Consider the following 144,179-nt stretch of genomic DNA (forward strand, 5'->3'; position numbering starts at 1 on the left):
ATTGTGCCTTTAAGCAGACAGTCTTCTAATAATCTAATGACTGCTAGTTAACATGTACAGTAGTTGCAAAGTTACTTATAGTCTAAAGCGGACTAAAGTGTTACCTAAGATTTGTATGTTTTATTGTCTTTAGCAGGGGTTTGCACTGCTTGCTGCGCCTCGATTATCCATATGCATGTACTGTATAAATAATGTATGTATGACGTCCGGTTGAAAAATAAGGATATATCCAGCTCTTCATGTTTAGGTAAGTGAGAGTTATGCGTTCTGCGTGAGGTATGTTACGGCTGACTGCCTCTGCTCATAAACTACTGTGTTCTCATGCTAAGAGGCCTCAGATGGTGTGTTTAAAAACATCAGACGTACTCAGGTGTTCATATAACCCTTTTATTATCCACTTTACATAATGCCTCCCTCTGCAGGTCCTTGGTGTCATCCTTCTGGATCCTCTCTCATTCTGTCTCTTTCTCTTCCTTTTATGCTGGAGATCTGTAGGCTAAAAAAATATATAAAAAATCAAAATGACCTCTTTTTTTGTCTTGGCCTTAAGTCTGTCTTCTTCAGATATGTTTTGAATTTGAATTTCTCTCTTTGATTGATTTCCACTGATAGCATCTGGTTTTTAAGGTAGCAACATCAAAGTTTGTATAATACACATACATATTTTTTTTAATAAATACATTTAATTCATTAATTCACTAAAATAACAATATTGAGCTGGTACAGAAACAGGGTGGAAACTGTAATAATGCAGATAAATTAATTTCATATGCAAACAATTTACACTAATTATTAAGCTGATAAAACTAAACAAGACCAAACAAGAACCTGACCCATAGCATTCCTCACTGAAAGACTGCGGTTTTTAAATGAATGTTTTATGTTATTCTTCTTCAAAAAAAAACAACAACAAAATAAATAAATCAATACAAATAAAATAAAATGAATGCATAAAATGTCGTGCAGGTAGTTCCAAGAACCAAATGATAAAAATAAATCTGTTTTTGAACCAGTTTGTTGAAATTAACTGTGCGAAGGAAATGAATAAAAATGTCTCCGACTTTTTGCTATCTACGCACCCACATGCTCTTACATGCATACTAACAAATACAGAGACACATGAAACATATATAAACCCCCATAAGACTGAATAATTCCCTGATCTTTTATTCATAACGATACTCCAGCAGAAAAAAAAACCCATCTACAATTTCCATTTTCCACCATTTGATTTCCAGCTCTCTGATTGCTGTAGTGAAGTGAGGTGCACACAGCCAACACAAGCATGATGTGATCCAGCTCACATGCGTTGGGAGATTATGTCTTGTGCTCATATGTGATGCCCTGTGCCCTTTCCTTACAGGATCCACCGGCATTCCCTGGAAGCCTGGAAAATTAACTCAATTTGTCACCCAGCCAGAATGACTGTGTACGGACCATCCGAGAGAGGAAAAGAGAAAGACAGAGAGAGCCTGTGGCATTAAAATATCCTTTTAAGCGAAAAGCACATTTGTTCCAGTTGTCTGTCGCATCTGTTACGGTTCATATTGTTTTCAGGTGTCTTGAATGTTTTAGAGCCAGATGTAAAACACTGTACCGCCACGTTTAATATCTGATGATTAGCCTAACAAAAAATTAATGAGCTGTACAGTTCAAATAATCCCAACATTTAATTTGTCATTTTAGTTTAACTTACAATGGACTGTAAATATTGGAACACTGCTTAATATGGACCTTGCGGATCTGAAAACACAATTAATTCTGCCAAATTAATAGGAACCCCCCTCCTCTGTGGTAATATAGTCTGCCTCTGTTTTATTAACCTTTTGGTGCAGTTCAGTCACTAACGTGTATTTAGCATGTACTTCATTTTTTTTTTTTTTTTTTTTTTTGTCTTTTTTTTTTAACCCCATGGTGCTCTTCAACCAAAAAAATTTATGTTTTGGTGGTTCATCGTTCAATGAAATGGTACAAAAATTGGGAAAGGTTTTGGCACTTGCTATGTAAACACACAAAATCATGGACATGATTCGAAAAGGTTAAATGATCCTGAAAAAAAATAGTCACACTTGTACTGTTTGCGGTCAAAAATGGCCGCATTGGAAACAAATAGGAAGCAAATTTCATATAGTGAAAATGTTTGGTAATGCATCCAAACTAAATTTTACTGAAAGCTCATTTTTTGAGATATCAACCTCAAATTTGGAACACAACTTGTTTAGAATTATGGCTTTGTTTTTCTTTCAGTTTTAGAGTAAAAACATGTTTTGGAAAATATATATTTCATTTCAACTTTAAAAATAGTATTTTTATGCATTTTTTCATAATAGTAAACCTAAAAAAATTTTTTTTTTTTTTTTTTTTCACTTTTTTTTCACTTTTTTCACTTTAGCAATAATCCACCAAGTGTCTTCTTTAAAAACAGACCAAACCTGAGTATGTTCTCTAAAGCATTCAAGATTTACAACAGTTTAATTTGGAAATTTCATTTTCAGGTCTATGCTCAAAAATTGATTAACAGGTAATAAATGGATCATAACTATTCCATAAATATAATTTAGTACCATAAAATCCCCTAAAATACAAAATATTAAATAATAAAAAACATTATCAAACTAAAATATAGTACATTTATTGGTAACACTTCATTTTACAGTGTCCTTGTTATACATCTTACATGTAGCTACTGTAGTAATAATGATCAATTATGCATAATTACATGCAACTAACCCTAAACCAAACCCCAATCTTAACTCTAATTCTATAGTAAGTACATTAAGTTAATTATTATCACTCAGTATTTAAATGCATAATTACACTGTAACAGTGACACCTTAAAATAAAGTGTAATCCATTTATTTCACTGAGGAAAAAAAAAATGGTATTAGCTAATGCAAAGTTATTCTTTCCAAACAATTTCTACTCTTTCTCTATCCGCCTGTTTCTTTGTCTCTGTCTCTTTTTCTCCAGAGGTGGGAAACACATGACAGGTGTGCAGTGAGAGATGGTTCCGTGCCGTCACCGCTTCCCCTGGGCGTGACCGCGGTCAGACTGCTGTTCCAGCCCGATGGGCTCAGGTACCCAGGTGGCCAAGAGATGAAAATACTGAGAGAAAGAGAGGATTAACATGAGAGTTCTCTGACACTGCTAATGTAGGGAAGCAGTGTGATTATATTGCGGAGAAAGGAAATAATGTAAGGGGGGAAAAAAGGGATTTTTTAAATAGTCCATTTTAGGCATTCTACTAACTATGAGTAACTTTGCAACTACATGTCAATATTAACTGCTTAATATCTGCTAACACTTTATTTTGATGCTCCCAACAGACATTCTGCTGACTATAAGTGACTTTGCAAGTACATGTCAACTTACCTCAACCCTAAACTAACAGTCTACTAATACACTAACAAGAGTTAGTTGACATGTAGCTGCAAATTAATGAGTTAGTTGACATGTAGTTGCAAAGTTTTTTATGGTTAGTAGAATGGCTGAAGTGGACCATCAAAATAAAGTGTAATTAAATATTATAAAGAAGCTGAATCAAAGAGGGACAAGACACTGATTAATGCTATTTTCTATGGTTAATATCAGTCCATTCACTCTCATCCGTTTATTCCCTTTGTATTCACTCTGAAATCACTGAAAGGGATCAAGATAAAGCTTAAAGAGCAGCACTCCCAAGAATGACACGCATTGAACTCCTCTTTGTTTAAACAAGTTCTTATGAGAGACTAGAATTGTGCGTGTGGATTAAACAGTTTTATTATGGAAATCTCAAGTTAAACCTTTTGTGTTAAGCTCTTTTCTCCTTTCATCGAAATCGGGAACCGCATAAATTTTGATCTGGAGATCAGGGGTGCGTTTCCCAAAGCGAACTATGGTCGCAAGTTCTGTCGTTACCAATAGAGTTCAATGGGACTTACGACCATAGTTGACTAACGATGCTTTCGGGAAACGCACCCCAGGGCTGTAGTAGACTATTTGATCAGTTCCAAGCCAAAACTGAATGTTAACAATGACATTACCAAATGAAATGTTCATAAATTATTCTTAACAACAATTTCAACAGCTCATCGAGTTGCCGTTTTGGATGAAAACAGTGATTTTGACATTTCATCGTTGACCATTTCAAGGGCTAAAGTGAACATTTTATGTTACACTTTATTTTCACAGTCCACTTTAGACATTCTACTAAGTAACTTTTCAACTACGTGTCAACTAAATGTCATTAATTTGCAACTACAAGTCAACTAACTGCAATTAGAGTAGACTGATAGGTTAGGGTTCGGGTAAGTAGAATAAGTTGACATGTAGTTGCAAAGTTACTTATTGTCAGTAGAATGTCTGTTGGGGGCATCAAAATGAAGTGTATAGCAGATATTAAGCAAATAGTCTACTAATACACTAATGACTGCTAGTTGACAGTTAATTATAGTAAGTAGAATGAAAAGTGAAATAAAGTGTTACCAATTTGGTCACACTTTAGAGTCCAATTCTCACTATTAATTAACTAACTATTAACTATGACTATTGCCTCAATAAACTCCTAATTACTGCTTATTAATAGTTATTAAGGTAGTTGTTAAGTTTAGGTATTGGGTAGGGTTAAGGGATGTAGAATATGGTCATGCAGAATAAGGCATTAATATGTGCTTTATAAGTACTAATAAACAGCCAACATCCTAGTAATATGCAACTAACTAATAGTGAGAATTGAACCCTAAACTAAAGTTTTATCCCTATTTTATATTGTGACATTTTATTTGATAAAATAAAAAAAACTGTCTGGGATTTTTAACACCAGTGTTCCTTCATGAAATGGAATGTTTGTCATTGGAAACAAAAAAGCGGATATGATATTTCTGAAAAATTGGTGAAAGACAGATGGCATGGATTCACGCAACATCACACTTGTTCTTCTCAAGTTCAACATGATACAAAGCAAACATGAACGCCACTTGACAAGACGGAGTGTATAACAGCACATCCAGAACAACTGACGAGAAATATTACAGCAAACACATCCATCTATCACTCCCTACAGCCGTGTCAGATGGGGGAACATCTATCAAGTTCATTTAAAAAGTCACCCAAGCTTTTGTGCCAACAGTTGAGCAGTCAGCAGTTTTATTCTTTGAAGTGATGCTGATTTTTTGCAGCATATTGTTTACTGTCATTTGCATCCAAATAATTACCCCATCAGGACAATGGGAACAGTATCACAGGCTGGTTTAATTACTCTCGGTCGAACCCAGCTCTGAATTTAAATTGCAGATTTAGGATTCCCTTGTTTGCGTCTGTGGAAAGCTTTGACATGCATTAAGTTTACATTACACACTCGTACAGCCTTCTGTCTATTCACAGATGTCAACTTCTGTTTGTAAGATGACAGCCACAGCCCTGCTTAATATTCAAATGTAAACATGATCATTTTGTTTTCAGGAAATCTAAGTGCTTTACATTTCTGGTTTTATGCACATAATCATCTGTAATTTTCATATTCATCGTGATAGAATAATTAGCATCTTGCTTGCCGTTTGTGTGCTTTACGCACACATTGCTTAAATTGCATGCAGTACTTATGCTAGTTTCTTTTTCAACACATTTTTTGTCTCAGTTCATTTTCTTACCAACATGACTAGCATATGAGATAGTTTTTGGTAAAGTAGGCTATTTTCTCTCTCCAGCTGTTTGTGGTCTTTATTCAGTGCTGGGAGTTTGTACTCGCTGTAGTAAGTGATTAATTTTGCAGATGTACTTCACAGTGTCCTAATGTTCCACAAAGCCAAACCAATCACAGAATGTAAGGCTGAAACACAGTATTTATCCAAATGCTCAAAAATGCCACTAAGGCACTAACAGGCCAAATCACAATATGGAAAAATTGAGGCTTTGATGTAACATTATAATGTAAAAGAGGTCAAGTTAATCAAAGGTTTCTAGCAAACAACAATTATGGTTTAAAATTATAAACAAATTTAATGCACAAGATGAAGGCAAAGAACCACAGAGTGCATTCGAATTGTTTAATGCACAGCTAGCCTGAATTATTCCACTTATACCATAGTAATTGGCCAGCAATGACAATTTGCTATTGATGTTTGCAGTGCAATAATTGACCAGAAGGGTAAAAATTATGCTATTTTATTAATAAAAGCTATGGGGCAGTGTTGATAAATTTCTGTGCTCTTGAATGTTTTGGTGTGTGCACGGCGCAATCTCCAATCTCTCTCTCTCTGTGTGTGTGTGTGTGTGTGTGTGTGTCTGTGTTTCAATGAAAGCAGCACATTAATATTAACCTTATTTTTAATGTAAGAACGGGTGCGGCCATTGTAACTTGATTGTGTCAAGGTATTCTGGTCTCATCTGCTTCCATTTATTTTAGCTAGTCACTTTAACTATTTTAACGATGTTTCTACTACTTTTCTGGACCTTGAATGTGGTAATTACACTGCTTTCTATGGGGGATAAAAAAAGATAACCTCTCAGATTTCAAGAAAAATATCTTCATTTGTGTTCCGAAGAAGTTTTACAGATGTGGAACGGCATGAGGGTGAGTAATAAATGACAGAAATTTCATTTTTTGGGTGAACTAACCCTTTAAATAGGCTATCATCTAAAACCCACCAAGGTGATATCAGGCTTTGGCTTTATCTGTACACCTATCAATATTAAGGAAATAATTTAAACTCCCAAAATGGAGTTTATCATGTCTAACAATATTTTTAGCTAGAATCAAACATGACAGAATCTATGAACATATAAATTGTGCATGGAGGGAAATCCACATCTAGTGCCCAAAACAGCTTGTTTTGATGTGCACCAAGAATGTCTCAGGCCAGTCCATACTGTAGCTGTTTGTGGTTCTGATTATGGATGCACATCCCACAGTCCCTACACATATGCTCCATTTCAAAACATACAGAGCTGACAGAGGCAGCATTTTAAGGGATCATAGGCTAGAGCAGCAAAAGCTGTTCAAACAGGTAAGCCTCTTAATTAAAGGGTTAGTTCACCCAAAAATGAAAATAATGTCATTTATTACTCACCCTCATGTCATTCTACACCCGTAAGACCTTCGTTCATCTTCGGAACACAAATTAAGATATTGTTGATGAAATCCGATGGCTCAGTGAGGCAAAGCCATTCAAACTCTCAAGGTCCATAAAGGTACTAAAAACATATTTGAAACAGTTCATGGGAGTACAGTGGTTCTATCTTAATATTATAAAGCGACAAGAATACTTTTTGTGCAAAATAACGACTTTTCAACAATACCTATATGGGCGATTTCAAAACACTGCTTCATGAAGCTTCTGAGCTTTATGAATCTTTTGTTTCGAATTAGTGATTCGGATCTCCTATCAAACGGCTAAACTGCTGAAATCATGTGACTCTGGCGCTCCGATTCACTGATTCAATTTGTAAAGCTCTAAAGCAGTGTTTTGAAATCGGCCCATATACAGATATTGTTGAAAAGTATTTATTTTGGGGGTTTTTTGGTACACAAAAAGTATCCTTGTCGCTTTATAATATTAAGATAGAACCACTGAACTCACATGAACTGTTTCAAATATGTTTTTAGTACCTTTATGGACCTTGAGAGTTTGAATGTCTTTGCTCTCAATAGAGGCCTCTCTGAGCCATCGGATTTCATCAACAATATCTTAATTTGTGTTCCGAAGATGAAGATTCTTCACAAAGATTCTTACGGCTACAGAACGACATGAGGGTGAATAATAAATGACATTATTTTCATTTTTGGGTGATCTAACCCTTTAACTCTTTTCCCGGCACTGATGAGATTTTCCGGTAATCTGCGTTTTTACTATTATACGGTAGGGGGCGCTGTTATGGATCTTCTGAAAGAGTACAGCATTTCCGGATACAAAAACAAGTGAAGAAGAAGATCTGCATAATCCAGAACTAGCCGATAGAAGTTGCAACACTCAACAGCATATAAATCTAAACTGCCTTGCGTTCAGTATTGCCAAGTTCGCGGTTTTCTTGCGGAATTGGGATACTTTAACACTGTTTCCGTGGGTTGTTTATCATGTCCGCGGGTTGAAGCTACTTTTTTAGTAAACGCTGGCAGGGAAAGGGTTAAGTTCCCTATTAAGTTAAGTACTATATTTTAGACAAATTCTAAGGCATATCCTTTGTGAATAAATCAATCAAATAATGCATTCTAAATCTTATATGCAAGTCAAAATTATAGTATAATAAAAAAGTATCATTTTACCCAATATTTTTGTGCTTATTAAGAGTATTTCGCTGTTAGCTTAGCAACTTGCCAATGGCAAACACTACTGAAATAAATATTGAGTCTCCTGTGAGGAATACTATTTATGTGTCCCAAATCCATCATTTATGAGGTTCCATGACAGTTAGGATGTTCCCTTGGAAGACAGCTGCCTAGGCAATAGACAGCTTACTAGGTTTTGTAATGTTTTAGTGTCTCAGTAGACCATGATGGTGAGCAGCTTTGTCACACATCCTTACATATTTGCCATGTCAAAGATACGCCTACTAAGCTTCAAGAGACTTGATGAAGGATGTTCACATCTAAGGATGGATTCTGGACACCAGCTAACAGAGAATGACAGCAAGATCTCAACATCACACAAACCTTTAGAAATCAGCTACAAAATCACTGCATGGGTACAGCTGCTAGGATGGATGAATGAGTGACAGGGACATAAAGGGAACAAACCAGATGCTGATTTTATCCTGTGGAGCAAATAATGCTAGCAATTACACTTCACAACTCTTAATCCTCAATCTATAAAACGGTCTTCTTTTGGTAACACTTTATTTTGATGGTCCACTTAACTAACTATAAGCAACTTTGCAAGTACATGTTTACCAACTCTTATTAGAGTATTAGTAAACTGTCTGCTTAATATCTGCTAACACTTTATGTTGATTCTCCCCCAAAACCATTTGAGAAGATATTTTGAGAAATTTACTGGGGTTGTTTTGAAGCCCACTGACTTTCGTTGAATAGATAAAAACAGATGAAACATTCTTCAAAAAGAAACAGTCATACGGTTTGGAGGGTGAGTAAATTACGACAGAATTTTCATTTTTGTGTGAACTACCCCTATTATTAAGCTTTCAGTAAGGAAAGATACAATCATAAAATCAGACTGACGTGTTAACAGCACACAAAGAATATCCCTGACAGGTACATTACACATCTGTGATCATGAATACAATACATTGTTATTGTGTCAGTCAGTAGTCAAACTGTGCATACAAAGGTGTGGAGAAGATGCGCAGAGTAAGAACACAAGTCAATGCATGCAGACACGCGAGCTAAATGAAACCAGTCTTTGACCTGTACATCGACAAACCTACTTGCTTTTATGTGACACTCTCACACGCATGTACACTTTCATTCAATGTACTTAAGCATCCACAAACAATCATTTTTGGTCCCAGGGCCTCTGGAACCCACCCAGCAACCTTAGATTGATCATAATTGCTGTGTGCAGAAATAAAAGGTTCCAATTAGCCATTCAGCAACTCTTGCCCCCTTTGTGCATATTACACTTGCAAATAATCCTATTATCACAACGACACAGAGTAATAAAGAAAGGCCTCCTGAATATCAATAACATGGCAAATAAACAATGCATTATTATTATTTTAATGATGATCTGTCGATTGTGATAAAGAGAGAGTGCAGTTTATAAATTGTATAAATGGGGGTAATTTTGCAAAAACTAGTGATAGAATGACAGAACAAGATAACTGTGAAACAAAAGAAATTAAAACTTACGTAATTTGCGTCCTGCATAAAGCAATATGACCTTTTGTAATGTGTATTCAATGTTATTGTCTCCTAAAATAATTGAATATTAAAATACAATATGACATTAATTCCATTAATTTCATGTAATTACTTTGATTACAAATTTTAATTGATTGCCTGCACTTTAAAAAGCTGACTTAATTTGTTGACCCATTTGATTGCGAGTAAATCAAAGGTTACAGTCATGCTGGAAATATTGGTTTTGTACATTCAAAATCTATTCATATTGGTGACTTGATATGCAGTGTGCAGTGAGGTGAAAAACCAAGATTGTCAGCGTATTTGTGAGTCTTTTGTTTAACGATATGGAGAAACAATTAATCTCAGCAGTACACAAAACACGCATGCGCACACATATCTGTCAGTAAACGTCATATGAAGTACAAGGATGACAGACCGGGATCGGACAGCTGGGTATTCTTTGTGGCGCATGTCACACCTGCTCCCCAAACAGAGTGTCCAGCATCTGGACAGGTCAGTGCACACGGCCCGCTGACAGGACTGCTAACAAGCTTAGGGCCACAACAGTCTCAGAGCCTGAAATGATGATGAGACTCACTACAGCCACAGACATACTACTCTATACTTACAGTTTATTTCATGTGATTGTTTGTCTGAACCAAAGAGGTCTACAATACCTGTAGAAAGCTATCTGCTAGCATTCCCATTCACCTCAGTGACACAGCCCGGCTGATGCAGGAGCCTCTGAAGAATGTTATTTGAAATCTGTCACTGTGGCTCATGGGCGTTTACATATGGAAGCTCAAGCTTGTTCCTGCCACAGAATAAAACAATTTAAAAGATAACTGACTTTTCATCTCACAATTTTGACTTTTTTATTCTTATTTTTTTCTTTTCTTCTTACTTTCTTACATTTTGCAATTCTGAGAAATAAAGTCAGTCTTACTTTTCCTCTAAATTGGACTTTATAACTTGCAATTGCAAGTTTATATCTCACATTTCTGAGAAAAGAAGTCAGAATTGCGAGATATAAGCTCACAATTGTGAGAAACAAGTCAGAATTGCGAGTTTATATCCATTTGCAATTGGTTCATATCCAATTATATAAACTCGCAATTGCAAGAATTAAAATCAGAATTGTGAGATATAAAGTCAGAATTGCGAGATATAAACTTGCAATTCTGACTTTTTTTCTCGCACTTGTGAGTTTATATCTTGCAATTCAGAGAAAAAAGTAAGAATTGCAAGATATAAACTCGCAATTGCGAGTTTTACAGTCAGAATTGCGTAACAAACTTGCAATTGCTAGAAATAAAGTCAGAATTGTGAGATATAAAGTCAGAATTATGAGATATAAACTTGCAATTCTGACTTCACCTTTATTTTTTATCCAGTGCGGAAACAAGCTTCCATATTTACGTCATGTTGAACTTTCTGACCTGTATTAAAACAAAATGATAAACTTAATCAGAAACCTGTACACATATATTTTTTTGCTCCTTCAGATTACAATGAGTGATCTATTTCTTTAACCGTATCCATTTTACTAAAACATAGAAAAGTGAATTAAAAGATTAACGAAGAGATTAAATATTCGGATGTCACTGACAACAAAGCTGCACTTGGAGCCATTTTGGTGTTATGAGCTATTCACGTCCTCAGACTCAGAAAGTGTTCAAAGTCAAATCTCAGATTTGTCATCTCATAATTGCAGTAATTATGATACAAATTGAACGCAGCATAATTACTCTTTTAAAATTACATCATGACAACACTGATTGGCTGATGCACCACAAGAACAAACAGTCCCAAACCCTTCACTAGAGACTGTCCTGAGCTGTGACATCAAAGGCAACAGAGACAAGTCTATTTTGGACTTTTAAAATCCTTAAAAAAATAAAAAAATAAATTATATATATATATAGATGGATGGATGGATGAATGGAGTAGTTACGGCATCTACCAACATGGGTTAACTAGGCCAAACCTTAAACCCTTAGTCTAAATGTGTATAGTGTAGGATTTTGACCTCAGTTGCCACTGGAAATAATAGTAAAAGTAGGCTAAGCAGATAAAGGAAAACATGTCAGAAGGCTGCATTCAACCAACTTTTCATCTTTTCACAAGAAACGAAAAACAAGACCCACACACTTTCAGTGAGTGACACTTGTGCTGGAGTGCCATCCTGAATTATAATAAGGCAACACGGGGCACTGACACCTCTCCGTGGAGCTGCAGGAGGCTTTAGGTACCTCATGTCCTTTAGAGGTGTAAAGTGAAAGTGACATGATGTGTATGGTGTCTCATACTCGGAATCTGTGCTCTGCATTTCACCCATCCAAATGTAATATAAATGTAAAGATGCAAAAGCACCATAAATGTATAATAAAAGTACTCCATACGACTTGTGCTTTCTCGTCATTTTAGAGGTTGACAACCATTTCATTATACTGAAAAGTGTGGGCATTCTATTCCCATGATGTTGAATTTGAAGGCCATTCACATGTTCCTCCAAATGAAGTGTGGCACTGTACTATAACACACCAGCAATGCCGTGGAGACACTTCCAGGATCATGTGGCGGCTCACTTCATGATCCGGACCAAAATGAGCCAACAGTCAACCGTGGATAAGCATAGAGTGCAGAAAAGGCCTGTAGTGCAGCATATCTATCCAATTTCAAGGTCATGTGCTTGTAACCAGCAAATACCATTTTGAAATTGGATTTGTGAGTTTGGTAAACTACACAGGATACACAGCCTAAAGGGACTCACAGACTGTATTTTATTTTCCTATTTTTAATTTTTTTTCACTCTCTCCCCTCACAATTTCATGCACACCAATTTCACGCAGGCAGCGTGGAGACTGGGACCTCACCCAATATGGACTGGGAACAGAAGATTAAATATAATCATACAGTGCAAATGCAAAGGCCGAGACTGCCAGGGTGACACCTTGGACATATTTGCATTTGCAAAAAGAAACTGAACACATAAAATCACTTCATGTCTCTGCAATAGATAACAAAATACTGCCACTGACTTCCATTATATGGACAAAAAAAAAAAAAAAAAACTCACTGAGATACCTGTCATACAGGTTTGGAACATCATAAGGGGGAGTGCATTATGACAGAATTATCATTTCTAGGTGAACTATCCGTTTGAGTCAGTGCTAGATGATCTAAATCATTGGTTTTAGTTTACCCCGTTTACACTAGTGCATTTTTGTTTTAAAATGGCGTTTTAAAATGAAAACGATCCTCGTCGTCTACACTGGCGTTTCCACAGCGTTTCAAAAACGATCTCCGTCTACACTACACGACCGAAAACGCATGTCACATGACCGTTCATGCACACTGGGCATGCGCGTAGAAGTGTGAACAGTTGCCTCTTGCGCATGTAAATAGCTGCACTATTAAAAAAAAATGCAGAAATGACAACAGCTGCTAAAAATGACAACAAAGCCAGCAAAGATTGCAGTTCAGTCTCCATGTTATTGTTTACACGGTTGTTAAGGATATGCAGAGTGAACATGGGCAGCCACGCCATCATTTTCAAAAGTCTCCGTTTTGGTCCGTTTATACTGAAACGCAACCCCGGCATTTTCAAACTAAAATGGGGTCTGCAGCGTTTTCGAAAGTCTCTGTTTTCAAGGTTCAAATACACAGGCGTAGTGTAGATGACAGGCGTAACCGTAGCAAAACTTATGCGTTTTAAAACGCACTAGTGTGTACAGGGCCTTAAAGGGTTAGTTCACCCAAAAATGAAAATTCTGTCATTAATTACTCACCCTCATGTCGTTCCACACCTGTAAGACCTTCGTTCATCTTCAGAACACAAATTAAGATATTTTTGATAAAATCCGATGGCTCAGTGAAGCCTCCATTGACAGCAAATTAATTTAAACTTTCAAATGCCCAGAAAGCTACTAAAGACATATTTAAAACAGTTCATGTGACTACAGTGGTTCAACCTTAATGTTATAAAGCAACGAGAATACTTTTTGTGTGCCAAAAACACAAAATAACGACTTTATTCAACAATATCCAGTGATGGGCGATTTCAAAATACTGCTTCGTGATGCTTCAAAGCTTTACAAATCTTTTCACGCCAAAGCCACGTGATTTCAGTAAACAAGGCTTCTTTATGTCATAAGTGTTTCGAAATTTCAGTGGTTCACCACTGGGGGCTGTGACTTTGGCAGTTTGATACACGCACCGAACAACTGATTCGAAATAAAAGATTCGTAAAGCTTTGAAGTTTTACGAAGCAGTGTTTTGAAATCACCCATCACTACATATTGTTGAATAAAGTCGTTATTTAGTTTTTTTGGCGCACAAAAAGTATTCTTGTCACTTCATAAAATTAAGGTTGAACCACTGTAGTCACATGAACTGTTTTAAATATAACTTTAGTACCTTTCTGGTCATCTGAAAGTGTTAATTATCTTGCTGGCAATGGAGGCCTCACTGAGCCATGGGATTTTATCAAAAATATCTTAATTTGTGTTCAGAAGATGAACGGAGGTCTTACAGGTGTGGAACGACATGAGGGTGAGTAATTAACAGAATTTTCATTTTTGGGTGAACTAACCCTTTAAAAATAGCAAGAGTACAGAATCTCTGGATCAAAACACAGGCAAAAAAGGAGCAGAAACAAGTGATAAAAGCATTGCTTTTTTACTGTGTTTTGATCAAAGTATATATATTATATATATGTTGCATGTTCAGATATTCATGCAAAAAAAAAAAAAAAAAAAAAAAAAATTCTGGGGGGCCATTAAATTGTGAAATTTACAAAAAAATTTAGCGGTGGCTGACAACTTTAAAAAAATAAAAAAAAAACAAAAAATAAAATAAAATAAAATAAAATAAAACAAAACAAAACAAAACAAAACAAAACAAACAAAACGTCTCGGTTACAAAGGTAACCCTCGTTCCCTGAAGGAGGGAACGGAGACGTACGTCGGACAGACCGACGAATAGGAATCTCGCTAGAGAGGCCAATCTACTTCGAGTGTAACTACAACGAGCCAATGCACATTGGCATGCAATCATATGCATCAGCTGCTCGCCTCGCAGCGCGGGTATATAACGAGCAGCAGGTGCGTTGCATCTTCAGGTTTTCGCTGAGGAGCCGAACCGGATAGGCGGCAGCATCAGCGGGGTACAGCGACTGTGGCGACGGGACGTACGTCTCCGTTCCCTCCTTCAGGGAACGAGGGTTACCTTTGTAACCGAGACGTTCCCATTCAGTCGGTCACGTTCGACGTACGTCGGACAGACCGACGAATAGGAATCCCTACCAAAGCGCCACAGGGGCTGCCCTCTTCCAGCGCTCTGTTGTAAGCCACCTGAACCCCCTTGCCTACGGACGGTGGGACAGGGCTAACACAGAGAGTGTCAATCACTGCTGTTCCCCAAAACCCATTCAGTGAGACTATTGGATAACGCTGGGAAAGCGTACCCTTCCGCTGGGAAAGGAACGCTGCGGAAGCCACATCCTTCCCGAAGGAGTTAAGTGGAGAAGTACATATGGACTAACCCGTAGGCTGTACTACATATGGAAGAACTGGGGTGACTCCAACTCGATGAGAGGTGGGTTCTCCCAGAGGGAAAGACACGGGCTTCGTTTAGGAGCAACCGTGGAACTAGACATATGGGATCCCAGTAGGGTCACACATATGGTACCCAGCCTAAACCCGGTTCTCAAGGATACAACGGAGTATAGGCCTAGCGCCAGACGTTCCGCCACGTCGGCTGCCGAAGGGAGATCGGAGGACTCAACAGGGTCTGCCTTGTAGGGACTCTCTGGAGAAAAAAGCGCATGTAAGCGCAGCAAGCCGACACTAAGCCGGGGCCTCTCCGTGCCTCTGACCTGAGGTGAGAACACGGGAGGAGACCGGCTCGACACGAAGGCTATAGAATCTAGCGAACGTGTTAGGTGTCGCCCAGCCCGCAGCTCTACACATGTCTGTAGCGAGGCGCCACGAGCCAGCGCCCAGGAAGATGCGACGCCTCTCGTGGAGTGCGCATGCAACCTGAGCGGGCAGGGCACGCCCTGAGCTTGGTAAGCCAGGGCGATGGCATCCACTATCCAGTGGGCCATCCTCTGCTTGGAGACAGCCTTTCCCTTCTGCTGGCCTCCGTAACAGACAAGAGCTGGTCTGAGGTCCTGAAGCTTTGAGTTCTGTCTATGTACAGTCGCAAAGCGCGAACTGGACAGAGCAAAGCCAGGGCTGGGTCTGCCTCCTCCGAGGGCAGCGCTTGCAGGCTCACTACCTGGTCCCTGAAGGGAGTGGTAGGAACCTTGGGCACAAGCCAGGCCGGGGTCTCAGTACCACATGGCCGTCACCCGGCCCGAACTCCAGGCACGATACGTCGACCGAAAAAGACTGCAGGTCCCCTACCCTCTTGATGGAGGCCAATGCAACCAGCAGCAAAGTCTTCATAGACAGAATCTTTAAGTCTGCTGATTGCAAGGGCTCAAAGGGAGCAATCTGAAGTGCTCTCAGCACCAGAGCAAGGTCCCAAGAGGGTATGGAGGGAGGACGAGGAGGATTTAACCGCCTCGCCCCCCTAAGGAACCTGACGACCAGGTCGTGCTGACCAACAGATTTGCCATCTATGTGGTCATGATATGCGGAGATAGCAGCAGTATGGACTTTGAGGGTGGAGGGGGACAGCCTACGCTCCAACCCCTGCTGCAAGAAGGAAAGCACGACACCGATCGAGCATCTTCGGGGGTCCTCTCGACGAGAAGAACACCACTCGACGAACAGGTTCCACTTCAAGGCGTAAGCCCGTCTCGTAGACGGAGCACGTGCCGAAGCGATGGTGTTAAGTACCTCGGGGGGTAAGTCACCTAGAACCTCCGCGTCCCGTCCAGGGACCAGACATGGAGTTTCCAGAGGTCTGGACGCGGGTGCCAGAGAGTGCCCCGTCTCTGAGAAAGAAGGTCCTTCCTCAGAGGAATGGGCCAGGGAGGGGCTGTCGCGAGGAGTGAGAGTTCTGGGAACCAGGTCCGGTTGGGCCAATAGGGCGCAACTAGCAGAACCTGCTCCTCGTCCTCCCTGACTTTGCACAGGGTCTGTGCAAGTAGGCTCACTGGGGGAAACGCATATTTGCGAAGGCCCCGGGGCCAGCTGAGCGCCAGTGCGTCTGTTCCGAGTGTTCCCCGGACAGGGAGTAAAACAACCGGCAATGGGAGGTTTCTGGTGAGGCAAACAGGTCTACCTGAGCCTCTCCGAACTCTCTCCAAATCAGCTGGACCACCTGGGGGTGGAGTCGCCACTCTCCTGGCCGCGCAGCTCGTGATAGCTCGTGGGCCACACGGTTGAGCACACCGGGAATATGAATGGCACGAAGCGACCTCAGATGCTTCTGACTCCAGAGGAGGAGATGGCGGGCGAGTTGCGACATGCGACGGGAGCGTAGACCACCTTGACGGTTGATGTACGCAACGGTCGCAGTGTTGTCCGTCCGGACCAGTACATGCTTGCCCCGTAGCGGCCCTTTGAGGCGGCTCAGGGCAAGGCACCCCAGCCTGTGGCAAAGGCATCCGTGAATACCACAGCATGCCGGGACACCTGCTCTAGGGGTACTCCAGCCCGAAGAAACAAGGGGTCCGACCACGGGCTGAAGGTTTGGCGGCACTCCTGAGTGATTGCCACCCGGAACGTGCCGCGTTGCCACGCCCATCTCGGGATCCGGCCGTGGAGCCAGTGTTGAAGCGGTCTCATATGAAGCAGACCGAGCGGGGTTACTGCCGCTGCGGCTGCCATATGCCCCAGGAGCCTCTGAAAAAATTTCAGTGGAACCGCTGTCCTGCCGTTGAACGTATTCAGGCAGTTCAACACCGACTGAGCACGTTCCTCTGTGAGGCGTGCTATCTGTTCGACCGAATCCAACTCCATACCGAGAAAAGAGATCCTCTGCACCGGGGCGAGTTTGCTCTTTTCCCAGTTGACCTGAAGACCCAACTGGCTGAGGTGTCTGAGCACCAAATCCCTGTGTTTGCACCACTGATCCCGGGACTGTGCCAGAATGAGCCAGTCGTCGAGATAGTTAAGGATGCGAACACCCTGTTCTCTCATGGGAACAAGGGCTCCCTCCACGACCTTCGTGAAGACGCGGGGAGACAGGGCCAGCCCGAAGGGTAAGACTCTGTACTGATATGCTTGACCTTCGAACGCAAAAACGCAGGAATGGCCTGTGTCGCGGAAGAATCGAACATGAAAGTACACGTCCTTCAGGTCGATCGCTGCAAACCAATCCTGGGGACGGATGCACTCGAAAATGCATTTCTGCGTGAGCATTTTGAACGGTAGCTTGTGAAGGCTCCGATTCAAAACTCGCAGATCCAGGATCGGTCGTAACCCACCGCTTTTCTTGGGTACAATGAAGTAGGGACTGTAGAACCCTGACCTCATATCGGCTGGAGGGACCGGCTCTATCGCGTCCTTCGCCAGTAGGACCGCGATCTCCGCACGCAAGACACAGGCATCGACAGCCTTCACTGCAGTGAGGTGGACACCCCTGAACTTGGGGGGACGCCGGGCGAACTGAATCGCATAGCCGAGCCCGATGGTCCGAATGAGCCAGCGAGACGGACTGGGGAGCGCTAACCAGGCTCACAGAGACCGTACAGGCGGGATCAAAGGGACCGCAGGCGTACCCGCAGTGAGGCAGCGAGGTGGAACACAGGGACGCAGCTCGGGAGGCTCTCTCTGCGAGGCGGCCCGAAGCGGGGTCAGAGTGTGCTGTGCAACACCTACCTGGTTCCACGGTTGGGCAGGGGGCGCAGGAGAGGCTTTGCTGCCTTCTCGACTGCACGCTGCTGCCCTCTGGCGAAGGAAGAGGGGGATGAGAGTGGTGAGGCTTTTCTCCTCCCACTGCTCTCCGAGCCCTCTTCAGACCCAGAGATGGAGGAACTGCTCTCTTTTTGAAAATTTGGGTACCGCTGGCTGTTGGACCAGCGGGAGAACAGAAACAAACCCAACCAACAGGATTTACCACCCGGCCCTCCTCCGGGGGGGGGAGAGCAGCCCCACCCGTCTCTGGGTCACCCGTCTCAGGGGTGATTTTTCACTAACCACTTAAACAGTAGCAGAGACGGGAGGTGTCATCTTCCTGCAGCGGACACAGTAGAGCAGACTGGGCCGGAGTTTTTTTTTTTTTATTCTGCAGGGGACGACACCCTTGGCGACGAGCAGACTGAGGGCCCACGAGGAACTCAATGGTTTGTCGGGGGAGGCTCCCCGGTCTGCCACTAACTGAGGAGAACTGCTGGGCTCAGTCCCCGACAGTGTCACCGAAAAGGCCACCTTGTGAGATGGGAGTGTCGAGAAAGCGTTTAGCTTGACGACCTCTTGCACCTCAGCAAGGTAAGCCAGGGGGGCGCTTCTGGACCACTGAGGTGGACATCGTCTGGCCGAAGGCCTGCGCCGTGACTTTGATCACGGTTAGTCAACAAGCGCAGCTCAACCCCGGCTCAGAACTACCCTCATGCATAAAGAGTGCCTTGGCCTCACATGCAGGGTGGGTGTGGTCTGTGAACAGCCACCCCACCCATAAGGGTAGTGAGAGAGTAAAAACTTATGCAGATTTTGGCACTTTTGGCATTCCATATTTATGGCACCAATATAGCTCCATACTGCCAAGTTTTTCATGCACATCCGGAACACCCGGGAAAGCATGGCTGTAAACTCTGAATCTGAGTCAGCATAAGCACACACCATTACAGTGGGCAGCGTCACCCTCATTTCCAGAGCATAACAGCCCTCTCTCCGATGCTGCAATCGACATCTGACCCTCAGCTGGAGCCCTAAATGGAATGCTAGGTTCCCCTATGAAGAGGACCAGCAATCCAATCCAGAAGCTGCACAGCATGTAATGCGCTAGAGGGAGGGGCCCTAGGGGGTTGGTTCCCTGAAGGAACCCCTCAACCTCAAGACACCCAAGCCATTTCACCAAAGTAGACCTCTTCTGGTGCACCAGAGAGGGCGCTACAATGGAGATTAGGCAAGGAGACCGCGCATCTAGAGCGCCGAGCGAGCGCTGGGTTGCCGTGACAACCCGCGCTGCAGCCCGACAGCTCGACGGCACACGACACGCAGAGGAGCGAGAGGTTTGCTCTCGCTGATCTCCGCGGTCTCCCAGAGTGTCGGGCAGACCCGCGGCTGTGCTTTTACACACAAGCGGCAGCTGGCCAACAACAGAGGGGACTCAAGCTTCCCGGAGAAAGAAGAGTCACGACCGGCGTGTCGACGTGATCATGTTCTCATACGAAAACATGAACCACCCACGAACATCGTTTCAGCACGCGCCCAGACATGTGAAACAGTGATCGTGGCCGTCAGTGAGGACAGGAAACGACCGCATCCAGAAACACACAAATAGAATGTCATCTTTAAAAAGACGCAAGCTCTATTTGTGTAAGCTCTTTTAGGGACTTTACTCTTTTAGAGTGCTGAAGCACGCAGGGGAACGGCCGCCGCAACACAGACAGGGATTGTGTGCAGCCTGTCGTGTGCTCTTTCTCTCTTTGAAGGCGCTCACTCTTACCAGCCGTAAAAACGGCTTTCAGCGCTCGAAGCGCACCGTACCGGCCGTGAGAACAGCCTTCTGACGCTGTCAAAACAGCTATTTGCTCTATAACGGCAAACGAAACAAAAAACAAAAAATAAAGAGAGGACTTTGACCCCGCTGCTGTGCTGTTCGCCCGCACTCGAAAAAAAAGAGAAGTTCAACCAAAAAGCTTGACTCGTCTTCTAGCAGACACTTGCTTGCAGAGAACAGGAACAACACCGTTCGGCTCCGAAGCGAAAAGCTGAAGATGCAACGCACCTGCTGCTCGTTATATACCCGCGCTGCGAGGCGAGCAGCTGATGCATATGATTGCATGCCAATGTGCATTGGCTCGTTGTAGTTACACTCGAAGTAGATTGGCCTCTCTAGCGAGATTCCTATTCGTCGGTCTGTCCGACGTACGTCGAACGTGACCGACTGAATGGGAACAAAACAAAACCCTGGCGGGTTAAAAAAAAACAACTAAAAATCAAGGTATTTCTTATTTTAATTCACCCTCTCAACAACATTTTTTTTTTTTTTTCTTCTTGGAAGAACCAGGTTTCCCATAGTCGTGAAAAAAAAATGGATATACTTTTAAAAGTGTGATTTCTAGACCTGGAGAAGTCATGTAAAATAACTTTAAATTATGAATTTAAAATGAATTTACATTTTTCTAGTATAATGCCAAGCTCTAAAAAAAAATGTTATAAATGAATTTTAAAAATTGAACTTTTTCTTTAAAATCCTTTTCCAGTAATCACAAGCAACTGGAAAAATTATGAGGCCTTTAAATATCGTTGTAGACAATGGGAGCCCTTAAAGTCAAAAAGGTTAAGAACCACTGATATAAATCTTAAAATAGGTGGATTAAATATCCAATATCGGCTCATACGGACAAAATGAAAAAGCCAATATATTGTGCATTGCTGCATAAAAATCATTCCAAAAATGGTTAGTTCTGAGAAAATATTTTTGTAGATGGCACTTGGTTTGATATTTTGCTTTCTAATGTGATGACATTCACACATTTTAAGTGTGGCATAGTTGTTCAAATACTTTGGGGCTAGAGTTAAACCTAATGTAGCTTAAACATGTGATGGACAATCAAATCCACAGTTATTGCTGTGTGAACACTGTTATCTTCCCTTAGGCTCTACTGAATGCCTGCCTCTAAAACTATGGAGAACAGATGTTTATGTGAACTCAGTATATGTCAGTACTAGTGTCCTTTTTATTGCTGAAAAAGCTGAGCTTGTGATTGTGGGGGTTGGTTCTCTCACTCTCTCTCTCTCTCATTCACAGCAGAGGGGAATGATTTTCTGAGCAGGGTGTTATAGAAAGCAGTGTACACACACACATAGAGACACACACCCGGCCAAGGGTGCTCTATTCTGCTGTGATGTTCTCAAAATGATTTCCTAGCAGATATCATTTCAGTAGCTGACTGAATCGAGGCAGAGCGGGCAGGGGGATGGTGTTAAGGTGCAGGAGGTGTCTCAGGTGCGCTACAGGAAATGAAAAATGAAAAATGAAAAGAAAAAAAATGAAAGGAATGTTTGTCAAGGGGTGCCGTCTGGCATGCCTCATGGAAAATTAATAATGTATTTTTGCAAATTTGCAATGTTATTTTGCCAGATCAGGGGAGCAGGGCAGGAAGCCAGTGTGTGGAAGAGGACGGGGCCCTGGGAAGAATGCTGATTAAACCTCAGCAGAACGAAGCCAACTGAGATCAATGCTGGACCTGCATGTGATATGTCTTAATAATGAGGCTCGTACCTACATGTATGTGAACGCGTGCCAGGGCATTTGCTCTGAGGAGGCAAGAAAAAAAAAAAACTCAGTTCAAAAATAAAACAAAAACGATTAATGAAATATGAACTGAATTATACATATAATGCACTCATTTGAATGTGAGGGGAGTAACAGCCAAGGTAAAGGCAAATTCAGGTGGAAATTCATGTGAGAGGAGGCAGTGCCATGTCAGTGAGATTGGCTGAGATAATGCCCGCTTCTCATGCTTGCAAATTGAACGGAATAAGTCAAACTGGTTAAAATGAGCCAGCATTTTACAAAGTAACTTATCAAATCAGGCATCACCACTTTCAGTTATGAGCGGCTGCAAATGATGATGAAACAGTAAGCCAGTTATATATATTTCAACCATGATTCTGCAGAGCAAGTATGGACTTGCTACTGCTAATAGATACACAGACACACTGCTGTGAGCATGTAAGATATGCTACTGCTGCATAAATAGACAAATGTATATCCCATAGCAGATCTAGGCAGGTGGAGCTGGGGGAGGTGGAGGGTTGACTCAAAAAAAAAAAAAAAAAAATCCTGTAGCTCTTTGGCTGAACATGATTCAATCATGGACAGTGGTTCCACGTGACTGAATCAAGTAAAACTAAACAGAATCAACCATGTACAACTAACTAGAATCAATGGTGTTCATTTAACTCGAATTAATGGTTTTAGTTTAACTTAATATATAATAATAAATGGTTTTCATTTAAATTGACATTCAAATAATGCTTCCTGTTTAGTCCTGTGAATTACATAACAAACTAAATATAACTTTTCTTTACACCTGCGATGTTCAGTGTTGGCAGTCTAGAAGTGATACTGGTTTCATCCAGAGTAGTGATGTTCGATTGTTGAACGAATCATTCTTTTGAGACGTTTCACAGGAAGTTACCGGTCAACTAATCGAACTGAATTGAACGGGTTGATGATGCAAGACGCACAGCCGGAGTAGCACATCCAACTCAAAAAGCTGGTTCAACCAACTGTCGAAGTTTTCCGAGGATTACCGCAGAGTCTAATGATTGAGTTGACGATATAATGCTGAGGCATGTACTGGAAATATGCTTATTATGACTACTGTTATTAAATAACATTTTATTAGCTGCAAAAACCTTTCTGTCGAGAGATGTAAATAAATTTTACAATGGTTTATTGTACATGCAGATTATAATTTAAGTTGTTAAGCGAAATCAGTGAGTTTATAAAATTTCCGCGTTGTTGCCGTTGTTTCCGTGTAGTTGCGAATCTTATCCAAGATATAGTCTACTCAATATTGGTCAGTTGTATACGACATAAAGGATCCGCAAATGAAACTGTGACCACAAACTCCATTAACTTAAGTGAATGAAAGGCAATAATCAGCAATATGCGTTCACATAAATAACTTTTTATTTGAATGTTTCAATATGCGTTGACACAAATGACTTTATTTGAATGTTTCATTGCTATAACATGACACATGAGTTGTTAGAAAAGAAATGCATAGTGACATCATAGCATGATGATGTCAGGAACCTATGAATCAGCTTTTTGAACCAGTTCATTGAGCCGAAATGTCCGAAAAGAACCGGTTTGCGGAAATAAATCGGACTTTGCATCACTAATCCAGAGCACTACCGTAGTCACAACAGTCAAAGTATTTGTTCCAGTTCCATCCAGTTGATGAATACGATCCTCAAATGGATGGAACTGGAACAAATACTTGGGATCGCAAATGTCTGTTGCGATCCCAATCGGACTTATGATAGCTGCCTGAATCATAATAAAGCACTGTTCGCTGTTGGCCAGAGGAGAACTGGCCCCCTGACTGAGCCTGGTTTCTCCCAAGTTTTTTTTCTCCATTTTAACACCTGTTTGCCACCTGATGTCACCTGTTGGAGTTTGGGTTCCTTGCCGCTGTCGCCTTTGGCTTGCTTAGTTGGGGACACTTGACATTTGATATTCAACAGTGCTTTGATCTGCCTGCATTGACACCATTGTATGCGAACTGAACTGAGCTGGATGATGACATCACTGTTCACTCCAGTGCTGATATAAATTAACTAAATTAATAACTATTGATTCTTACAACCAAATGAATCAATACTGAATTTACTTAAGATGGACAATGACACCATTTCTTTAAGAGCTGCTGTGCAGCCAAAATTATATAAAAGTTATCACTGTAAAGCTGCTTTGACACAATCTGCATTGTAAAAAGCGCTATATAAATAAAGGTGACTTGACTTGACTTGACATAGTATTTGCTTTATTATTAAATCAATTTGAATTCTTGTTAACAGGTTCTCAACCCAAGCACAAGCTCAACACTTCACCACAATGCTAACCTCCAAAACCATTACCATAACAGAAACTCTCTCCATTTTCTCATTGTGCTACTAAAAATCTGCATAACATAACACTTTATTTCAACATTTACTCTCCCAATTCAGATCCTTTGTAAAGCATGATGGGAAGTGAAAGTCCTCTTTGATTGGGTTACTTGATTGCAACATGTTATTTCAAAATGAAAACTTCAAGTTAAGACAAGTAAATTTAACATGAAGCAATCACATTTGATACAATGGTGTTAAATCAAAATAAATTGTTTAAATAAAGTGAACAGCATAAAAAAAAAAAATCACTTTTTTTTTTTTTTTTTTTTGAGCGATGGCGTGCTGGCAGGTTTGCGTAACCAGTCAAATTGCTATTCAAAACCAGTCCAATTACGGGAAATATATATATTTCTAGACCTGGGGGGTTGCTTCAACCTACAGATTAAAAAAATAAATCCACAGCAACAGTGTAAATGTAGCCCAATTGCGGGGGAAACCGCGGACTTGCCAACACTAGCTGCAGGACTAGCTTACAGCAAACAATAAACCAGACCACTCAAAAACACACTGCATATTATCTAAAGAAATATGATTTCTGCATTTTAGGGGAAATCAATTCATGCCTTGTTTTTCAGAACAGATTTCATTTTGAATAAAATCCAAAGCACTCTGCCATAAAATCCGAGCCATCACGCATGAAATGAATGTATACAATAAAATATAGTGTATGAAATCACTTAAAATACACAATTCAAGCTGTTTATACTGTGAGAAAACAGCACCTACGTGTTTGCTAAACAGAGACAGACATTAAGAGCAGCTTGTTGCTGCCCATTACTTAAGCCTGTGATTTAAATCTTGCTCAATGTCATGAAGCAGTGGCTTGGCTGACAGGAAGGCTACTTCTCATTGCTTCAGTAATATCCTGTAGTCTTTTCCCTTAAAGACAAGTGCAACACTCTAAAGCCCAGATCAATTTCATGGCTGGATTCATCTCAGACATTTACCACACGCATCAGCCTGGCACACTAATCATACCCGCAGACCAGGCATCTGTACACTGCGCCAAAAAAAAAAAAAAAAAAATCTTAATCAATATTTTTGTCTTGTTTCCCAGTAAAAACATCTAATCTTCTTTGAAACAAGATATATTTACTGAGAAAATATGAATCATTGTCAGTTTGTTTATTTTTCTTACCCCCTGAGGTGATTCTTGGATTTCAGTCTTCAGGGGTCTCAGTCTCCCCAACTGAACGTGAGATGATGGGGCTCGGAGGAATATTTCATGCCTAGAGTAGAGAAACCACAAGTTCAAATCTGACAAATAAATAAAATAGCATATATTAGTTTGTAGATAGACTTTCATTTAAAAGTTTGAGGTCAGTACATTTTTTTAAAAAGGAAATTGACACTTATATTCAGCAAAAACATATTAAATTGATCAAAAGTGACAGTAAAGACATTTATAACATTTCAAAAGTTTTCTATTTAAAATAAATGTAGTTCTTTTAAACTTTCCATTCATAAAAGAACCCAGAAAAAAAATGTATCACAGTTTCCACAAAAATATTAAAGTGGTGGTTGATTATGATTTCACTTTTGTAACTTTAGTTAGTGTGTAATGTTGCTGTTTGAGCATGAACAACATCTGCAAAGTTACGATGCTCAAAGTTCAATGCAAAAGGAGATATTTAAAGAATTCTCTGTTTAAGGACTACAACAAATGGCTGGTAGGGACTACAACAAGCTTCTTCCCAGGTTGGTGGCATCACAAACCCTAAAATTTACTTAAACCCTGCCCCTGAGAACACGCAACAAAGGGGTGAGGTCATGTTATTGCATTACAGAAATGCAATGTCATTAAAGCAAGATGACAACATGACAAGTTATAAATGTAATTAAACTAAACTATACCTGTTCTATCTTCATGCAGCATATATTCTCTGGCTCTGTAGGATCTTACAACAGTTCCCACACCAGCGATTTATAGATTATCATAACAGAATATGCTAATTAATGACTTTAAGATAGTTAACTCCACATCAGCTACATAAATTCATAAACTAACCATTCAGAAACGTCCTGTTGCATTCTACATGTTGTCACTTCTTCTTGAATTTCTCCATCATTGTCCAACTCCGGTTTGAACATAAAAGTCTGAACAGTTTCTGACATTTTCAGTGAGTCTGCGTGAGGTAACTTTACTCTGAGCTGCTAACATGAACTCCTGAAACTCCGCCCTCTTCTTGAGAACAGCAGCTCATTTGCATTTAAAGGGACACACACAAAAACGGAGCGTTTTTGTTCACCCTCAAAAAGTGACAAATTTAACATGCTATAAAAAATTATCTGTACGGTATTTTGAGCTAAAACTTCACATACTCACTCTGGGAACATCAGACTTATTTCAAATCTTGTAAAAGTCGCATTATATGACCCCTTTAAGCAGCACAACCATTTTCAGCATTAATAATAAGAAATGTTTCTTGCCACCATTTATTATTGGAATGGAGAGCATTCAGATGAAGAAAAAGAAAGCTGTGTTAAATTTAGTTAATTTAATGTCCAAAAATATGGGGAGGCTGAGAAACAAAGGCCTCCAAAATAAGGTCCAGCAATGTTTCTATTATATGCATATTATATATATATATATATATATATATATATATATATACATACATACATACATACATACATACACATACATTTTTTTTTTTTTTTTCAAGCATAAAGTTGCAACCGAGGTAAGAATTGTGCTTCTTGGGCAAATTGGTCTTGTTTTAAGGATGTTTAGTTTTTCCTTGAGGAAAAAAAAAAAAAAAGCAACACAAAAACGGGGAGAAAATAATTAAGAAAATGATATTTCATGTGTGTACATGTGTCCGATTATGATTGCAATAAAGTCAAATCCAGCGCCGTATTCAGAGCTTTTTCCAGGAATAGCAACATCATGATACCATTTGCATCTTTAATCTCAGCTAAATCAAACAGCTCTGCCGTTTGTGAGGTTTCTTTGATCGTCCTCTGAAATAAAGAGCCTTTGAAGACCCTCGATTCATTCTTCATGTAGTCAGAGAATAAAGATTAGGCATTTTGCCCATGCTAAGAAAATGAGACTCACTGAGACTCTCTCGCTCATCGCTCACTGTGAAGGTCTGACACGCGCTCTCTGAGGCCTCATAAAGTGTACGTCTCCCTTGTGACATCTGTTACCTGTGGGCTCATATAGAGCTTCCAGTATATAGATATATGATCAAAAGCAGGAACAGAGCCCACATAAATTAGCTTGTCAGGTTTCGCATTGACTTCAGCACAATATTCGATTCACTGTTTCTCTGTCAAACGAAGCGCAAGCGCACTGATCAATGTGACACGTCATTGTGAAAAGAAATTCATTAAAATAGAGGTGAGAAGCTGAAAATCCACACAAATATCACCTAGTCATTGAGAATAAGAGGTGTCAGAGCAAAAGGCCATGAATACTTGCAGCTTCACTTTCCAACTCTCTTAAATAGCCCTCATTAGTGGCTGATTCATTGATTCAGACTGACCTCTCAGAGCTACGAAGGCGTCAAGCTGCTGGATGCAGGAAATTCTGTAACATTTGCAACTTCTATATTAGACATGTCAGATATACAGCCCCCGCGGTCTCATGAGACTCTTTACACTGTGGGGAGTTTATCCTGCAAATATGATCATAATGGAACTGTCACTTGAGCAAATGTCATTTACTGGAAGTCTTTGGGTCAAGTTTGACATTACTGCTTTTGGGTGAGATTGATTTGAGACCTTTTCAGGGAGAAGGCCTACTTGATGTCGTCATAGCAACACTTAATGAGTGTCTTGTGTTGATCGGTGTATATTGGACATACAACTAGCAATCAAATACAGTAGTTCAAAACTTTGAAATGTTACCTATTAATATTAAACAATAATATTATGCCCTTATCTAAAGTCTTGACTTTTATTTTACTAGAATAAGTTTTCATGCTTGAATGTTTAAAAAACACATTATTTTTCACATATTTGCATTGTTGCAGCACCTCTCTTCCCAGTCTGTCAGTAACATTCTGTTTAGTTAATGTCTCTGTGAACCTGGGACCAGTGTGTTGTAATTGGTCAACTGCTTCAAGCGTGTTTCAGAAATGCCACGCCCCTTACCCTAACCACGGGTTTCAACTTTTGACTGTAAAAAAAGATGGACAATGCACCTTCACTCTCTTCAGTTGTAGAACAGTGAAGCCACCACTGTCCAAATATGCACTGACATCTTGAAGCCCGAGTCCTTGGAGCCTGTGATAAAAGATACCTAAAATGACAAAAAATGTATTTGGAAAAAATTTATTTGATGTGTAATTTGATTGTAGTTTGTCTCACATCTCATTCGATTACATGGAGAGGGCCGGGTTTATGAACTATACTGCATCCAGCCACCTGGGGGCGATCGAAACGTTTTGGCTTCACTTTTCAGGACTTGTGTGGCACACTTGGTTTCAACACACTACTATCGCAACTCAACCAGCCCTCGCCCTGCCTCAACTACTACCAGGAACTGTACAGGCCCCAAAAAATGCAAAATTATAAAATGTCAATTTTGAAAATGCATAAGTGCAGAAATTTGAATTATAACATTTTTTTTTTTTTTTTAATGTATTCTAAGTTGTATTTTCCTTGACCTAATTTGACTAACTTCTACATGGCATATATGACAGATGTATTTGAGAAAAAAGACCAAAAGTTGATTAATGCAAAGCCTTTGACACCAACAACAAATTATATCCCTGCTAGGAAAAAAAAGAAAAAGTTTAAACCAGTCCATGCTGGTTTGCTGGTCTTAGCTGGTCTCCCAAACTATCTGGTCTGTTAGCTGGTTTTAATAGGGGTTTTGAGCACTTTTTGTGATATTTGTTATGTAGATGAATAGGTGCAGAGATAGTCTTAGGATACATTTACATTTTGCATTTTTCACCTACAGACGACAAACGATCCCCATTCAAATGGATCCGCGAAAACTATTAAAAAAAGCTGTATTATTCATGTCAGGCAAGTAGTTGGCGATGTCACTTTGTAAAGAAACATTACGCTCCTATAGACTGAACATGTAATATGCATGTGCATGACGTCACTATTTTCACAATTTGACGTTTTTGTAGTTTACAAGACGACGATAATGGTATAATTTCAAAATCTTGCACTTTGAAACCCATTTTCAAAAGTTTACGTTTTTTTAGGGCCCTAAAACGCTGCTGTCATGTAAATGAACAGTCAAAACACATTTAAAGTTTTGGTTAAACTTTATTTTAAGGTGTCTGTGTTACAGTGTAATTATGCATTTAAGTACTGAGTAATAACAATTAACTACATGTACCTACTATAGGGTTAGGATTAGGGTTTGGTTTAGGGTTAGTCACATGTAATTATGTATAATTTATAGTTATTACTACAGTAACTACATGTAATATGTGTAACAAGGACACTGTAAAATAAAGTGTTACCAAAGTTTTGGAAAACGGTGTTGTGTAAACGACCCCTGAAAAAAATCAGTGACCTTGACAGCTTTGTTTTATGTAGGTACAGTACAATAAGGCAGAAAGGCTTTGCTGTTTTTCTTTCATTTCTTACTCTGTCACTAAATACATTGTGTGTTATTTCATGCAGTTTGTCACGCAAATATGGCTCCCTTTGATTAAAATTACAGTGCTTGTGACCTTGGTGGAGTTTTTCCTTCACTTTATGTTCGTCTTCAAGGTTTATGGAGAAAATTAATTGAACTGCAGAGTTCTTTTGTTGGATCCCAAAGCATTACATCACCAAGGCTAATGACTAAACACAATGAATCTCATTTTGTGTTCACCAGCTGGGTGGTTAAAGCTACTCAATTTAGTCGATTGTGACACTAATACTAACCTAGCTTACTCACTCTATTAGCTGCAGATTAAAGGGTGTGGCAAATGATAAAACTAAGGTCAAAACACGAGATCACTGATGCTAAAATATTAAGACGTTTCTTCAGTTACGTCGTTGTTACAGGTTCAACCAAAGGCTGCCAATTAACGTGATTATACTATTTACTCACCTTTTACATCTCAGCATAACCCACCACACAAAATAAAGCAGCTCAGTATCTAAATGAGATGTTAAGGCCAGAATATTTTCTCACCTCAGACAATAGCAGATATGCTTCGGCAGATGAAGTCATCTGCTAAGTTACAGAGGAGAATGTCAGACCTGATATAAATCATCTTTTTTGTAGAGCAAGTGAAAATCTGAGGAAATGAGAGAGAGAGAGAGAGAGAGAGAGAGAGAGAGAGAGAGAGAGAGAGGGAAGTAACAGGAAGGTTACAGAGGACCGAGAAAAGTCCTCCATATAGTCCCTAAGGAGATGTGTCACTGCATGCAGAGAGAGGAAGAGAGGTGAAAATGACACAAATTAGGCTGGAGACAGCATGTATGTCCCCAGTCACGGAAACTATTTCATCCTTCATGTGTGTGCCACTAGAAACAGAAACAAGGAAAAGAAGACTCCATGAACCAACTCCAGACATGCGATGAAGCCAGGAGAAGAGTCCTGCTAATCATCACATGACAACAGGGAAAACTTTTCCTCCATAACATATGATAGCAATATGACTTATTTTGCTGTTACTGTTACCACGTTCTACCTGTCTATCTATAGTATCCACCTATAGTATCTGTCTGTCTATCTATCTGTCTACCTGTCTATCTATCTATCTATCTATCTATCTAATGGTATTTCTCCAAAAAATAATCACTACAAGTTCAAAAGGGAGTTTTAGAGAGGTTTTACAGCTACCACAGAGCAAAATAAAGGTTACTTTTTTAGGAACAGAATGAAATTGAAGTAATTTCCCCTCAAACTCTTCCCTTCCCTATAATATACAAAGTCATACTCGTTCAAAATGTGCAGCAGTTTTGACTGAATCATCCAAACTGCGGTGGTGCAGGATAAAAGTCAACATTTTTCCTTTTGAGACTCCCCTGCTCAGAAACACAAACATTAGTATATTATAATACTGTTTTGTTCCAGTGTAACTGGATTATGTGCAAGGTACAAAAACCCAGCTGTGTTTTCTGTGCTAAATTGCGATATTATTTGACACAAATTGCCCTAAATACAAGGAACAGTAAAAGTTAAACAGCTTAGAGTGTGATACAAATCAAAGAGGTAATGCTTCTAAACAAAATAAGAGAGTACTCGTAGCCAAAGCAAATTTACATTTGATGAATGAAATTTTCAGTGTGTGTGTACCACATTAAGCTGCTTAATTAGTTTCACTTAACTTGAAACCATGGCAAAGCATTTCAGTACACATCCGCCACCTAATTATAACTGCTTTTTGTGAAATAAATGTATTTGTTGTCTCAAGTATTGTTGATTTCTTGCAGTTTGACTCCATATTCCTTAATTTTGAAACCAGGTAAGTCATGGCTCCAGTGCAGAGTTAAATATAAACAAATCTTTCAGCCATTCTCCCAGGATCAGCACTCTGTTCTCAGGTTAGAGCTCTTGGCCTCTTCCATAATTTTGTCAATATCCCAGCTCCACAGGAGCCGTCTTTTGGCCGGCAGTGTGGGAGGCTGTAAACACGGCTAACGGATGTGGATGATGGGGGTGGGGGTGTGTACAGAGCTCAGAGGCTTGACTACATCTTCTGAGACTTCACCAACAAGAAGAGCCAGATCAGAGAGCCAAATATGGCTGTGTATGCTGCTGCTAGCCTATGGACAAAAGGCAGCACAACCTAGTCTTTATGATGAAGCTGGTTAACAGAGAAAACCTTCCTGGTTAAGCTTTAGTCCAAAACTGCTAGTTTTCAGGAAATGGAAACAACAACAACAACAACAAAAAAAAAAAAAACTTCATTCAAGATTGAGGCAGAGAGTTAAGGCCGTTCACACCAAGAACGATAACGATAAAGATATCGTTCTAAAAATTGTTCTAAATATAAAATAATAGTACTGTCCACACCACAGCTATAACGATTACAGTATAGAAACATATAGTTGGGTTCACTTTCAGAATGTTTTTTTTTTTTTTTTTTTTCAGCTGTTGAATGATAAAACACTGACAGCCAATCAGAATCCATTCTAATTTAATGGCTCACGCATTTAAAATGGCCGACAACATTGCGGAGAAGTTAATCGCCGAGGTCCAGAAAAAGACACCACTGTTTGACAAGTCAAACCTCCTTTTCATGGATACTTTAAAGAAAATGGATATATGGAAAACAATCGGTCATACCCTTGGAATAAATGGTGAGAAGTATTAACGATGAGATCATTATGCCAGGCTAGCAAACAGTGTAACACAAAATTACCTCAGGTATCCAGCGCTAGTTTCAACAACATTGCAGTGAAAAAGACTAGGCATTGTTTTTATTCCACTATATTGACTTCGTCAGCTAAATTCACTGTTAGATTAGATCGTTACACTAGCTATTCACTCGAAACATAGCATGCTGAGGACATCTGCTGGTTAAAAATGTGTAAATGCAACAAGAACAGCAAAAACATAACTAAACCTACAGATATTTTAATCCAAACACAAAAACTATAACTAAAACAAAAACGGTGTAATTTTTATTTATTTATTTATTTATTTATTTGCACTGCATCTGTGCCTGGAGACTGTGGCCCCTTTAACATTAGAATACAAGAGTGGAGAGAATAGCAGATTCAGTGGCATTCTGAGTGAGTTTGAACGGTGTTAGCTGCCAATGATGGAGGAGAGCTGAAGTTGGTGTTGCAGATGGGCTCTTGTCTGCTAAAACATTATAACAAGGAGTACTTTGTCAAGAAAAGTGGAGTGGTGGATAATGACGGAATGCCACCAAGCCGATCAAAGATTTCACTCTCCTGGACAAGCTCAGGGGCTGTCACAGCAGAATGATACGAGTAAATGGAAAGAGATGGGAAAACACATTAAAGAGAGGAATGACAAGCCAGTGTGAATGGGAAGAGCCCAGCGAGTGGTGCAGTGCACAGAAAACCAAGTGATACATAGAGAGATTGCTGCCCAGCAAATGTCACAGCACGTTATACTGCGGCACACTGAGATCACAGAGTGTATGTACCCCAGAAAGGGTCACAACGAGAGTACAGAATGGAATAAAGTATGAAAAACTAGAGAAGAAAATGCAATGGAGAGGATGACAGGTGAGTCAAAGATGACGCACTCTAGGAAACTCGTAGAGAAACGGGGTGAGGTGAGACTTGAATGTGGGAGAGATGAAAAGCTGCAGGAATCAGGCACTTCTCCTGCTGCTTCTCGTCTTTTATGATGCCTGTCAACACAATGATGAGACAGGACAGTAAAGCAAGATAATGAATCTTGTCAAAGTAAAGCACTTAAATGTTTGTGCTTGTCACAGAAAAATTAGATTTTTTTTTTTTTCCCTCACCTTCAACAACAGGATGATTAATGGAAGCTATAGAGGGGATGAGACAGCTAAAAACAAGTCATAAAATCAACCAATACCTGTGTGAATTACTGACTTACCATCTACAGTCAACACCACATGTTCCAGATGCTTCTTAGGGAAACATTCTATATTCTTACTTACTCATTTTTGGCAATGGATTGGGGAGGTTTTTGCAGCAACCCTCAGTGGCATCACCACATTGATGTTGATTTGTATCAATAGTATCTAAATATATTAGATAGATGATAGATGGAAACTATTAACATGCATTCCATTTATATATATATATATATATATATATATTATAATGGTTAGTTCCTGTCCTTGATTCTGATTGGTCAATAGTTGTGTTTTATTCACGATAAAACACGACTATGACCGCTTCAAACAATGGTTCTGTGTATCACTACACAACAGCCTTAGCAACCACTCTTAGCAACGTAAACTGTATGTTCTCAGTTGATATTGTTCATTGAAGCTTACTGTATTATGTAGAAGAGTGTTGTGAGAAGAGAGCGAGTTTATTACCTGCATTCAGATTTAACATTTTCCTTCAGGTCAGTCCTATGTTCATAATAAAAAAAAATCTGTTTAAATGTCCGCTGCAATATCTTGTCCTTTTAATAGTTAAGGGGTTTTCCGTGACTGACAGTGCTAGTCAAATCATTTGTCAGTTGCGTCTTGTTCCGTGTTCACAACAGTTCAGTCTTTTCAATGTAAAAGTCTTCGCTACTGACTAACACACTCATAAAGACAGTCTTTGCCGCCATCTAATGGCGTAATAATGTAACTTCTGTTGCTGTTCACGGTCAGGGACTATTTTTTCCGGCAGAAGGAAGGCTTTTAGTGAAAGTTTACTTCATGAAAATTGCATTGTTACATATTTTTGGCTTTAATATTTGTATTGTGTGGTAACGGTTTTATAAAAGCAATAAGGTACTCGAGGCTAGTGCTGTATCGTGAATAAGTCACGGCTGAAGGGGTTGCAGGCACTCTGCTCCATGCCTAACAACACCCTTCAGCCATGACTTATTAATGATATTCAGATTCAGATTTTCTGCAAAAAAAAAAAAATACATCAATTTGCGACCTGTAAGTTGGCATGAAATGAAAATTCACCTATATTCATTGGTCTTATTGTGAACGATTCATCCATTCATGTTTTAATTTGACTCGTAAAATGTCATAACTTGGCAGACTTCTCTCTGGTGACGTATGCCAGACTTCTTCAATCATTTAGTCCACTTAAACTCCAGCCCCTTCTTACATTCTAAAAACAACCCAAGTTGGGTTGAAAATGGACAAACCCAGCAATTTGGCTGTTTTAACCCAGCGGTGGGGTTAAATGTTTGCTCAACCTGTGTCACAGTTACCAGCTCCAGCACTACGTTTCCCAGCACCCCTTCTGTTCTGCACCTGCACGTCATCTTCATCACCCACACCTGAAGACACTCACCGTCATTATCTGATTTTGAATAATAATTAAACAATAAACATTTATTAAATTGTTTATTAATAAATGTTCACCTTTTGATTATTGTTGCCTCTATTAATTATGTGTCTGATATAGTAGTTGGGTTAAATAAAACTGCTCAGCACGTTGGGCAAACATTTAACCCAACTGCTAGGTAAAACAATCCAGTTGCTGGGTTTGTCCATTTTCAACCCAACTTGGGTTGTTTTTAACCCAGCAATGTTTAGAGCGTACAATCAACTGCAAACTCGCATTCATTCAATTCAATCTGCCTCCATCCAATCAACAATGGATGAATAGAACCAATTCCCGGCCCATTTTTTCCTTTTTCAGTCATCAGTTTCACAAGGATGTACGTTGCAATATGGAAGAAAAGAACTGTCTCTACTTCTATTCCATCCCGACTTTAACAAACAAGTAGTCCCGCCCCAAACTCATGCTATTGGTTGAGCTAATCATTTGGTGTCAAGTTGCTCAAACAAACAGTAATGTTTTTGAAGCATCACAGACACTCTCTTTACATTTTTGGGGGGTATAAATTTACAAAAGGCTTACTTATAGTTGTCTTTTCACATTAGACTGGGAGAGCAAAAAAGCATTTCGAATAAAAAAAGACTTTTTTTTACCCTCCAGACAAGGAAAAAAAACTGGCAAAAAAAGAAAGAATCAAAGGAAATGTAATTTGGTCCCAGGTACCTTAAACCTTATGTTTAAAATGAAGCAATCTCTGTTCATATTTGATTTTTCTTCTAACATTTTCAGATTCATGCCACATTGAATAACTGTCAAAAAATAATCAAGTAACACCCAGCTGTCAGCGGCATGGACCTTGAGTTTAAGGTTATCTGCAAATTTGTGGATAAGACAGAATGAGTAAAAGAAAAAGAACGGGAATCCAAAAGTGTGTCTGAATATTGATGCAAGGTCTTGACAGTTGACTCTGCCTGAGAGACAAAGAGAAAGAGACAACGACCAACAGACAATAAAGAAACAGGTTGTCATTAAAGCATTCGCTTTGATTTATTTTGATTATTATTCCATTCTAGCATCCTGTACTCATTAAGTACTTCCTCAACCATCTTGTTCTTTCTTTTATCACTCTGATTGGTGTTATACGTTTGATCACATACCGATTGTTAATTATCTTCGAGCGTTAAGATGATGCTCTATTATTAAAGAAGGTAAACCATGATCCCCAAAGGCAGCTGTTAAGAGTGTGAAAAGTGTCTAACTGCACTTGCAGACCAGCCCACGTAAGCAGATAATTGACACAGTCCTCTCTGGTCGTCCGTGTGATGAAAAGCCTCCCTTGTTCCATGTCCTGCTACAGCTGTCATTTATAGAGTGTCACTGATTCACTCAGGGAGAGACAAAGCAATTAAAGGCCTGCCTTTGTTTTAAAAGCCTTTACAGTTGACAGCTGCAATCTATCATTATGTATTACAATGCAGCTCACCTGCCACTAACTTTATGTTTTATTATAATTACAGTTCTTAAAATATGTGCAGAATAGCACTGATTGACTGGGATCAATAATAATTACCAAACATGTGGTATATATGCTTGATCACTTGTACGGCTGATCTGTAATCTCAATAAACATCAGATGGTTGGAGTTTGACTCCATTATCACCCACTGATGACTCTGATTTCTGTCATGAGGATCATTCTTACTATGCAGTACAATTCTATGTCTCCATCATGTGTATTTTTTTTAAAAGAAATTAATCATTTTATCCACCAACAGTGCATTAAATTTAATTAAAAGTGACATTAAAGACATCTACAATGTCATAAAAAGATTTATATTTCAAATAAATGCTGTTCTTTTGAACTTTCTATTCATTAAAATAATCCACAAAAATATTAAGAAGCACAACTGTTTTCATTATTAATAATAAGACATGTTTCTCAAGCAGCAAATCAAATAAGAATATTAGAATGATTTCTGAAGGATCATGTGACACTGAAGACTGGAGTAATGGTTTATCACAGGAATAAATTACATTTTAAATTATAACAATATTACTGTTTCTATTGTATTTTAGATATATGAGCATAAGAGACTTCAGCAGCTATTTACACAGTGAAAATAGCATATTTTCTTACCAATAGATGCTGTTATTTACACTAAATGCAAATAGCTATAGATGCTATTTACACTAAGTGACAATTGCAGAATTTTCTTAGTGATATAGTATTTACACTAAGTGAAAATAGCGATATATTCTATTTACACTATATAAAAGTAGCAGTTCTTTTCAATAAGTGCAAGTAGTTGTTAGATGCTATTTATAATTATAAATAGTGGCAGATACTATTTGCACAGTTTCAGTATTGTTGTACATTTACGATGCAATAATACCATAGAGTGTAAATATATACTCTATATTATTATAATAATATAATACTATATCAAAATTACACCTACCCCTAACCCTAACCCTACCCGATAAATACTTTATTATTAAACACTCGTTAGGCACTTTACTTTCACTTTTCAAATATTTTCTTAATGCCTTTTCGATCTGATATGTGATGGGAAAAGGGAGAAGAGCGAGTTCGGCAAGATTCGAACTCAGGCTGAACGCGTCAAAAGTATCCCTGTGCCATTCTTTTTTTTAATCTTGTGTGGTCCAACCAGACACTGGTGGGCAGAGTTAGTGTAGCCTTTGCCAACAAGACAGGCTATTAACACTTAGTGCAAATAGATACTCCGAAATCATCTCCGAAAGGCATCTCACAATTTTTCAATTTGACACCCTCATGCAAACTAACTTGAGCAATAAATAACTTTAGCTGTTTATTGCATACTGTTGTCAAAAAAAAAAAAAAAAGCTTTACACGTTCGATACATGTTTTTTTTTTTTTTATAATTATTATTTATTTTTTATTTTTTATTTTTTCAAAAGGGTTGAAAAAGGTACTGCATAACACGAATGTTCAGTTGAAAACCATTTAATCTCCAGTGTTATCCAGTGACTGTCTCACTGGAGCTCCGGATTAGTGAGCATTGATGAAGCAATAAAAGTGACAAAAAAAAAAGAGAGAGAGAGAGAGAGAGGTGACAGAGAGAAAGGAGAAAGAAAGAGAAAAAGAAAGGGAGCGAGAGAGAAGTGCTTTAGCTATCTCTACTCTTCACTGAGAGGCTGAAGAAAAAGCTTATTTACTTTTCCTCCAAAACTTCAAATATGTTTACACTGCTTGCGACCTCAGAGGTGCTTGAAACAGGTTCACACCAAATCATCTCCCCTCGATGACAACAAAAAGGTTAGGCACGTCTTTGAACTCCAAAGATGAATTTTCATGAAAATAACTATAAAATGAGCAGTGAAGCAGTTTAATTTGGGCACGTTTACATGACAACAATGTACTAAAAACTGAAAAGTTTTTCCTTTGCATTTTTTTGCGTACAGATGACAAAATTGTCAAAACAATCACCATTTACAAGGATCCACGAAAACGATAAAAAAAAAAGCTGTATTATCATTCCAGGCCAGTAGTTGGCGAACTTTGTAAAGAAGCACTGTACCTATAGACTGAACGTGTAATATGCATGATGTCAAGGTTTTCACAAATTCACTTTTTTGTAGTTTTCATGGAGACAATAACAGTATCGTTTTCAAAGTTTGTGTTTTTTGGACCCCAAATTGCCATTGTCATGTAAATGAACGGCCAAAATGCATAAAAAGTATTACATTTTTAGTTGAAAACGAAGTCATGTAAACAACGCCTAATACAAGCACAAGTATCTGTGAGGTTCAGCTGTCTGATCACATCTCCTGCAGCTCTCACACATGGATCAATATCTACCAATGTAACATCTGAGAACATTGATTTGCTGCTTGCTATACTCCGCTGCTTTCACTGTTCTGATCATCTCTACCACCTCATCATCCAAAGTTTGAAACACACTCTCAGTCAGTATTACGTTTGCAACAGACTCAAAAGTCTAGGATCGGTAAGATTTTTACATTTTTTTGAAACATTATGCTCACCAAGGCTGCATTTATTTAAAAAAAATACAGTAAAAATTATGTAATAATGTGAAATATTAATACATTTTTACTTTAAAAAATACATTTTTAAAAAATGTATTGCTGTGATGCAAAGCTGAAAATTTAGCATACTCTTCAGTCTTCAGTGTCACAGGATCTTGTGCTCAAGAAACATTATTATTATCAATGCTCTAAACAGTTGCTCTGCTTAATATTTTTGTGCCCTTCAATTTAATGCACCCTTGCTGAATAACAAATAGTAACACTTTATTTTACAGTGCAGTAGTTACACATTACTACATGTACTTACTATAGTAATAACAGTAAATTATGCATAATTACAAGTAACTAACCCCAAACCAAACCCTAACCCTAACTGTAACTCTATAGTAAGTACATGTAGTTAATTAATACTCAGTACTTATTTGAGTAATTACAATGTAACTACAGCACTGTAAAATAAAGTGTAACCTCACCAATGTTTACATTTAAAAAAAATACATATACAGTATATATATATATATATATATAGATAGAGAGAGAGAGAGAGAGAGAGAGAGAGTCAATTCATTTCAATTCAGTTGAGCTTTATTAGCATGACTGTGAATCACAGTGTTGCCAAAGCATTAACATATTATATATAAATAATAAAAACAAACAAAACATATCAACATGTCATATGTAGCATAGTAAATAAATCCAGCTAAGTAAATGAATAAATAAAGCGGGTCTCTCTAGAGAGTTATCCGTCTCTAATATTGTGAATGGCTAATACATATTTTGCAGTCTTTTTGCTATGAGTGTTATTTACACAAATATATAAAAATATGAATAATAATTTCTTAGGGATGCATCAATGTATCAGAATAATTGGCATCAGTATAAACAATCGGCCGATGTCTGATAGTGCAGTTAATTGCTTTTAATGGCTGATTGTTTAAAAACATCTGATGATCAGGGCCGATTGTATCCTGCCATCAAAAGGGGGGGCGAAAAACGAGTCAGACTGCAACTCATAGCGTGTGTGAAGAAAATGTCTCTGTGTAGAATTTAGCTGTTGAAGTTAACGCGACATCCAATGGAGGGACAGAAATCCCTCATATTTAATGAAAAACATCTTCATTTGTATTTTGACAATGAAAGAATTCGTTTGGAACGATAAGGGTAAGTAATCATTTTTGGGTGAACTGTCCCTTTAAGAAAAATTGACAAGTAGGTCTCAGCATTGGCATCAACATTTCAACATTTCTTATTAAAGCTGCAGTCCGTAAGTTTTGCCTCTTTGTCGCCATCTCTGTTTGAAACCTGCAATTGCAGTTATTTGCGAAATTATCATTTTTACGTGGGCTGTGGATCGGCACGGCTCCTCAGAGCGGATGAATCTAATGTTTGCTGTCAGTCAACACATCGGTGTGGATACTGTACTTCTGAATCACAGATTCTACGTCTTGGATGTATGACCAAAATAAGAATTTTCACCGGAAAATGTCATCTGAACAAGTAAGTAACAAATCTGCCACTTTTGTTCTGACCAACAGAAAAAAAGCATAACAATAAATTGCACCGCCAGTGGTGATTAAATGATCGCTTAGGATCACAGCAAACCTTGAAAATGATTATTATTGTTATAGTTTGTTCTCAAATTGTTAATGTTAACAACATCAGCATTGCGTGACTGCGTGTATTTAGTGTGTATTAGCGTTACCTGTAGATTTCAATTTCTGTAGCCACTCCGCAGTCAGAAGTCTTTTGCTTTTGACTACAGATGAATCTCCAGTTGTCACTGATGATTGTCATTTGGACCTTTCTGGATTACAATCCGCCATCAAAATATGTTTATTATTATTTCAGCTGCTGTGAGAAAAGGCTATAAATGATCTGATACCAGTAGCATCCTCACATATAACCTACTAGCTGGGACTCTTTCTTTCTGTTTACAGATGTAATGATGCAAAGACGAATGGCTACAAGCTTGAATTTCCCGCGGAAACCCACCAGTACGGATTTTATTCTAAAACACTATTACAAGCTTACTGTTGTGAATCGGGCTAAGGTAAGGAGATAGTTTGAACACTGGCTGGTTATGTAATTGCTCAAAAATCTTTAACTAAGACTACCAATTTTCCCTTTAGGGTAAAATAAAATGTAGGAAAAGACTTAAGGGATCTCAAAGGAGTAGTTTGTAGTACTATCATTGTTCTTTTTTCCTGAACTGTAAGAGGCTTAACAGCAACAATGGTGCAAGAGATCAATTTTCTGTGCAAACTCAATGTTTACATGCCACTAATGAACAGAAGCCATGGTGTGACGGTACCTCAATGGTTAATCATCTGGAAGACATGGATAACTAAAACACAGGCAGTTCAACTCCAGCCACTGTATGAAAGAGCTTCAAAGGTTCCCTGGTAGGTGTGGAAATTTCTTTAGACATACCATTCATGGCTTCTGTGAAACTGCTGCTCCTCGAAATGCTCTGTTTAGGGGGAAACCAAAGAAGATGAACAGACAGAACAGGCAGCAGAGAATTTCATCAACTTCAAGTGAGTTTGATGAATGCAATTAGTGTGGGAAATCAAGATCTTTTAACACTGGATGTTTCAATACTGGTACTAAGTAATCATTCTAGAATTAACAAGTTGTGAGAACCTTTAACTCTGATAATCTCCAAACAACCTAACATACTGCATTTAAAATGCCATAATAAATAACCATTTTTTGTGCAAACTCTTCTTTTAAGTGCACAAAATAACTGTTAGGAATCAAAAAATGGTGTCCTGTGTGGATTTCACAATACTTTCAAGGAAAGTTTCTCTTCACGACATTGTTATTAGGTTATTAGAAGCTCATCCCATTCTCAAGAGGCCATAATGACATATGGATTTTAAAAGATAGAGATTTCGTCACAGACCTTTTAGTATCCAAAGACTTCAGTGCTTTCTTAATAATCACTAACCTGCTGTCTGGTTATACAGCCATGGAGATTGAAAAAAGTCATTTTCAGCGCAGCAGATCAGTCATCAAAGGTACACACTTTGCATCACATATCTAGAAAGCTCTTTGCAGACTATTGCAAATCAATGTTACTTTCACTTCTATCTAGCTCTGCGATTCATTGGACAAAGAACTAATCAAGATATTGCATGATACTGGAGATCAAACAGACCAGGTATTTTTGGATTCGCAATGCAAAGACAGAAGGGTGTATTACCTTCAGTGGATGAGAGGAACATTTTTGGGTCCTGATGGAGGACGTTTTGGATCCTGCTTTAATTGCTGACTTCAACTGAGAACACCCTGATTGTTCAGACAAGAAGTCAACCTTCAGAGTCTTACCTTCAAAGGTCATTATCACCAGACAACTGACATTTGTCCTTATAACTACCCAAACTGTACTTGTTCATTTTGTATATATAAAGAATCTCAAACCTTGTTGGTCCAATTATTCTGTAACATTGAATTTCATTTTGGATTTGTCTGCACTGTTTTATTGATCTATCACCAACAAACTCTGCAAATGGTTTCTAAACTACAATCTGAATAAGCTTTGCATTTATGTAGCAAAAAGTTTGGGGGTCAAAAGTTTGGGGTCGGTAAGATTTTTTTTTAACAGAAAATACTTTTTTTTTTCTACAAGGACACATTGATTTCATAAAAAGACTTTTACATTGTTACAAAAATATATTTCAAATAATTGCTTTCTATTCATCAAAAAATTCTGTAAAGATGTATCGTTTCCACAAAAAATATTAAGCAGCACAACTGTTTCTCTGATTTCTGAAGGATCATGTGACACTAAAGACTGGAGGGAGAAATTACATTTTAAAGTGTATTAAAATAGAAAGCATTTTAAATGTTGCTGTTTTACTGTATTTTGATCAAATAAATGCAGCCTTGATGAGCATAAGAGAAAAATCTTACCAACCCCTAACCTTTGAACAGTGGTGTACAGATCTTGACATTAACTATTTTGTCACTAGCCATTCAGCATCTTCACTGGCCACAATTTTGACATCGATACCGTGGGGAAAAACTGTCATATAGGTTTTTAATATTACATCATAATTTGGCAGCAGGCATATTAGGCTGCTGTCACTTTAAGACCTGACGCACAGATCCATTATACTGTTACACATGCGTTTTCTTTCTCAACTGTTTATATTCACTTAAAACATAACTGACTGTGTTTACGTGAATACTCACCAAGACCATTTTGACATTATATTCTGTGTATTTGACTGTTTAAATGCAATAAGCAACAAAAAAGAACTCAATTTAGTACTGGGAGGTGGCTTTATGTTCGCGCACTTTGGGTGTGAACACAAAATATGCGGGAATGAGTAAAATTATGTGCAAAACGTGCAATCCCACGCCGAAATTCAAGCCCTGTAACACCAACAATATTCATCTGGAGCAAATTAAATGAGTGAGTGAGGGGAGACGGGTTTGTGTGTCAACTCGCTGTCAGAGATGAGAGAGCGAGAAAGTGCAGCTGGTATCGTGTATCTATTCTGTGGAAAATGAGTATTGGAAGCGTTTTAGATATATTTTAGTATCGATATGTATCGAAAATTTGATATTTTGGACAACACTACATTGCACTAAGTTTATTATTTCAGATGCCTTTTTTAAAGATTACAATTGAAAAACGTTTATATTATATATAAAATTCAACCTGTCAAAGTGGCTAGTAGCAGTTACACACCACTGCTGAAATCCACCCGCATTTGGCAGGTTGGCGGGTGTTAATGTCAAGCCCTGGTAGTGTATAATATTATTTTACTATATTTGCTCATAAACCCTACTGTGAATTACCATAAATTGATATGAGGCATATCAAACGTGTGTTAACCCTTAGAAAAGACTACATTAGTCAGTCAGGAGAAAAGCCTACTTACCCAATTCACTCTCGCTCTTATGTATAGGCCTACACTTTTTACTGTAGACGTTTCAAAACTTCCTTTCACTTACACAGCATATATTTTTCTCTTCAAGCCCGAGCTTTAAACTACTGTTGAGATCACACATATAGTAAGGCTTTTTATTATTTCTGGCCCCCCTCCTGCCAACCTTTTCTTGGCTGATTTGTCAGCTTTTCTTACACTTGCCCCTTACAGGTGTTCTCCTGACCTTTTACATGCTGAGCAATTGGTTGCAATGCCTCCCAGGGAGGTCTGTGGTTTCTTTACGTGCCTTGCCTTCACTGACTGCACAAGGCATTTCTTCTGCGGAACAAAAAATAAGAAGTTCTGAAGAATGTTCAGGAAGCTCAGTTTCATACAATGAAAGTGGATGGGGACCACTGCTTATCAAGTTCCATTAAAAAAAAAAAAAAAAAACGATGAAAAAGTATCATAAAATTATAGAAGCTTGTTTCCACCACAGAATAAAACTATTTAAAAGATAATTATGACTTTTTATCTCACAATTCTGACTTTTTTTTCCTCACAATTGTGAGTTTACATCTCGCAATTCTGACTTGCGTGATATATCAGAATTGTGTGATATAAAGCAATTGCGAGTTATAAAGTCAGAATTACGAGTTATATAGTCAGAATTGAGATATAAACTCACAATTCTGACTTTTTTCTCACAATTGCAAGTAATAAAGTCCAATTCAGAGGGAAAAAAGACTGACTTTATTTATCAGAATTGCGAGTTTATTTCGCAATTGCGTGTTTTAAAGTCAGGAGTGCGAGATGTATTATAAACTCGCAATTCTGAGAAAAAAATCAAAATTTCGAGTTTATGTCTCGCAATTCTGATTTTATAACACGCAATTGCGACTTTATATCACGCAATTCTGGCTTTATAACTTGCAATTGCGACTTTATATTAGGTGTTGCTCAGACTAATCGACTAGTTGACTTTAGTGCTTTAAGCTTGGCGTCGACTAGTCGCTGGTCATGGCCTATAGAAGGCGCAGCAGGATAAGAAATCTTTCTATGATTTATCAATAAAATAGCTTAGAAACTGAAAAGTTCTAGCATATATTTCTTAGTATAACTAAAACCTACAGCTTCACTATTTTGTACAGAGAAGCTGCCAGGTAGAATTAACTCACACGCAGTCGCAACAGCTATCTCACTAATGCATTCATATAAATGTAATCTTTACTGTGCTACTTTATCTGTATCTGATCTAGAACGAGCAGAAATCTGTGAGAAATATAACGAACAAAAGACAAAAGAACTGATAAAAAATAAGCTGTTACGTATTTGTGGGCAGCGTCATATCCCATAGCTGTGCACAAGGCAACCCACATTCGAGTTTCAGCTCGAGGTTCAGACTTAGGGCTTGTTCACACAGAATGCATTTTTTCTTTCAAAAATGCAAGACGCGGGCAGTGGAATGGGGGAAAACGCAAGGTCTCGAGACGCAATTTTTAAAAAAGTTGAACTGATTTGTCATGCGCAAGATGCTGCAAAGATGCAAGAAACAAGCGCAACGGTCATACATGTCTGTCTAGTGATTGTTTACATAGAAAAACAATGAAAAAGTAGCGCATTGGAATGGAAAAGTGCGTTCTGTGTGAACAACCCCTTATTTGTTCATTAATGACGTCATCATCGACATCAACTCGACTTTAATCACATAAATGTCAACTTTAAAAAATCTAAAGTCGTTCAACCCCTACTTTACATCACGCAATTCTGACTTTTATAACACAATTGCGAGGTTATATCTCGCAAAAAGTCAGAATTGTGCGATAAGTCGCAATTACCTTTTTTATTTTGTATTCAGTGGCGGAAACAAGCTTCCATATAAAATACCTAAAAACGCCATATTTCCCAAGTCTTCTGATGCCATAGGATAGTTTTAAGTGAGGAAAGCTGAAATTTAGTCATTATTCACTGAAGATTTAGCTTGGCAGCTATGGTCACCATCTACTTCCATTGTATGAAAAAGAGCAGCTAAGAATTCTGTTAAAAATATCTCTTTTGTGTGAAAATGATGACAAAATGTTCATTTTTGGGTGAACTGTTCCTTTAACCTCACTGAGTGATGATAAATCATATCCACTAATACCTTGTCCAAAGCATTTATTCTAAAGTAACATAATTATCAGTAATATACACCATTATATGACAAATTGCAACATGAGAGGTGACAGGACACAGTAAGAAAGATGAAAATGAAATGGCAATCTGTTTGAACTTTCCTTACTGCAGTAATATAAAAATAGAATTCCTTGTGGGAAGGTGTCTTCAAGGTGATCAAAGGAAGGCATTATTATAGAGGATGAAAATAATAGCAAAAAAAGAAAAGGGAAAATCTGTTTAGGAGGGCAGCAGTGAAATCCATTTTCCTCAGCGAGTAATCCTTTTTCCCCCTCTGTCTCATAATCAGAGACAAATTCTCAAAGAATGAAAAGAATATGGAGTCAGCAAAATGTATTGCTCACCTCATATGGTCAAAGCTCAATATATATTCATATCTATTCACTCTTTCTGTGGCCCGCTGGCATGAAAACTCCTCTGCAAGTGTGTGCGTGTTCTATTTTCCTATAAGTGAAGTCACTGAGAGTTTAGGCATCAATATCATTCAGTTATATAGAGGGAATGTGTCATAAATATAGATGTGGCTGCAGTTTGTGTCTTTTGAATGCGGACAACACACTGAGGTGAGAAAAACGTGACGCATCTTCTCAGTGTGGACGTAATGATGCTGCAGGTGGCCTCCTCCGTCCCCGTGTCCTCACTTACCCCCTCTGCTCCATGGTGTTTGTGGAGAGAGGTGAATGAAAACACATTGTGAATCAATTTTTAAACAAGAGAGAGAAAGATTGAGAAGTGATCTTATTTCTTCAGACTGCATGCTAGGACACAGGAAAGTCCTGTGGGGAATGCGCGCCACCAATTGCCTGAGAGCGACAAAAGGAGGTCTGGCACAGAGGTTCGGTCTGAACGGTATCAGAAAATGTAATGTAATGGTGCACTGGATGACGGGCAATATTGGATGTAATCGTAAAGAAAAAAAAATCACAATATTCCTAAACGGTGGTGATGAACGAATGAGAGGGGAAAGAGCGAGCAGTTTAAGGTATTACAAAACATAGCAATCTCCTTAAAGACTACAATTTACCTTCGCTAGCGGTTATGCAATTACAGGGGAGGGTAATGTAATTGCTAGGCCTGACTAGGATGGGAGATGGGAAGACAGAATGACAACAGTAATGATTTCTCAGCACACGAAAATCACAAGCTATCTATCAGACCATCCTGGCATAGTAAACATGTCTCAAAGCTCTATAGACTAACTCGAGGCTGGCCACATACTGAGCTCATGGACTCACGAGGCCCCTTACCCTGTCACAGAGCCCTTTTCCTACAAAAATTGGCTCAAGGGAGGAAAAACATAATTTGGTATTAGTCAGCTCATGCCCTATATGTGCCGATTACCCAAGGGGTCCAAGTGGTCAGATTTCTTTGGAAGTGTTAGGCCGCATAGACTGACACTTTGGAGGCCCCAGCAAGTTCCAGGATCGGTTCCTGATACTGAGATACCGTTAATTCACCTATTAAATTAATTACAAAAATGTTTGTTGACGTAGATCAGGGGTGTCCAAACTACAGCCCGTGGGCCAAATGCGGTCCGGGAATGAATTTCAAATGGCCCGCAGCTTGTCTATTAAAATATATTATATGTGGCCCGCCACGCATAATTTATAAATCGTGCAGTTCACAATGTCAACACAAGGGGGCAGTACTACATTTTAGGCCAGGGAAACGCGCCAAAAGCGGAATGAAACAGCGCTGCTTTTGCGGACTGCACGACTCACGAGCTCACAAATGTGTTTACTTGCTGAGTGTCTCGATCACACGACCACTAAACAGCCAGTGAGAAGTGTTTAAAACTTACTGACTTCGCTCACACAGTGTATAACTACTCTAAAATGTTTTGGATAAATTTTGTACATTTTGTGGATTTTTTTCCCCACAAATTCTCAATTGTGTGGTGTCATTATGATTATTTTACTACTCATAAGTATCAAACATGTTTGATATTGTTGTTTGATGTTGCATGGCACGAAAGTAGAGTATTGAGAAAGAAGATCACCTACAGTATATTCTCTCCTTTGTATTTCTTCCCTTAAAGCAAAACTCACGCCAGGAGAACCAGCGGACAACGTCGATCGTCCTCCATTTGTTTTTCTTCTCAAGTCACATTTGATCTCACGAGTTTTTTTTTACACTTGTGTTTTTCCCGGTCAAAAATGACTGGCCTACAAAAAATAGCTTATAAATCTTGTTATGCTATATTATCATGAAATATTGGATTCAATCTTTTTGTCAACTTGTTTTTTTCAATTAGGACAGGTTTTGTATTTCTTTTTGAAACGGACTGATTCAAATGTTCATCATGTTCACGTTCACATATGTACATGTGTGCTTGCAAAGATAAAGGCCTTGGACCTGTGCATGCATGGATACATGCACACTCACACTACTGTGCACATGTACACAAACAAACTATTTTGAGTATAACAGGCTTTCTTTTTCACAGAGATGAACTTTATCCTCAGATCAATGAGACTCCGATCAATGAGGCCCTCAATCAGTTTCAAAATAAATACGAAGCCTGTCCTAATTGAAAGAAAACAAGCTGACAAAAAGATTGAATCCAATATTTGGTGATAATATAGCATAATGAGTGATTTACAAGCAATTTTTAAAAAGGGCAGCAAAGGTGTGTTTAACACAACACAAGGGTTAATAGCAGTAAGAAATATTTACTATTATTTATACTACAGGGCTGATGAATGCTCGAATCTGATTGGTTGACGAACATTCTAAGGTGCGCAATTATTTTCAGGGAAACACACAGCTAAAGTAGTTCTAGGCAAGTCTTGACCGCATTACAGTTCCATATCCCTTCCCAAATGATTTCAGTTATTTCAAAAGGTTCTTATAGCCTACAACAGCAAAATAAACAAAACCCACAATTGACACTGACCAATAATAAATATAGTAAACAATAGGATAAAAACGACAAATTATTGTTAAGGTTTTTGCCACAAAGTACGTTTTTATAATGTCCTGAAAGGTCATACTCTCTCTCTCTCTCTCTCTCTCTCTCTCTCTCTCAAATGCACACTCAGTACGGAAACACACTCGCACAGAAACTTGTTGTCAGCACTGCTCTGATGATTTTATCAGTAAAATAGTTTAGCAACTTAAAAGCTACATGACATTTCTCACCAGTGAGGTAATGATGTTTCGCTATTAGTAGAGACACTGTTGCTGAACTCTGTTGAGAGATGCACAGACTCAGGTAAGTCACACACGCTTAATCTCTCTCTCTCTCATAACTGTGTTAATAACTGTATTAATCTACTATCAATGGCTCAAGGCATGGGATGAGATACGCAAGAAATTAGTCCCACACACAAGAGTGTTTTAAGGACACATGTCTTGAAATACAACATCTGAACAGGTGTGGTAACCGTAGTATAAGCGGAATAATTGACTCCGGGCCATTGAATTATTAGAAAATAATGCACACCCGAGGTCAGGTGTGCATTATTTTCTAATAATTCAATGGCCTGCCGTCAATTATTCCTTACTTATTTTAAATGATAATTAATAAATGTGTATACATTTTCAAAATGCTGGACAATTTGGTCTGCAACAGTCTGAGACAAATTTGTCATTCTGGATATTATCTATTTTATAAAAAGAACTAAATTATAAACTTAAAATATAGAAAAATATTTAAAAATATGGACTAAAATGAATGATGAATATGACATGACTAAAGTTCTGAAAAATACTGACTAAATTGAAAGAATATAGTTCATTTAAATTTATTAAAGTACATTTTCATCAAAAGAATACTCATTTCAAAAAATGTTTAGCTTTCAAAAGTACAACTGGTTGGGCTAACATGTATTTCTGCAACATGAATTCATCACATTTTATTGGAAGGTTTATCCATTGCTGGGTAGAACTGATAACCACTATCCAATCTTCAAATGGTACTTCAGTTTGAGAGAAACCATGAATATGAATGAACAAGTGTCTCCTGTGGTACTGAATACTGTAGAGCTGTGACATCAAATCATCTAATATATTGAACTATACAAGGATGATGGCACAATCTAAAGATTGTGTACATTTAGCTGATGTGCAATCAAAGATGGTACATGAAACATCAAACCTTCGAGCGTGCATAGATGAAAGGATGCGTGTACTCAGAGAACTGCGATGCATATTTTGGATGGATTGGTGACATTAATAATGTACATCCTCAATACAGAAGAGGCAAGCACTCTGCCTTTTCAATCAGGGAACAAATCAAGACTGCTGGCGCTACATTAACACGAGGCCCACAGAATTCAATCCAGAAATCCCTCATTGCCTATACAGTATTCCAAAAAATTGAGAGCAGTTTCTACTGTTGTACAAACCATTCCCATACCAGTCTATTAGACACAGCTGAGAACTGTATCCCCCTGAGAAAAGTGTAATAAAAAGGTCAGATTCAGTCCCAAAATAAGAAATGCGAAAAATAATGTGAGGGAAATGAAAGGGAATGGAATAATAATGAATTGCTGGGCGTTGTAAATTTCATCAGGGCAGAGTAGAAACCTGTCTCCTAGCAACATGCAGCTCCCCGCGTGTAGATCTCCTCAGCATCCGTGAGGCCGAACTCACAAGGGCTTAATTAAAACTGAACAAATCAGTCTCAGGTTTACTGTAATTGTAAAGCTAAGAGATCTACCCTTTGACCTTTCATTCCGATCCAGGCAATTGTTATTGGTGCAACACAGAATGAAACAAGGCATCGCCTAATTTTTTCCAGCACTCTACTGACCTCAGGAACCATCAAGTCCTGAAGAGAGAAAATGATCTGGGACAATTGCTGGTGGTGTGATTATTTCAAACGACTGTACACATGAAACATTCATATTTTGTCTCGTACATTCCATATCATTTCACTTAAAATAGACTTTCTTCTATATAACTAGTTTCTTCTAGTAATATCCTAACTGCAAGCAGGCCCTATTACAGGACCTATTATGCCCTTTTACAAAGTCTTGATCTTGTTTTTGGGCTCTACTAGAATATGTTTTCATGCTTGAACGTTCAAAAAACATCTTATTTTTCACATATTTGGCATTGTTGCAGCACCTCTTTTCCCAGTCTGTCAGTAACACTCTGTTTAGTTCTGTCTCTATGAAGCCCCTCCTTCCAGAAAACGCAATGTGTTCTGATTGGTCAGCTGCTTTGAGCGTGTATCGGAAATGGCAAATTCCTTAACATAACTGCACGTTTCATCACACTACTAACCCAACTCAATCAGGCCTATATATATATATCGGGCAACCGTTATGATTACATTAGAATGAATATGCTACCTACAGATGATTAATGAATAATTTTTAAACCATCCACCAAATTATTATCTCTTTCTTACAGTTTTGTGAATTAACAACAATGCCATGAATTATTAAAACATCTGGCTGTTAGCAAAACACATTAAAGTGAGTTAATGCCTAAATAACATTTTAATAATAAAATAATATAAAATACCATTTTACCTTATTAATATAATTTCATTTAATTTGAAAATTCATCTATATAATTGTCTCTCTATATTTCAATGTTTTATTCAAGTAATGATAAAACAGCTATAACTAGCGTGAAATAAATGTTAGAGCAGAAATAAGACAGCTGTAAAGTAATCTCTCGTTTGAACTCGCTCGCTCCCGCTCTTTTGCGTGCTCTCTCAGTCCTCTCCGCATTGGATTTTGGGAAATAGTGCTTCAGTGAGTGTACATTGAATATACACTCGAAATCAGAGAGGATTGTGGGTATAAAGTAGTGAACGAAAGTAGGGAGTGAAGTCGTTCACTCAGAAATCGGACTCCACTACAAAATGGCAGACACCCGATATAGTGCACTATATAGTGGATAGGGAGCGGTTTCGGATACAGCTATAGATATATCAGGAATAAATTAAATTTTAGATTGTAATAATATTTCACAATATTACACTTGTATTGTATTGTAATTAAATAAATGCAGCCTTTTAGAGCATAAGAGACTTCTTTTAGAAACATTAAAAAAATGTAATGACCCCAAACTTTTAAATGGTATATTATATGAAACCATAATTGTAATTGAGGTCTGTTAGATTTAAAGTAGGTTATGTTACAGCACATGCCAGTATGAAAATTTTCACAAAAATCCTTGCAGGTTGGTAACAAGGACAACAGACTGGCAAAAAAAAAAATAAATAAAAAAATAATACACAAATTGAATTTTTTTTCCCTTGAGTTTCCCTTCCTCACCTCTACCAGCACTGAGCAACTGCCACTGTGATTACAAACGCAGTGTAATTTCTCAGAGCACAGACTTCATAACCGCATTACTTTCCAGGCAGACACCCTTGCACAATTATGAACCATCCATTCCTCTGGCTTCAGTTTGTCAGCTTTTTTAATGAAACATTGCTTTCGCCGCCTCCTGGTTGATTAACTGAGATCCCCAATCCCTTTTCCCCACCCCGTTCTGCCACGGCGCAAAAAACAGCAGCATCTTGTATGGTCTCATCAATGCCATCTTCCCTCTCCACTGGAAAGCAGGTCAAAAGGCATAAGACCAAAAGCAGGGCATTAAGTAATGTTCCGTGACATTTGAGTTGTGTAAATTGAATATGCCTGTCTTTGCCCTTTTCTCATCCAGACTTCTAAATATAGGATGGAAATGGGATGCCATCAAATGCATAACAGCAAACGCACAGCATGACCTATTCACTATTACTCATCACAATTAGAGAGTCTGCAAGTGAGTGGAAAAAAAATGACATGTATTTAAAGACAAGCACTGTTTGAGCACATACCAGTGTTTTGGCCCACACTGACCTTTATAGTGTTGAATAAGTTATAAAAGGACATCTGCCGGCCAAAACCTAGCAGACTGGACTCTAATTAAATTATAAAATCTAATATAACAGGTGTAACTAGTTAGAATCACCAAATCCATTACCAAGCCAGTGACATTTACTGTAAGAGTAACCTCTATAAAGGAAAAAAATCTAGTTTAAAACATGTGCCAAGTTCTTAGAAATTTATACTTTTCATATTGATGTTCGTTATTTTATAGTTTTGAAAACTATACCTTTATTTATCATTTTTTCCCGGTGCATCTACCAACCCAGAAAATGTGAAAATAGACAAGTCAGTAACTTTATTTTGGTAAGCCTTTCTCTGCAAACATGTGAAAAAATAGCCACACAGATTTCGCTCTCCTAGTGATGTAGGAAGGGGATCTTATTATAATATTACCGCCCCTTAATCTATATGTTTCTACCCACTGCGCCGCCATTTTGTCAAGCGACAATGGTGTACCAGTTCTAACGCCATGTCAAAACACGCAACAACAAAGGGGGTGAGGCCATGTTGGGCTGCTTTAGAGAAGAGGAAGAGTTGTTGTAGTGGAGTGTTGTTGCTATGCCGTCATTTTACGCTGGACTGCTTCAAAAACTTCATTTTCAGTTAAACGCTGTATTTGCACAAAAGATTAACATGACGGCACATGCTAGTCGATGAGTTGAATTTGAACAAAGTAAGGCTGAACACCATTACTGACAATCGTCATTTTGGCTGTGCGAGATCAGGGTTGCCAGGTTTTCACAACAAAACCCACCCAATTGCGTTTCGGAGGGGGGGTCCCCCAGTAAAATTTGCATTCCGGGGGCTAAATATCATGTTATTTCAGGTTGCTTAAACCCGCGGACATGAAAAACAACCCACGGCAACAATATTAACGTAGCCCAATTCTGCGGTAAAACCGCGGACTTGGCAACACTGCATGAGATTCTCCAGTTTAGTTGTTGTTGAGCAACCAAAGTGCGAGCTGTTAAAGCAGCAGCTCATTTGCATTTACAGGGACGCACACAAAAATGGCGTGTTTTTGCTCACTCCAAAATAGGGGCAAATTTGACAAGCTATAATAAATGATCTGTGGGGTATTTTGGGCTGAAACTTCACAGACACATTCTGGGGACACCAGAGACTTATATTACATCTTGTGAAAAGGGGCATAATAGGTCTCCTTTAAAATAAATAAATAAATACATAAAGATTTTCTTTTAAGGTATTTGTTTATTGGTTCATTGATATCAGAACAGTATATCAGACATATATGACATTTAAAAAATACTTTCGAAAAACAATTAAATAAATGTTATAAAATAAAAGTTATTTAATTAAATGTAAAATATGTTCATTATAGAAGAGGTGTATTCAAGTTATGAATGTATGCATTTTCAATGAATCACTGAATAAATGAATAAATATGATAACATGCCATCACATCATATTTCTGCAGTGCAGCAGAAGCGCTCACCAAATCCAAGTTATCAGTATTGTTTTAATGTAACATGCCAGATAAAATTCTGTCTCAATAAAGAAGAAAAGGGCAGGAACATGTTATTAGTACATGTCAATCATGTCAGTACACTACATGTTCTACAGCTCTGTTGCGTTCCTTAACTGCCATCTCCCTAATAACACCCTACATGAGCCCAGCGCCCTCTCCTTCATATATTCAATTCAATAGCCTTTGTCATTTTTAATAACACACTGAAAGCATCGGTGGCTAATGTGGCCTTCATTGTGAACACTTTCATTAGCTGTTCTCCTCTGGCATCTCCATCCCTCTTAAGCTCCGTAAGATCCGCTGAGGGACTTATCTCAAATCCGGCTCGCCGCGGGATCGTGCCAGGCATTAACGACTTCTCTCCCCTGTCGTAAATCTGCCAGGTCATTTCAATTAACATTTGCTGAGGTGTCCCAGCGCCTCGTTCCCCGCCTAGAGTGGGCAACTCTTATCCCACTCTCTAAAGGTTGCATTTTCCATGCTTGGCTGTAAGTGCCAGTTTCAGCCTCCATAAAGAGCTGTCTTTTTCTCAAATGCGGTATTCATCAGTCTGCATAAAATGAGTTATGGATGAAACGATTAGCACCATGCCCTTGACCAAATTCCTCAGATTTGTTTTCTAAAGTTTGTGCTATTCATTTTCGTTTTTCACAAATCATCTCATGCGTAAAATGAATGCAAATGTGCATTTGTTGTGGTAATCAATCGTGCTTTAGGCATTTATGGCACCAAATATTCAGACACAGTCCATTTTAATGGTTTTATACTCCTAATAAAAGAGGTTCATATGGTTGGAATGGGATATATATACTCACTTTATTAGGTACACTTTGCTAGTACCGGGTTGGACCGACTTTTGCCTTCAGAACTGCCTTAATTCCTTGTGGCATAGATTCAACAAAGAGCTGGAAACATTCCTGAAATTTCGGTCCATATTGACATGATAGAATCACGCAGTTGCTGCAGATTTGTCGGCTGCACATCCATTATGTGAATCTCCTGTTCCACCACATCCCAAAGGTGCTCTATTGGATTGAGATCTGGTGACTGTGGAGGTCATTTGAGTGTAGTGTGCTCATTGCCATGTTCAAGAAACCAGTTTGAGATGATTTGAGCCTTGTGACATGGCACTATCCTGCTGGAAGTAGCCATCAAGATGGGTACACTCTGCTCATAAATAGATGGATATGGTCAGCAACAATCCTCAGGTAGTCTGTGGCATTTAAATGATGCTCACTTGGTACTTAGGGGCCCAAAGTGTGCCATGAAAACATCCTCCACACCATTAGACCACCATCAGCAGCCTGAACTATTGATAAAAGCAGGATGCTTTCATGTAGTTTACGCCAAATTCTGATCCTACCATCTGAAATTCACAGCAGAAATCAAGTCTTATCAGACCAGGCAACGTTTTTCCAATCTTCTGTTGCCCAATTTTGTTGAGCCCATGCGAATTGTAGCCTGTTTGCTGTTCTCATCAGACAGGAGTAGCACCCGGTGTGTCTTCTGCTGCTGTAGCCCATCTGCTTCAAGGTTGGATGTGTTGTGTGTTCAGAGATGCTCTTCTGCAGACCTTAGTTGTAGCGAGTGGTTAAGTTACTGTTGCATTTCTATCAGCTTGAACCAGTCTGGCCATTCTCTTCTGACCTCTGGTATCAACAAGGCATTTTCATCCACAGAACTGCCACTCACTGGATATTTTCTCTTTTTTTGAACATTCTCTGTAAACCCTAGGGATGGTTGTACATGAAAATCCCAGCAGATCATCAGTTTCTGAATTACTCAGACCAGCCTGTCTGGCACCAACAACCATGGCATGTTCAAAGTCACATAAATCACCTTTCTTCCTCATTCTGAAGCTCAATTTGAACTTTGAATATATATACACACACTCACCCACCACTTTTTTAGGTATACCTGTACAATAAGGTACAACTGCTCCTTAACTCAAATATCTAATCAGCCAATTACATGGTTAAGAAAATCTGCTGAAGGTCAAATTATATAGTGAAAACTTCAAACTACAATAAATATTAATATTAGCAATATTAAAAAGAAGTTATGTGTGTTGGTGTAGCCTGAGGGCAATACAAGCAAGAGTGACCACATGCTGAGCAGATTCACTTCTCTTATAAGCAGCTATATGGAGTTTATTGCATTTTCTTTGCCAATTGTGTACATATGGATGAATTTATTTCCTGAATGACAATATTTATACTCTGATATACAGCCCTGCATTATACTGGACTTTCCATATACAATAAATAAATATATTTATATATTAATTTACTCCATATAGAGCAATATTTTTGCAGTTGTTTTTTCCTCACAGTATTTGCTGAAAAATGCAAGCGAACATAATGCAACATAATTATAATATACTATGTACAAATGTACGTTTTCCTGTTTTGCATGTCCTAAACCAGATTTCTCTCTCATACATCTGACCAAGTTAAAGATAAGCAAGAGTTTGCCATGCCCGAATTTGACTCTTTTCATACAGTGATACCTTTGCATAATCTGCTAAAATGTCCATGGATCTCTGCCTTTGTCACCACCTTATCTTCACAAGCTAGCTAATGCTGCATCCACCAATGCAAAATGCACCCTAGCACTCTTTAGTGGACAAAAAGGCTGTCATAAAATCAATCCTTTATCAGAACTCTTTCACATTACCATTTTTTTAATTACAGTAACATAACTTTAATCCCATTTAATCCCACTCTGCTTACTGTATACTCAGAGATGCTTCCCCTAAAATGTGAAGCATGGACTTCATCATAGATAAACATCCTCTGCTTTCTGTCTGCATCTAAGACAGAAAAAAAGGAAATGAAATGTAAGTCAAACAGTCAAGAGGTTCATTGATGCCGAAATTAACTTACAACTAATGCCCTGCAACCGTTGCCATGATAACATTTGCTTTGCAAGTAAACCATTACCTAAAATCCACTGTGGAAGAAGTGAAAGCACAAGTAACGTTGTTTTACTCAGTAATCCTTGTTTTTTTTTTATGTATTTCAGGTTTTAAGAGGCTTACATTTAATTAACAGCAAACTAAATGTTGCAGAGCTCAGTTTAGGAGGATAACCCTGCAACACAACTAGGCTGTATTGATTGTTTAAGATTTATGACTGATTCAGTCAGATCAATAGACAGTCTTGCCATCGAGGTCAAATGAAAAGTGCAGTGCAGGTATCTAATGCAATTGAAGGAACCTACATAAAACATCCCTTTCAATGGAAGAAAGAAACTGACGGTGGATATACAAGTCTTAAAGAACAGGACCGCCTACACAGTCACTGCAAAACATAAAGCTTACCACCTCTATTTTCGTGTTATTTACAAAAATGAAGTGTCCTGTCAAAACACTGTGACAACCACACTGACGAGTTCCTACAAAATAGTCTGTCAATCAGTCCGTTAGGCCATGCTGTTATAATTGCACGGCCTGGTGAACTAGCTTTCTCTCTGGTTCTTGATATCTCAGGGAGACAATACAATTAAACAGCAAAATCTAATAATGCCCAAGTTTTCATACCGCATGTCATGTAGACAGGAAGCAATCAATGCTCACTGCCAACACAGACTGCGGTTTGCAATGCCACAGCTTGTATTTATAATGACACAGCATTTTCCTACTGGCAATTATGAGTCGTGTAGTACAGAAGGGGAAGAATAAAAAACGATTTACACGGTATGCGACAATCGCGATTTCCCAGTACATTTTCAGTAGGAGAGAGGCCGCATAATGGAGGCTGCATGAAGCTATCGAAAAGCAATTCATAGAGGAGAACATACTTGCTCACTGTTGCTGATTTTCCTGACTTCTGTAACATTTTATATAGAAATCAATGGCATTTGAATTTGTTCACACTGAATACAATATTTAAATTAATTGCCACATTCAAAGATGCATTTTTTGTTGTAGTTGTAGCTGATGAAAATAACTATCATTTTAACCCTTCCCACTCAAATTTAGCACTCATCAATGACAGCTTTAACTTGTCAGTGTTGGCAGTTTACCATGGTATAGACCCTTTTAGTGCCAACGTCACAATTACGTCATGGCATTAGCTGGAAGTAAAACAAAGGGAAAACTGGAGGCGGCCAATACAAACCAGCACAGAGTCGCGGCTACATAAGGAGCTTAAAATGTCATCTTGTGTTGTTAGGTGCCAGAATTGACGGAGTACAGGCTCCAATTTATAATTTTATGGCATACCTGCTGCCACTGCCAGGCAAAAACCGACAACAGCTGTGGTTGAACACAATAAAACGAGCAGAAATGACCATCAAAAATGCTCTTGTTTGCAGAACACACTTCATATGTAAGGTTAAATAAACTACTATCTTTTGTTGGTATACATTATGGTTTGGTTATGTGTCTAAAGATTTATCATGCATGCCCACATAATCAGAAATCAGAAAAAGTAATTTCTCACATAACGCTAACTTTTTTAGCGCATAAGATAGCTAACTTTGTTAGACGTAAAACTAAACATTTATACGTCCTCAGTTTCTCTTTACTATACATGCTCGGTTTCTCTATCAGGTAGATGTAGATGTCAGGGCACTTAGTTGGATGTAATCCTGTTAGATTGTCCATCCATTACAGTCCCGGACAGTGATTGATCTATATCTATAGATATAGAAAGACGGTTCACTCCTATTAGTTATGAATGGGAGAAACTGCATAGCACAATATGGCAGAATACGTCCCGCCTTCTAAGTAAAAGAGCCAATCGCTGATTGATAAAGTCATTGCGTCTGTTAGAAGCTCCGGTTCCCATAGAAAACCTCAGGACTGCACATGCACATTGGCTCTTCTAGCCTGAAAAATAAGCTTTATTAATGCTTTGATTTGAAATATGCTATATAATTGTGAGTTTTTGAGATTTCAGGATTCAAATAGATTGGACTTGGTCTTGGATGCCCCGAAATAGCTGCCCGGAGGCGTTGCAAATATGGCTGCCGAGTGAACAGACTTTCCTTGAAAGGGACTTTGGTGGTTCTTTGCCTCCACGTTGTGAAATTAAAATTGTTTAATGCACAGCTAGCCATGGATTATTCCTTACATACTGACTGTTTACATATTCATACAAATATAATATTCTGGGGGCCATGAAAGTTTTGTGAATATGATCAAAAAAGCTGGTGCAGTCTGGCAACTTAAAAATGAAATGCTGGTGGGGTAACGGTTAGATTATCCTCTTTGAAAAACCTGCATGACACATACCAAAAAATGTCCACATAAATGTTCAGGATCGGCCACACATTCCTAACAGTAAAATCCTTCAGAGCAGCCAGAAAAAGCACAAGGTTTAATGATATAATCACCTTTGTAAAGTTAAGAATTTTCAGAAGTTCCAAATTAATATTTTTTTTTTCTGTTTCAATAAATTGTCAGATATGACTGCTTTAACATAATTAACAAGCGTTTTATATCTAAAAGCAAAATAGACCTATTAAATTGGCTCTGCCATTTGTCTCAGGCAAACCCATCCACAGACATTCCTCTAGGCCAAATATATTCATACTTATTATGTTCATTGTAATATCAGAGTGTGTCCACAATCATTTTAAGCTTTAGACACCATGTCTCGTTTAAAATTCTTTCCTTTATTCCTTGTCCCGCCTAAAGCAAACAGAAGATAAATGACAGGTGACTAACCCATCCAACATCAAGCCAATCCTATCCAAAGTTACAGCTGTGTGTCACTGTCAGGTCAGCCTCAGGGCTGTGTAATCCAGGGCAATGCTTTAATTAAACACAGGTATAGGCTGTTTACACTGGCAGCGAAGAGGGTTGGATAAGCATATGCTTCTCTGACAGGCAGCCGGTGGGGAACTAGATTAGATAAGATGTTACATGAACAAGATTAAATTAGAGTGGAGGACAAAATCCCACGGACCGCAGGTACCTTCACGGCTCATAGCACATGCCATGAGCCATGGAGGTGTCATAGAAAAATGCAAGTTCTAGTTATCCTGTTTTGCCCTTGTCTTGTGCAAAAGCATCTTGTTAAACAAGGAGACACTAAGAGGTGGAGGGGTGGGCCTTGTTTCCTGCCACAAACTCTTTAAAATGTGCAGGCCCTGGTCTGAAGTAAAAGGAATAACACCCAAAAATGAAAATTCTGTCATAATGGGATGTTGTTCCATATCTACGTTCACACTAGGGTTGCGTGGTATACTGGTACTGGGAAAATATCGCTATATATTTAATTTAAAATGGTACAATGTCATGATTTTGCTCATTTCAGTACTTGTTACGCTGCTGTTCTGAAGTTCACCGCTAGGTGGCAGTGTGCTACATAAACTGACGCGAAACCGTCAGAGGTCATGACATAGAGAAACAAAATGGATAAATCAGGTTAATCTCATTCAAAACAGCCAAAACTAATTAATAGAAAGGGCAGCAGAAGTGAAATTTTGAATTACTTTGCTTATAAAACTGATGAAAAAGGTGAAACGGACCTTACCACACCAGTCTGCAAACCTTTTTTTTTTTTTTGCTATAAATCTCAGGAGGCAACACATCAAACCTTGTCAAGCATCTGTCACTTGCCTATCCTGACTTTTACAAGAAGTTAAGAGATCGACAGGTGAGTGGATCATTCAAACGATCTAATTTAGACTTATTTAGTTTTAACACTGATAAAAAGTGTATTGTTTAAATAACACGAAAGCTCCAGCTCATGCGTTTTCTCTCTCAACTGTTTATGTTCACTTAAGACATAACTGACTGTGTTTACATGAATACTCACCAAGACAGGGATTTTTTTACATAATTTACAAAATTGCATTTAAGTGCAATAAGCTGTGAAAAAGAACTCAATTTGGAACGCGCAAGCTCTTTGAGAGGCAGCTTTATGTGTGCGTGCTGTGGGTATGAGCCATAGACTGTAAAAAAAAATAAAAAATATGGACGTATAGTGTACATGACGTCACCAGTAGATTTCTGAAGAGCATTTTTGAAGCCAAAAAGCGGCTGTTGTCATCTTGGCAGCGCGTCATGGCGCATCACTCCCGGATAACTGAAAATGGGCAAAGAGGCGGAACATAGTTGGAACTGAGGTGCCTGGTTGCTGAAACCACGCCCGCCTAGCGCGACGTGATCGTGTTAGCAGGCTAAGGAGCTATCTATCTATCTTAGACACTATCTAAAATATTAATAAAGATAATAAGCTATATCATTTGAAAGTTCTAAATGTTTACTGTTTGCTCCAGCAACAGTAATATTGTAATTTGTTTCGGGTGTGCAAATGACAACACGCAAAATCAAAACGGGACTTCATACCTTTGTAATGAAATAGCGATCGCGAGATGAAACCAATCCGTCGCACTTGGATAAAACAGGTGTGGAAATCTTGGATAAAACGCACTTGGATCCTTGAGCGTCCATTGAAAAACAAACAACAGCACTTTTTGTCCACAAAAGCATTGTCCAATGTCCATTGTTTGCAGCACATTTCTTCTGAATGATCTGCTCTCCATCATCGTTCTTCAAGAAATGATGCAATCTGAGCACTGTTTATGTTGTAAAACTGTATACGATTGTATACATTGGACTCTCACAAACAAATGAGCCTGCGTCCAAAGTATAATTTTTCAAAATAGTGTAGCAGTTTTAGTTATAATATCCAAGCAGTGCTGTCGGATTTTGTGGTATCTTGAGAGGCATATTCTCCAGCCATTGTCAATGTAGTAAATCTGACAAACAAAACTTTTAGCCAATGCCAAGACGATCCAACAACGTGTTCTGTTTATCTTCCGCATGTGTGCACATGTACACAGATGCACATCTGTCTCGACCATAAACCGCCCAGCAAGCCATATTATTTGATAATTGTATGAAATAATCCCGAAAAAAAATGCACAAACATGGCAGAGATGCCAAATTCAGCGGCTGGAATTAGCTGAGGTAACATGACGGCTCACAGACAGCAGCAATCCACCTGTCACTCAAGTGGCCATGCCCTTAATTATGCAGAACTTTAAGGCTTAATATAATTTAAACAGAAAAGTTATGAAAAATTTCATCCACTTCACAGTTGTCATGAAGGGCAAAATTAGCTGTATAGACCAAAACCACAATTTCTACCAGGCTGTAAATGTTTTTTTTTTTTTTTTTTTTCTCTGCTGTAAAGTTTTTTTTTTTTTTTTTACATGGGGCTCAATGAGATTCTGCTCTCTTTTGGAGCCTGTCCCTAGCGGCCAGTCGATTAATTTCAGTTTAAGTCACTTCCGTATTGGCTTCGAGAGAAACTGGAGGAGGTTGCCGCTTGGTATGAGCGCAAAGAAAACCATTTCTCAAAGAGTGCGTGAGTACTACTGGATGATATAACATAGCTTGCATGTTTAACTCTTTCCCCACCAGCATTTTTCAAAAAAGTTGCCAGCATTTTTTTATAATTTTCACAAAATTTCCCTTTCCATTGCATGAGGTGAGTAAATGATGACCAAACTTTCCTTTGGCTGCAATATTCCTTTAAATGTGGGCAGAGACAAAATGCAGAGTTCATAGTATAGTGTTTGGCAGTAAAGTGGGATCCAGATCAAAGAGCAGAGGTTCTGGGAGAAAGTCTCAGATGAGTGTCTAATTCTTGACACCCAGGAACCCAACCACAGAGGGCTGGCTGTAGTTCACTTCCAGTTGTTGTTGGCTACACTGGAGGGGTGAGGGTGCACTGACTTCCTGCAGGGAAGGGAGGGAGGAAGCTCTTATAGAATTGCATGTGCTGAAAGCGTTTAGAGTTGTGGCAGTGAACCGGGCAGGTCATTCATCATGGACTGTAAACCTCCCTCTGCAGTGCAGTCCACTGTTTTCATTGAGCTTTGACAGAGCTACAGCTGCATTTGCTTGCACACATACATGTTCTGCAAGTTGTAGAGTTGTTCAAGGGTTTCTTGAGAGCATTAGCATCATGGAAATTATTATAAGCAGGGGCTAACAACATACATGGTGTTTGAGTTGAAGTGTGATTGCTGGTTTTCTAGAGTATGTTCGCCCATGCACGACTTCACTGAGACAAACACAAGGGCTTTTGTAACAGTGTTTGCATCTTAAGTTAATTTGCATATGCATGTTCATACACCATGATAGTGCTGTAATCTATTTAACTTGGTAAGAGAATTTGGTTTTGTGCTTTTATATGCCTTAAATTCAGCAATTCAAATGCTCAGAATGGCTTTTTAATGGCTTTCTAATTTAGCAAAGCAAACAACAATCAAGACGACACCCATCTGGCCTCTAGAGCATCTCCAAAATAATTGAGAGAATATTTCAAACGGCACAGAGTTTTGTTTTAAAAGTATTCTGATAATGTTTATCATACGGGATAGGAATTGTAGAGGGTCACGTTCTGATTTCTCTTAACAATCACTGCCAAATGATGAGATAATGGTTATAATAAGCCGTGTTTCCACCAATATTTGGAGGAAACACGGCTTATTATAACCATTATCTCATCATTTGGCAGTGATTGTTAAGAGAAATCAGAACGTGACCCTCTACAATTCCTATCCCGTATGATAAACATTATCATACGGGAAAAACAACTTTTTTCCCCCAGACCTGTTGCTGTCTGCATTTCCATCGCAGTCTAAAGGCAGGAACACACCGGTCGACTGTTTTCTCAGTGTGCTCCACACCGTCGGCTGAAGTTGGTCCTCGCCGGCTTTTTTTTCGGCCGATTCGACATGTTGAATCGGCATCGGAGCTCGTCGGTCTGTCAGGCCATCTGATCATTCTGATTGGCTGTTCAGCTACTGCCACCTGCTGGTACAGAAAGGCATTTCATCTTATGCAGGCGCAGAACGGACGTGCTACTTGGCCGTCGGCTGTTGAATGTCGGTTTGGTCTGTCAGGGCAACTTTGGACCCAAACGCTTCCGAAGTGAGCCAACCCCGCAGTCTGCTTTTGGCGCCACTAGTTCGTCGGTGTCGGCTTGGTATGTTCCTGCCTTAAAGTACTGTGAAGATTAGGCAAATTTGTCCAGTGACGTAGGACTGCATGTTTAACCTTAATAAAGCCTGGACCTCGCCGTCGGTCCATTGGTCGTATTTTTTAAACTCCATTGTTGATTCGAATAACAAACAACTCTTACTACACACACCACAACAGATTTTTACAAATGGTGGTTGAAACAAAATGGGGTGGGGTGGTACTCGGTGTTTTGACCACAGGGAACAGGGTCTAAATAAAGTTCCGGCTAAAAATTTCTCCCTCAGAAAGTCCCTGCTCGTGATGTAGTACTTTTTCAAAGTTCAGGAACTTTCAGGGGTGGGACTTGGGCACTGAACATGCTGATTGGTTGAGTTCATGCAGCATTTTGATTGGTTGGCTCCACGCAGCATTTTTATTTCAACCACCATTTTTAAAAGTCTGTTGCGATGGAAACGCAGACAGCAACAGGTCTGGGGGAAAAAAGTTCCTGGGACAAATTGTTCTGGGTAATTTCAGTGGAAACAGGGCTAAACATTAATTTTTTAAAGGACTCTCAAATCCTTATCATACTGCAGAATTATAACTTGCATTCAATTGTAATGTTCTACAGAGTGTTTTTTTTTTTTTTTTTCTCTCTAACACATTCAGAACAAGCCAGTGGGAAAAAAAAGAGAACAGGCCCTGTGGGTAAAAAAGGAATAACAGTCGACATACATGTCATACTTCATTACGAAACTGTCTCGTGCACACTGGATTTAATTTACTGGCCAATTTGGTTTCGATGAGCGCCCAACTGTAGAAACAGACTGCCATGACGAGTGCATTCAATTTCCCACTAGGCTTAACCATCACCTAGGGGAGTTTCATAGTGAAAACTTTAGAAATAGCACTTCTACAAAAGAATGGTTGTGATGTCTCTGCAGGGGCACCCAAAATAACCCTGGAGGGTGTAAGCAATTTTTCTGAACCTTGGACTAAACAAGCACAAGGCCGTCTTACTGATATTAATGAAAAACTTCAGCCCTTGGCTGAGTCGCCTCTTTTCCACTGGTCAGAGTCCCTGCATTAAACTTCCTTTTTTCCCTTCGCCTGGAGAGTTATTCCATCCCTGACTGAGTCAGCAGGTCTACCATCTCCATTCACTGCCAGCTATATCTTCTCTTCACTCTTGCAATGATTCACATGTTCTCACAAACACACAGATGGGCAGATACGGATGCGCTCACTCATGACAGTCTAATATATTAGCTCACTGTCACATGTCCATTTGAACATACATATCCAATCACACACTTGTCTTGACTTCTCTTTTCTTAGTCTCTTTCTTAGTGTGGGGAGATCCAGGACATTGCACAGCTTGATTAAAGCTTTGGGGAAGAAGACGACAATGTAATTACATGGATTGATTACACAGGGGGAATTGGAACACAATGGGCGTACATCACAGACAGTGTGTATGTGTGTGAGTTCGTATATGTGTGAGAGAGAGAAACTTGCAATTACACTGCTAAATGTTGCAAGCACCCCATGCGAGAAAGGGAACGCAACTGAGCAAGGAGCGGCAAGCCAACTAACACAATAGTTCAAAGAAGAGCTCACTTCATACACACTGCTCATACTGAGTACAACAGGAAGCAGAGATACAAAATAAAAAAAGTTGAACATTCTTCAGTTCGAGATGACCAGTAAAAAATGCAGAGCGCTCAGCACTTGAGCATAAAAAAGACTCTCAGCGCCTCGTTACGCTCCTACCGTTTAAAAAACATGGCGCTCCCATTGAAAACAATTGGAAAAGTAAGCTAGCCACTAGGAAAAAAGAAGAAAAAAAAACGCTTTGGTGGACACAAGTGAACTCCAAACTAAGAGCAAAAAATGTGTCAGGACTTTTCTTTAAGCTGCTTTTAGTACTGAAAGAAAAAAGAAATGTGGAACAATGTCGATACTATAGTCAATACTACTCTAACCCTCAGGGATTCAATGGCATTAGCAAAGCAAATAACACTTGACAACACAACATTATCATAAATTACCACAACATCAACCATTAAGTGTGGACACAACAGTATAAATAGAAACAAAACATGAAAACCACTCCTAACTGAAGTGCACTGGACCACGAGGGGTTTTTAATTGAACTGGGTTTCCAAGGGGAAAACAAACAGAAACTGAGATAAACAAATGCCTGTTTAACTTCTTTGCATAAGGGATGATTTCTTATAATGGAATAATGTATTGCCAAAGTATTCGTAATTCACACAAACTTACAAATGTTTACACACGTTGATGTGTTTTGTTTTCTGTCCAATCAAGTATTAAGACAAGTATGTGTATGAACACAGGGACTTAAACAGAACATTAAACATTAAAACAGAATCCAAATAAGGAGCAAATTTGATTTTCTCTTGGGAAACCAACCGATTCTGCATGGAAACACAGAGTTTGGTTGCACTGCCCCTAGTGGTTTCAGAAATTATTTATGACTAAAAACAACCAAAGACAAGCATGGGAATTAAATGTTAGATAAACATATCTTAACAAAAAACACTCTGAGTTTTACTGTCAGGGGAAAAAATATACTCTATAGAACAGAAATTCAAGCAAATTGGGAGAGGGGTGAAAACTATTAATGTCATGTAATGACACAAATTCACCCTTTGTGAACTCAACATACTGTATTTACATCAATTTGCTTCAAGACTCTACAAATACAAAGAGGTAGACAGTGGTGGAGACTGACAGGAGGACTTAAATTGAGTACAACATTTACATCTTGGACACATGATTTATTACCAAAGTGGCTCAGAAAAATCTACATTTTTATTTTCCTAAACATGCTCAAAACATTTCAGATATTATTCGTAACAAGCATATGTCCTAATGTAATGATTTAGGTTGAGCCGATTCTCCTTTGATTACTGACCAAGATCATTAATATTCTTTGATAGCAAAGTGCTTGCCAGATACGTTGTTGTGTTGAAACAATAAGCACTTTCTAATTACTTGTTCGATTGACTAAGAGAACTGTGCAAATCGTGTTCTATTCATAAATCATTTATGATGACATTATTGTGTAGGTAGTGAAAAATTGTGGCAGTACAAGTCATTTAAAAAGAAAAAAAATCAGGCATAGGCACACATACACATACACACACTTGTCCTGTCTTGGCTCACTGGCTAGCGGAGGTGGTGGGGGTTAATCAGACACCATGTACTGTATATGGACAGTCCTAAATAGACTCTTCGACCCTTGTGGGTGTCCAGGTGACTTCATTACTCCAAGCCTCTTTGTCGTTGTCTCTTTTCAACACTGTAACTGTGAGGCCAGGGACCCAAATTATCCAGAACATTCAGAGCCAGTGGTCCAGAACCCAGCTGAGATCAGTCTCAATGAGAAGCGTTCATGAGAAATGTGTGTAGTCACTTTCTCCTAGTTCTCAAAGTGGACTTCCATGTCACTGAGGTACACGGTAGCATATTGTCGAGGAGGTTTGAGGAAGGTTAGATCTCACATTTTTGCTTCTTGCTGTTGGGTTTCAAACATATGCTTGTGTACTAGGGGCATGACTCATTCAATCCATCCATGGCCTTTTTTGTGACATGGAGTCCCAGAGGCTGCCACCAAAACATCAACTCAAAAAGGGGTGGAGCCACACGAAGTCTGAGGCGCCTCTGACATTGAACAGAATGTACTGGATTGTGAGGTCCCAATCACATCCATCATCTAACACCACCAGATTCAACATCCTCTTGAAGTATTGGCTATACCATAGTGTCTAAAAGTATCTCTTTGGGGATGTCAACCAGACTGCACACCATGAATAGCTCTTTGGCCCTACGCAGAGCAGTATGGCTTCTGGATATCAAATGGCATAATCCTTCAGAACCTAAGATATATTTATAGCCCCAAAGTACTATATCCATCCCAATGTGCTCAAAGGGCACTTCAATTACTGGCAGTGCCACTATGGACTGGGGGGGGAAGGGTTTACACAGTTTGTAGGACTGTGTACTGGCATATCTCACACCTCACACCACTGACAGAACTGTTTAGCCTCTCCAGATCTAGCCTATATTCACACTCTGATTTTTTTGTATGCTCTGATTCTCATCTTCCACAAGTTGGGTCAATGCTGCATCCTTCCAAAAAGAAGGACAAAAAGGCAAGCTGGCTAGTGACAATCACAGTACTCTGGAGTACTTATAGCTCCTGCTTTAGTGCACTCTGGTAAGTTCTCTAGTGAAGTGTTCTCCAATCAGTGGTCTTGGAGTAACCCCAACACTACAGATTTTGGATATCTCCCTTACCTGACTCACTTAGGCCTGAGACACACTAGACGATTTTAAATCTGATTTTAAAACTGTGGGAGACCACAGACATAAGGGCAGTTCCAACCAATTTTTAGCTTTAAAATCTTCCGAATGCACACATTAGAAGATTCGTCCGGACCGTGAGACCACACACCTCTTGAGTGTAGTAACATTTTCACAATGAGACGAGATCTCACGGAGACTCGTGAGATCAAATGTGACTTGAGAAGAAAAACAAATGGAGGACGATCGACGTTGTCAGCTGGTTCTCCTGGCGTGAGTTTTGCTTTATGGGAAGAAATACAAAGGAGAGAATATACTGTAGGTGATCTTCTTTCTCAATACTCTACTTTCGTGCCATGCAACATCAAACAATAATATCAAACATGTTTGATACTTATGATTCGGGATCATGAAGGCTCCGACATGTTCAGGAGCAGTAAAATAATCATAATGACACCACACAATTGAGAATTTTTGGACAAAAAATCAGTTGCGAGAAGCCTCGAATCAGGCCACACCCCCCAGATTGTTGGGGGTTGCAAATCGGGTTGCAAATCGGGCCCAAAATCTGGCTTAAAGAATGTGGCCAGCCTTATCTGAGCAGGTCTTGGAGTATCTATTAGATATTTGATGAGTTGAAACGTGTATTTGATTAAGAAGGCATACAAAATGGGCAATGTTTGGGATATTTCAGGACTAAGGTTGGGAACCAGTGCTTAGTTTAATGGCTCTCATCTCTGGCCTTTGAGGTCCACTGTCCTGCAGAGTTTAGCTCCAATCTTAATCAAACACACCCGATCAAGCTAATCAATGCCTTAAGGATACTAGAAAGTTACAGGCAGGTGAGTATGATTAGGCTTGGATGTCAATTTTGTAGGACAGTGGACTTTGAGGGCCAGAGTTGAGAACCCCTGCTCTAGTGTGAACTTGCAGAGGGGAATGTGCTTAAACTTCTGCACAGTACTGTACTTCATCAACGACTCGGAAGTACTGTAAGTTCTTCATTGATTATAGTACAGTATGATTTTGGACACAGTATGTATGTGTCTGTGGAGACCAAGTGAACAAAGTTATGAAGTAATCTAGCACCCTTCCACACGGTTAGCTGTATCCTTTCTAGAATTAGTTTGTATAAAAATGTATATCTGTTAGAAAGGTCAGAAACTACTTCCCAGTAGGAAATTGCTGGCTATTTCATCAGTGTCTTTATGAAAATGAGACCACTCGGGTTTAGTGAAGCGGGGTCTTCATATATATACTGAATGGGCCAATAGGTAAATTGAAAAATAAACTAAAGAAAACACTGGGCAATGATGTGTGTATGTGCACACTTTGATGTATTAGTCCAGGGGTGTATATTTCTGCTTCTGAAGGGCCAACATTCCTGCAGAGTTTATCTTCAATTTGCCACCTGCCCCAGTCTTTTAGTAATCCTTGTAAGTTCTTGATTAGCCGGTTCAAATGTGTTTAATTGGGGTTGCTTTGCAGGTAGGTGGCCCTCAAGTAGCAGGACTGGACACCCCTGTATTAGTCGAATGCAGATAAATGTTCTGTTTTCCTCTTTAAAGAAGTAATTTCACAGTGAACATGGTTCTCTCTGTTGTAGTGGCTTTGTGTCACATTAACAGTGATAAAAAAATCTTCTAGAACTCAAAAATGTATATAACTATACAAGAGTATTTGGAAGCGAATATCCAACTGCTAATTATTCAGTGGCTGTAAAGCTGAGATGAGTATATGCTTCAAAGCAGGCCAGAAATGACTGAACAGACAGAAACAGCCTGGTAATGTTGAAAGACATTCAGATTTACAACATATTGGATCTTGGTGAGGCAGCAAAAAACAGCTGCTCTAAACTCTGCGTTTGAGCAAGTTGCTCGACTGGATCCATAAATCCACAATGAACATGAAAATGGGTCAGTGCAACGACTTTGAGTTATCACCTCGGTTTCTCTATCAATCTCTACGGTAAAATCTGAGACAGACACGCTCTACCACACCGTCTCTTCGTTTGTGCAGCCCATCTGTGCAAATAGTCTTTATCATTGTTAATAATCCCATATCCGGCTACCACCTAGAGACTGTCCGGCTTATCGGCAGTCACACAGACCTGCCAGCCCCTCAAGTACAGCTGTGTGCTCCTGTTGTCCCTGCTTGCTGACATTATCAGCCACAGCGAGTGATGAGAGCAGTTCTCCTTCCACTATCACATGCACATCTTTCACCTCATGGCTTCTAAATGACTGCAACAGCATCACACACTCAAATAAGCTCACACCATGGGATGTGCACAAAGCTGAATACCCAACTAAGAAAGTTAAAGGTGTGAGTAATGGCACACACACACATATACACCAAGTTCTGTCCGAATTCAGATACTTTTGCCATTGCTACAGGTACAGCTAAACAGTTACATGCTTTGTCACATGCCCCCAAAACACACAACTTTCCAGACACATAAATGCACTTCCAGACTTCCCTTTCTTGATTGTCCTCTCTGCGTTATCCAGCCTGTTAACCTTCCACCCTCATAAACCCTGGAAGTCTTGAAACTCACCTTTTCAAAGCTTGTCACCAGGCACACCTGCTCTAGGCTATATGAGAGACTCCCTCTCTCTATTAAACAGACTTTTGCACACATTCCGGATGTCTGAAGAATTCCTGTGAGACAATGGAAAGGTCAGGGTTGTAAGTTAATAAAATATACATTTCCCCTCACAGTGTTGTGCATCCTGGCTTCCTACTCCCCACAGTAATTGCATTTCTGGTAGCAGTCAGCAATACTCTCCCCATCTCACAGCTCCTGGAGGAATGTTGAGAGGAAACGATGGCTAACAAAATGGCCCTCCGAATCCCGCCTGTTATCTAGCTGGCAAAAAGCCTGTTTTTTGCTGTTGTGAGGGCTTTGAAGCAGGTGGCGTATTGTGGTGTGTTGTACTGTGCGGGACATGGTGTGGACAGATCTGCCACACACATTCTGTGATAGTCTACAGCTCCTGCTGAGAATGTGTTATCATGCCAGCCCATCACTGCTGTTTCCTCTCACCTAAAGAGCCATGTGAGTTGGGTCTGAGCATGGAATAGAGGCGGAATAGAGGCAAAAAAGAGGGAAAGGAAATCTCTGACACGTCTTTGGCATTTCATTTACTTTCAGAATGTCTTCAAGATCTTGAAAGCAACAGTATCTCATAGAGGATGTGTTTGTCTTTCTTAAATGATTAGTTCAATTTAAAATGAAAATGACCCCAAGATGTACTCACCCTCAAGCCATCCTAGGTGTATATGACTTTCTTCTTTCTGATAAACACAATCGGTATGTAATAGGCATGTAAAAGAATGGCAGGGGTACAGTAATGCTAAATGTCTAACAACCTTTAATAGCTTCCCAATTGCCTCTAATGTTTGATGAATACAGACAATTAATTTTTCTACTAGTGCAGGCTTAATAAAAGTCAAGAGCTTTTTGTGTTTCCTTGCCTTTGTAAGGTGTATAACTACAACTGAATCACTTGTTCTCACCTTTATGAACGCAAGTATCCATTATAATCAATTATCATTCATTAAACACTTTGTTGTTCTAAATCCTGTGCATTTTGACACTCACATGATCTAAGAAAACAGTGTCAAAGTGTCACAATTTTTCTCTCAAACAGACACCAAGAATGATACGTGGCTTAAATGGACAGTTCATATTTCTCCATATAGCTTTTATCTTCAGTGAATCACACAAGGAGAAGTTTAGCTCAGTACTCAGTTCCAAAAAAGAAGTCACATGTTTTTCCCCCTCACTATTTTTATTGAAGAACAAGCAGAATCATAACCGTCAATCTAATGCTACATGTATGTAGCATGATACAATGAATGCAAACATGAATAAGTTACGGCTACAAGGGCAAGATTTTCAATGAAAAATGACTTATATATCAGTCTGTTCCTTACACAAAGCTGTGGTATGGCTTTAGAAGTGCTAGCCCTAACACACTGCAGTACTGCAATACTCTCCTGTCTGTTCTCTTATGAAAAGCCTGACTAGACTGCAAATTATCCATAAGTGCTGACTTAGAACAGCAGCACAGCATACATTACATCGGTTTTATACATTAAATCGCTTATTTGGCTTCCCATAAATTTTAGACTTGATCTGAAATGTTTATGGTGTGCCCTCAATGTGCTTACACATAAATGCATATCCAATATGCTTATGAGACACATTCCCTGTACTTATAGTCTTCACTGGCTTGTTACTTTTCAAGGATATGAATGTAGATTTAATAGGGATGAACAGACCTCCGGCTATCTCAGCCTGTCGATATCTGTAAAAGACTCCTCGGCATTGCATTTAATGTCTTCCATTACTTATCCATCTTAGAAACTTTTCAATTTAATACTCGTTTACTAATGTATTTTGCATGTGCACTACTTATTTGATCTCTATTACAATACTTTTCCATTTATTCGTATTTGATTCTCCATTTTTATCCATCCATCCATGCATCCAACCAATTTTACAATACTTGTTTTTTTGTTTTGTTTTTTCTATTTGCAATGATTGATGTGTAAAGCACTTTGTATTGCAACATTTGCACTGAAGGAGCTGTTTAAAACAAAATTTGAATTGAGGTATAATCCGTTGGGAAATGAGGACAGTAACTTGATTGTTCGGACCGACACTGATTGTTAACAAGGTAAAAGAACATGTGTAAGAGACCATGTGCCTGAAAACAGCCAACAATTAAAGGGTTTGTTTTGAGCACTTGGCTTGTCATCTTACATTAGAGTTGCTTGCCAAGTTCTTTGGTTGGTTTAATTTTTATTTGGCTGAGAGAGGCAGAAACCAAGATCATTTGTGTCAGTTCGACAGAAGTTCATTTGAACTTCCAAAGGCACAATAGATTTTCAGACTTTTAACTGGGCAGATAAAGTCAGAATCTGAATGGTGTTCATTGGCAATATTCACATGCTCCAATTTGACTGGCTTCCAAGATCTAGATTTGCATTTTCTGAAGGAAATGCACTTATTTGCTCGGGCATGCTTAGGGTTTTAGGCTTTGATTTAGCAAAAATGAAATAAGAGTTTGATAACAGATTGAATGGATAACACTTGTTATGCAAACACAAGACATAACTTCAGAGTAGAAATGCTTTAGATAGTTAAATTAATGCAAGAACCAAGAATTCAGTATGCAAATAAGTGCAAGAAAGAGGACACTTGGCAACAGAGACCCAACTTTTCAGCAGCTTCGGTTCGGAAAGTATTTTTCACATTCATTTTCTCAATATGAATTTCAGAAAATTCTTCAATAAAGAATTCAAAGCCATGAACCAAACCGACCAGCTTTGAGATTAATCGTAACATCACAGATGCTGAAAAAAAGTCTGAAAAATCAATAAAAAAGATAAAGGTGCAAGACTATGTACTTGAACATCTTTTATGAAGGGAACTATAATCCTATTATTCATGGAAAAAAGACAGTGCACGGTCTACTGATTTATAAGTGTACATGAAGAATATATTTTAAATTTATTGGAATGTAATACACATTTATACAAATATTTCAGAAGCTATATGGGAATGCTGGAAGACGGATTCAATTAGGCGCTACATGGAAGTGGACAATGGCTGCTGACCTATTTCATCATGATTCATTTGCCATAATTCTTAGATTGGTGGAACTTTCTCTTCCAGATTAATGGTAGTTCTTCATCTGGAATCTGGCTATTAAAAGGTGCAGTAACTGATTTCTGAGAAACGCTGTTGAAAGTGGATCAGACCGTGAATCACAGCGCACTTGTAGCCAATGAGCATTAGGGGGCGTGTCCACTCATGATGGGGGAGGAGAGAGAGTGAGAAAGAGGGGGATTTGAAGAAAGACTGTAGAACGAGAGATGGCTGAGAGACATTACAAAAGAGAAAAAGGTCAGAGGAATATCACTGGGAAAAGAAGGGTTATGATCAGGCAAGAGCTTTAGGAACCTCATTAATATTAGAAATGCTTTCTAGCACTGGAGAGACCTAAGCGGGAAGGCATGAAAACAGTCGCAGAGGTTGCATTGTTTCTGCTCCATATGTGAGTAACATTGGTTTTGAGTGTTCGCTGATGGCGACTAACAACAAACTCTTTCTTGTATATACTTGTGTACTGTATGTTCATTTTTTGTTCTTCCTTTTCGTTCATTTGTTTTTTTATTTTTTGCTAAGCTTTATTTTGCTTCGCTTCTGCTATGATAAAGAGACATCCACTCTTGCATTGTGTGTTCATGCATTTTGGGGGCGGAGCAATGAAGGGGGGGGGGTGTTTGGGTTGATTTCAAATATCAACATTGTTCAACAATGATTCTCAGAAATTGCTTACTGCACCTTTAAGTAGTACTATTAATATACAAAGTAGTGTTAAAGTGGTTTGATGCGCCTGCTTGTCAGAGAAGAGGAGATTAGTTGTTCTATGATTGCTAACTGTCTAAATTTCAGCATTGCTTTTTGACAACATAAGACTTTATCTGCTTTATCTGTTCTGAGTAGGAAAAAAATCAAATGCTTCAAAAAAAATCAAATAAAAATATATCGGAAGGAGGATTTCCATTTGGCTTACGTATCATTTGGCAATGTGTCACTTTGTACGTGACGGGACAATTCGAGGACACATTGCAAGTTGCAGTACAAGCAGAAAACCCCACATCCTCCTGCCAGCCATTTACACAATACCATCTGGGCTGAAAGAGAAAGGGACTGCAGGACAGACCACCATGCTTGCTTGTTAGCTGAAGGTAAGAGGAAGGGTCAATAAGTGGTGTGCTATAAAACTCTTTCTTTGAGAGGAAAGAACCAAAACGGTTTCTTTTAACTACTTTTTTTATTTCTTTGGTTTCTTTCCTAGTTTCTTTTCTTTTGCAGTGTGTTTCCAGTGCAGGGGTTTCATAGTGCACAGTGGTAGTTGGCCTTTTCACTAGGTTCTGAATAACTTCCTCTAACCAAATTCTTTTTTCTTTTTTTCTTTCTTTTTAAATTGTTGGTCTTTTCTTCTTTCCTTTCAATGTCCCACTTCCTTTACCTGTTCATACATACAGTAAGTAAAAAAAGTCTTGTTCATTAAAACCCAGGCATCAGAGGCAGGTCTAAGCGGCAAACTCTGACTATAAGCGATTAAATGCCACCCTCTGAGGAGCCAGTACAGAACAAGTGCCTCTCTGAAAGAATAGCATAAAAAGTGAATACATATAAAAGGGGCAAGAAATGAAAAGAGAGAGAAAGAACTGAGTGAGTGAAGAGAAGTGGGCTTATGGGCTTATAATGACTCTGGCCTGGTTGTACACAGATGCATGTGTCTGTGCAGCAAAAACTCATCATCATAATCAGTATTTTTGTGTTATTTTCCAGTAAAAATCTTTACTAGGGATGTGCACCATGACTAATTTTATTAAAGGGGCGGTTCATTGCGATTTCACTTTTTTAACTTTAGTTAGTGTGTAATGTTGCTGCTTGAGCATAAACAGTATCTGCAAAGTTACTGCGCTGAAAGTTCAATGCAAACTTTTAAAGAAATCTGTGTTTAAGGACTACAACAAACGGCTGGTAGGGACTACAACAAGCTTCTTCCCGGGTTGGTGACATCACTAAGCCTAAAATTTACATAAATTGCATTACAGTATGTAACACAAATGCAATAGCATGTCATAAAAGCAAGATGACAAAATGACAAGTTATAACCGTAATTAAACTAACCTGTTCTATCTTCATACAGCATATATTCTCTGGCTCTGTAAGCATCTTACAACAGTTCCCACACGAGCGATTTATCATGACAGAATATGCTAATCAATGACTTTAAGATAGTTAACTCTACATCAGCTACATAAATTCATCAACTAACCGTTCCTGTTGCATTCAAAATGTTGTCACTTCTTCTTGAGTCTCTCCATCATTGTCCTACTCTGTTTTGAACATAAAAGGCTTAACAGTTTCTGACATTTTCAGTGAGTCTGCCTGAGGTAATGTGAGGGCTAAGTGCTAACATGAGCTCCTGAAACTCCGCCCCCTCTTGAAAGCAGCAGCTCATTTGCATTTAAAGGGACACACAAAAATGGAGCGTTTTTAACATGCAATAAAAAATGATCTGTAGGGTATTTTGAGCTGAAACTTCACATGCACTCTCTGGGGACATCAGAGACTTATTTTACATCTTATAAAAGTGGCATACCACCCCTTTAACATTTAAATGGACATTTTGAAAACCCCATAAAAATCAAAAACCAGTCTATCTATGCAATCCATAGCCTATGAAATAGTCTACTTAATCTATAAATCTCTCACATTCCATATGAATGCTGCTGAAAAAATATTTGACGTGCTTGCATTGCACGTCATTATACATTAAACATAAGCATTCACTTAAAAATTTGCTCCCATGAATTAAGAATTCGTTCTCTCGTTTTAGTAAATCGTGGCCATGATTTACTAATTTGTTCATGATTTAGTAAATTAAGGGAACAAATGATTATAATATTTACTAGAGAATGAATTAGTACATGCTGACATATTAGTAATTGTTAATTCGTTATATTACACACACGCACACACACACACACACACACACATATATATATATATATATATATATATATATATATAATTTTTATTTTTTTTTATTTTTTTTCATGTTATGTGCGGGGCTCCATAAAAATGAAGACATATTCTCAAAAATAAATGCATCTTCCTTTATCTTTTAATTTATTTAGTTAAACCTAGAATAACACAACAACAAAAGAGTAATTAAGGGTTAAAGCTTAAAATAAAAATAAAAAATAAAGGAACATGTGAAATATAAAGTCACACTTGTGAAAAGCTGTAATTATACCAAAATTTTCCACAGAATGAGAGAAAAAGTTGCAATTGTGGGACATATTTGCACATTATGAGATACAAGGTTACATTTGCGAGAAATGGTCACAATGGGAAAAAAAAGTAAAAATTTTTACAAATTAGGTTGCACATTAAAGCCCGGAACACAGCAAGTTTTCTCAGTGTGTTCCACACCATCGGCTGAAGTGGGTCCTTGTCGGTTCCCTTTCGAGGGAACTCGCGCTGCGTCGCCGTGGCAACGCTTTGGGGATACCCTTCAGCGTAAGCGCTCCTGAAGACGTGTACAACTAGTCCAATCGTGATTGGTGCAACGTCATCCCATGACGTATGCTGGCGGAACGCGGAAGCTATAAAAGAGCTGTCAAACACAGCTGTTTCAGCTTTCTGATCTTCAGCAAGCGTTCTGTGTCTCTGTCCGTCTTATTTGGTGTTGTTTGTCCCGTAGAGAAATGGCGAGTGAAAGCAGTGAGCAGAACTTTAGACCGTGCATTCCTCCCTGCCAGCGCTTTATAACGCAGGGAGATGCACATGAGTTTTGTGTTTACTGCATGGGAGTGGAGCATGCACGATCAGCCTTTGAGAAGGCTGACTGCCCAGCGTGTGAAGCTTTCCCTGTTAAAACGCTCCGCTCCCGACTGGCTTTATTTTCTGAAAGTGGCCAGTTTGGCGTTCCTCACGGCTCAGGTCCCGCGGCTGCTGAGGCAGCTCGCCGCCTGCAGTTGTGGGGTTCGTAGATGGACCTGGCGGCGGGGGTTGAGACGGCTGCGGCCCTTTCTCAACCCTCAACCGCTGGGCCCAGTGCTCAATACCGGGATCCGGAAGCCCGCTCCGCGGCTTCTTCCGCCCCGTGCGAGCCTTTAATGCTGAGTCCATCTGCTTCTGAGGAGGTGGATGTTCTCAGTATTGATTGTGATATGAGTGATTTGGGTGACTCGCCAGCCCAATCACCACAGTATGAGGAGCTTGTGGAGGTTGTTTCTCGGGCCGTGGCGAAATTAAACATCGATTGGCCGGCCGAGAGACAGGAGGAGCGTAGTAAAAGCAAGCTTGATGAACGTTTCCTCCAGTCAGCACAACGACCTCCACGTCGGGGTTTGCCGTTCTTCCAGGATCTCCACACCGAGGTGGCGAGGTCCTGGAATAAACCATATTCATCGAGGCTTTCGAGCCCCACCGTCCATCTTTATTCATCCCTGGTGGGGCTCAAACAGAACGGTTATGGGACGATGCCCAGGGTGGAGGATACCCTGGCGGCGTATTTGTCTCCTGACGCTGCGTCGTCCCTCAAAGCCCCGACACTGCCCACCAAACCATGACGAACTACATCATCTTTGGTGGGCAAGGCGTATATGGCAGCAGGTCAGGCCGGTGCCTGTTTACATACGATGGCACTTTTACAAACTTATCAGGCCGACCTGCTGAGGGAAATGGATGAGGTGGACGAGGTGCGGCCCGACGATATTAAAGAGCTCCGTCGGGCCACTGATTTATCTCTCCGTGCCACAAAGGAGACGGCTCGTGCTATCGGCCGCTCCATGGCAGCTTCAGTGGCAACGGAGAGGCACCTCTGGCTGAACCTCTCTGGCATTAAGGAGAGGGATAGAACTTTCCTCCTTGATGCCCCGCTGTCGCCATCTGGTCTCTTCGGCGACGCCGTTTCAACGGTCGTCGAGAGATTTCAGGAGTCAAAAAAACAGGCGGCAGCATTTCAGAGGTTCATCCCGCTAAAATCTAAATCCCAAGGGGCTGCACCCAAAGAGCAGCCCCGCCCATATACGCCGAGCTCCTCATACCGGCAGGCACAGAAGGAGAGTGTTGCCTCTCGAGCGCCCCCTGCAAAACCTAAGGCGCAGAAGCAACACTCTCAACCGAAGCCCCAAAGAGAGAAGACGGATCTGAGGAACGTCATTCTCTCTAGACGGGCTTCGGGAAAGAGGTCCTGACGATTTTGTCAGGCCTCTGAGGGCGCCCCCTCCAGGGCGGGAGCTTATTACAGCTGCTCCCCCGTGGAGCCCTCAGGAAATCGATTTGTTAACCCCGCCGCCTTCGGCGCTTCGGGGCACAACGATTTCCAACGAACCCATAACTCAGTGTTCGCACAATCTTGTGACGCTGAGGGGTTCGCTCTCAATAGAGAGGCCTGTAGAAAATATAAAACGGTTGAACCCTGCCGCAGACGCGCTTCAGGGCACCCAACCTGCTCCATCGAGTATGGCTGGGGTCAGCCCCGAGAGGCTGGTACCCTTAGTAAATTTCCTTCCAGCATGGGAAAAATTAGCCAATGTGTCAAGCTGGGTCACTCGCACCATTCGCAAGGGCTACAGACTTCAGTTTGGGTCTCGCCCACCCAGGTTCAACGGAGTTTTGAACACGGTAGTAAGCCCCATGCTGACACAAGTGATGGAGGAGGAGGTTCAGTCTCTACTGGCAAAGGGGGCCATAGATATCGTTCCCCCCCCAGAGAGAAACACCGGGTTCTACAGCCGGTATTTTATAGTTCCCAAGAAAGATGGAGGATTACGTCCTATTATAGATCTGCGTCAGCTCAACCGCTCTCTGAGGAGATTTCGGTTCAAGATGCTGACGTTGCCTCTCATCGTGAGCCAAATCAGGTCCGAGGACTGGTTTGTCACGATAGACTTAAAGGATGCATATTTCCACATTTCCATCCTTCCGGAACACAGGAAGTTCCTGAGGTTCGCTTTTGGGGGCGTAGCGTACCAATATCGGGTCCTTCCGTTTGGCCTAGCTCTTTCTCCTCGCACGTTCACGAAGTGCATGGATGCTGCTCTAGCACCCCTCAGACTTCAGGGAATTCGAATACTCAACTATATAGACGACTGGCTTGTGTTAGCTCAGTCTCAAGAATTGGCGGCACAACATCGAGATGTTGTGCTCGACCACATGAAACACCTGGGGCTGAGACTGAATGCGAAGAAGAGCATGCTAACTCCCGTCCAGAGGACGGGGTATCTAGGAGTAATATGGGACTCGGTTACGATGCGGGCACAGTTGTCTCCCGCACGTATCGAGTCGGTTCTGGCCATGGTATCCAGGATCAAGCTAGGCCAACTCATCTCTGTAAAACAGTTTCAGAGACTGTTAGGGCTCATGGCAGCAGCGTCCAACGTGATACCTTTTGGCCTGCTGTACATGAGACCCCTACAGTGGTGGCTCAGGACCAGGGGGTTTTCCCCGAGGGGCAACCCATTCCGTGGGATCAAGGTAACGCGCAGATGCCTTCGTTCCTTGGTCGTATGGAAAAAACTCTGGTTCCTGTCCCAGGGCCCTGTTTTGGGGGCGTCCTGTCATCGCAAGATAATTTCGACAGACGCATCCAACACGGGGTGGGGGGCGGTCATGGAAGGCCGCTCTACCCAAGGTCTGTGGAGTGGAAAGCATCTTTCATGGCACATAAATTGCCGGGAGATGTTAGCCGTTTGGCTAGCCTTGCAGCATTTTCTCCCAGTCCTCAGAGGCAACCATGTCCTAGTCAGAACAGACATTACGGCAGTGGTTGCCTATATAAATCACCAGGGGGGTCTGAGGTCGCGCCCCTTGTGCAAGCTGGCCCATCAGATCCTCCTTTGGTCTCAGGGAAAATTGCTCTCTCTGAGGGCAATGTATATCCCGGGACATCTGAATGTGGGGGCAGACGTCCTGTCGAGGCAGGGGCTGAGGCCCGGGGAGTGGAGACTGCACCCCGAGACAGTGCAGCTCATTTGGAGAAAGTTTGGACGGGCGCAAGTGGATCTCTTTGCAAACCAAGAGAACTCACACTGTCCTCTGTGGTTCTCCCTTGCTCATCCAGCCCCTCTGGGGCTGGACGCTATGGTACAGCCGTGGCCGAGGCTGCGGCTGTACGCTTTTCCCCCGATCGCTCTGCTCCCGGGAGTTCTAGAGAGAGTTCGGCAGGATGGGGTCAATTTATTGTTGGTAGCCCCATGTTGGCCGGCCCGAGTGTGGTTCTCGGACATAGTAGCTCTCCTCGACGGTCTCCCGTGGGAGATTCCGCTCAGGAGAGATCTCCTGACTCAGGCCGAGGGCTCAATATTTCACCCCCGGCCGGAGATGTGGAAACTTTGGGTCTGGCCCCTGAGGGGGACCAGCTCATAAAGGAGGGTCTCTCTGCTGAGGTGGTAGATACCATACTTAACTCTAGAGCTCCCTCCACGAGGAAACTGTATACTCTCAAGTGGAGAGTATTTTCTATATGGTGTAGGAGGAGTCAACTCGACCCAGTTAACTGCCCGGTGGCTTCAGTGCTGGAATTCCTCCAGGACCGCTTTTCGGCTGGTCTTACACCATCTACCTTGAAGGTGTATGTGGCGGCTATATCTGCCTTCCACACACCTTTAGATGGTGCATCCCTAGGGAGACACCATCTAATAACTCGTTTCCTCCGTGGAGCTTTGAGGATGAGGCCTACGGCTCAAGTCAGGATTCCCTCCTGGGACCTGACTGTTGTTTTAGAAGGGTTGTCTTTGGCACCCTTTGAGCCTTTGGATACAGCATCTGACAAATTTGTCACACTTAAGTTGGTGTTTTTGTTGGCTATTACATCCCTTAAAAGAGTTGGGGACTTACAAGCTCTCTCTGTGGCTCCATCTTGTTACGTACCAAAGGTACCCACCAACGTGGCGAGGTCCACAATCCTCCAGGCCTTTCATCCTCCAACGTCGGCTGAACGCGAGAGGCTGCAATTGCTCTGTCCAGTCAGAGCCCTCCAGTGCTACGTCAGGAAGACTTCTAACTGGAGAAAATCAGATCAGTTATTAGTATGCTTCGGGCCCCCAAAGAAGGGTTGCCCGGCTACTAAACCTACCATCAGCAGGTGGATTGTAGAGGCCATATCCAAGGCATATGAGGTGCGCGGGTTGCCTTCACCTCTGCCTCTTAAGGCCCACTCTACTCGAAGTATGGCATCGTCCTATGCATTATGGTCGGGGGCCTCCCTCCAAGACATTTGTGATGCGGCGGGTTGGTCTTCCCCTCACACCTTTATTAGATTCTATAGTTTGGATCTACAGGTCACGCCCGGTTCCCAACTGCTTATGTCCTAGTTTGTGCCATTTTTTTTTTTTTTTGCTCACATCAGGACAGGCATTTCGTCAGTATGGCGACGCGGGTATTCGTTCCCCAAAGCGTTGCCACGGCGACGCAGCGCGAGTTCCCTCGAAAGGGAACGTCTCAGGTTACACATGTAACCATGGTTCCCTGAGAGGGGAACGAGACGCTGCGTCCCCTTGCCATACTTCCTGCATGCCTGTCAACCGCTTGCTTCAGATCAGTAGCTGAAACAGCTGTGTTTGACAGCTCTTTTATAGCTTCCGCGTTCCGCCGGCATACGTCATGGGATGACGTTGCACCAATCACGATTGGACTAGTTGTACACGTCTTCAGGAGCGCTTACGCTGAAGGGTATCCCCAAAGCGTTGCCACGGCGACGCAGCGTCTCGTTCCCCTCTCAGGGAACCATGGTTACATGTGTAACCTGAGACGTTTTTTTTCAGCCAATTCGACATGTTGAATCGGCGTCGGAGCTCGTCGGTCAGTCGGGCCATCTGATCATTCTGATGTTCAGCTACTGCCACCTGCTGGTACGGAAAGGCATTTCTTCTTACACAGGCGCAGAACGGACGTGCTACTTGGCCGTCGGGTGTCGAGCGTTGGTTTGGTCAGGGCAACTTTGGACCCAGACACTGCCAACATGAGCCAACCCCGCAATCTGCTTCGTGTGTTCCGGGCTTAAGAGATACTGTAGTGTTGCAATTACAAGAAACAGTCGTAAATGTGAGATATAAAGTTGCACGACATGAGACATGTCACAATTGTTAGATTTAAAGTTGCATATTATGAAATAAAACTTGCAGTTATAGTAAAATTACAATTACCTTTTTCCCACTCTGAGGCACAAACTGCTTCTGTAATTTTTACCAGAAAACAGAACTGATTAAGAAAAATAATTTTATAGAGTTCACACAACACTGCCTCGCATAGAAAGTTCCTCGCATTGCATCACAAGGAAAGTCTCCACCATGAGAGTGTGTGCGTGTGTTCTCGTGAAACCTGAGTCCGGTTATGAAGCTGTGCAAAGTGAAGGATGACTGCACTGCAAGGTTGTAATTTAACTGTCACAATAAATATGGCTATACGTGGCACTACCTATCAGAGCGCGTGGCCTCAGCACTTAATACAGACACAAGAGAAGACAGGATGTCGTGTGTTAGTCGATCTGGAAAGTGTGAATGGAAGAAGATGATAGCTTAGTTTGGAATTAATGTCATGGCACTTAAATTGACACAGCTGTTCGGCACCATGCGAGTTGGGCAATGATTTGGAAATTTGGTTAAAGAAATGCAAAACGGTTGGAGACTGTGATGTCTGGAGTGGATAAAAAAGACTGGAATTTAGAAAACTGAGATTTTAACTGTATGTTCTCAAGCACCCAGAGGTCCTAAAAATAAAACACAATTAGTTTTTTGGTATACATGAATATGCATGTAACTTTCACCACCTAGAATCAATAATACGGTTTCATTAAGGTACAAAAATAAGAGTGCTTATAGAAACCATAGAAAATGGTTTCAAATACGTATTATGAAGAACAGCATGAACAATAACATTGAGGAATAATTGTACAGAAACCATTTGACAGATGCATTAAGTGCCACACTCACAAACTGTTAATGGTGGCACGCTTAACAAGTAGGACACATTTCTAGATCAATGTCTTTTGTTGTTCCTGGAACAATGTTCCTATCAAATTATCATTGCCCCTGATATGGATATAGTCTTTAGCTTGATGTTCCAAATGAAAAATTATGTCTCTAGTTGAAGAATGGTTTTAACCTTGTTAAGATATGAATAGAACAGAATATTACCAATAAATATAACCTAAAAGTATAAAGTCTTAACATAGTGAACTGTTCTTTCTCTGCAATGTACATCCTTTTATTTGATAAGAATATGAAAGTGAAGAATATATGGGGTGTTATAAGACTAGGGCTGCATCCGAAATCATATATTTCCCTGCTATTTAGTAGGTGATAAAAGTATGTGACAAAAGAAGTATGTCCAAATTCACAGTAGTCATAAAAAAGTAAGCAAAAAGTACCAGGAATCAACTACTGCTTCTGTCGAGATTCTAAAGTGTGCCTGCCTACAATGGACACTTTACTATCCCATGAGGCCATGGGAGAGGATTTGTGAGTGACAGTGAAACGACTCAACTGACACTGGTGGTTCACATGAAAATGACAACATAGTGAATGTACAGTAGTACATCCAGATTACAATCATACTACACACATTCAAACTATATAGAACATACTTTTTTAGTGGTCACAAAGTAATTTCTTATTCAAAATAGGTACCTACCCAAGAGAGTATGTGATTTCGGACGCAAGCTTGATTTTGAACAAAGCTAGGCACATCTGTTGGGTAAACACTATTGAATTATCTTCTGTAAAACAAAGCTTGAGGTTCAGGTAAAGTTTCAAGTATCTTATGCTCACAAAGGTTGCACTTGTTTGATCATAAAATAAAAAGTTTTCCAAATTAATATATTTTAAAGTGTAATTTATTCCTGCACTCTCTGGGAAAAAAAAAAGAAAAGAAAAAAAAAGTGCAAAAAGTTGGGGTCACTGGGGTGCTACACATTTGTACCTTGGTTACCCTTGGTTAAAGGGATAGTTCACCCATAAATGAAAATTCTGTCATCATTTACTCACCCTCAAGTTGTTCCAAACCTGTATAAATTTCTTTGTTCTGCTGTACACAAAGGAAGAGGAATGTTTTTAACCAAGCAGATCTCGTCCCCCCATTGACTACTACAGTACAGCAGAACAAAGAAATTTATACAGGTTTGGAACAACTTGAGGGTGAGTAAATGATGACAGAATTTTCATTTTTGTGTGAACTATCCCTTTAAGAATTTAAACAATAAAGGTGTAATATAAAAATGTTAGAATAAAAAAGATAAAGACAATGTATGTTTTGCAGAAGGATGTAAAGAGATTAAAATAATCCACTAATTTTCCCACTTGATCTTTTTTTCCCCCTAAAATCAGGTAGAGCTGTTGAGGGAGTCACTGAACAAATTCCCCAGGCAATGTAGGGAAGAGCTTGTTCAGAAATGTCCCTGTATCAAACTTTTTTGTTTACTCATATTTTTTTTAATGGTACTGATACCAGCTCCATGGCTTTGTGGACCTCTGGAGACCCAATCATAAATCAACCACAACCACCACACCACCATAAAGTGCATCCTCACAGCCACATGAAACAAGAAGCTAAATAGCTCTGGGCATTTTGTGCAGAGAAAACAAAAATTAGGCTACATGCTGCAAGAACAAAAGCCTGGCCCTCCACACGTCCTTGAAATCCAAAAATGCACAGAGTGCAAACAATATGTACGAGTGGAATTCTGGGATTTAGAATCTGTCACATGGTAAATTGAATTTATACGGTAATATATCTCACTTAGTGTCTCATTTGGCTAAAAATGCATTCAGTAATCACTGTGATTTTCCTTTCTTGCTTCATAAAATCCATCAAACATCAAAGCAAACCATTAGCATCTCTCAGCTGCATTTGTCCTTGACGGGCTGTGTGAAGGCTGCATGTTTTCGGCACCGGTGCTGTGAAATCAGCCATTCCATTACCAGCAAGTCATTTCATTTGTGAAGGCATGCAGTGGAGCGGAGTGCGGCCCCTACAGAGATGCTGAATTGTGCGGCTAATGACTGGCGTTCTTAGGGACAGCGTGAGCAGAGCGAAACCGCTCTGACTCACTGCTCAACTGCAGCCACAGACAGGTGTCATGTGCTTTGCTGTCCTACTGCTCCTTAAACACAGAGTTTTCTTACGAATTAAAAGAAATAATGGTAATTGGAATTGTAACGGTTCTCTTGCACCGCGGTTAATATCAAATCTGATGACGCATATGGTTTGTTGAAAAAATCAATGTGTGGTTCTGTATGATTCTGTCGATGAATGCGCTCCACATGCATTTCACGTGAGAGTAGCTGATTAATGAACTGTTAGTATGTAAATCTGTTGCTGATATCACAGTTCTTCACGTGTTGGTGTTGGTGCTGGAACATTCTGGCTTCCCAACACGCTACAACAGCGACGGTCAAAGAACGTGGATAAAGCAGTCACTCTTTGTAAACTTTGTTCAATGCGATGTAATCCGATTGGGCCAGTGCTGCATCATCACAAAAGTTTATCATTTGCGTGTGTTTTTAAGAAGACGGTAAGAAGGTAAATTCACACAAAAATGATGTCAACATTCCCGTCTTAGCAAGTATCCTATCAAATATAGTCAGTTATGTCTTAAGTGAACATAAACAGTCAAAAAAGACAATGCATCAGTAACAGTATCAGTATATTGGATCTGTGCATTATGTCTTACAGTGACAGCAGCCTAATATTCCTGCGGCTGTCTGGTTTTTTTTTATTGTTAATCAAACAACAACGGACAAAGAAATCACTCACTGCTCTTGACTGAATGACTTTTGATACTTTAGTAAGGATTCATCTTTATTTCATTTATACAGTGAAGATTACATGCAGTGTTATTTTACTACTTTATTCGATTTCTGTACCTGAAAACTACTGTTAGACCGACCTGGCAGACCCGGCAGCGCACTGGGGTTACCAAACCCAAGACTACCTGTATGAGGTGTTCTGAGTTCGGTTACACTGGAACTGTGGCGCGATTTGGCATTAGGGTGTGCTCTTGTTCAGGAAGTAAAGTAACCTGTCCATGCATTTTAATGAATTGGATGCTGAATTGGACAGACAGGAAGAAGAATTTACTGAATTATAACTCAAAGAAACTCAACACATGTTAGATTTGTTGTGTTGGATTTTTAAAACAGTGCATTCTGGGAGATGTTAATTTAGGGAAGTGTTCATACCATCAACAGATGATTTATTCAATATATATAATGAAATAAACAAAATAATTTAGGTGGCATTTCATTCAAATCTGTTGTTAAAAACTATCATTTGATAAACTCTTAAACAAGCCAACATTCAAATTCTGTGCTGACAAGCTTTGCTTGTCTAGTTAAAAATTATTCAGTTCATACTAATTCTACTTCATTATATTCAAATTTGAACTGCCGTCTGTTTGCTGTTATATCAATTTAAATAGAGGAACTGGAATTTAAAAGGCATTTTCAGTTGAATTCTGAATGGCACACATCACTGTTGCCCACAAGCACAAGTTTTTATTGTGAACAGCTCGCAGGCCCCTCAATACGTCACTCAGAAAGCACATTCAACTACTGCACTAATGAAGCTTAGTCGGAAAACAGATTTCAGCCAGTAAGCGCCTTGGCAAGCTCAGAGCTCGGATACACAAGACAAACACTGTACTCACAGCAAGATCCAAAAGCAATCCCTGATAAAAGAAAATAGAGATAGGAATTTTAATCATTTTGAACAGATGAATGAAGACTAATCTGTCTACGCATTGTTAATAAGGACACAGATGTGTTGAAATTATGACAATCCTGTATTCAGTATTGTGTGAACAAATAAACTACTCTGCCCTGAGATGCTTATCTCAAATTCTCCAATGTACCAATCTCATTTTTTACAAAAAACAAGTTTATTGGATCTTTTGCTATGCTACTTCTGTATTTTACTGGTGAGATTTGCCCTCAATGTCGAAGTTTGCCGAGGATTACCGAGGAGTTGACGATACAATGCAAGCATGAGGCAAGTACTGGAAATATGCTTATTATGACTACTGTTATTAAATAACATTTTATTAAAACCTGCAAAACATTATGCCAAAAGATGTAAATAAATTTTACTATGGTTTATTGTGCATGCAGATTATATTTAAAGTTGTTTAGCAAAATCAATGAGTTATTAAGACTGGTTTATTCTTTCTATATACTTTAGACATGTAGAACATATCCACATTTGTGCATCAAACGTGTGCTGTAGTTGCGAATCTTAATCCAAGATGTACTCATTGGTCATTCATATCCGACATAAAGGATCCGCAAATGAAACTGTGACCACAACTTAAGTGAATAAAAGGCAATAATCAGTCATATGCGTTCACACAAATAACTTTTTATTTGATTTTTTTCAATATGCGTTGACACAAATGACTTTATTTGAATGTTTCATTGATATAACATGACAGTGAGTAGAAAAGAAATGCATAGTGACATCATTGCATGATGACGTCAGGAACCTTTTTGAACCGGTTCATTGAGCAGAACTGTCCGAAAAGAACCAGTTCGCGAAAATGAATCGGACTTTGCATCACTAGTAATATAGCTGTTTGTGAATGTAAAAGGTCTGCAAAGTTTCAAAGATCAAAGCGCAGATAAATGGAGTTTCTGATTCTGAACTGCCTGAAACGAGTCGTCAGTAATTCCAGTCTCACTTCCTTCATGAATCTACAAAGGTTTGTTACAAATTTGCATAATCCCAGTCGATGGTCTTCATTGGCTGCCTACGAACAACGTCTACTTTGACCCACCTTCACACACTGTAGTTGTAGCTGAGGCCTAGAAGAGTTTGGTTCGTGTTGTCAACATGTTGAGAAGACACTGTTTCTGCGCTGCACTTCCAAAGGATGAGGACTCGGGCTCGAATTGTAAAATCAGCGCTATCGTTACTGTTCGTATCACTGTGTATCAAGAGCTGAGGATGCCTCCGAAGCTGAAATCCAGATAATGGGCATGCAGTTTCCGACATGCGCTTTAAGCGATAGACCAATCACAACAGACTGGGCCATCTGACCAATCAGAGTGGGCTGTCAGAAAGGAGGAGTTTAAAGAGACTGAATCATTCATTCATTCAATTCATTCAATCATTTTGAACCATTTTTTGAACCAGACACTGTGAGAAAAGAGTTGATGCTGCAATGTAGAAAATTCAAGTGTTTTTTGACTTTGGATGCATGTAAACCTATTGTAGAAGCATTTAAAATAGCAAAATTAGGAGAATTTAAAATAGCATAATAGGGACATTTAAAGCAATAAGGTAGGATGAGCATGTTTGTGATTTATATTCATGGTTAAAGGCTGTTGTGGTACTCGGAGGACTACATGCATTTGCTTTAACCAACTGCCTCCAGCCAAATTGTAGAAGTATGCCATGCTAAACATCTCACATGTACCTACAATTATCACAGTCATTTCACTGCTTGTTAATAAAGATCAATTCAAAAATATGTTCCCTCAGGTGATTGAAACCATAAGATGATTTGTTGATTTAAAGAAATTAACCCGAAGCCCTTCTGCGTCCATCCCAAGGCAGGTATGTGTTGTTGCTATGGTTTCAGTTTGTGGCAGCCTGTCTTCCATCTCTGCAGCTATATTTACACAACAATTAAGCTAGCAGCCTCAGATCGAGGCTGGAAGAAAAGGCTAATACTATGCAGATTCAAGCCACACAGCAACAATTTAAATAAGACAAAACAGTAAGAAGCACCAGACAGATAGTTGGGCAATTAGCTCAAGATGTATTTTTGTTTATAGTTACTTCAGTTTCATGTTTGATGTTTTTGACGATTTAAGGTCCGTCCACACCAAGGACAATAACTAAAACAAAGTTTTAATAATCATTCTAATTCTATGAGAATATGGAAGTCCACATCACAAGTGTAACAATAACGACACAGAGGAACAATATCTTTGCAATCACTTTCAGAACAATTTTTCCAGCTGATGAACAAAAACATTGACAGCTCAGAATTTACCCAACTTTAACTGCCCTTTTACAAAGTCTTGATTTTGTTTTTGGGGTCTACTAGAATAGGTTTTCATGATTGAATGTTCAAGAAACATCTTATTTACAGATTGTACATTGTTGCAGCTCCTCTCTTCCCAGTCTGTCAGTAACACTCTGGTTAGTTCCTGTCTCTATGAAGCCCCTCCTTCTGAAAAGTGCAATATGCTCTGATTGGTCGGCTGGATCAATGTGTTGTGATTGGTCAACTGGAAATGTCATGTCCCTTACCATAATCATGTTAGGTCCAAGGTGGATAAAACAGCATGTCTTGGACATGGCGATAACATATACTAACATAACTCATTTAGGCCTTGACCTTTTTATTTTGCGTTTGCCTTGGGCGGGAATTATTTAAATAAGAAATAATATGACTTGTTTATTTCCGGAAGAAAACGTATGACTACAATGGACAGGGAGTTCAGAAACAGTGCGCACTGATATAGAGAATATCTCCCTTTGGAGTGACTTTGTGCTTTGTAATTTTGCAGACCTTCTTCGTGATCAATCAGCAACATTACACACTAAAAAACACACTTTTTTTTTTTTTTTTTTGTAAAAAAAGCATAATAGGTCCTTTTTAAAGAACTTGTGCATAATTTAGCAGCAGACGACATAACTGCAGCATATAGGCCTAATGAACAGAACATTATCATGTGTTGGTGTGGATATGTGTATAGTTATCGTTCTTGGTGTTAACGGACCTCATGTTGTTTCAAACCCATATGTATATCTTTTTTCTGTTGAACACAAAAGTAGATATTTTGAAAAAATTAATTACAATGGGGACTGATGCCTTCAAGCTTCAAAAAGGAAACAAAGCACCATAAAAGCATCATAAAAATGCGTCATATGACTCATGCACTATATTCCAAGTCTTCTGAAGCCATGTGATAGTTTTGTGTCAGAAATAGACCAAAAGTTCTTACTCACTCTAAATCAATGACCAAGCTCTCTGTGGCATTTTCAGAGTTTGAGAGGAGAAGTAGTGATGTCTGATTCATGAAAGATTTTTTGTTTCATCTGATTCTCTGCAATGAATCCATTTACCCAGTTAACAAAACCAGTCTGAATGATTCATTCATGAATCAGACTGATCTGGTTCTTGAGAGAAAGATAATCAATAAATAATGACTTGCATTTTTATCTGATTCTTGCTATGAGGTGCAAGTCATTTATTATATACGAAAAAGTGGCTTCTATTTTTTTTAGTGATATTTAGCACCAGTTTATCAGGTGATGATTTTGTTCTCTTCGACTCACTGGATGGAAACAGTACTTTATTTGCAAATGTTTTATGTGATATTCCAAATTTGCGCACAAGTTAAATTCGCAACTTTGGATGGAAACATTACCATATCAAGTCATGTAAACCACTTTTATGATACTGTAATGGTGCTTTTGCATCCTTTTTTTAGTTTGAAAACCTGAAAATCAGCACCCAATAAAAAGATGAGGGTAGAAGAATGGTAACAGATTTTTTGTTTTAGGTGTTTACAATGGGCGTTATTTTCTCAGAATGGGTCTTTCTTTTGTACGCAATTACCTTCTTCAAAATCACACACATACTCGCACAAGTCTATTCCTAGACCCAAGTAGGATCCCTCACAAATGAAATATTCATTAATAATTGAGTCCCTCACTCTGCAGTCCTGCTGGGGTTAAGATAGGGGGCTGTCTTATTGACAGAGCCTCACTATAGTGAATATCTACCTGCAGCTGCTCAGAGAAAGAGACAGGTAAACAACATCTGAAATATTCAACATTCTTCATATGAGGTGGGGAGGTGGAGGCCGCTGGATAGTGACACAGCAGACACACATACCATGCACACATCATTAACAGATGGAATTCCAGCTTCGCAACTGTCCACAAGATGCTGACACTGTATACTGATCCATAAGCAGAAAGAGAAGGCTTCAGGATTCAGGGTGACAGTGTATGGTTTCTGAAAATTGTCAAACTGAAGTTGAAATTGAGATGGAAAAATGACCCAAACTAAGTGCATCCACACAGAGTGAAAACTCTACACTGACATATGGAGGGTACAGCAATCTAGATGACATGCCAGAACAAAAATAAACACTAACAACCATGTGTGACTTTTACTATAATACCAATAATTGTTGTTGTTGTTAATTATATGTTTATATTATGATTATTACTATGATGCTATATTATTAGGAGCCAGGCACCGAAGGTGCGTAGGCACCTATTGTATCCGTTGGCAATTCTTATCATTATTCTTTTTCTTCTTCTTACGCTTTTGTACAGTAAGGGCTAGAAACAAAATTCTTTTTTTTCCTCTGATTCCTTGGCGGAAGACGATTCAATTGCACCCTATGACATCATTTTCCATCATGAAAATTTTCCCGCCATTTTGAATTTTCCAAAAAACCTACTTTTTTTTAACTCTTCCTAGGCCATTGCTCCGATTTTCACAAAAATTGAACCAGATCATCTTCAGACCATGCAGACAAAAAGTTGTCAAATTCAAGCTGATTTGTCAAAACCGTTTTCAAAAACATGCGGACGCTTGCGAAAACAAACATAAGGCTCTATCTCCTCAACGCTTTATCGTATTCAGACTGGTCCGGAGGTACGAAATATGTCTATTTTTGCTTAGAACTTCTGAATGGTTTCTCCAAAAATCTTCTCATTAAATTCGGGCCGTCATACCAAGTCAAATGATATCCAATTTTCCCATATCGGCCATTTTGGGTGTCTGTCACTTTGAATTTTGTAGTAAAATGCTGTATTTTACGAACGCATGAGCATATCATTATGAAACTCGGTATGTGTCATCGGCAGGATGCCCTGAAGGAGTCTGAGATGTTTTGGACCAGTACCACCTCGTGGTGAAATTTTGGATGTGGCTGACTTATTTTCATGGGAGTCATCTCCTTGGATTCCTGAATCCTTGCTAAGTCCAACAATACTGAACATGCTAGGTTTCGCCTTATGATTAGTGCAACGTTGTAATTTAGCGTTTAGACATTCCCGAATAGAAACCTGTTAGTCAGATCAAGACGAAACCACTGTAGGAAAATTGAAAACATAGGTCGTCGACTAAACGCTAATTGCCAAATATCAAAATTTTGATAGTAAGTGGCAAAAAAGTCAGGCGTGAGTCATTTTTTATTTGTTCATACATATAAATGTCTATAACTCCTAAACGAAATGAGATATTTCCACTAAATTTTGACACGCTTATGTACGGGGGCACTCTGAGGACACACACAAAAAAGTGGTGGGACTGTGTGGTGCTATATTTAAATAAAATATGAAATTGGCTTTAACCACAGTACTGTTGCTGATTGACTTCAAAATTGACATGCAGTGCCTTTGTCTCAGTTCATAGTCCATTATGACATTGTTGGTCTGCTACCAGCTTCCTTGTTTGCTTCTTTTGTGCTTGGCACCCTTAAATTGCTGCTCGCAGCTATATTTTTCATTATTATTATGATCGTGATGGATATAGAAATGTAGGTTACATGTGAAACAAATAAACACTACCAACTATGTGTGGGGCAATTACTATAGTAAGAATAAATTATAAAAATATTATTATATATTATAATATTAACCTATATAATTAATTATATATTATAATATTATTATAATAATTAAATAATAATAATAATTGCAATAAAATCGTGTGGCCATTATATCTCTAGAACAATTAACAGACAGCTCTATTAGAGACAAATCACAAACACACAAATCATTAATTAGTATTCCACTGCATGCTGTTGTGTTTGTAATTATTGATGTTGACAGCTGGTTAGTTATGAAAAGATAAAGGACTTATGATTTTTAACCTTCGATTGTTTGTTTTTGCTTGACTAATTCTGTTTAATTTGTTTCCTTGGCTGTTTGTTTCACAGTGTTTTGTTCTGGCAGATATTTATTGTGTTCACAAAAAGGGAATAATCTCAGTTGGTTAAGCAACACATCATTTTTATCTCTTCTGAGTCTAGAAGTTTCGGTTCCACTATTTTATTTAGGTCATGTCAGAGGAAGAATTGCTTTAATAATCAGCAAAACACAGCCATTACGTGCACATCTGGTTACTCCAAGGACATGCCATCACTGGAAGAACTATAAAACACAATAAACACTGTCTTCATCAGATGGAGAAACTCATTCCACTAAGGTGGAGTTGTGCCACTCTTAGCTCTCGTTCTCCAGGCTACATGTCAGCCATGCTGTAACTGACACATACTGCTCTGCCCCTGAGCTCTCTCCTTGTCTTCACCTTGACGAAAAAGCCTGACAATGCCCGTCAGAGCTTGAGGAGGAAAAAGCGTGATGGACCCTTCTCACCTGGCTCTGCTCTTCCTTCAATTCCTCCTATTCTCCTTTGGCGATGGCTCCCCAGGGCTCTGCCGTCGTAGACAGAATGGGAAGCGGGTAAGCTTGGCCCAGCACTCCTCAGAGACAGCCATTAGCTGTGAATCGGGGCCGAGATGCGCAGAGGTGCTGACTTACAGGTGCTCAAAGCTCAATCTCAAGAAAAACTCTGCTCCGCATCCACAGTGCCGTGTCACCCTCTGCTTGTCTCTGGTTTCACCATGCTGTTGTGAGTTTTCATGACTTTTAGTAGGCCAGTGTTTATAAAAGAGGAAAAGGATTTGAAATACACCATGTGAGTCAGGGAAATGGGCTAAAGAAATGAAAACAAATATCTACAAACTAATGTGTATTAGAGCTGCACGATTAGTAATAAATAAAAAGATCACAATCTCGATTCAAAGTACCCACAAACAGTCTTTTCAACCACTCAGTATCATTATTTCTGTGTTACAATAATTCAAATTATCACAGAACTACTGGGATAGAAGTTTATAGTTCGGATATAAACATTGATGTCTAAGGTAGCGATCAAAATAGAGTTAAATTACCTCTTGAAAGTAACTTGATGCTTCAAATAAAGATTGTATCAGTTACATTGTACACCAGTAGGTGGCAACAAATGACTGTTAGAAAAATTTATTTGTCATTGAATCATTCACTTAACAGATTCATTCAAAAATGCTGATTCATCCATTAACGAAATGAGTGAAGTCTTTATGAGTGGGACACTGAATCAATCAAACTTTTAAAATAATTTTTAACATTTTTTAGAACCTCTAGTAAATTGCATGTTATTTTGTTTAGTTTTCTATTCAGAATCATGGAAAAATCATGATCTCAATTTCAAACAAAAAAATGTGATTATCAATTCAAAAAAGAACTCATGCAGCTCTAATGTATTATTATTATTATTATTATTTTGCTTTTATTAAAGGTAAAATAGATCAAAATAGAAAGGATTTTCCATTTTTCATGTCTTCTTAAGGGGGCAGTTCACCCATAAATGATAATTCTGTTATCATTTACTTAGCCACATGTCATTCCATACTTGTATGACTTTTTTCTCTGTGGAACACAAAACAAGAATATCTTGGCCACTTATTTCCATATCATATTCCAATGATTCCATATCACATTCCAGTCATATGATGATGTTGTGTAAGAAACAGACTAAAATTTAAGTTGTTTAGGGTCAATCATCTCCTCTAGTGAGCTGTTAATTGCTGCATCCAGATCATTGAGGTAAGTGAACTGGAGAATCAAATCAGTTTGATTAGTGAACAAATTCAGACTGGTTTTATGAACTCAATCAATTGATTCATTGAAACTCGAAACAACCATTCTTTCATGAACCACACCAAGAAAAGCTAGGGCTGATGTCTAGACTTTTTCTGAGAATAATAACTTACATTTTGACTTGAAAAAAGAGTCATATAGACCACTTTTATGATGCTTCTATAACGCTTGTGTATCTTTTAACCTTGAAAGCACTGGCCCCCATCAGAAAAGATTGATTGCTCCTCTTTTGTGTTTCAACAAAGAAAGAAGTCATACGAGTTTGGCTTTCCCGCTAGATTTCAAAATACTTCGGCTCTTTCCACACCCTAAAAAGCATCTTAAACATTCTCCATCCGTCAAACGCTCCATCAGAGCTTTCTATAGTGTGCGTAAGTGCCCCAAGAATGTCAGAAGTAACTATAAAGCATTCGTTTCCACCTGTCTGAGTAAGAATGATGAAAGTGTCAAAAATAAATAGCTGTTTTTTAGAGACTGAATTTTTGGCACTGGCACATGCTTCCTCTCCTGTAGCTTTATCACCAGGGACATTTGATGTAAACCAGGTTAATCACTGTCTAACAGAAGAGTTTGTTTTTCTCCCAAAGCTAAGATCACAATTCCAAAGATAAGCATCATGGGAAGAATATAACTGTTTATTTTAAAGTTGGTTTAGCACTAATTAATCTCACAAACAACAGTTCCTCATCAGATAAGCAAAAATGTGCCATATTTCTCTCTTAGGAATGCCTTAATCTGCATGTGAAAATGTCAATTTTTACAAGTTCTAGGGTAACAACATGTTTAAATTATTTTCATTTTAATGGCTAATAACCAATAAATTGCTCATATCAATATTCCATACTATTTTTATAACCTAAAAATGGTAACACTTTAGTATAGGGAACATATATTCACTATTAACTATGACTTTTCCCTCAATAAAGACCTAATTTACTTCTTATTAATAGTTAGTAAGGTAGTTGTTAAGTTTATGTATTGGATAGGATTAAGAATGTAGAAGAAAGGTCATGCAGAATAAGGCATTAATATGCGCTTTATATGTACTAATAAACAGCCAATATTCTAGCAATATGCATGCTAATAAGCAACTAGTTAAAAGACCCTAAAAATAAAGTGTTACCTATATAGTCTATCAGACTATTTAATTTAAATACAGTAAAGCATAACAGTAATAAAAAAGGAGTTTCAAATACAAGTCATGCTTTCGACTCTTATCGGCCGATGGCGATAGGAAAAATATGCCAAATATATATTGGCCAATACGTCGACTACAACTAAAATCAATCTTTATAAATCATTTGGTACAGGTAAATTTAGGCAACACAAGCCATAGGGCCATTTCACATGGCTATGAAAGCGATATCTTTGTCTTTGTCCTTTTAACAGTTAAGGGGATTTCCCATGACAACTCTAGTCAATGCATTTGTAAGTTGCGTCATATAAGGTGTTGTTTAATGTAAAACAATGTCCTTGTTTACAACCTTGTTTCAGACCCTTTCAATATTAAAGTCTTTGCTACTGACTCACTCATAAAAACAGTTTTTGCTGACATCTAATGGCTAGTAATGTACCTTCACTAAAGTCAAAATCACAATCAATAACGGACCATTTCTCAATACCAAATATGGCATGTTATTTATATAAAATATTATTTATTGAAAAATAATATTTAAATAAACAATATTAGCCATTATAACACTATAAGAAGTTTGTACAATAGTAAATAAACAAGCAAATAGTTCAATCAAAAGAACAAAAGAAGCACTCTAGTTATAGTACAGGATTTCAGTTAAATAAAAATATAAAGTCATGACATGAAACTTAACTTTGCCCTTAGCCAAATCTATTAGCTTTGGAACAAGTAATAGACTAAGACCAAAGACTGCCCGTTTGATATACCCAAAATTAATAAGACATTTACACATAAGATCCAGTGGCAAATTCCCAAAGGATTGGCCGAGATAAAGCTGTTCTCAGCGGGTATATGAGTGCTGAACGGCCACCGATGGCCTGGAGCTCACATCTCCGAAAACGTCTAAACAAATTGTCAAATAGGCGCTATGTTTATATATAAGTCGCGTATTTGAGGTCTAAATAACTACATAAAATGATGGTGGATTTGCTGTTTGATTAACATTAAAAACACAGAGAGCAGCAGGAATATTAGGCTGCTGTTACTTTAAGAGCTAATGCACTGATACCACATGTGTTGTCTTTCTCAACAACCTACATGCCTTCACTATCGGTTTGCATTATACACCTTGTCTTTGATAGTACTGCAATCTAAGAGTGAGTATTGCACTGTGATGAGAATTCAATTCTCTGCAACTGCAGACAAGTCTGCCTGACCTAAAGGGAGGATTAGATAGTGAATATTGCTTGCATCATTTCATTTCATTCTCTGTCATTTTTTGCTTAGGAGCCGTTGTTGATTTGCCTCGTCTATGCATGCATGCTTTGTGAATATCATATTCGCTAGCCAGCTTGTTAAAATGAATCTGTAGCTTGTAAAGCTTCTTTGGTTTTCTCTCAGTTCTTTTCCCAAATGGTATTATGTTTCATATGCCTTATGTTCACAACCTTGCATCACAGCACATTAATTTTTATATTAATGTCTACATGGGCTTTAAGATATTTCAATATGCTGCAGTGAGCCACTTCAACTTTAAGATGGTCGAACATTATCAAGGTCTTTGAAACATCCTTAAGGTTTCATCACAGTATTTAATATATGTATTTGTTTGGTCACCGTTCATGAAGCAATTGCAAATGTCTTTGAATGAGGATGGTAACTTATTCAAATGTCACTGCCTCTCACACTCTAATGTGAGCAAATTATAGGTTTGGTGAGGGGAACGACATGAAAACAAGTTTCTCAAAACATTTTGATAGGGATCTGACATGTTGCAGAATTCTGTGTAACCGGATTAGACTCTTCAATAGCAAGCATACTGAATGTTGAAGCAACACAAATCTTGATTGAGTGCCTGTGGTGCACATCAAGCCACGTATTCTTGTAGTGAGATTTGAATAATGGCTGTGATTGTGAAAGTGACTGTAATATAACAGAATGCAATATAAGCTCTGCAGCATCTTGGCTGGAGGCATGAGTTCAAACCAGCTTGATGTTCTGATAATATCACACAGATGAGTCACTCTGATTCATGTTTCATTTTACACATGAATCCATCTAAACAAACAATGATATCTGGGATTTATCAAGGTTTGGCTGGATAGCATTGGCCATGTAGCTGCAGTTCAAATATAATCTTTGAGTTGCCATTTAAAGAGTTAGCTAACGTCTATTAGCAATTTATCATTTTATCCATTTTACAATTTATCAATTCAATTTAATATTAATCCAAGCCAAACAATAACAAAATTCTGATGTGATGTGGAAAAAAAGTTTTACTGGCCTGAGACAATCTCTTTTGTGAGATATGTCTTGATTTGGATTTAAAGGCACACTATATACATTTTTGCCCCTAGAGGTCGCTTATTCAAAACAAAAGAGTAGCTTGATGACACCGTGATTTCGCTGAATCATGGGAGGAGTTGTCTTCAAGTCTACAGCCGGTGGAAAAAAATTGGGACAAAACTTGGGCAGAAATCATGTTCATGGATGAGATTATTAACGTTACTGTAGTATGAAGTAGAGCAGGAGCGATTGCTAATGAGAGACGAGCGCAACACACATCTCGAGAGCAGCTGAACTTTTATTATGCTGCAGTCGCTGCTTCCGCTTCTTCTGGTCAAGCGCTGTTTTATAGATAGATACATTTGTGTGTTGAAAGATGTTATAGTGCTACTCTGCGTTCGCTCGGCAGCTACTACGAGACACTTGTTGCACACTGCAGTAAGCTAGATCGATATTAGGCATGTTAAAACATGGTACTTGCTGTTAATCAAGACTTACTTTGTTGAGCTATATAACATGATTAGTTTTCTGTCGATGAATGTATCCAAACAGTTGCTCACCTGTCTAATAAAACACATAATATATTAAAGCGTCTTTGGTGTTTCCATGGTTTCTAACAGTTTGGGGGCTCGTCCGGGATATTCCCAAGAAACACGGGAATGAGAGGTCATCATTCATCATAGGTTAGTTGTTTTTAATGATTGAACTCATCTCATAATAGGCAGTGTTATGCTTCGATGGAGCTCTAAGAGTTAGTCCAGGAAGATTTGTCTGTAAGGGTACTGTTTAAACACACAGCTACCTGACAAATATTTGGTTATCGCTCCAGTGCGAGGATCTGCTGACAGATATCCGTTTAGATCGGCTCTGACGGGGAAAAAAAAGTGTTGATGTCACGGTCACGGTCCGTGTCCTGGATAAAATTGCTTATTTCTCTGCATTTAAACATTTTTAGAAACATTTGGGATAATGTAAGTACACAAGTAAACAAAATGTATAACATTGTTCTAGTGGTTTTTGAATAATTTAATCCAAAAATCTTATATATTGTGCCTTTAAGGCTGATATCATCGGTGTAGACCAACTCTGATCTATTTTTAACATTTTTTAAGACACAATTTGTGATTAAATTACTGCATAAACAGTAATTTAACATATAGCATAAAATACTGTTACCTTTAAAAAATCTGGGGTCAGTACAGTACAGTATTGTACAGTACAGTATTGCAAGGATGCAATAAACTGTTCAAAAGTGACAGTAAATACAAAAAAAAAAAAAATAATAAAATAAAAATAATGTTCTTTTATACTTTCTAATCAAAGACTAATCAAAAAAAAAAAAAATGGTTTTCATAAAAACTTTGAGGAACTTGAAAACTTGAAATATACTGCAGCTCCTTTATATACACCTATTAACACCTGCTAAAGTGTGCCTAGATGTTATCCAGAGGGCTGCTTCAAGAATCCTTTCATTTTTACAGTATGCCAAACTGATTGTTTCAGAGATTATACCATTCTCTTTTAAGTTTTAGAAGGTAATCCTTAAACATCATCCCTTAATATCATAATCTTTAAATGCTTATGGTTATATACTTAAAAACCACATTTCTCACTTATCAGCTAGAAAGCAACAAAACTGCAACCGTCGCCATCTTTAAACACAAAGCAAATGTAGAAGAATGAAGGAAGAGCTTGAAAATCTACAGAGGCTGATAGTGACTGAAGCAGCTTTACAGAAGGACAACAAGCTCTGTGGAGTGGTAGAAAGATGGAAGATGGAGGGATGAGGGCTGCTTTTGGAGAGCTGGCGTGGGATTCCCATGGAGTCCTGATTCAGCTCGGATGAGAGTGGAAGCTGATTAGACCTCTGCTTTTGTGTGGAGGATGAGGACTGACTGGTAAATCCCCCTTTCCATTTCTGTCCAAGAGGAGAGAGGTAAACAGCTGGAGCCGTGTAGCTAACACACATGCAGGTATTGATGGAAACATTTCCCTTTACTCCCCCTCCATATATATGCACACATAAATCATGTATAATACAAATGAAACACTGGTTCTATATGTGTATAGTGTTTGTGGGTTTGGACAAGAGTGTATGTGACATGAATTCATTAAGGAAAGTTACTTTAACTGTTACAATCTATTCCTCTCTTTTTTCATACCTCAGTGTTATGGTGGAAATTACATGACAACTGAGAGACAGACATAATTTTTGAAAAATCAATATAAATCATGTTCACACAATAAATCTAGCAATGGTTTACATCTGTTTCACTCTGTATTTATGTATTTTGTAGTTTTCGTAGTAGACATACAGTAAAAGTGCTCAAAGTTGAAGAAACAGTAATAAAATGATCAGTTTTGGGTTTTTATGACCACACACAGACACCAGAAGGACCATAAGCTCTGCCATTTAAAATCAAAAGACTTAAACCCCTCTATGGCATGCTATGAGGCCAGCACTTTTGCAACATGTGGATCTTAATGATTAGTTGAAAGACTTCGAGACTTGGATAAACGATCTGCTATGGACAAGTTAAGCTCGGCAGAGCAGCAAAAGCAAACAGTGTTTGGATCAAAGAGTGTGAAGTGTTGATTTTTCTCAGGAATTAATCATTCAGGGCTTCTCGGTAGGAGGCCCAAACAAACATGGCCATCCGTGTTGTCCTCCACTTTGGAGGAGAGCCCAATTCTCGCCGCATATGCGCTGACAGCCTGGTTACGCTCTCCACCTGGATGATTAGGCATCCAGTCTAGCTTTGCGGAATCAATTTCAACACCACAGAGCTTTCAGAAGGAGAGAAAAAAAACTTTACTGGACCGGAGCCCTCCAGAACACACCTGCCCTATGCAATCAGATACTAAAGCCTTGAGGAGGACCATTGATCGGGCCTGAATGGTTGGATTAACAGGATCAAACAGCGTTGGTTCTCAGGGAGCAGTGATTTAGGAGCCTTATCCTGATCTGCTAGTAGTCTGTAGTCACATGACCACCCCTTCAGCCTCTCTCGCTCCCAACTTGGATGGTTATTTATGCATACAGGACTGTCTTCTGCTTATTAAGACCCCAGGGGTGCAAGCTACAGGGAGCACATGTTCCAGCCCTCCGCAACTCCCGACTGGAAAAAGAATTGGGCTGGTCAGACGGGAATGGAGAGTGCGATTTGAGAGAATGTGGCAGGACTTGCCTCTGCAAATATGTATCTGTGGTTGTAGGCTGGTGCGAGAGAAAAAGAGATGGAGAAAAAAAACAGTGTGCGATTTACTGGAAGTAATGGAGAAAATGGCAAGGCAAGGCAAGGCAAGGCAAGGGGACTTTAATAAAAAAAGAAAAGAAGAAGATGAAACAGAAAGGAAAAGAAAAGGGGGTAAGGGGAAAATAATAATAATAATAATAATAATAATAATAATAAAATGTTTATTTTTTATAGCGCCTTTCAAGAACCCAAGGTCGCTTCATAAAATTAATACAATCAATATAGACAAACAATAATACAATCAATTGACAAACAAAATATAACAGACAGTCAGAAGGGACATTCAGAAGAACAGAAGTTGACAACAAATAACTACAGATAATTAACATGAGAGGTCAAGCAATCAGATGATAAACATCACTTAGCCTATATCAAGAGAGTGGTCGTGTAACATGGAGACAGAAAAACAGGAAGGAAAGAGAATTATTTACCGAGCAAAGTGAATAGATGAGTTTTAAGTTGAGACTTAAAAGTCTGAAGAAAGGAGGTAGCACAAATATTATGGGGCAGCTTATTTCATAGCTTAGGGCCTATAATACTGAAAGCCCTACCACCTACAGTAGAGAGTTTATACTTGGGCATGACAAGCAAGTTATCATTGCTAGATCTGAGGGTCTGGGCAGGAACATAAGGTTGCACTAACTCAGCAAGTTATTGAGGTGCGAGGCCATGACAGGCCTTATAAACTAAGACTAAGAGTTTAAACTGGATACGATTGACCTCAGGAAGCCAGTGAAGTTGGTAAAGGATGGGAGTGATATGCGCAGAGTTTTTGTTATATGTAAGGGCTCGAGCAGCAGAGGTTTGTACCATTTGAAGGCGTTTAATTGTTTTGGCAGGTAGGCTGCTATATAAGGAGTTACAATAGTCCAATCTGGAGGTTATAAAAGCATGGATAACAGTTTCCGCATCTCTAGAATTAAGTGAGGGATGTATACAAACAACGTTTTGTAATTGGTAAAAGCATGATTTAACAGTCTGACCAATATGTGAATCAAAGCATAGCACAGAGTCGAACAACACTCCCAAATTCCGCACATTTGTTGAAGGAATACTAAAATAAATACTCAAATAAATGGAAATGAGAAAAGAGGATAAAACAGTGTAAAAGTTACAGAAAAAGAAAGGGAAAATTACAGGAAAAGAAACAGGAAGAAGGAAAGGAACATAAAATAAGAAAATTTAAAAAAAAGAAACAAGAAGAGGTATGAGGAAAGGAAAGCGGAAAAAGAAAGTGGAAAAACTAAAAAAGGTAGGAAAAGTAAAGAAAAGACAATGAAAAAAAGACATGACAAATGCAGTTCTGCTAGAAGAATCACGGTACAACTAAATAATTAAATCAATAAATACAGATGATTTATACTAATTTTTATACTATTTTTGGAGTTAACTGTGGCATTTTTACCTATTATTTAAAAAAGCTCATGCAGGCAGTTAAATTCTTTATTAATACAATATAATATAATATAATATAACATAACATTATATAATATAATCAGCTACTTCCATCAGGTTGCCGGTTTAGAACTCCCTTGGCTAGGAAGAAGGCTTACAGGAATTATTTTGTGCCCAATGCAGCTATTTTAAACAAGGTTGAGTGATTGTGTGTGGGTTGTAGAAATATGCATAATTGTTTTTTTTTTGTTTTTTTTGTTTTTTTTGTTTTTTTTTAAATCTTAAAGATGTTTGTTTTTAAAAATGAATTGTGAGTTGTGGATTGTTATGTATGTATTGTTATCTTGTACTGTATGAGAGCCTTTTAACCTAAGAAAAATTTCTAGGTGATAGACAATAAAGTTTCCCTGAACTCTGAACTCTGAACTCTATAACATAACATAACATAACATAACATAACATAACATAATAATTAACTGAATTAATTCATATTATTATTCACCGGGAAGAATGCTTGCTACACTTGCTAATGCAGCGACTGATTACAATGTGAGCTGAATGTGGATTGCCATCTATTAATTAAAGGAGTCCTATCATGCTTTTTCACTTTTTTTACTTTAGTTATGGTGCTGTTACAAAGTTACAAAGCTCAAAGTCCACTCCAAAGGGAGGTATTTTATTTAACAGAATCCACTTTCCAAGAACTACAACGAATGACTCGTTTGGACCACAACACGTTTTTTCCAGGTTTTGTGAAGTCATAATGTTACTCAATTAAATAATCCCTGCCCACGGAATATACAAAAAAAAAAAAAAAAAAAAGGGTGCGAGGTCTGGCTGAGCTGCATTAGATGTCATAGAGACCCTGTTTTTCCACCCCGTTTCAAAACTGATTTGTTTGACCTTCCTAAGGCTGATGAACTTTTAAAGACTGTTCTTGAACATTATAACCTCAGCGTTTATCTGTGTGCTTCACATTTTATGGAGAACAGCTTCCAGAACCTAAGAGAGTACAATGCAGGCTACGCACAAAAGCTTCTCCTAAAATGGAGCAGATCACACTTTGTCGGGACAATCTATCGATGTGTGTGGATCACAACTTGTAAGTATGTCTTATTTGTAGTTGTGTTTTCTATAAACAGTTTGCTCGCCTGCTAGCCAACATTAGTGTTGATATAGTGTTTACTGTAGCTTTTGTAAGCCTGTTCACCGCCCCTCAGGAAAATGATTCATGGTTTTGTGATAGATCACTGTTTGTATTACCATAGTTTTCCAACAAATATCATGATTAAATGGTGTTTAACGTTGTATCTAAAATGTCTAAGAAAATGGCAAAAAACAAACCAATCTGAAACGTCTTGTGAAATCCGTGCTTGCAACGTGCTTGTTTGTTAACAATCTTAAGTCTGAATCAGGCTTGAATTGGTTTGGAATAGACACCATCCTTAATATTAACATCCAGTGTTGGGGAAAGTTACTTTTAAAAGTAATGCATTGCAATATTGCATTACTCCCTAAAAAAGTAACTAATTACATTACTTAGTTACTTTTTTATAAAAAGTAATGTGTTACATTATTTTTACGTTACTTCTTCTCACCTGGTCTGGGCTTGCATGTTTGTTTGTTTTTAATAACAACAAAAAAAGTTATATTTTTGGCAAATATCAAGGCCCTTTCACATCAAAAGTGAAATGAATAAGCCTCAGGCTGAAGGAAAATCATATTTACTCCTGTACAGTAGAGGGCGCAGCTCAAACAAACCTTTCAGCTATGCTGCCATTCTGGATTAAAGAAGAACAGGATACAGGAGAAGGAAGTTCAACACTCTTATTTCTAAATCTAAAGTAATTTTTGTTTATTGGTATGGTTGAAATAGGTCAGCAGCAAAGACATTGGTTAATAAAGTGAGATTAAATACATAAAGTATATTTGTGTAATTTAATATAGTTAATTTCGGAAGGAGGGGCTTCATCGAAACAGGAACTATTCGGCGCGAGTGGACTGGGGAGAGAGGTGCTGTAATAATGTAAAATATGTGAAAAATAGTATGTTTTTTGAACAATCAAGCATGAAAGCATATTCTAGTACACCCCAAAAACAAAATCAAGACTTCGGAAAAGGGCATAATAGGACTCTTTAATATCAAATAGGAAGGAAGTCTTCCGCAGTGACAATAAATGACAACCTCCGCTGTCTTTCTGTTGAAATCCTAACACCCCCTGCAGACAACATTTCAGTTCTTGTGGGTCAGCCTTTGTCTCTCCAGCCCCTATAATTGGCCGATCTATCATGTAATCCCATCACAACTCAGAGAGATGGCAGATTCCAGCAGTTCACACATGGGTCCGGCTTTAGAAGAGTATCTGCAGGGGCTTATGGTATGGATATAATAAAATCATTCAACGCAGCTCTGCCAAAACCCCACTGATTTGAGTGGCGGCATGTGTCAGATGTAACACAGAGCGAATCTGTCTGAAAGAGTGAAGGATTCGTAGAGTAACACATATCATGTCTTCTGCCGCACACTCTGCTCAGAGGCATGAAGGCCCAGCGCTTCCTGCTGTGAGACTGAATGAATCATGTCGCCTCATGAAATATTCAAGCTGTACATCCAGCAATATAGAGGATTCGAAATCCATCAGCCTACGGTAACTGAAACATTTTCTGTTGTTATTGTTGACAAACATTAGCAGAATAGGGACGTAAAAAGAGACAGAGGGGAAGTGAGATATTTATTTAGCGTGATGTGTCGCAGTATGCAGAGATGTGCTATGAAAACTTGATGATGGATACGTATAGGTCAGAGCGCCCTTCTGAATAATCTTATATAAATGTGTACAAATGTATAAAACCCCACTAGAGCGTAATGGATGAAAATCGCATTCAGACCAAATAGGAATTCCTAGTTTCATTTCCATACAGATTTGAACAGTCAAGCAACGAGGAGCACACAACATCTATGTTAAGTGTACAGCGATATTCATAATAGACAAAGGAGAGGCCTAACATTTAGATAACATGTATATTCCAAATCACAACATTCACACTGTATGAATAATAACTGACTTCATTGCAATGTAAATCCCATGTCAACTTATTAAAAGTCAATATTGGGCAGGCTGGTGTAATTGCAAATGTGAATAAATCTCTTCACGGATGGTACAAACTCAATTTAATTTATTGAAATATACATACATATACTGCTATCAGCAAATCTGAAGTTATGTATTTAAAAAATGTAAAATTCTGTGATTAAATATTAAGCAAAGACTGTTTTCAACATTGACACTAATAAGAAATGTTCCTTGAGCAGCAAATCAGCATATTAAAGTGATTTCTGAGGATCATGTGACACTGAAGACTAAAGTAATGATGCTGAAAATTCAGCTTTGCACCACAGGAATAAATGAGATTTAACTGTAATATATCTTCATATAAAAAAACTAGTATTTTAATTAGTGTTGTCAAAAGTACCGACTTCGGTACCAAGTCAGTACTGAAATTTGTAAAATGTGACGATACCAGTATTTCCCCCTAGCATTTAGAGCACTGTTGAGCGGATTTGTAAACACCACTAATTGGCCACTGTGTTCACATGCTCAACAGATATGTCTGTGATTGGCTACAATGATCAATGCATGGGAGTGTTTGAAAGCACACGGAAGAGTTTGAAAGCGTTTTGAAAGCGGGAGCATTTCAAATGCTTCTGTGTGTATCTGTGTAAGCGCTCGGTGAAGACCGTCAAAGATGTCTATTTACAACCTGTTTTTGAAGTGCTGATCATTGTAGCCAATCACAGACATATCTGATGAGTGTGTGAACACAATGGCCAATCAGAGGTGTTTAAGAATCCACTAAAAAATGCTAGAGGGGAAATTACTTGGTACCAAAGTCAATACTTTTGACAACACTAATTTTAAATTGTAAAAATATTTCACAATATTACAGTTTTTACTTTATTTTTGATCAAATAAATGCAGACTTGGTGAGCAGAAGAGACACGAAAACAAATAAACTTACCAACCCCAAACTCTTGGGGTTTTATTACTAAACCATTTATTACTTAAAGAACACTTACACTAATTACAAGCACAGATAAATACAATATAACAAAGTTACAAATAAAGCACAGTCTAACTGTAGTATTCAGGTAGGCTACAGAAATGTAATAATTAGGCCTAAATGTAAAATAAGTATTTACTGTATAAATTAAATCACATCACATATGTGCTGAACCGTGGAGCCTGGTCTGTACGGATCATGGATCCGGTTAACCCCTTAATTATGTACGCTGCTAGGTTCGAGTAGAAGTGTTTTGTTTATACAATGAAAGTCGTTGGGGTCCAAAACAACATTGCACCCCACTTTTAGTATATAGACAAAACATTATTAAAATATCTTCATTTGTGTTCTGCAGAAGATTGAAATTCATGCAAGTTTAAAATGACATAAGTGTGAGTAAATGACAGAATTTTCATTTTTGGGTAAACTGTTCATTTAAAGGCACAATATGCAAGATTTTTGGATTAAAATATCCAAAAACCACTAGAACAATATTATATATTTTGTTGACTTGTGTACTTACATTATCCCGAATGTTTCCAAAAATGTTTAAATCCAGAGAAATAAGCAATTTTAACCAGGACACGAACCGTCTCTGTGCGTCGCCTATCAATGACATCATACCCGCGTTACCCTCAATTTCCGTTTTTATTTTGTAGAAACCATGGAAACACCAAAGACGCTTTAATATATTATGTGTTTTATTAGACATGTGAGCAACTGTTTGGATACATTCATCGACAGAAAACTAATCATTGTTATAAAGCTCAACACAGTAAGTCTTATTGTTTAAATCTCGTTTTCTTGATTTACAGAGTTATGGTAAAACATGGTACTCTAATAGTGACCTAGCTTACTGCAGTGTGCAACAAGAGTCTCATAGTAGCTGCCGAGCGAGCGCAGAGTAGCACTATAACAACTTTCAACACACAAATGTATCTAATATAATAAAACAGCGCTGCTTTACCCCACATACACACGGTCCTGCTCTGCTTCATACTACAGTAATGTTAATAATCTCATCCATGAACGTGATTTCTGCCCGAGTTCCGTCCCAATTCTTTTCCACCAGCTGTAGATGTGAAGACAACACCTCCCATGATTCCATGAAATCAAGGCGTCATCAAGCTACGCCTTTTGAAATAAGTGACCTCTAGTGGCGAAAAATTACATTTTGTGCCTTTAAGTACAATCTAATATCCGCTCCATCTTACTGAAGTCAATAACAGTCAAAGAAGACCCATGATCCATGATTTTTTTTTTTCAGCAGACAGCATCATAACAACAACAACAACAACAACAGTAGCTGTACTCGCCTCTACAGTCTGTGACTTTAATTGCAGCATGTTGTTTTCGGTTGCACCTTCCCTATTCATTCCTTCTCCTCTTATGTGTCTCCGCAGCTAAGACCTCTCAGCTTTTGCCATCTTTCTCAGCCAGGATCATTTTCAGATGCTGTTTGTGTTTGCGAGCGCAAGAGCTGACGGGCCTGATAAGGAGGGGAGACGAGAGCCTTTAAGTTGGGCCTCTTTGGGCACTCTCCCGCTCGCACTCTCAAACAAGCTCTCTGAGCCTGCAGCGTTAGACCTCCGGGATCATCTGTATGTAGCAGCTAAAGCCGCTCTTGAGGTTTATCGCTCTGTTTACTCTAATCAGTCAGCTCAGCAGCCATTATGAGAAGCACTCCACACACATCTCAAACGCTTTGAGTGGAGGTGAAAGGTTTAATTAAAGCATGTGTGTCACTTCTATCAGTGTCGGGGCACATTCGCCATTCCCTTCCTTTTTAGTCTCTCTTTTTCCTTCTTTTTTTTTTCAATCAGTCTCTGCTTATTCTGTCTCTCACTTTAATGTTCACAGGTCGACGCTCAATCTCACTCTCTCGTTATTGTGACTTTGGAGAAATTACACCTGCTTTGAGGTCTGCAATGCAGATGTGTGGGTGTGATGGAAATGTTGATGGTGTGAAATTGTTTTTAGTGAGGAAAGTGATTTTGACTAAAGCAGAGGGAGGGATTGACAGGATGCAGTTTCTGAGTTCTTTAATGAAAGGTAAGCCAGTCATTTGATATATACTTGGATATGATGAGTTCTTATAGTTAAAGAAATATGAGTCAAAAAGAAAGAATAACAAAACACCTTGTGTCAGACTTGTATTGTTTGCGGTCAAAAATGACAGAATTGGAAATTAATGGGAGATAAATTTTATCTAGTGGATATGTTTGGTACTGCACCCGAACAAATTCTTATTAAAAGCTCATTTTTTGAGATATCAACCTCAAATTTGAAACACAACTTGTTTGGATTTATGGCTTTGATTTTCTCACATTTTTAGAGTAAAACATGTTTTAGAAAATACAAATTTCATATAAAATTAAAAATAGTATTTTGTGCATTTTTCATAATAATATACTTCATAGTTTTAGTTTCAGTTTTTGAAACTTTTTAATTTCGCTTTTTTAATCTGTCAAGTGTCTTCTTTGAAAGGAGACCAAACTTGAGTATGTGCTCCAAAGCATTCAAGATTTATGACAGATTAAGTTGGAAATTAAATTTTTAGGTCTATGCTCAAAAAGTGATTAACAGGTAATAAATAGATCATAACTATTCTATAAATATAATTTAGTAATATAAAATCTGCTAAAAATACAAATATTAAATAAAAAATTAAAACAGTACATTCATCTAAGTTTTTCATACCTCATGCTACCAGTTTTCAATGGCAAATTGAAAACTGTATTTATATAAATATATATATATATATATATATATATATATATATATATATATATTTAAGCATACATTTAAAATAAAATAAAGTTTATGCTTAAAACAAAAAATTTCCAATGGGGTAAGAAAAATAAATGATGTTAGAATTTAAGTGGAAACGAGACAAAAAACAGATTACGAGCATGCATGACTAATGTGCAAAACTTCTCAATCAGAAATGAATGTACAAACAAATAAAAGCAAAAACAGGTGGAAAGTTAGGACATAAATTAAGTGTTTTTCTCCTCCATCTGTCTTTGCATTTGGGACAACAGGCAGAGAAATAATGAAGTCTGTATTGCTACACTACTACAGGCTTGATAAATGGCAAAAATGTTAGCAAAAAATCAATAAAATGGCACACCAAGAAACAAAGCACTTCAAGATACTGAGTGCCTTCATCTAAAAATGCTTATGAGAACACAGGGAAAGTCACCAGGGACTAAATTGTCCAATACTCTTTACTTAGACTTTACTCAATTTATGATACTCTATTTTTCAGTTTCACAAACTTGACAAAACTGAAATATTTCCTCTTATGATAGAACTTCATACAGTATTACTTAATAAAAATAAAAAATAAAATAGTCCTACTTGAAAAGAAAAATAGTGTTAGAATAAGACTCTTAAATTAAGTTTATCTTTTACTTCCAATTGCTTTTTAAGCATAAAGTTAACTTTTTATAATTAATTAAAAACATTAATTTATACTTGTATAATTACACTTTTAATTATAATTATAATTAATATTATAGTAAATATAATTAACATATTATAATTGTATTCACTATATATTCTCTGAAAACAAGTCCTAATATTGCATAAAATTATCAATTGATATATAGACCATATGTAGCCCCGCCCATTTTCAGCACTGTGCTTTCAGGGCACATAAAGTCGCATGCAGACTCCACTTCAAATTCTTCAACACAGGATTAAATGAGCAAAAACAGCAAACAGTGCCATGTTGTGGGTTGCAAACTTTAAATACAACTGTGGAGAATGAGCTAATGTAAGACAGCGCCACATGACTGGGCTGCCATGGCAGACTATTAATCCTTCACATTGACTGCAGGATGAAGCTCAGATCATCTCCCAGAGTGCTTGTAATCTTAAATGTCCTCCAGCCCCCCTGTGCCTCCCTTTGATCGTGGGACAAAGAGTCAGCTTCTGGGAGCACAGAAATAAAAATGAGGCACATAGCAATATACAGTTGCCCAAAGCAACCAGTGCACTTTGAAGGCGATTGCTAAATTTGTGCCTCTGCTTGGTCTGATGGAAGAGAGAGAGAGAAAAGGGGGAGTTGAAAGAGCAAGAGGGAGGGGAAAGTAGTGCAAAAGAGAGAGATAGAGAGAGAGAAAACCCCACAATAAAGTCTCACAGTGATATGGATGGGACGGGGCAAGAATGGACTTCACCTTTCAGTGTCCTTTGCTGACCCCTACTCAAACACTACACATTCACTGTGGTACTTCATGGCAATGGCATCATACATCAAGCATATAGCCATACACAAATCTACCTTCAAACTTCTTCACTATCAAATGGAGACGTACACCAGAGGTGAAAAATGATTCTTTCAAGATCCAGCTTCTGTAATCCATCTCCAAATCAGTCTTAGCAGGCCGTGCAAAGATATGGAGACGCCTCCGCCTGATCCAGGATGAGACAGATTGGCAACTGCAGCATCTCTGACAAGCCCCATAATCCATCAGGCCTTGTTACACCACCTGAATTCATCAAAGCAAGTTGAAAATGAGAGATCGGTACAGCAGTGTTGGAAGCAGTCGCCGAGCATTTGTCAGTCTCCCATTTAATAAATGGCATCCTTTGTTTATTCTTGGAAATAGATTGAATTACATTGTATCTGTTTGAGATGGATGCTCGGTGCTGTAAAGCCAATTGATAACTCTGTTCTTCCACAGGCTGCCAGAAATACTAAATCAATTTACTGCGAACGCTGCCGCATCAAAACAAAAATAATAAAGAGCCTCTGCCAGACAGTTCTGTTCCAAACTCTGTTTTGGTGCTCATGCATCAAAATGTGTAAAATCATTTTCCTGTTCATTTTCAATATCGATTTGTTCCCAGAACTTGTTTTAAAATTGTGCCGGTGCTGATTTCATACATTGATTTGGAGAACAACAAAAGAAAATACAAAAAAAAAAAAAAGTCTTTAAGGTAGACACCATATTAATGACAATGTTGTGAGGAACAGATATTTAAAAAAGAACTATTTAGAAGAGTTAGGGTACTCAAACTCAGACTTTTTATGGACTTGGACATGTCACGGACATGCATTTTTACTCTGACTTGACTCGGACTCCAGCATTTGGGACTGGTGAATTTGTGAAATATTCTCATGACAGTTGACAGAATTGTCACTGGCCAGATTGGGTAAGTACTGCATTGTCACGAAAGTCAATTATTCACATGTGTTTTTAAGTCTTGCCTGTTTAAGACAAGTTTCTGCATGCACACACTCACACTCACAGAAAGCGCCTATCAGTCAGCACATGAATGTCGAATTAAGTTTTTTTCACGTCTTATGATTTGGTTCATAAGACTTAATGAAATACATTATTGTTTATTTGGACTCGACTCAGACCTTTTGGACTCGGACTTGACTCATACTCGTATTCGAATTGACTTGATTGGTTAAAGACTAGGTTAAAGACCTTTTTGACTCGGACTTGATTCGACTCAATTGGTTAAAGACTCGTACTCGACTCGGACCTATTGGACTCTGACTTGACTCAAACTCGATTGGTTAAAGACTCATACCTGACTCTGACTTTTTGGACTCGGACTTGACTCAAACTCAATTGGTTAAAGACTCGTACTTGACTCGGACCTTTTGGACTTGGACTTGACTCAGACTCGATTGGTTAAAGACTCGTACTCGACTCGGACATTTTGGACTCTGACTTGACTCAAACTCGATTGGTTGAAGACTCGTACTCGACTCAGACCTTTTGGACTCGGACTTGACTCTGACTCAACTGGTTAAAGACTCATACCCGACTCAGACCTTTTGGACTTGGACTTGACTCAAACTCGATTGGTTAAAGACTCGTACTTGACTCAGACCTTTTGGACTCGGATTTGACTCTGACTCGATTGGTTAAAGACTCGTACCCGGCTCTGACATTTTGGACTCGGACTTGACTCGACTCGATTGGTTAAAGACTCATACTCGACTCAGACTCGACTAAGGTGGAACCCAGCACTACTTTTAAAATAAAAAAATACACATTTTAAAATCTTAGTTTAAAAAAATTACTAAAAAGGTTATTTATTTTAAAATTTACAGACGCACTATATATTGCATTTAACAAGAACATAAATATGGTTTTACACTAAAATACTAGAAACAGATTTAATTACACCAATTAGTTATCACAACTTAAAAATTAGCATTAAAATAACTTCCATGGATTTAACTTAAAATAACGCAAACAATACTTGCGATTTAATCACTATATATTTACAGCACATGGCAAACCACTGTCAGATTTAACAAATTACTTTTAAACAAATTTAACCGAAAAATAATAATAATAAGGTTTTTTTTTTTTTTTTTATCCTCCAAAATCTTGGTTACACTTTTTTTATATATATAGTAAGTATACTTACAGTGTACTTACCCAAGAAACTACTGGTAATATAAGGTAACTACATGGGTTAAGGTTAGGTTTAGGGGTACAGTAGGTCCAGGTTTAGTACCTAGTTATAACCCAGTTATTGTAATTGCTATAATAAGTACATAGTATGTACATGCGGAACAGGACTGTAAAATAAATTGCTACCAAAATCTTTACAGAAAAACGTACATTTAATGTTTCACTGATTACTTTGAAGGTACAAAACAGAATAATCCACTGAACAGAGTACACTACCATCCCTCACATTCCTCCCTTTCATTATTTTTCATTCATAAATTAAATTCAATATGCCATCTAGCCTCAATAAGGTCCATAGAACAGATATTTTTAAGTATTAAATGATAGAGAAATAAACTCATCTTACAATACAGCAGAAATTAGCCTATGCTATATTAACTATCTATTCACAAAAACAGAAGCTTAACTGCCTCAATCAACAAATGCTTATTAAATGATTTGGTTCATTAGAGACCAGCGAGACAACAGACAAACATTAGCCTATGCCATATGTGCATGCGGGACACATACTTTACTTTCAGCAGGGACTAAAAGAATTCTGGAAATAGAAAAAGAAAGGATAAGGTGTCAACTAAAGGTGTATTTGCAAAACAAAAATGAAACCCAACAACATTTCTCTGTATTGCACTGAGCGGCCAGACATGCAATGGTTGATGATCTGTGCAAACCCATAATAGCAGAGCTGTCCTTTTGGCAGTTCTGAAATGGGCTGTGGGTGTTTTTGTGTGCAACGTGTGCCGAACCGCTACAAAAATATTTCAGCTGTCAGCGGATGAGATTCTTTGACTCTGAGTTGCCATGTGTGTTTGTGGCCAAGCTCTTGGTTTGTTATTTACTTGGTAACCCCATCAAAAGCGCACCCCTTCAGCACTCTAGTATCCCGCTTGGTTTAAGACTGCAAAGGTTTACCGAAGGAACCTTAAAAGCCCTGGAGAGATTGAACAGAACTTTCTTGTATTGCTGGAGGTCTCTGTGGCCTGTAGACTACATGAAAAAGGTCGAGAGTAAAGTCTAAGAAAACACCGGGAAATTACCTGGAAAGGTCAAAGACACAACTGGAGACAATCCGACCAGGAATGAGGCCCGCAGCGTCCCAAGACTAAGACTACACTGTTGTCATAGAGACTAGCAAAGTAACAGTCCTCTACAATGCTAATAAATCACTCACATATGGGACTAAATTTCATGCTGGGCGACTAAAAAATGTCATTAATTATCCAATGGCTAAATTATTCTATTTCAGTCATCTGTGATTGAGTTAGAGACAAAAATTTTTTTTAAAACTTTTGCACAGATATAATATCACTGCCAGTTAAATATTACTGCCAGTTTCTGACATTTTCAGTGCAGTGAGATTGTCCTACTGAGCTCTTGAAGCTCCACCCTCTTCTTGAAAGGGGGCCGGGAGCAGCAGCTCATTTGCATTTAAATGGCACATTTTTGCTCACCCCCAAAAAAGTGGCAATTTTAACACGCTATAAAAAATGATCTGTGAGGTATTTTGAGCTAAAACTTCACATACACACTCTGGGGGCATCAGAAACTTATTTTACATCTTGTAAAAAGGGACATAATAGGTCCCCTTTAAGTGAACGTAAATAGTTGAGAAAGAAAGTGCATGTGTAACAGTATCAGTATATTGGATCCGTGCATGATGTCTTAAAGTGACAGCAGCCTAATATTCCCGCTGCTGTCTGTCTTTAATGTTAATCAAACAACAAGTGACTCACTGCAAAAAAAAATCATTCAGTGCTCTCGACTTAATAACATATGTAACTTTAATCTATATTTAATTTATACAGTGAAGTCTGCAGTGTTTTTTTTACTTGTGATTATTCCAAAAAAATATGTTGTGCTTAATCAACCTAATCTTTATCTAACTACTGTTAGATTTATCTGAAAAACCTGAAAAGCACTATTTAGTTAATTTGTATCTTTGTTCTGTTGTGTTTATTTGTGGTATTGCTTATAGTTTGATTATTTGTTCTTATTTTATTACAGACTGTTTACATGTCTTTAATAGTATTTGAAATTTATATTTTATATTATATTTATGTAGAATTTTTTGATTTGCATTGTTCTTGCATTCCATGTAAAAAGTCTGACGAGTATAATAAAAATTTACCAGCCAATGGCTTCTCGAGTTTCATAAGTTTCATGTGTAATAAGTTCAAAACAGTTCTAAAAATCACTCGTACATAACATAATACCTGATTTATATAATTAAGTTCCACCCTACATTTTTCTCAGCAAATATGCTGTTTCATTCAGAAATACAAAAGTAAAATTGAGTTTGCCAATGGAGTTTCACATCCTGTAGTTCATTATTCCTAATGAAGCTTCCTCCTTTCACCTTATTATTTTCTCCTTCGAACTTATTATGAACTTTCTCATCTCTAAATATTTTATCTTTTGAACACAGTGAATCTTTCTCACCAACTCTCCTTGCCAACATGAATCCTGAACATACTGAAAGGTTAACATTCTGTTTCATCTCATGCCATAGCGCCTGCCAGTGCGCAGAGAGCTGTGTGTTTAAGTGTGAAGAACATCCCTTGCTCCCTTTTCTGTTCTGTATCTGTTTACATTCATGAGAAGAAATACATTTCTTTATACACTGATTGCAGATAACAGTGTCATGCAACTCGTACATGTCCTCTTGGTGCACATACGTGACAGGAATATATAGGAGTATTTCAAGTTTTTAAAAGTCCTCCAAAAAATATCTACAATATATTATACATAAAATGTATTTAATCAGAATATGACATCAATATTGAATGGATGTCAATGGATAAAAACACCTCCTTTTTGCCTCTGTGAAGTATAGTTACAAGGCATGGCAACCAGCAAAACCCCTTAAGTGCAACAATGAAGCAATCAAAGGAAAAATCAGAACATTGTCTCAATGACACCAGTCATAATTACAAAAAATTAAGCCAATATAACACTGACCGTTCATCCATTTAAAATCACTGTCTGAATGTCAGAGTTGACATCAAAGGAAATTATAGTTTGTGTTTGCTTGCCTAAAAAAAGATTAATATAAATTGCTTTAAGAAATCAATCCTTTTATTCAGCAGGGATGCATTAAATTGGTTAAAAGTGACAGTAAAGACATTTATAATGTTACAAGAGATTTCGGTAACACTTAAGTATAGGGAACATGTGTTCACTATTAACTATGACTTTTCCCTCAATAAACTCCTAATTTACTGCTTATTAATAGTTAGTAAGGTAGTTGTTAAGTTAAGGTATTTGGTAGGATTAAGAATGTAGAATAAGGTCATGCAGAATAAGGCATTAATATGCACTTAATAAGTACTAATAAACAGCCAATATTCTAGCAATATGTATGCTAATAAGCAACTAGTTGAAAAGACCCTAAAATAAAGTGTTAAGGAGATTTCTATTTCAAATAAATTCTGTTCTTCTGAACTTTCTATTCTCCAAAGAATCCTAAAAAAATGTATTATGGTTTCCACAAAATATTAACTGTTTTCAACAGTTATAATAAGAAATGCTGAGGTAAAGGCTGCTGAAAATTCAGCTTTGTCATCACAGGAATTTAAATGCAATGTGTGGACTTTTTACACCATTTGTCTTATTTCCATTTAGCAAAACTCATTTTTTTTATTAACGACTACACCCACCCCATCCTTAAACCTACCCTTAGTGATTTATAGTGCATATGCTCTTTATGAGCACATGCGTTCCCTGGGATCGAACCCACGATCGCATGATCACATGATTGCATATTGTTATTGCAATGCTCTGCCAATTGAGCTATGCGAAACCTGAAATATGACGCAGATAAAAGGGAACAATGCATTAAAATGAAAGTGTCCTGTTGTCGATAGGGGCGCTACTTTAGTAAACGCTCCTATCGGTCGTATTTCATAAATTAAAATGAAAGTGTCCTGTTGTCGATAGGGGCGCTACTTTAGTAAACGCTCCTATCGGTCGTATTTCATAAATTAAAATGAAAGTGTCCTGTTGTTGATAGGGGCGCCACTTTAGTAAACGCTCCTCTGGGTCTTATTTCAGGGAAGTGACAAACGACCTATATGGTCGTATTGGTTGGAGAACATGTTGTATGGAAGTCAGTGGCTACCATCAACTGTCTGGTTACCAGCATTCTTCAAAATATCTTATTTTGTGTTCAACAGAAGAAAGAAACTCATACAGGTTTGGAATAACTTGAGGATGAGTAAATGATGACAGAATTTTAATTTTTGGGTGAACTGCCCCTTTAAAGTGGAAGAGATGACTCACGCTCTGTGATGTAGCCTAATGCTGCCTTAGAAAACTGGACTAGAATACAGCATAATTACAACACCTCTGTACTGTATGAAACAGACATGTTGATATTTACAGAAATTATACATGTATGAAAACATATCTACCTGCAAAAACGTCATATTAACCCAAGACACACTGAGGTGTATTTGACCTCTTTGCTGAAACTCACAAAGACTCGCTCATCCCCTCTCCTCCCTCTGCCTTTTTTATCTCTACATCCCCCCTAAGGACAGAAAATGTCATCCCTTTTGTGTCTGTTGCTTTAAATGTCTTTTTCAAGCCACTTTCCCCTAAAGTGTTTTGCTGTCCTGTTCTCCTGCGGGACTGAACACCGCTCTCTGTCTCTTTGCACAGTCCATCAGCCATCCGAGAGAGCCCTTCCCTTCTGCTATCTCTGTGTCTCATTTCCTTTACCCCCAATTTAAAACAATTGTCTGTCATCGACTCATCCCAATTTTTCACCTAAGAGGAGTATGTCTCCATCACGGCCCCCATGGGGGATTATGGGATAAAGAGGCAGATCAGGAAACAGACTAAGTTCACGCCTACTGCTCCAAGTGAAGATGCGGCTTGCAGGCCCGTGTTTTCTCTGACAGCTCTGTCTGACAGCATGTGAACGCTGATAAGGATTGACGAAATTAGTTTATGCCTATTTCTTGTTGTTTGTTTCTGATACAAGCAGGCTTTGGCATTAAAAGTGTGTTCAAATCAGCTACCACAGTGTCTGCGAGTAGAATTGAATGTACATGCAAAGATAAGACCTAAATAAATTAATTCTAATAGTCACAAAGCACCAACATCAAATCAATCGACTGTTTAATCAAGTATGAATTAATTGTTTCGTTTTAAGTGTTTCTTTTGTCTCATATCAATAGAGTGCAACCGTGCCTGTATATTTATCTAAATTAAAGAGTTATAAGCCATGAACGAAACCAGCCACCTATGAGCTGATTCAAAACAAACATTTGACAGGACAAAATAAAAACGATGGATAATATATAAAAATATAACTTGCAGCTATGCATACAGGGTGAACTATTACTTCAATAAAAGAAACATGCTCAAATGACTCACATATGGTTCAAATTCAAAACTCTCAAATTAATCAGTTCTTCATTGACTCAATAAGCCATCTCCTACTCAAACCACTGTCTTCATGAATCACAGGAATCAATGTTCAGAGAGATAAGTGAATGCTCAAACCCAAACTATTGAATTACTGACAGTGTTAAAACTTATAAACACTTATTTTGAACCTTTTGGGATCATACTCATTGCACATAAACAATACTCCCTATAATTCCATTTAAATGCAATTTACAGCAAGAGATGTTGAATCAGTTTCAGTGCACACAATAAATAATACAGTATAGGCTAAATGTCATAATGCAACTCACGTGACTCGGGTGCAAACCAGTGAAAGGGGGGTGTAAAGAAATCCAGTGCAGATTATGAAAGAAGCATCATCCATTGAGTGATTTGTTATGTGCCCGAAACTTTTCCAGGCCTATATAGCCCCTCCATTTCGAACCGTCCACTCTAAGCAGGATTCGAACCCAGGTCCGCCGGCATGGGAGTCGGGCACTCTAACAAGGAGGCTAAAGACCGCAGACTCTAGTGTCAGTTACTAGAGCGCCTCTTGAGATCAGGGAAGTAAAGTTTACACACACAGCTCTTAGCCTACGTCTGTTACACCTACACATCCAGTGGTTGTAAAGCGAAAAGGGGTCACACGCTGTTCTTTCAGAATGACAGCTTATACAAACAAAACAAACTTAAATTGCATTTAAAAAATAAAAGGCAGCAGTATCAAGCCATCAGTAAAAACTCAAAGCACAAACATACCAGATGGATCAATTAAGAAACACAGTAGGCTATATGTGTGAATATGTATGCACATAATATGCAAAAATCCAAATATTTTTGCTTTTATTGATGCAGCTTTCAGGTACTGACATACATCAAGCCGTGTTTTCTTGTCCCCACTCCCACAGGTTTTGTTAAGGCACCTGATTGGCCCATAACAATTGCTCAATCAAACTAAACATGAACATTCTATTGCTTAGATATTTTCTATTCTAATATGGTAATTCACACATAAGCAATATATGTCAATTCAAAACATACGTACATTCAAAATTATTCTTAAATTAACACCATAACTCCTGCTGTATAAACAGCACTGTTTTTCAACGACAGTGTTAATATTGCTATTATACAAAAGTTCATTAAATACTGAGTTAATATAAAGCTACAGAATAATTAACAACACAGAGAAGGCGATGTTTCGTTCCCTAATGAATTAGTGATATTTAACCAAATGGTTGAGTAAATGATTCAATGGCTTACTCATAAGAACAATCACTTGTTTCTTTCCTGAATGAATCAGTGATTTGAACGAATCAGTTGAATGAATGATTCTAATGTCTTATTTACGCACATCGATGTAACCTGCATAAAGATTTACAAAAAAATCCCCACCAGCCACATAGAACTTAAACTCAACAAAATGTAAAAGTCTGTGAATGCCGAAGTACCATAATTTGTGCTCTTTTAAGTTCAATAAATCATGCTAACCCACTTGTGTGAGTTACAATTAATAATTAAATAAGCAGAATCTTCAAGAATCAATGTTTCAGTTTAGTCCTTTTACAGGAAATGTCTCCATGTAAAGATTCAAATTGATTCTGGCCTTAAAGGGGTCATATATCATAAGGAATCAGATTTTCCTTGATCTTTTGAGATGAAAGAGTCCACTGTACTATATAAAAACATACAGTAAGTTCAGAACCACATATCCTTCTGAAGGACATCCTTCTTAACAGTTCATGCGGCACATTTCAAGGTGGTTTGTTTTGTGTTCCTGTCACAATGTAATGCAGGCTTTGCAAAAAAGATGGAACCATTAACATCTAAATTGGACTAATAAACAAAACTGCTTCTCATGTATGAGTGCTAATATTCATTTCAAATGCATAAAGGGTGTTAACGCAGTTGTAGAAGCACACCACCAATAAAAACAGCCTGTTTCATTTCAAGGGTTGGAGATGGAAAATTGACAACCGTCATATAAAAGTAAATTACAACTATTTTTGGACACAAAGAAAGAAATAATAATAACATCATATGTATACTTCAAAGAGAAAAAAATAGCCAAGAAAAAAAATAGGAATAAGAAAAGAAATGTGTTGCGATTGCTTTAAAATGAGGCTCATATATGTACAGAGACTAATGGTAATGTTACCGGGCAACTTTCTCCAGGGATTGTAGACCTCCTTCGTTAAAACTAACAAACTTGTAGGCTATTGTGTTAAAGTAATCCAGTCAAGGAACATGAATTATGCATATTTTAAGTAGAAGGTTTTAAAAAATAATCTTGGGTTCATCATCATAACAGACGCAGAGAAGTAAATGGTAACTATAAAAGAATATCTGAACATATTCGTCTTGCTGAAATCATTAAACCATCTGTTTTCTATCTATTAATTCGCCCACAGAGAGAAAACTAATGTAAAATGTATGACATCTTGTTAATATAACTGTGAGATAATTTCTCCCTTAAGGAACTATATCTTCTCATTCATATAATCAGATAAAAAAGAGGTCTATTATGCACTTAATTTTTTTCCCACTTATAATGATAGTCAAGGTTTTTGTGCCGTTTAAATGACCATTTAAATGACCTTTACACACATATTACTGTACCTTTAAAAATTCTATAAATGACCTTTTTGTTGTGATTATCTTTGTTTACTGGCATACTTCACATGGCCATTCATTAGCATAGGACAAGTTGCTGAATATTAAATAGGTGGCTGGTATATGTGGGTGGCCATTATAATGTGCTTTAACAGTTTATGAATAAGCTGTTTTTGCTTACTTTCATACATGGTTTGGAGCTTCCTTATTTCTAGTAAAATGTTACCCAGCGATGACTGCAAGTTGATGTTGAGTGATCCTAAAGCCTATATACACCAGGAAAAACAGCATTAAAATAGATTAACTGATAGACTGAGTGATAAAGAGGGGAATGAAAGAGAGAAGGAGAGCATGTTGCCGATAAGGCAATGAAGGCAATGGCATTATTGAGGGAAAAGAGACGGAAGGACTGAGCAGAATGATGTATTTCTGTGCACAGCCAGATCAAGTGAGATGAGGTCACTAAGGTGCTGAATCAATGCTTGAAGCAGATGCCAAAACATCTTCTTTAATGTGAATTATACCATTAGGTAACCAGACATTCTCAAAATGAGGTAAATGCATAGACTATGAGTCAAAAGGTTGGACACACTTTACTGAATTTATTTTCTGCATGACCTAAAAGTTAAAACCCTTTTGATCTACAGGCTTAAACGCTTGAATTTAGACATGGAACGCAATTATGTAGACAAATACAAATTGTGCATACATATTTCATTTTTTATTCAGATTAATTTTTTTTTTTTTTTTTTTTTTGAAATACAATAAACATTAACAGAAATATATAAAACATATATATAAAAAAACCTTAAACTTTAACTTAAACCACCATTTCTCATTTTCATTTAATTTAACTTGATGTACTAAAATAACTAAAACTAAAAATGAAATATGAAACTATAAGACATATCTTTAAAAAAAAAAAAAAATGGTAATGTTTTTACAAAATATTGTGATATTTTGTAAAGTATCACCATATTTTGAGTCTATAGAAACTTAACTTCTTATAATGGGATATTGCATCCTGCAGATAATGACTGAAAGAACAATGATGTAATTAAAATCTTTCTTCTTATTTTAATTACCTCTCAGAGATGTCTTTGCAAATGTACTTCTGGAAAAATAGCACTGATGATCACACAAGTAAGTTGGATATGAAATGTATTTTCAGTATTGACTTTCTTTAGTCTTTAAAAAGAAATACACAATTATTTGAATGTTGCAAGACAAAGTGCACCTGCTTAAATCAACTGATGTAAAAATGTCTTTTAGTCATGTGGCACATATTAAATCAAACATTTTGTTTATTTGTTCTGTTGGTTTGAAGCCATGCAAATGATTTGTTTATAGAGATTGGACGGTGATGGTGATCAATGACTGTGAGGAAGGAGAGAGAGATGTGTCTCAGTTCTGTCTTTTGCCTCTGTAAATGTAAAATTTAGATGAATGAGACGAGGTAAACATTTTAAATTACCCCAAAAAAAAGAGTGTGAGGGAATAATGGAGAGAGAAACGTGTGTCAAAAAGTATGAGAGAGGAAGGGAATGTAAGAGAGGGAGACAGATTGTCTATGTCTGAGATAGATAGATAGATAGATAGATAGATAGATAGATAGATAGATAGATAGATAGATAGATAGATAGATAGATAGATAGATAGATAGATAGATAGATAGATAGATAGATAGATAGATAGATAGAAAGAAAGAAAGAAAGAAAGAATCCCGCGGAATGCCGCATTAGGATGCTCAAGACATGGATTTGTTTTTGCTTTACTTATTCCCCATAAAGCATCTGAAGGAGCAATCGCTTCTTCAGTTGACTATTTTAAACTAGAGAGTATTTTTAAAATTCATTTATTAAAATTCATCATGGTGGAAGCACGATCCACTGGGGCATGCATACTCTTCTAGCACATATATTTTCATATCATTCACATATCAAACCAACTTTGCCCAGTCCCTCACGACCTCTGTATGCTGGTACGGAGAAGAGTTTCCGCATAGCCGAGGCTTCACAAAGGACAGTGGTGAGAGATCGAGGAAAAATACAGTGAAAAATGATTATAGTATCTGATTAATGTCTAAATATAGAGAGCACTGGCAGGGTAGAGCTGATCTCACTGCTTGTGGAGTTATGCACGGGTGGGAGAGGAAGGCCGTGGACGAGGCAGAGGTTAGGCGGAGACTTGATTTACTTTGCACAGCCACAGCTGCTCTTGAAAAGAGGGAAATGAAAATCACCCCATATGGCTTGATGGATGGGAGAAACTCCATTATGAGGGGCGCAGGTCATTTCTGAAGAGGCCAGACAGTCAGTCAAAAAAGATGGACGTGGAGAGAGAAAGCAACAAACGATTCTGAGAGCAAATATTCTAATGAATACATTCATTTAACTGTGACTAATTACAAGGACAATCAATGCTTTATCTGTCATATTATGAACGGATGCCGATATGTAATTAAACAGTCCAAATGGTCCAAAAGGTTAATTAAAGAACTTGTTTGGAAAGGTCAGGACATCCTGACAGTGATTATGGAGGCTTTGTTAACTTGTTTCGTCTGTGAGGTGGATTCTGTAATATTTTCCCATTATCAGCGCAATCTCAAGTCTTTTCAAAGATGTTTTTCATGAGTGTGCAAGCAATTACAATTAGATAAAAACGTAGAGACTAAAAGATAAAGCGAAATTGACTCAATGTAATTAAACAGTCAAAGCACGGTGAAACCATTTGCCATGCATATTGGTGGTTGTTTTATTAATTACTCGAATGTAAATTAAAGCCATTAAAATCAAATCAATTGGGTTTTTTTCTTATTCAGTAAAGTTGCTCTGATGCAAACAAAGCCATACCCAATCTTGAAAAACAGACGGCGAAAGGAAAGCAAACAACAGGTATTTGTGTCCCTTCGTAATTTCGATGCCGAAACGTAATGTTTAAAAGAAACCACAAAACACAGCTTGAGTTCTTCTTGCTGCCAAGTTTGCACAGGTATATAATTGTGGCTCATTTATTATCATTAGGCAGAATTAATAGACTGTGCAAACAGTTTTTCAAGAGAATCAATTTCTGACATTTGAGTAAATGCGGTTGGTTTTTTATTGCACCTGTTCCTATGACTTTAATATTGATAAATAATGCATATTATGACTTTAAAATGAATTTTTATTTTAAAAAGTACAGTAGTCCTGCTCCTACTAAACGAAGATTCAAGATCATTTGTTTATCTGTTTGTTTGGTTTTTGTGTTTGCCTTCCTCAACGACATTTGCAACATACTTGCACTGTTGCATCATGAGCAGTTGGCAAGAAGCAGACCAAACATATCAGCAATCAAAGCGGAGAAAGATGCAGCATGACTAGGGTGATTTAGACAGCAGGTGAGAGACAGATGGAGAGGAATCACATGTCATTGTGATCTTTGATCACTCTGCCACTCATGTTTTAACATTGCAAATATCGTCTGTTTCCAAACTCTCAGTCAAGAGAGGAAACAGAAAAAGCTAAGTCATTTAATCTATTTCATAGTATACATCATCCACTTGCGTCATCCACTTATGATTCGATCGACCAAAACACTTCTTAATATCTTGTATACATGGGCCATAGAATCACTGATGGATCAGACATTTTTTCCTTTCTCAGTAGGATGTTTATGATGGCAGGATGTTTGGAAGCAAGTGAAATGTCTCTGCCTCCTTTTTTAAATCAACATTGAAAAGACTTTAATATGAGATGCGAGTAAGTGATATTAACCGCTACAGGGTTTCTGAGAACTCATGATTCATACAGCTGATGCTGGACTTCTTATGATTGCACATTAAAACACTAATAGTGAACAGTGTGCTTTCTGAAATTAATAAAACAATATACATTATACGCTCTAAAGAATGCTGGTTGCCAAGTTGGGTTGAAAATGGACAAACCCAGCAATTGGGTTGTTTTAACCCAGCGGTTGGGTTATAAATGTTTGCCCAACCTGCAGGGTAGTTTTATTTAACCCAACTATTGTTTAAAAATTACTGTATTGCTTGCTTAAAATGAACCCAAAGTATGTTGGAAATGAACATTTATTAATGTTTAAATGAATTAATAATTAAACAATAAACATTTATTAAATTGCTTATTAAAACATGTTCACCTTTTGATTTTTGCCTCTAGTAATTATGTCTGATTTTTAATTTCCAACCTATTTTGGGTTCATTTTAAGTCAGCCATATGGTAATTTTTTAACAACAGTTGGGTTAAATAAAACTGCCCAGCACATTGAGCAAACATTTAACCCAACCGCTAGGTTAAAACAACCCAATCGCTGGGTTTGTCCATTTTCAACCCAACTTGGGTTGTTTTTAACCCAGCATTTTTTAGTGTATTTACAGTAATGGCCAAAAGTCATGTCCGGAGGGGATATTTGTTTATAATTACCCAACAAGTTCAATTAAACTATTAAAATATGAGGAAAATATTTTATATTCTTTTATATATTTTAGATATGAGGGAAGAACTAAACACTAAACTTAGTTAGGGTATTCATCTGAAATTTTTGGCAAAAAAAGGTAAACTACAACTACAGGTTTTATTTTACTATGCAAAAAAAAAAAAACCCATAAAAAAAAATAAAAAAAAAAAACTCACAGGAAAAAGCAAGCATAATCCATTATTAATATTGAACTGGTTTTTGCATGCATTCATAATTAACAGCCTGGCGAAAAATTATGTCAGCACAATTTGGCATATTTCATTGCATTGTACAAATAAAACAACTGACTCCAAGCACAACTACGCAAAATGCTTACAAAGATCTTTAACAAAATTGTAATAATATTGGATTAAAGAGTGAAGATGTGCCATTTTTTCCAAGGCCGGACATCACTGTGAACAAAATAAAGCAATCTGCATTGCATAAACATCATAAATACATAATTTTACTATACGAAATTCGGAGCTCTAAAATGTTAGCAATAGTGCAAAATAAAACAAAACTTTTTAAATTCTATTTTTTGAAAGACTTTTCACTCATAGAACATGCACATGCACAGACAAACTGGAGCTATAGGCTAAATAAATAAATAAATGGGAAACTAAACCAGAAAATTGGCTAAACATGGCGCTCATTTATTTCATGCAAAACAGGCCTATACTGCTGCTCAGCTTGAAGAATTTAGATGAAAATGTGAAAAGTGTTGGCTAAAACATACCTGTTTTATACCTATAGGCTACATTTTTTTTGATAGGTTAGGTTAGATGCCCAAAATGTTCAAATGCAATCTACGCCCCTGACTGTGGGCAACTGAGACTGGGGAAGTCTATTATCCTGGTCCTGGTGTTTTCTTTTCTTTTAGATGGGTTCCTCTAGCCTCTAGTGTAATATGGAGGACATAACACAGGTTAATTGAGATTTTTTTTTCTTTCTCTCTCTCGTTTTTTCCCTCTGCCACAAATTGCCACCGCATGCTGAACACCGAGATATGACTGGAAGGCGTCATTATGTAGGAAGCTGCAGGTTTTACCCCCGTTTGTACGAATGTATTAAGCAAAGAAGGGTGGTGTGATATTCCCCGAGCATATATACGTACCTGCTCCTGTGCCTCAGAGAAATTCATTCACACAGACTTATTAACTAAAAGCTTTCCAGGTCAAATTAAGTTGACTCTTGCAGAAAGGTAATGCAAAAAGAGCACGAGTTCAAAAGATTCTATTATCCAATTCCAAGAAATAAGACTGATACAAGACTCCATGGTCTCTTAAAATGCTACTCAATGCTATAATGTTTTATTTTATACATTTAGATCTGCCCTCGAATTTGATTGGTTAAGCGCCAAACAAAACAATTCACTTTACAGTGCATTTGCACGTTCCAGACATACCTTTGGTGTATAAGTAGCAATTCAGTGATTTTTTTCTACTGGTCATCGATACCCCAAAAGGTGATGACGAAGTTACCATCTTTATGAGTGAGTCAATGAATCATACATTCAACTGATTCACTCAAAAATACTGATTTATTTGGGAAAGAAACAAATGGCCATCTTTATGAGTGAATCAGTGAATCGTTCACTCAAATGATTTGATCAAAACAATGATTTATTCCACAATGTCACTACTGTGCTGCTCAGAAATGCTCATGGGTTCTTCTCCATGCTGTAGATTTGTTTGGAATTGTTTACCTTGGAGATGAAAAAATGGACAAAAGTAACTGCTGCAAAGGGAGATATTTTCCTTTAGGAATTCTCTGTTTAAGGACTACAACAAATGTCTGGTAAGGACTACAAGGAGCTTCTTCCTGGGTTAGTGACATCACTGATCCTAAAATTTACATAAACCCTGCCCCCGAGAACACATAACAAAGGAGGAGAGGCGTTGTTGTAGCAGAGTGTTGTTACCATGCTGTCATTTTACACCAGACTGCTTCACAAACGAGGGTCAATTCAACGCTGGATTTGTACAAAAGATTAGCATGATGGCATGTGCTAGTCGATGAGTTGAATCAACTCCACAGCAACTACATAAATTTATCCACTAACCATTCAGAAACGCCCAGATGCTTTCTAAAAGTTGTAACTTCTTCCTGAGTCTCTCCATCAGTGTCCGACTCCGGTTTGAACAATGTAAGGCTGAACACCGTTATTGACAATCATCATTTTGGCTGCGTGAGATTCTCCAGCTTTGTTGTTGTTGAGCAACCAAAGTGTGAGCTGTTAAAGCTCCGCCCTCTTTTGGAAAGCGGGCCGGGAGCAGCAGCTCATTTGCATACACAAAAACGGTGTGTTTTTGATCACACCCAAATAGTTTTGACAAGTTATAATAAATGATCTGTGGGGTATTTTGAGCTGAAACTTCACAGACACATTCTGGGGACACCAGAGACTTATATTACATCTTGTAAATGGGGCATAATAGGTCCCCTTTAAAGTCAGCATGAAAAAGAAGTACCTATAGTCTTTTCTTCCCTATCGTGCTGTATATCTGAGATAACTGGCTTCTCGAAACACAAAAAGTGTGGGCCAGTACTTGATTTTGTCCATCTGGAATTGATTGGATGATTGGATGGTTGTTGTTTGCTATTGGTCGATCTCATGTGAGTGACAGGTTGCCCCGCCTTTGTGCCAGTAAACACGTCATCAGAGAAGAAAAGAGATGTCATTAGGAGGGGAGGGGAAGTTATTTTGATTAAAGATTATGAGGAACATGAATAAAAAAAATAATGATGCATTAGGATAAATCATTTATAATAAATACTGTAATATTACATACAAAAATAAGAATTGTCTATTTTGATTTAATGTTGAATTTAAACGTTGAATAATAGAAAATAAATAGAAAAACAATAAAAGAGCAGTGCAGTGGAGTACAAAAACATGTTCTGTGTGAACTACGATTGTGTTTTTGTTTATGTGTGTTTGTGAGTGAGTAATTCTGAAGAAAAACATACAAACCAGATGCAGTAGCTGTGTGACAGAATGGTGTCGCATGCGCCTGAATGCTAGATGACATTCTCTCCGTGTCAACCCAGCTTCCAGCCCCTTCCACCATCTCTGACACGCTGTCAGAATCAACAGGGACACCTCTAATGCAAGCAGATGTAATTGCAGAGCCTAAAAGAGAAGGGAAGCGTGCTTACAGAACAATGAAAGGGCTCAGTCAATGTAAAGCCACAGTGAAATAAAAAATATTCATGTTACTTTTGTGTGTCCTCCTCAAAGAGTCAATTTTAATGTATCTGCTATCTAGCAAGATCAAAATTATGCGTTTCTTTCCATGTGAACACAGGAACTGATAAACACGGATGCATTGTTTACACTTAAAGGATCTACTAAAAGTGTACGCATGTACGCAGTGATAGTTGAACTGTGAATGAAAGGGACTGCAATGCAATATTATAGCTTTGGAGTCTGGTGACATTTTGGCACAGGAAAAAAACAAAAGATTAGATGCACTGTGGAAGTGACGGACAGAGAAATGGGACAAGGAAAATGATGGTTGGATAGACGTGATACAGTAAATTTTTGTTCCATTGCTGCTTTTAGTCATTTTCAAAAACATAAGAAGCTTATAATAGTACAGTTTGTTCAATTTTGTGGTAGAGTTGAAAGCTAATGCTCTCTGCAGCCTGAGCAACCACAAGGTATTACTGCTTACAGGAGTGTGCCAGAGTCAAGAATGAAAAATCTTTATTCTTTATATGGTTCGCAGCATGCACTGTGGTATGTTTTTTTTTAGCTTTTGTTTTTTTCCCTATTTGCTGGTTTATATTGCATGTGCTGCTTTGTTGTCACTTTTAGTTACTTGTAATAGTCAGAGATTATTTTTTAATCTAAATTTGTGCTTGGTTGTTACCATTGAGTTGTGTATGCTGAACACTAATATCTATGGAATAATAGTACAATCAAATTTTAAAAATTAACTGCAAATTTCTCTCTCAATTCTAACTTCTTTTTTTTTTTTTTTTTTTTTTGTCATAATAGCAACTTTATATTTCTTTTTTTTTTTAAGTTATATTTATGGGCTTTTGTGCCTTTATTCAGAGAGGACAGTAGAGAGCAGACAGGAAAGCATTGGGCGGAGAGAGGGGCTCAGGATTAGCAACAGACCTCGAGACGGGAATCGAACTCTGGTCGCTGTAAAGGCATTTGTGCCATATGTCGGCGCACTAACCACTAGGCTATCAGGAAAAAAATGGTGGAGACTGGAGTAATGATGCTGAAAATTTAGCTTTGCTACTGTGGGAATAGATTACATATGAAAACATATTAAAATAGAAAACAGTTATTTTAATTTTGTAATAAATTTTCACAATATTTTTTTTCACTTTAATTTTTAATCAAATAAATGCAGCCTTGTTGAGCATAAGAGACTTATTTCAGAAAATAAAAATCTTATACTGACTCCAAATACGTTTAAATGGTATATATACAGACAACAGCTCCTTATCATGGCTTTCTTTTTCTCTTAATCATATTTTTTTTTTCTGTTAATCATTTTGAGGGGGAATCAAGGCTGCGTCTGGAAAACAATATTGCCATGCACCTGTTCCACTGAAGACTCATTCCAAGGCTTGTTTTCAGAGGAAGAGAGTGTTTTGATTATGAATTACAGTGACATGCTGACTCACAGATTTGATTTCCAAAGGTCTATTAAGATTGGCTTATGGATATTAACATGTCTATCACTTATCAACTTATCTCACTAAAAGAGACAAATAGTGATATTGGTTGTTTCTTTAGTCTGCTTGGCCAGATTACATTCTAGGAAACCAAACCTAGAAAGAAAACACAAGATCTGAGAAATGAACTAAGTGAAAACTAATTAAAAGTAAGGCCCAAGCTCCCAAGCAAAGGGAACACTAATCACCATAATGGCATCTTTTTCTATTTTCTGTGTCTGCTAAATGACTAAAAGTAAATTAAACAACTAGCTATTTATACTATAATCCCATAATGCAGTTCCCACCCCCCCACCCCCACTGTTGCTTGGTAACCACGATGCAGGAGAGGGCGGCAAATTTCATAGCGTTGCTCACCTCACTTTTATATTTTGGTTATTGAACCGTTGGTTTTGTTTTCAAAGCATCAGTACATAAGGACACTTGCGTCTATCTGCTGCGAATGTACTGCAAATGTTCTAAAGAATGCGGGAGTCTATTTCTAAAGAACGGGGGAGTCCATTTCTGCTGAAGGCAAGCAGAAATGAGATATACATTCTCTCTGCTTGCAGTGCGTCAGTCATGCTTGTCAGGAAAGTGAGTGAGAACATATACAAACTCAGCATCTGAAATCGCATAGCCTACTGTCTGAGTAGGTACTACATTTGAATTTGAATTTACTTCACAACTGTTAAAAACTATGCTCTGTATGGTTGTCACGGTGTGTGGCTATAATGAAGTGCAGGACGATAGAAATCCAACTAGAACAATCTTTAATTACAAATACTCAGGAATAAACAGGAAACAGCACTAAGGAAATGCAACCACAAACATCAACAAGACCGAAACCAAACTAAGGGTATGTTTAAACAACAACAATGTACTAAAAATAAAAAAGTTTTTCCTTTGCGTTTTTCGTGTAGAGGTGACAGTGTTGTCAAAATGATCCCCAAAAAGTGATTAAAAATGCTGTATTATTCATGCCAGGCCAGTAGATGGCGATGTCACTTTGTAAAGAAAAACTATGCGCTATAGACTGAGCACGTAATACGCATGCACATGATCGCACCATATTGTATATTGTGTTTATGTATTTTAAACATATGAATGGACTGATAAAGGTAGCTGTAAATTATTTTTGTTGAAGTACAATGTCATTTTGACCATAATAATGTACCAAATCTAACTCGTATAAATATTACAGTAGTATAGAAAAATACTATACATACATTTATAGGTAAAATCGAACTCCGAGTCTCCTGTACCCATTCTGTGATGCTAAACAACTTCCCTGTGCAAAGGATCATGGTGGTATCCATCAAACACGCACTTCAGAATCTCACCGGAAGTAGTACGTAATCTGGGGACTACTAGTTTTTGAATACTATGTATTCAATACTCTTTTGGCATACTGTTTTTCGCCTGCTATACTGTAGGCAAGTATTCAATTTCAGAAGCAGCGATAGCTTTATCGAATCATACGTCATTAATAGTGGTTCACTTCCGCAATTTAGTTCGATTATGTTAATATCAACAGCGAATCATCCCTACTACATTTTTTATAATTACTACTAAATTATTTAAAATCACAAAACACATCTGTTGTCACTGAAGCATATCTATGTGGTATGTTCATGAAAATAGAATTTGATGGCACAGAAAGTCACAAAAAATATGTGTCTATTGTCTATTTCATATATGTTTCTGGTTGGCAGAATGGCTTCTGTCTCAGTCCAGATGAGTCAGCCTTGTGCTCTGTTTCCATGTCTCACTAAGCAAGTGTATTGCAGGAGAAATGAGGTACCTCCTCTGCATGTACTCTCAGGTCTTTTTCACTGAGCCGCTCACGGCCTGCAGGTAGTGGGGGTGATCTGCATAATTGTTTGGCACTTGTTGATGACGGGAGGATCCTGTAGGGCAGAAGAACAGAGAGGGAGGAGAGGACAATGAATAGAAAGGGCATCTCTGCTCGACAAACAATGAGGGCCGTTCCCAGCTGAATCACAGCCCTTCTAATAGATCAAGAGAGTTAGAGGCATATGCTATGATATATACCTGTTGTTTAAACTTATTACTGTATACATCTATACATATCTATACATCTAAATATTTTGCTGGTTTTTCTCTGTCTCTTTTTTTTCCCTTTCCCCTTTATGTGTACTTGTGTGTGTGCGTGTGTGTGTGTGTGTGTGTGTGTGTGTGTGTGTGTGTGTGTGTGTGTGTATATATATATATATATATATATATATATATATGTCATTGGTCAATAAAAAACAAAACAAAAAAACAAAATAGAGGCATACAAGCTGGATTTCCAAAAGTGATGAGGGTATAGTCACAATTTTATAAATTTTAACTATACTGAATTGGATTAAATATGTTTTACTAGTGTTATTTTACTAGTATTTATATACTATTATAATATTTATAAATATTTTTAAAATGTATTATTTTATATTTGAAATTTTAGTTTTAATTTTAATTTAGGTTTTAGTAATTTGTCATGTGAATTTGTCATTTTTATTTGGGTTTTTTTATATCTCTATTAAGCTTTATTTTTATTGTTATATATAATTTGTATGTAATGTAATTATTATTATTTATTTGAACATTAATTCTTACTTATAATTTGTATATATATATATTTTTTTTTTTACATTAATTCTTTAGCTTTAATTTAAATGTGTTTCGTACTTAAACTCTTTTAGTTTAAATTTCTAAATTTACTAAATTTAAAGCAACATTTCATGTTTTAAGTTTTTGACCAATATTTCAGCTTCATTTCAATTCGAAAATGAATTTATAATAGTTTTGATAGTTTAATAGTTTTTAATTTTGGGTTTAGCTTTAGTCAACAATAACAACGTTTTGTTTTGTTTTTTATAGTTGAAATAACTGATATGATGCAGACCTTACAGGAATAGATCACCTAAAAAAATAAATCTATTATTTACTTTCTTGCTCATATGCCTACTATTGATTGATTGATTGATTGATTGATTCATTGATTGTTCGACTGACTGATTGATTGATTGTTTGTTTGATTGTTCGATCGATCAATCGATTGATTGATTTTCTAGGAATCTTTACATAAATCTCTTCCAAGACCATGAAAGTACTGTTCTAGTAAAGACAAAAACAACCTCATAAGCACTCATAATCTCAGGATTTAATTTTTGGGTGAACTATCCCATTTATCGCATTTTTAAAGCAGTTCCTCTCAACACATACTCTCAGACTACAATGAACAGACCAGTAACCAGAGAAATTCTCTGAGATATACTTAGCCTGCTATTCTTTTGAGCACTCTGTACTTTTTTTAAATCCTTAATTATATGTATAATTTTTGTCTTCTAGATCTCTATTTTCCAGACATTTTTGCAGGACATTTAAAGCATTATACTTATATAAGCAATCGTGATAGTCTAAAATGACTTTGTTGACAAGCATTCCTGCCTCTATAGATCATTTCTAGATTGCTGTTCCTTGCGTGCTGCAGAATCGCAATCATTTCACTATAATCGTTCATTGTTTGGTCCTTGAGCCGGGCAAACAGTTTCTCCGCTCCACCGCGCTGTCTGAACGTCCGGCTATGGCCCAGCAGGCCTGCTCGTGTCCACCGTTTTTTATCTCAGGGTTTTGTGCAGAGCCTCCCCGCTTCTCTGAATAAAACATGAGTTCTTCTGATGCTCTGCAAACACATAAAAAGAATGAAATAAAAAATGTGTTTCTTGTCTCCACATTTTATTACTTTTCAAGCAGTAATGTGTTTGGTTTGCAAAGAAGTGTTTGCTTTCTCTTTTTTGACTTTTGTTCCACAGTTATGGATCAACTGCTTGGTCAATATTATTTTGCATATAGGCTCCTCTGTCTCCAAAAATGTATATTAACATTTTTTTTTTTTTTTTTAATGTTTTTTCTTCACATTCTTCTTTTGTTTCCACAAAAGTCATACAGGTTTAAAATGATATGAGGGTGAGTAAATCATGGCAGAATTGTCATTTTCAGTTGAACTATCCCTTTAAAACTCTGAAACAGTAAACTTTCCATATTACATTTTGGTGTGTGTGTCTGTGTATCCTTGTTTTAGTGCTATGTACACGTTTAATAAATTATTCAGCTAAAAGCAAATGTTTTCTTGCATGGCACTGCAGATTTTCCAGAATAAAGTGTGTTCGCAGCGCACACACACAAGCATAAACACGGCTAAAACAGACACTGTGCCACTTTATATCATCTGCCTGTAAATATGAAAGGACCTCTGGGTTAGTTGTGCCATGTTTTCCAGACATTTGAGATAATTGAACAAATTATGTGCAGGTTGCGAGTGGGCACTGGGGTCAAAATAGCTGTTAGTAGTAAATGCTTATGCCTCTGTGCCTTTCATTAATTGTGAGAATAGCTGTTTTTGCTCCTCTTTTCCTGTTCGGGAGTCATTAGTCACTTGACAGGCTCGCCGCAAGCTCTTCAGCCTACCAGTAAACTCTTGCACACCCTGAAGAGAAAGAAAGGAAGAAGGAAAGAATGAAAACATGCCCAGTGACAGCTATTAGCACAGATGAGCATCTGAATGTCATTTTAAATAAATACACCAGGACAATGATTTGTTATCCTAATTACAGCTGCCGTATTTTAATAAATCTCCAGCTTTCTCAAAAGACCCTGTCACAGATGGACTGTGACCTATGACTTTTATTTTGAAATGACCGCTGAAGTGCATGTACACACATGAACAGTTTCCACCATTATCCACACACACAATCGAGATGCCAGCAAAATGGGCAATCAGAGACATACTAAAATAAATACTAAAAGAGTGCTGGGTGTATGGGAATGTTAACATCAAAAGTTTTGGTTGGACAGCAACTAAAGATGATTCATGAGTATTACTGAAATTTCAGTTACTCCCTCTGTTGTAATACCAAACACACCTCCTTTCCATGCCTCATGTCGGTTTTCATCTACAATACGAGGTTAAGAATAAAAATTCTGCACCTAAGGAAGTTGTTGTTCAACAGTATCTAGATCAGACTATTGTTGTGGCTACTCAGTTAAATAATCACCTAGCACTGAACAGTGTTTTTGAACCTTTTCAATCTAGATTCAGGAAAGGCAGACAGCTTTAGTGAGGGTTGTAAATAATCTTCTTATTGTGGCTAATTCTGGTGCATGCAGTATCTTGGTCTTGTTAGAACTTAGTGCTGCTTTTGACACCATTTGCCATTCTGTTCTGCATAGTTGGCTGGGTCTTTCTGGAACAGTATTCAGTTGGTTTCAGTCTTATTTAACCAATCATGCCCAGTTTGTTAGCTTGGGTAATCACAAATCTGATACCATGCCTGTTTGACAGTGAGTTCCTCAGGGTTCAGTGTTGGGCCCGATTTTATTTAACATATACATGCTTCCACTTGGGCAGATTATCAGGAAATATGGTCTTTGGTATTATTGTTATGCAGATGATACTCAGATTTACATCACCACTATAGCCCTGATGTCCATTGCTCATTAATAACTTTGTGTAGTTGTCTAGAAGAGATCAGTATTTGGATGCAGAATAACTTCCTGAAGCTGAACGACTCTAACACTGAATTGTTGCAGTTTGGTACAGGGGCAGCTACTCGTAAGGCAGATTAAATCATTTTGGTTGTTGATTCCAGCACGGTAATTCCCACTTCACATGTGTGGAGTTATTTTTGATCCACAGTTAACATTTGAGGCACACATAAAACACATCTCTAAAAGTGCTTTTGACCATCTTGAAACGTTGCTCGACTCAGACCTTTTCTCATTTTTGCTGACACAGAACACATGCCTTCATTACAACTAGGTTAGATTATTGTAATGCTTTGTTCTCTGGCCTTCTAGCTAAATCTCTCAGCAGGCTACTGTATATTCAAAATTCTGCTGCTCGTGTGCTTACTCGTACTTCTCCTCAGTAACACGTTAAACCGGTGCTTACACAGTTGCTTCCCATTAATGCTAGAATTTATTTTAAAATTCTAATTTTAACATATAGTGCACTACATGGGACTGCACCAGCATATCTTTGTGATCTTTTTAGTTCTTATACTCCATCACGCTCTTTCCATTCTGCTAACTCTCTTTTACGTCATAAGCCTTCATGTAAACTCAAGACCATGGGGGAAAGAGCTTTTTCATTCAAAGCCCCCAAACTATGGAATGTGCAATAAGAAATGCACCAACGTTGGGACACTATAAAAAGTTGATCAAGACGCATTTATTTAAGGCTGTTTTTAATTAGTTGTTGTATTGTTCTTGTTGTTTTTGTTTTATTTTACTATAGCGTTTTGGGTTTAAGAAAAGCGCATTATAAATAAAATCCATTATTATTATTTAGGATTTTATAAGCATATTCCTCAATGCTCCATATATTCACAGATGGTTCAAAGGATCCTACATCAGGACATACGGCTGAGATTCCATGTCAGCGTTGAGAAAAGGACAACCAATTATGCATCAGTTATTACAAGAGAGCTAATAGCGATTTTATTAGCCATTCACTGGGTGGAGAAAGTTAAGCCAATAAGGGGAGTTATTTATTCAGACTCTCTCTGACAGCTTTAAATAGTTTATTAAGTGGGCTCTCAACATCAAGACAAGATTTAATGTATGAGATACTTCATAAATCTGCTTAGAATTCAGAAAATGGGTATAGTCCTGAGGTTCCTATGGGTACCTGCACATGTGGGAGTACAAGGTACTGAAATAGTCGACAAACCGGCCAAACAGGCAATGAAACATACGAATACAAATTCCACTGAGTAAAGCAGAGATAAAGGGAAGAATTAAAGAACACATGAATAAAAATTGGCAAGAAATGTGGGACAGGGAAATAAAGGGCAGACAACTCTACAATATCCAAAAACAAGTTGGCAAAGGGAGAATATGTTTCAATAGTAGAAAAGAAGATATAGTTATTATTCGACTCCGGATAGAACATTCTGGTTTAAATCATTCATTGTTCACAATAGGGAAACATTAAACTATTGAGTATATCCTGTAGTGAAGCAGAGACGATTGAACATGTACTATGACATTGTAAAGTATTTACCAAGGAAAGAGAGGAGCTGTTTAAGAAATTGAGAGATAAAGTGAAATTGATTAAACCTGTATCAAATCTATTAGGTTGTGCCTTTGAACAGTCAAGAATACAGAGAGAAATACTTAAAGGTTTAGTCCACTTTCAAATAAAAATTTGAAAAAAAATGGAGAAAAAATCTGTTTACGCACCCAATGACAAAAAAGGGTGTGACACTATTGACTGTAAGGGTAGGCTACGTTCACACGACAACAATGTACTAAAAACAGAAAAGTTTTTCCTTAGCTTTTTCACGTATACAAAATGATCCCCATTCACAAGGATCTGAAAAAACGATTAAAAAAGCTGTATTATTCATGCCAGGCCAGTAGATGGCAATGTCACTTTGTAAAGAAATACTACGCGCCTATAGACTGAACATGTAATATGCATGCGCATGACGTCACTATTTTTACAAATTCACATTTTTTTAGTTTACACGGAGACGGTAATGATATCATTTTCAAAAACTCGCACTTTGAAACCTGATTTCAAAAGTTTACGTTTCCCCAAATGCCGCTGTCGTGTAAATGAACGGCCAAAACATTTTAAACAGCCCCTAAATCACTCTTGGGTGTCTAAATGACAAACTTCTGCTTTAATGTCAGTCTGAAAGACTTTTGGGCAGCAAAATGAATGTTGTTTAGAATCTATAATGGTTGTAATTCATCTCAGCTATTCATTTGCACATTTACAGTGCTATAAAAATGGACATTTTCATAAGGCAGCTTTAAAGGAGGCTCAGGGGGGGAAACCCATCCAGCACTGGCCAGCTCTGAAGAATAAGTATGAGGAAAGCAGACATTTATAGCAAACACAGTTTATCTTTTAATTGATCTTTTGAATGATTGTGAGCGGATTCATAAAGGAAATGGAAGAAAGCAAAAATATCACTCTTCCTGGTCGGAAATACACAGAAGAGAATGATTTCTAAATGCTGAGATGAAGCCATCAGAGCACTCCTTAGCTGCAACCACAAAAATTCCCCACCTTCCAGCCCAAAACAATGCTGACAGCATGGCCACACAAAGCTATTTCAGTTTGTCTGAAGAATTTATGTCATTTAGAAAGACGGGATGGGTCTTGATCATTTCTAGATTAAAGTCTGCTAATGGAGAGCGGAGCAGGCCAGAGAACTGCTTTTACCATGACAAACAGGCCGTGAGTGTAATCACAGAGGACAGGAGTGTTGTTTGTAAGAACCCATATCAATGTGTTAGAAAAGCCCTGCAGTAAGTGTCATCAGTGTATTTCTCTTTTTGCACCAAGTGCATACGACAACATAGCCCATTCCACTTCATCTATAAGAAACGCTTTGAATATTAAGACATAATGGAACAATTACAGAGCACTTATCGGTTAACTCAAAAGCCATGTCTTCCTTGTATGGCTCCCCCAGAAAAGGTTGGACTTCACGCTCAAATGCACATCCAGTCCCCTGATAACCAGTCAACAGCATCTATTTTCAATGCCGCTTTGAGGCCCTTGGGTACATGCTACATGCTGAAAAATATGCAAATTACACTGATAATTCCAGTAGCCAATAGGGTGCCAGAATAAAACTGTGCTTTGTCCTTATGTACTCCCAGCACTGACAACAGAGAATAACATTCACAACTGGCACAAAATCATAACTTGTTCACAGCACAGAACAATTGTACGGGGATAGATGCTTCTTATCCCACAGGAAGCTTTCTATGATGCATATTGTAGATACTGAGGTAAACCCTAATGCTCAAAATACTTAATTGGTTTGAGTAGGACAAACTTAAATTAAACAAATTAGTTAAGTTAAATTAGCTGTTATGAGTATTCAGAACTTTCTTTTTCTTTTCACAGCACTGACATATTTCAAGTAATAAACTGTTTCATTGTTTTGAGTTGTATGAACTAGACTAACTTAAGTTTAAGTGAAGCTGGGCTGGGATTTCTGTTTCCCAGGATGCTTTGCCCATGGCACTCGAAAGGTAGAGTAAATGCTAAAAGTGTTACATAATGGTTTTTTTGCAAGATTAATGTAAGGGAGCTTTAGTAGTGATTAATGTTTTGTTATGCTAATTTAGAAGAGTTTCTGTTAATGTGGGTTTTTGGAGAGTTACCATCTTTAAGTGAAATGTATAAATTAGTGTACTTAAATACTTCAAGTTAAGAACAATAAAAATGTATGAGTGCAAAATAAAAATCTAACTTTGAATTTCTTAACTTAAAAAAAAATCTCATTCAACTTTGAGTTCTGACAACTTATTAGGGTTTACAGTGAACTCATTAGATTCACAAGAACTCAAAATAAAAAAAGTTAATTAACTAAATATTTTATGTTAATTGCTATCAAAATGTATGAGTTAGCTAATACAGTACTTCAAGTTAGGAGCAATTAACATGCATCAGTACTACAAACACAAAACATGATAGTTCTGCTTACATAAAATTAGGAACATCATAACTCAAACAAAATTGATGTAACTGATTACCTCAAATATTTTGAGTTAGCCCAACTTATTTGGGTTTACAGTAAGGATAAGTAATTTAACTCTTTATGCATTAAGTTTTAGATGCTGTCAGTGCATTCGTTTGTGCACATTTTAAAAAACACTTAAGTAATACGAGCAAGAGTGCTGATATTTGGAAAACATATTTGGAAATATTATGGATATTGGGTAACTTACATTTTAGTCACATTATTGCCAATTACTTTGTCTGTTTTCGCTCTGTCAACGAAAAGATTTCCAAGCGAAGCCAATGCAGAATTGCTGCACGTTTCTCAGCAACAAGCAGGTGTTTTGTGACTGAATGAATCAGTGTTTCTGAACAAATCAATGATTCAATGACTTGCTTATAAAGTGCTGCCACCGACTCAAAAATGATGTAACTTACAGAAAGAGTCACTGAAAAATCCCCACCACTACCGCACAGATTGACAGTCTATCTGGAGCGAGCAAACTCAGATGCGCAGAGTGATACAAAAAGTCAAAAGAAAAGTCCCAGTTGGAACGCTGCTCGACCAATCGGATTTGAGAACGAACTGCTGATAAAAATGTGTAAACGTCACATACAAATGTCAAGCTGGATTCGGCAACACTAATATAATTAGAATAAACTGCTAATATAAACTCCCTTGACTCCTCGAGGTATCACAGGGATTCATCAGGACAGATGGGGGTGTTAACAGGACAGGAGTAAAACAAACATGTCACTCTGTAATGGTTTCCTCAGTCTACAGCGCTGGGGAGCTTAATATTTGCATTGGATGATCTCTGGGATCTTTGACAAACAAAAGAACGGCCATAATAAAACGGACAAAGATGGAGGCTTTTGGAAAGCCTTGTTTCATAGACTGTCCATGAATTCATCTAGAGGTTTCCTCATGGCAACCTATGGATTGTTTTGCAGCATACTGCTGTTTTGAACCTATGTGGTGGTAGTCTGTAATAAAAGATGACATTATAAGTATGATCATTAATCTGACTCCATAAAATCTGACTCCATTAGTTAATATAACTGCATTGACCATTAAGAATAAAGGTTTTCTCTTAAACTGCTGTTTAGGAATGAACAGAATATAAATAAATATTGAGAATAGTGCTGCAGCTCTGTCTGGAAGCCTGCTAAACTCAATTATATGCGAATTAGTGAGTCAGAGCCTTGATATGATTTTCTCAGAATGCAGGCTATCCAAATTAGAGTCACCTTTTAAGAAAAGAGTCTAACATTTAAACAGATTTTACTCATTCCTCAAGATAATATGTGCATGAGTGACATTAAAATCATGTTAGCCTTCATCTTTACCTAGGGGCGGGGTGAGGGTAGGTCATTCGTACTAATTCATACGAATTTGGCAACTTGTAAAATACGTATGATTTAGCAAAAAATATACAAATTCATACGAGTGAGATCGAACAAATTCGTACAAATTAGCCATTGCCGTGAGATCGGGTTGGTTTACCTTGTTTCTTAACATACTGTACAATGTAAAAATAACTGAAAATGAGAAGAAATCTATTAAAGTCGCCATGAAACAGAAATGCAATAGTCTTTTCTTTCCTATTGTGACATATATCTGAGAAACAGCTTCTTGAACAAGAAAATATGTAGAACTTGACTTAATTTTGTCCATGGGGAATTGACTAGATGGTTGTGGTTTGCTATTGTTCGATCTCATGTGAGTGAAAGGTTTATTTTTATGGGTGCCAGGTGTGTGAGTGCATCTGTTCCCCTATAGTTTATTATTTCCTATATATAAATATGAATAGATTATGTTAGGTGATATAGTTCCAACAGCCTAAATATAGACTTTAAAGAGTTTTTCGAATCGCACAGACCAGTGTAGTATGGTGATGAAGAATATCACCCCTTATCCTCACTTAGCCCTACAGGATAAAAGATGAAAGGATGTATTAGCTTTCCCCCATTAATGCACATTATATTTTTTAAGGATCATAGAGAGAGAGAAAAAAAGGTTGGATTTTTCAGAAAAAGCACATTTTCAGCTATCCTGTTGAGCAAGGCAATTGTACTAAGAAGCAGTTAAATGTTGCTTTAGACATCATGAATGTAATATCTAAGATTAATAATAGCTGAATGAACTAGGCAGCTGTATGAATAGTATTTTTCATGTTTAATCAGATACCCTCAGCTAACACCAGCGTCCCGCTAGCCATTTTTTCCAGCCAATTTTCTGTTGTAAACTGCATTTCATTTGAGAATCAGAGGAAGTCTGAAGTCGCTCAGCAGGGGGGCGTTAACAGCCCAGCCGAATCTTTGACAACATCCAAAATGTTCGATATTATTGCTCAGTTGGTGATTTGGATGCTTGTGAAATTGACCAATCAGGAGTTTATGGGGCTCTCCTTCCCTTGAAGCTGAGGCCTAACAGGTTGTACTTACTGAAAGTGAAACTTTTTCACACTGAAACTATGCATGTCCTGAAGGAACAAATTCACATCACACACATTTACAAGTTAAATGACTCTTTGAATAGAATGATAATTCAGTCTATTGCAGTTATTTATGTATGTGTTCCTGTTATTCCGGCAAGCTTC

At 38.2% G+C, this 144,179-nt stretch overlaps 1 long non-coding RNA gene across 4 annotated transcripts; it reads right to left on the minus strand.

Annotated features, from left to right (window-relative positions):
• Positions 1 to 382: 382 nt before the first annotated feature.
• On the minus strand, positions 383 to 71,943 carry LOC127501543 (uncharacterized). Of its 4 annotated transcripts, XR_007926629.1 has the most exons (4): positions 71,593 to 71,943; positions 57,505 to 57,584; positions 25,670 to 25,760; positions 505 to 3,105 (listed from the first exon to the last, which is right to left on the minus strand). It is a non-coding gene; the product is annotated as an uncharacterized LOC127501543 (long non-coding RNA). The 4 variants fall into 4 exon arrangements; XR_007926630.1 differs by lacking the exons at positions 505 to 3,105; positions 57,505 to 57,584 and adding an exon at positions 383 to 496; XR_007926627.1 differs by lacking the exon at positions 57,505 to 57,584 and having other exon boundaries at positions 71,593 to 71,940.
• Between the last annotated feature and the right edge of the window lie 72,236 nt (positions 71,944 to 144,179).

This window comes from Ctenopharyngodon idella, chromosome 19 (genome assembly GCF_019924925.1).
Source record: "Ctenopharyngodon idella isolate HZGC_01 chromosome 19, HZGC01, whole genome shotgun sequence".
Classification (NCBI taxonomy): domain Eukaryota; kingdom Metazoa; phylum Chordata; class Actinopteri; order Cypriniformes; family Xenocyprididae; genus Ctenopharyngodon; species Ctenopharyngodon idella.